Here is a 141267-nt window from a genome sequence, read left to right on the forward strand (position 1 = left end):
GCACTACGATCATTTGATAATGAAGGGAAACCCCATCCTGTACCGAAGCAGCAGCACTTTTTCCTGTAACCACCATTAAACATTTACTGGGAAACAGCTGGAGGTCCTTCATCAACCACCTGATCAGCAACATGAAGAAAAGAGAACTTTGTAGCTCCTCCATCCACCACTGTTTGTTGTGGCGACCTCTAAAGGGAGCAGCCGAAAGAAGAAAAAGAAGAAGTAAAAGATAATGAAGTGTATGAACAAATTAAATCAACACACACATTATTTTTAAGCGAAACATGTCTGCGAGGAGCCGTAATTTTAATTTTTACGGGATTTTTTTTCTTGAGTAAAAAAACGTAAAAATTAAAATTAAAAAAAATTTTTTTTCTTGAGGGAAAAATTAAAAAAAGCGGTGAAACTTTAACCCACAATGCAGCGCGGGCGCTCGATAAGCAAAGATGGCGGCGTTTACTTTACGGATGCTGTTATGAACTTTTGTACTTCGTTCCTTGGTGCAGATCAGAGGCTGTGCAGTGCAGTGCAGGTCCGGATTAATTTCTACCCATTTCTCTTGATGTTGACAGCTGACTGTGGTTTAGGGCCATAGCGCTGCTGCTCTCTGCGTGTTTCGGTGCGTCAGGCCGCTTCCTGTCCCGTTTCTCGGTTAACTGTCAGTGACAGCTACTCGGAAGTAATTCTCCAGCTCGGCCATGAAGGAGGCTCTGTCCCTGGTTCAGAGGCTGAACGCACATCCGGACTCCCGGTGCTGGTTCGTTAGCTGGAGCCCGAACGGGGCGCTGCTGGCCTCATGTGGGGGCGACAAAGCCATCCGGATATGGGGGCGAGAAGGTGAGCTATCCACTAACGGAATCACAGCTGCTCGCAGTCACGGTTACACAACAAAAATGGCATTATTGCACCCTTACTTGGCTTTTGTTTCTCAGGTGACTCTTGGATTTGTAAGAGCGTGCTCCAGGATGGACACCAGCGCACCGTGAGGAAAGTGGCCTGGTCTCCCTGTGGGAATTATCTGGCCTCTGCCAGCTTTGATGCAACCACTTGCATCTGGAAAAAGAAGAACGATGACTTTGAGGTCAGATGAGATGTTTCCTGTTCAGTCTGTTATTTGGCATCTTTTTAGAAATGCTGCATCTTTGCAGACTTATTTATTTTGTTGTCTTCTAGAGTTTGACTGTGCTGGAAGGACACGAAAACGAGGTCAAATGCGTGGCGTGGGCCCCTTCAGGGAATCTTCTAGCCACATGCAGCCGAGATAAGAGCGTCTGGGTTTGGGAAGGTTTGTGTCGCAACCTCAGAAGCAAAAATTGCATTGATTGATCTGTACTGCTGCCTGTTTCTAAACCTGTCCTTCTTTCCTTGTGTTTCGCAGTGGATGAAGAAGACGAGTACGAATGTGTTACAGTTGTGAACTCACACACGCAAGATGTCAAACATGTTGTGTGGCACCCGACCCAGGAAGTAGGTCTCATTTGGCTCTGTCCACCTAAATGTTTTTCTCCATCTGCTGTTGCAGCACTACTTAAGCTGCACTCACCATGTCTTTGTACAGCTCCTGGCTTCAGCCAGCTACGACAACAACATTTGTCTTTACAAAGAAGAGGATGATGACTGGGAGTGCCGGGCCACCTTGCAGGGACACACGTCCACAGTGTGGAGTTTGTGTTTTGATGCGACTGGACAGAGGCTGGCCTCGTGCAGCGATGACCGTACCGTGAGGATCTGGAAAGAGTATCCAGCTGAAAGTGGACAGGGTGAGTCCATTTGTGTTAAGCATAATTATTTATGTCATAAATTACAATGGTCAAGTGGCTCCATAGTGTAGTGGTTTACACTTTAGCCTAACAAGTCAAAAATCCCCAGTGTGATCCCTGGAGGAAGTGCAGATCTCTCTGGGGTTGTGTCAGGAAGGGCATCCACATTTAAAAACTCTGCCAAATCAAACAATGTAGCTACCCACTGTGGGGGCCCCTTGTGAATAACAGAGCAGCCAAAAGTAGATTGTAATAAAAAATATTGACAATAATACATATTTTTTTCTGTTCTGTTAAAAGATTTGTCATGGAAGTGCATCTGCACTCTGTCTGGGTACCATGGACGAACGGTGTATGATGTTTCTTGGTAAGACTCTTTTTCATGTAATGTATGCTGACCTGTTTGTACTTTTGTTTCAGTGGGTCATTAAGAATATCTTGTGATGATTTTTTTTTTTTTTTTGGAGGGGGGTGCTATAACAGTTACAAAACTTGTTACTTTTATATAATAATGATGGAATATGGTTGAGGACTATGTGGCGCTCTGTGTGCGGGAATTATGTGAAAGCAAGGTGGATTTTAATGTACCACCAGAAATATAGTGGAGGAAATAATTATTTGATCCCCTGCTGATTGCTCACTTGCAAAGAAATGAAGTCTCTAATTTGTATGGTAGTTTCATTTTAATAGAGAGAGAGAGAGAGACATATCAACCAAAAATAGTGAAATAAGTATTTGATCCCCTACAATCCAGAATTCTGGTTCCCACAGATCGGTTGTGTGTCCATGTGGCACACATTTTTACAGTCAATCAATTACAGATACTTTCCACCACCATGGCCAAGATCAGAGAGCTGTCAAAAGACCTCAGGAACTGTAGGCCTGCAAAAGGCTGGAATGGACTACAAGACTGTCAGCAAGAAGCTTGGTGAGAAGGTGACAACTGTTAGTGCAGTTATTCAGAAATGGAAGAAATATAAAATCGCCCTCAGTCTGGAGTTCCATGCAGGAGCAAAATCTTGCAGCACTTTTTCCTTTTTTCCTCTGGATTTTTGGATGATACTGTCACTTTCCCCCACTAACCCCATGTCTTTGGACTGTGGGAGGTAACCAGAGTGCCAGCAGACACAGGGAGAACATGCAAACGCCACACAGAAAGGTCCCGGCCAAGGTGGACTCTACCCTAGGACCTTCTTGCTGTGAAGAAACAGTGCTAACCACCACACCACTGTGCTACCAGCACGGTTAATTGGTGATTCTAAATTGCTGATAGATGTGAGTGTGAATGGTTGTCTGTCTTTCTGTGTTAGCCCTGTGACAGGCTGCTGACCTGTTAGGGCGAGAGTCAGGGTACAACCCAAACAGTTGGGATAAGCTCCAGCCCTGAAAAGGATAAGTGGAAGAAAATGGATGGATTATCTCTTTCCATTAAAATAGAACTACAATAAAAATTAGACTGTCCATTTCTTTGTGAGCAAACTTAAGAAATTCAGCAGGGGATCAAATAATTATTTCCCCCAATGTACTAAAGCAGTGAGGTCTCCAGATGTGCACACATCGTTAGATCTCACAACCTAAATGTTTATCCAGGTGTCGGCTGACTGGTGCTTTGGCAACCGCCTGTGGTGACGATGCAGTGCGAGTTTTCAAGGATGATGAGACGACCAATCCGGATGAGCCGGTGTTTTCGCTGGCTGCTCAGGTGAACAAAGCTCACAGCCAAGATGTTAACTGTGTGTCATGGCACCCAAAGGAGGCGGGACTCCTGGCTTCATGCAGCGATAACGGAGAGATCGCCATTTGGAGGTTCCAAGAAGACAAATGAATATAACTGGTGCGCCTAGTTTAGATTTACACTGGGAACTTTTGAGGGTTTTCTGTTCACCGCAGGTCATTATTTTCTAGCTAATCTGACAGCCTGTCAGGATTCTGCTTGACATCAGCTCTCATGTTTCCATGCTGAGATTACCGCTTATGTGCTTTTTGAATAGCAGTGCCACTGAGAATAGAAGTAACGTGTTTAACGATTAAACAGATTGAAAAATGTCTCTTCTCCTTTTTATTGCAAAACAATTTTTGACATCACATCATAGTAAAACGCTTCAACCAGTCCAAGGATTAAATTTCATAATAAAACAATCGGAATCCAAAATATAAACGGACAGTTTTCGGTTGTGTTTAAACACCCCCTCTGGTTTGACTGCAGATTTCAAGCACACCTGTTTCACAAGTTGTTCTTTAATCCACAATAGTAGATTAACAATAGTACCAAGTGTTATACTTCTTCCTCTGAACACCCAGACTGGGGCTTGGGTAGCCATGTATCTGTACTACATGTGGGCTTATATTAATGGCAAACCGATCCTGTACACTATATTCCTGGACTGACACACATCATTCAGGGGACTTAACTGAGAAATAACAGAATATGATAAAACTAATTATTTTCACAAGAGCACAGATGATAATGACAGACTCACAGTCAAAGTAAAGAAATGTGAATCAGGTTAGATATCTACAGCAAAAAAAAAAAAAAAAAATTACTGATCCCGATCTATCGGAGAAATGCCAGAGAACGCAGTAATCACGTCACTGATTAGTCTGAATCACTGTCTCCATCACTATCAGCCTCCTTCACATCCACACTGAACTTGTACTCCTGGTCACAGCCCATGTATGCGTCGCTCATGAAGTACAGGGTGTAGTTGTGGATGCCCATCGCTGGGGCAACAAAGTCCAGTTTGACCTGCAGTGGAGGGACATGAACTTAGTGAGGCACCTGGTGGTTTAAAGAACATTTCTGGTTATAATAGATGACTCACTGACCTTTGCTTTCTGCTGAAGAGTCAGCCGTTTGATAGAGATGAGGCTGTTAGACTTGGGGTCTCCGATCACCACCCACCAGCCCTCCTCACGTTTCTATAATGGTGAAAAATATTTCCACAAGACTCAGTTATTAGATAAAAAATTTAAGAAGCTATATACACACTATGGAGACACTTGAAAAGAACTTACCTGGGGGAAAAGAGGTGCAATGACAGGACCGGTTACCTCCTCCTCTCTCTCCAGCTGAACCTGAACCAGAACTGGACTGCCACTGTGAATAAATATGGAAAGAGATCAATTTTCAATCCACCTGTGAAATTTTAAAATGCACCCCCACCCCACCCCCTGGAACCACAGCAAACAGTGCTGCTGACAGACCGCACACACATACCTCTTGACACTGTCCTTGTCCGCCACTTCGTATGACAGCTCAATGTTGGGGTAGCGGTTACAGAAGCGAGCCACATCGGCCATCTGGGCATCCGAGAGCTGCAGCAGTGCAGTTCTGTCTTCATCCTCCATTTCCATTATGTCAAAGATACTCTCCACTCCCTTATGAAAACAGCAAAGGAAGCACGGTCACTTTCAATCTGCATGAGATTAGTGTACAATTTAGTGCTAGTCAACACTATGTCATTTTACCTTATCGGTGCAGCGCTTGATGTGTTCTGAAGTGAAGAATGGCAGCTGTTTGAGGTACGAATCCTTGGACCACATGGCCTGAGTCACCATCTGAGCCAACTCCATAGCAGCCAGCGCAGGACTCAGCCAGCCGTTACTGGACAGCACATCGACGCAAGCCTGAATCAGTCGGATAGCCTAAAAAAACAAAACAAAACAAAAAAAAAACACATTTATTAAATATACATGAATAAAATCCAAAAACAGAACTATTAGGCTTAAAAAAAAAAAAAAAAAAAAAATCTGAACCTTGCTGAGGATCTCCTCCGTGTCTGACTGGAGCTCAGCACTCAGCTGCATCCTGGAGAGATGTGCTTGCAACAGCAGGTTAGTCTTCACGTGGGGGTCATTGAACTTGGGGTTATTCAGCTTGTGGGGCACTTTCTGTGCAAGCTGAAATTCACAAAGTACATAAAAATGTGTTAGTTCATCTTGCTGTCTTCTTGCAGACATGTTAACGCTGCTCTCTGAGTCTTGTTAGTTTGTTTACCTGTCGGAGCAGTGCATCCTCGTGGTGTCTAATGGGAATGTTTTTATACTCAGCAGCATTGGAGATGATCTCAATTAAGCCACGAATCTTTGTCTTGGCATTCAGGGACATGCTGAACAGCTCTGTACAACACAAGAGCAAAGCAGCACAGTTAGGTGTGAATTAAACACATACATGAAGGATCTACCACACAAACATTAAAAACAGGGAAGTGTTGGCACAAACCGATGGTGGTGTAGTTGATGTAATAGTAGGCAGCAATCATGCCCAAATTGAGCGGTGCCACATCCATCTCATCCTCGATGCTGATGCATTTGGACTGCTCCAGGTCGTGTAAAGTGTTCTCCACCAGCTCGGACAGGTGGTCGGACAGGTGGCGATGTGACATGCCTGACAGGACGACAGAAGCAACACCACATAAATGCTCAACATCTGCAAATTGCTCCCAGCATCCAGAGTACAGTCTGTTCTCCTCTTTAAAGGATGGCACTCACCTTGCAGGTTGTAGTAGTTGGGGTTCTGGGTCATACGGCGGTAGAGGAATGTCCATGTCAGGTAGTCCACGGCGTCCTGCTTGTTCTCGATTGTTTTGGTGACGATCTCGGCATTGAAGTGGTCGTGGAGACAGTGATCCAAGTGAGACTCCACCGGCAGTGGCTCGTACAGGAATTTCTTGAAGAAATCCTATCAAGAAAAAACAAACAAAAACAGTTTGTTTTGTTGACTGTTGTACAGTCTCTGTTTTCAACAAGACAGGAGCAACAGATGTATTTTTACCTTCTTAGAGCCCTGACACATGATTACACAGCGCCCCTCATCATCCAGCATGGGTCTGTTTGCCTTGCCCACCATCTGGAGGACGTCATATATGGGATAGTCCACATATCTGATAGAAGAAAACATGAAATATCACCAGCAGAGTACATATTAAGTACTTTAAAAAACAAACAAACAAACAAAAAAAACCACAATATAAACAGTGGATGCCTTACGCATGAATTTTGCCATTGTAGTACTGGGTGTCCATGACAATGACGAGGTGTGCTGAGATGCTGATGCCCCAGCACAGTGAACGAGAGGACACCACAACCTGAACGGCACCTGCCAAAGGAGAACGCCACAAGAGAGGGGAAAAAAAAATAATTTTTTTTTCTGTTTTAAACCACCTACCTATCAAGCACAAAGTGCAACAGAAGTGAGTCATACCTGAGTTGAAGAGCTGTTCCACTATTTTGCGTTCAGTTGCAGAGAGGCCCTCATGCAAGTATCCCACGCCGTTGGCCAGAGTCTCTTTCAGAGTCGAATCGTTTATTTTCTCCAGGAATGGAGCCAGGTCTTTCTCACTGCAATGCAAGAACCTGCAGAGACAGACATTTACTCTTTGACCACAGTGTGAAGATGCAACACTAGCATCATTTCCATGTATCAGTTTGTTCCTTAATCTACAGGATGTGAATCTTGCTGTGGTGACTGACCTCTGAGGAACCACATCAGCAGCACAGAAAGTGAGGATGTCGATGGCTGTGAGGCGAGTCTGCCTGCGGGATGGGACGAAGACCACGGCTGGCTTGGAGGGAGAGTGCTTCATGATGGCGTGATAAACTGGCTTTGCCATGGACAGCAGACGAGTCTGAGTGTGACTCACATTGAAACCCTTGTGAAACAAGAAAAGGTTGACAGCAAATCAGAAACCTGACAGGAAGTCATGCTTTCTTGGCTGTCAGCACTATTTTTATTGACTTGAACTGCTGTTTACAGACCTGGATGTGGAGCTCCAGAGGTACGGGTCTGACATTGGGGTGGAAGTTGAATGTGGCTGTGGTGCTGCAACCCAGCCAGTGGGCCACATCTTTGGCGTTGGACAAAGATGAGCTGAGAGCCACGATACGGATGGGACGCTCAATCTGAGAGGAGATGTATCTCATCCTGGAGCAGATGACCTCCAACACAGGCTAATTAAAAGAAACAAAGGCTCTTAATACACTGCAGCATTACATGAAAAAAACTGCTGAAAAGCAGGTGCAAGTAGAACTGTGTTCTTACTCCATTTTCTCCTCCGATAAGGTGCGTCTCATCCACAATGAAAAGGCTGACGTTCTGGACGTTCTTCCTCTGCTTCCAGCGACGAGACAGGATGTCCCATTTATCAGGGGTACTGATAATGATGTCACCTTTTCCCAGGAGCTTCAGATCTGTGCTCGTCTCTCCTGTCAGCAGCACCACCTTCTTGTTCAGGATGTCCTGGAACTTCTGGTGCCAGTCAATAAACACCTGAGAGACGAGGATAACGATGCTCATGACGGGTATACAGAAATGTTTAGATCTGATTCAATTACAGTGGAAGGAAAACAATGCTAGTTTTGATAAGGACACTCCTAACTTCCATTTAATTCAGACCTGCTCAGCCAGTGCTTCCATTGGGGTGATGTAGACACAGCGACCTTCTGCATTGTGCAGCAGCATTCTCAGAATGGCAAACTCAGCACAGATGGTCTTTCCACTGCCCGTGGGAGCGCCCACAAACACGTTATCATCACTGTTGTAAACGGCATTGAAGACTGTGGGAATTAAAGTAAAACAACTGAGTGAAGAAAATTTTGAGAAAGCCTGAGAAATGTTAACTAAAAGAGGAAAATTCCACAAGGAAGGCACCTTTTAAATGATGATGGAAATGTATTAAGGAGTGCAGTATGTAGCCCGTACCTTGTGTCTGAATAGGGTTGAAGAAAGGGAACTTGTTCTGGTAGAGAGCCTCAAAGGCGGAGTTCCTGAGGGCAGTGACAGGCAGAGGCTGCAGGTCCAGCAGCTCAGTGGGTGGGGGGTACTTCTCCGGTAGGATAAGGTGACGGAAGGATACTGGGAGCTGAGTCTCACAGGCTGGAGGAAAACAAACAAACATAAAACACAACAGTTACTTAAAATGCTTACATGATTATATGTATCTGTAACACATGTTAATCAAAATACTTACAGAGCCAGCGGTCTGAGACCACACGAATGAAGTACTGTGGTGGAAGAGGCTCAAACACTGGGACAAAGAAAGTCACAAGGTGCTCGTCCTGGGCGTACTTGGCTTTGAGGAGGAAGTATTCGTGGTGGAGGATGACCTCACTGTCCACGTCCTCAACCAGGATCCAGAAAGCCTCAGATGATCCATGAATCTAAAGAGGAAAACGAAAGTATGTCAGGAGTACAAGAAAAAGACAGTTCAGTGTCTTCTCTAGGCTGATTTTTTTTTTCTGGGAGTAGGGCTGAAGTCAACAAACTGGGACCAAAACCCTGATTACCCCCTAAGACAATGATAGGGGGAATAACTGTCTGATTAGCAGCACATTAAGGATCTAACTACTGACCTTGTCATCCCACTGGAAATCAGGTGTGACGGTGAGCTCTACTTTGAGTGTGGAGCGAGTGATGGGCTGCACATGGACAGCCAAGTCCAGTTTGGGGAACTGGTGGACATACTTGTGAATGGTCTTCCCCATCTTTGGCATTCGGATCAGTTCACCTAGAAATCAAATGTGCAACAGGTTTTGAATTACTCTTTAGGCTAAGGAGGAAATTCAGAGACCATAAGGCAGAAGAAGGAAACTCACCAATCTCATTGTGGTTGAGGTCGTAGAGTCGCTCAAATGGGAAGTTTTTCTTCTCGATCTTCTTGATCACTTCCTCTGGTAGCTTCTTGAACTGACGCAGAGGAGACATTGACTGCCACCTGTGCAGAATACAGATTATCAGTTGCCTGCTGCCTCAACCAAGCAACGCCAGTGTTAATCCAAGAGTGAAGCAAGGACTTACATTCGCTTGTCAATCATCTTGCAGAGATTCAAGGTCTTGTCTGTGAGCTGAGCCCAGCCTCTGTTTAGTACAATCTCAAATATGGCTCGCATTAACCGCCCAGCACTCTGCAGGAATAAAAATGATACAATAAACTATAACTTATGTTACAGTTTTCCATTTACAGAAAACCAAAATTGACTGCATACAAGGAAATTTCTATGAATTACATCAAGTTAGGGGCTTTTCCTTCAAGGTAAAATGAAACAACTATTTAAAAAAAAAAAAAAGATGTAAGAAAACATCCAAAAGTAAATCAATAGTGCAAGTACACCTTTCTGTACCTGTGTAACATACACCATGTCGGCCATGAGAGCAAAGCCTTCAAGTTTCAGTTGAGAGATGTATGCCTGAAGCAGCACGTTGATCTGAAATGAGAACACAGAAAGTGCAGGAAGTATTATTTACAAATCATTCCAAAAGACAAGTAATATTTCCCTTAAAAAGAAATAAAATAAAATTAAAAAAAGACACGTTGTGCCTTTAACTGGAAACTGAAATAAACACCATCACTAGTTGTGTTTACCTTCGCACTGGGTTCCTCAATGCTTTCTTTCACAGGGATAGGAACTCTTTCCAGTAACTTCTGAAGCTCCAGTTTCTCCTCCTAAAAGATAAAGCTGTATTTTACTTTCCAATTATTTATTTAAGATTATATTTAAACCATCCTGGCTGTGTGGGGTCAGCATACCTCTCTCACTGTGATGTTCCTGAACTCGGAGGAAAGTGAAAACACTCGGAAGAGTTCGATCTCACTGAGGGTGGGTTTCAGCAGCTGGTTGTAGGTTTGAATTGAGTCATGGGTAATGTAGAAGTGACTGGCAATGCGACCCAGGTCTGTAACCTTTAAGTGAAAAGGCAAAAAAAAAGAAAGAAAAAAAAGTTAAGCTTTTAATCAGTACATCGACTCTCCATCAATTTAAAGAATACGACAGTCAGCTGAGACGTGGATACCTGAAAGGTGCCGGTCCTCTTGTCATATTTGACGAGGCTGTTCTTGTCCAGGACGCTGGCTGCTGTGTGCACCAAGTCCATCCTACGCCTCTCCAGCAGGGGGTCTGAACTCCGGTCATCATGAGAAACACCATACAGGGTAGGGTTGCGAAGCATGCGCACATACAGGTAGGTGTAGCCAAGCCAGTTCACAGCATCCTGATGATAAATTAAAGAAATTCAATTAAAATTTAACAGGAATGGGAAATTCGATCCTTCTACCTTTAATAACAGCATGTACATTTGGGTCACTAACCTTTACAGTCTGCACATTTCCCAGTACTATCTCTGCATTGAGCATGTCAGACAGCTTGCCCACCATCTGACTCTCAATGGGCAGCTGCTGGTTTAGCAGGGACAGATAATACTGCAGCTCTCCGTGAGATGTGATCAGAATTCCCTCTCCTTTAGTGTCATACTGAGGACGGCCAGCTCGACCAAGCATCTGCAATCAAACACATTTTTGATAAATAGTGAGGCTACAAACTCAAGCAGACAATGTAGTTTAGTAACAATCAGGGACTGACTGACCTGTAAAATATCCAGAGCCCCCAGTTCAGTCCATCTGCCTTTCTCTGGGCTGTACACTTGGGTTCCTTTGATGATGACAGTATGTGCCGGCAGATTGACACCCCAAGCCAAAGTAGCTGTAGACACCAGAACCTGGATGTGTCGATCAGCGAACAAATCCTCCACCAGCGTACGGTCTACTCTGGTCATACCAGCGTGGTGAATTGCAAAGCCGTAAGGGAGCAAATCCTTCAGCTCCAGGTTCTGCATACGGAAGTTAAATTTAGTACTCGGCTCAAGGATTTAACACAGTTTTTAAAAAATGTTTCAGGTTAATGACTTTAGCTCACCTTGCACTGCTCCGCCTCAGTTCTTAACACTTCAGTAGATGCAGAACCCTCTCTGAGGAAAAGACCCAGAGTGTCCTTCTCTAGGCACATGTCCCTTATGGCCCTGGCGGTCTTTCCTGTCTCCTTCCTGGAATGGACGAACACTAGCACCTGTTGGGGGAAAAAGTAATGCTTTCAGATTTGGTAACACACGGTTGTAGATGTTTTAGAGCAATAACACTGATGTTACAAGTTACATTCTAAAGTGGCTGGCCTACTGTGGGAGCCACAGAGGAGGGTGACAGAGGGCAGAAACCTGCAGGGTCATCTATGGAAGCCTGGACATTTACTTCCTCTAGATATTTTTTTTGAACAATGACTCTTTCCTTCATCTTAAACTGAAACCAAGAATGGGAGTTGAGGATTTCTTCCAGAAAAGGATCATATGACAGGGGCAGGGCCAGTGAGGTAAGTACACATTGTGAGTGAGATGAGCCTATAAGGAGGGTGTCTGTGTCCCTGTTTTCAAAACTCTCACTTTGTGCTTAACAAGCAAATAAATAAATAAAGGAAAAAAATAAAGAAATTTACAATTAAAATTGGGTCAGTAGCATTTACAAAATTTGCAGTTTTGAGTAACACTACAAGGTAAAACATATTTGAGCACACACAACCTAGATCATTTTGAAGGTGTAGGTCACTGAATTATGCCACTTTGGAAAAACAAGTTAAACGGGACTCGCCTGGTTCTTTCCAGCATGCTCCATTATCTTTTCATAGACAATCTCATTCATGATCTGGAAACGCTTGATGGCCTTCTTCTCTGTGATTCCAACATAAGTCTGCTCCAGGGGCACGGGACGGAAACTAGAAAAACAGTACGTGATCGCACAAGATTATTCAAAAATAGCAAACAAGAACAGACAAACAGCTGTTTATGGAAATCATGATTTAAAAAAAACAAAAAACCCCACAATTATTCTTGTTAGTTTTTGGTCAAATAACACACCTGTTGTCAAAGTAGAAGAGCCCTTTGGCAGGATCGACACGCAGACAGGTAGCCACATCTTCATAATTTGGCAGTGTGGCGCTGAGGCCGAGCAGACGCACATCCTCCTGGGTCAGCTCCACATTGCGGATGGTCCTCGCCACCAGAGATTCCAGCACAGGTCCACGGTCATCGTGCAGCAGATGGATTTCATCCTGAACACAACAGTTAATTAGTCGTTATTACAAGTCAAGTCAATTAGCACATTTGCTCTTTTTAATGACAAAACACATTCTCAACACTTACTATGATAATGAGGCGCACTAGCTGGGTGTAGGTACGCTCTCCACCTTTACGAGTGATGATGTCCCATTTCTCCGGGGTGCAGACAATGATTTGAGTAGCGTTGATCTCCTCTTTACAGAGCTGGTGGTCTCCAGTCAGCTCGGACACTGTGATGCCATAACTTGCCAAACGCTGGGAAAAGAAGGAAAAAACCTTTTACTTACAGATTTGTGCTCCCTCAGGATTGTAAAGTATGTAAACAAAGCTGTGCAGGAGAGACGAGACTCACCTTACTAAAACTTCCCACCATCTCCTGTACTAGTGAGCGCATGGGTGCTATGTAGATGATTTTGAAATCATCCAAATTAATTGTTCCATCCAGGTTTATGTGCTTTCCAATTTCTCTCAGCATTGCCATCAGGGCAACGTTGGTCTTACCAGCTCCCTGTGTGCACAACAAACAAGCTCATAAAGACAAAATGCACTTGGGGAAAACTGTCGGAAACGCTTTTGGCTTTAACAAAGTTTGCTCACCGTTGGTGCACACACTAGCAGGTTCTCATCTGTCTCCATGGTGGTCTTGAACAGCTTGCTCTGAATGCGATTTAAGGTTTTGAAGCCTTCAAATCCAGCCTGGGCGTACTTGGGCAACTTCTCAATGGCAACAAGCACCTGATGACACAACAATAGTGCTGAGTGTAGAACCTGAACACATTTACATGCTGACTATTTTTCCATAATGACACTAAACCAACAAACCTCATCATCAGAAAAGGGTTTAGGTTTGAGGGCAGGTACGTGGACTTCTTCATAGCCTTTGCGCTGTTTGCGAAAAGAGCCGTCTGGCAGCTGGCAACGCTTGTTGGCCATGAAATGGCTCCCCTGAGTGAAAGTCAGGTCATCGAAGTCTAGTAACTGTCGAGGGGCCACTGACTGTTGGACAGAAAGGATGAAGACTTTAGTGCCCACAAATATACAAACGAAAAGAAAACTGACAAGTACTCTTCCTGACAGTCTGATTTGTAGTTATTATATTAACAGTGTTATATACCTCTCCATGATCAATGTCCATTGCTTCCAAGTCGTCGACACGAGACTTTCTCACCCTTTCCCTGCGAGATCGCTCTTCCTGAAGGACACAAAAAAATTAAAACATGATACACTAAACCTCAAGAGTTCACATAATCTCACACACAAGACGTCTTACTCGAATAATATCCTCCTTCTCCGTCTCTTGCAGCTGGTAGAGAATCTTTGACAGCTCCTGATCAGATTCCATTTTTCCTATGATCCGCTCCTTTTCCGCCTCACTCTGAGCACTCGCCAGCATGGTACAATACTGAACTGTGTACCAAGAGGGAAGAGATTGAAATCAGCACCTTCTCAAGGGCATTAGACCTGTAACAGTTTCACTCAACAAGGCAGACTTACTCATGCGACGATGCTGACGCAAGATTTTAATGAAATCAAAGGTGTTGAAGCCCAGCAGCAACACCAGCTGGTTCTCACATTCTCTGTCATCGCTGGCGGTCTGTGAAATAACAGATGAGGGATGGCAATGAGTCTGACAATTATCTGTTCGAAACAAACATAAAAACACGGGGGACATAACAAACATACCTTGAGGATTTCTAAGACCTCATCTGCCTTTTTTTGAGAGACAATGGCATCATCGTAGAATCGGCTGAGCTGACGTTGGAGCCAAAAGGCATCGATGTCTCGAGGATGTAAATCTTTTTTCTTCACTGTCATCACATCGCCCGTTCCACCAAGCTAAGTGAAAGGTAATTTATTAGTCACTGTGCTGTGTAGCTGCAATAATTCACAAAGATGATATTAGAAAATGGACTGAACGCCGTAAATGGAAACTTACATTAGCTGAAAGAGTGGAATCCAAAGCTGCCTCCACCCCTTCACTGTCTTCATCAGAGTGTTCATCTCGTACCTCACCGTACGGGTCTTCATCAACTTCCTATATATCAAGACAAGAAAAGTCAGTGACATCATCTCATCAATCAATGTGCTCAGCTATAAAAGAGCTGCAAACTTCACCTCCTCGTCAGACTCAAACTGAACATTGACACCGTACGTCTCATCAATGTTATCATCTGTGGACAGAAGATATAAGACATAATGAATATTTTTAGGAAAAACCCGATGGGTACTGTACATTTTTTAATTCCATAGTTACTATGAATGTGCTTACCCATATTCTGTAAGTCCTTGTCCCCCCCATAGTCTGTGATCTTTTTGCCCAGATTGACTAACACGTGGTAACGTGTGTCATCAGCAGGTCCAAGGAGCTGCTCTACTTCCCGTCGCCTCTCTTTGTCCCTCATTTTGTCATTCTTGAGTACTGCCAGAACTTCATCAGCTGCTCCACAGAGAATATCACGCGGCTGTAAAAACATGAGATAATGAGTGAAATGTCACACCATGGGGGGGGCTGGAGCCTATCCCAGCTGTCATAGGGCAAGAGGCAGGGTACACCCTGGACAGGTCGCAAAGGATAAGCGGAAGAGAACGGATGGATGTCACACCAGATGTGACAGAAACAGAAGCTGGATATTTAAAGAAAGCAGTTGTTGTGGCGTTCACTGACCTGATCGCCCAAAGCAGCGTGGATGAAGCTCAGTAACACTTCATATGTTTCTCTGGTTTCTTTGGTTTTTGGTTTGTACACAATGCCCACCATCTCATCAATGCCTTCAGACAGAAGGGTGAAGCCCTTCATTTTGTTGATGTCATGTCTGTCCTCATCTCTTTTTCTTCTCCTGTTTAAAGAGGAAACAAGCAAACAAAAAAGATTAACAAATGTAGAGCAGTGTGTGTCCATTTGAGTGGCACACATCTTCCAAAGCGCATCACAGGTTTTTGCTTTTCCCTTTTTTTCTGAGAATCACCTTGATACATCAAACCTGACAGCTGATTCATCAAAATATTTTATTCAAATTATTTTTTCAGTTTTTCAAAATTCATTATTGCCATGTGATAATTTAAATTATTTGTAACACTGGACTTATTTGGTTTCTTTTTTAAACCTACCAGCATGGTGTTTAACAGTCATGCCAGCTGTGTTAGAAAATAATTATTACATTGTTAAATATCCCACAAATTAACATATGATGTAAATGAAAATGGATACAAAGATACATTTAAAGGTAATAAAAGTTAATTATGGTAAACTATGGTGGAAAAAAAAAAACTGAAAACATGTGAATATCCACATACACTCACTGGCCACTTTATTAGTTACACCTTGCTAATACCACGTTGAACCCCCTTTTGCCTTCAGAATCATCTTAATTCTTCATGGCACAGATTCAACAAGCTGCTGGAAACATGCTGCAGATTTGTCAGCTGCACATCCATGATGAGACTCTCCTGTTCTACCACAAAACTGCACTATTGGTTTGAGATCTGGTGACTATGGAGGCTATTTGAGTACAGTGAACTCACTGCCCTCTTTAGGAAGCCAGTTTCAGAGAATAATATGACCTTTGTGACACGTCATTTTGTCCTGCTGAAAGCAGCCATCAGAAGATGGGCACACTGTGGTCATAAAGGGATGTTTAAACATGCTCAGTTGGCACCAAGGAGTCCAAAGTGTACCAGGAAATGATGCGTGATGCTCTTTTGGATACCTTAATTGTAACAAGTGGTTATTTGAGTTAATGTTGCCTTCCTATCACCTTGAAGCAGTCTGGCTTTTCTCCTCTGACTTCTGTAATAAACAAGGCATTATCACCCAGAAAACTGCTGCTCACTGGATATTTGCTCTCTTTCAGAACATTCTCTGTAAACCTTAGAGATGGTTATGTGGGAAAATCCCAGGAGATCAGCAGTTTCTGAAATACTCAGACCACCCAGTCTGGCACCAACAACCACGCCACGTTCAAAGTCACTTAAAACATCTTTCCTCCTCATTCTGATGCTCAGTTTGAACTTCAGCAGGTCATCTTGATCATGTCTACATGAATAAATCCATTGGGTTGCTGCCATGTGACTGGCTGATTACACATCACGCATTAATGAGAAGCTGAACAGGAAAACCTAACAAGTGGCCGGTGAGCGTATGCGGTACAAATTGTTTATTGTTTTAACTCGACACGGACAGTAGATGTAGTTGGCTGCACTGACTTTTCTCGTCTCTCCTCCAGCCTCTGAGGTTTGGTCCTCTGGGCCTTGTCACCCATCTTGGTCCCCTCAAGCTTCCCGACCAAGGACAGCACCTCTCCGGTGGGCTCATCTCTCCGGGTGCGGTCGATCAGAGAACGATCGGCTTGTAGCACCAAGTTTGAGTTCTAACAGTTCAATACAAACACAGCGTGACAACAAGTCAGTACATCAGTGCAGCAGGCTAAGCTGACTGCTAATTAGCAGGAGGGCTGGTTAAACAAGGAAAAATATGAATTAAACACAGTAAACTTAAAGCAAGCTTCCCCGATAACTTAAGAGAATATTAACCACTTGCCTCTGCAAACGTTTTGTTTTCCTCTCACTAAACACACTTACCGCTTTGTACTCGTACTGCAAGCTTCTAGCAGTAACATCCGCCATGGCGCTGGTTTTCCTTCAGGTTTTAGCGCACTTTGTGAAACGGCTCGCTGATTGTAAATATCCAGAGTCAATCTCACTCTGCCTGCTTAAAGAAACGCTGTAAACATCGGTGCTGGGCTTACACTTGTAGCATGAGACAATTTGCGAAATGTCCGAATTTCACAGAAGAAAAATGCGCTTCCCATACGTTACAATAGCGCTGCTAACACGAGCGCACAACAAGCCGCACTTTCCTCTTCCGCTGTCAAAGGTCGGAGCAGTGAGGAAAAGAAGCAGCGACCCCTACAGGTTGGGCTCTTTTCATTTCAATATTTTATTCTTATATAAATGCAGACATGTTTATGTATTATATTGTCTATGATGGTTCCATAATGTAAAATCTGAATGATTTCATAAGAACAACAAAACTCCCCACAAAACTCCTATAGTCTGTCTCTTCAGTACTCACACATGTTGTGACAGCAGCTATATAGTGTTAATACTACTACTAATAATAATGCTGCTACCACTATCACTAGTACTTTATCTGATAGGCAGTAACAGTAGTACTTGTACCATACACCGATCAGGTATAACATTATGACCACCTGCCTAATATTGTGTTGGTCCCATTTTGCTGCCAAAACAGCCCTCACCTGGTTTCCCAGCAGAACATTACCCAAAACATCACACTGCCTGCGCTGGCTTGTCTTCTTCTCACAGTGCATCCTGGTGCCTGGTGTTCCCCAGGTAACCAGCACACATGCATCCAGCCATCTGCATGATATAAAAGAAAATGTGATTCATTAGACCAAGCCACCTTCTTCCATTGATCCATGGTCCAGTTCTGATACTCATGTGCTCATTTTTGGCACTAATGTATTAGAATCAGTGATTTTACTCCATTTTGGGGATCACGGGGGGCGCTATAGAGAATCAAACTCAGTGAATATATTTTTACACACTATATTAACAGTCATGAGAAAGTCACAGAAAAGATATACAGTTTTCTTGTAATAAATGTATTTGTTAAAAAAAAAAAAAGCAATATTTGCTGTTGGGGGGGGGGGGGCATTAGGGTTACAAACAAACGCATCAGTGGTGACAAAAATTTCTCTAAGGGTTGATATTGAATCCCTCGACATTCTGCAATCACTACCAGAAAAATTCTCAGTGTATTTTTCAAGAAATAAATTGCAAAGAATGCAGAAGGTCATTTTTGGTACATTCGTGGGGAGGGGGGTGTGTGTGCCCTCAGAGCGATTCAAACTGAATCAAACAACATTCATAATCAAGGCAGTATAAGTACCATAATCATGGGGCTTTAAAAAAATGCTGAACAGTTTTTTGACAGTAAAGCAAAATATGTGAAAATTCACTTTTTACCCTTTTGGGGGGCCCTGTGGGACACCCAGATATTCAATTAGAATACCAAGCTTAACTTTTCCTCTCTGACCCACTCAATGGTTTTTGTGCAATTTCCAGGCAGTGCAGAGCGCATCACACAGAGCACACAACAACAATGAATGACATTAGTTCTTTGGACCTCGAGTCCAGAGGACTAAAAAAAAATCATTGGCCAAATCTTTTTTTAAACATTGTTATGAGTATAAATCCAAAATTGGTGAATCTCTATTCCTATGTGCTACACTGTATTTCACTTTAATCTCGTTAGCTACTTTTAGCAGCTCCCTTGTTCACAAGGCATCACCACAGTGGTAACTCCACGTATTTGATCTGGTAGATTTTCATGCCAGATGCCCTTCCTGACACAACCCCAAAGGGATTTGTGTCCCCTCCTGGTCTCAAACCAGGGACCTTTCACATGTTCAGTGAACGTGTAAACCACTACACTATGTACACCATACATATAAGAAATTACTCATGTAGAAAATATTTTATGAATCCATAAAGCAACATGTTGTAGTGAGGCAGAACTGTGAAAGCTGAAAATAACATTGATAAATGCATAACATGGCCAAAGAAATATACTTGGATCAACAAATCACAACTCTCTATCCACGGCTACAAAACACAAAGTGGAAAAATCTGTAAACAATACCTTAAAATTGGGTTTTACATCACAGATGCAAACTTAAAAAATAAACAGTAAAAATCAAGCAGTCAAGATCGATGTTTTCTGTTTAGCTGTAATATGTGTGGAGCCAGTTGCCCACACTCGCATTACAACAGGCTTCTAATCATTGTACAGCTTTTTATTCTTATACTTTTTAATCTTTGCCATCACTTTGCCAAATTGAACATGCCGTATTCTTTACTAAAACAAAAAAAAAACAAAAAAAAATTAAACCACCAAAACAATCAAGATATTAAAGTTGTAGAGAGATAAATAAATAAATAAATAAGGCACACAACTCTTTGACTTCCATGTGGTCAGAGTACACTTTGGTGACAGCCAGCTGCACCTTTGACAGCTTTAGGTCTACATACCAACAACAGAGGAACAGACCCACTGCTCTGACAGCCTTTAACAGCCAGGAATCAATTATAATTGCAGATTTCTTTTATTGATTCTTCCCGGCACAGCAGACAGCCGACTGCAGCGAAACAATACATCTTATATGTGAAAACAAGGAGAAAAAAAAAAAATCTGTTACACAACCTCATCAATAAATGTGTTCAGCTCTCAACAAATACAAATCTCACCACCTCATCAGATTCAGTCTGAATACTGACACACTGTGTCTCATCAGTGTTGTCATCTGTGGATAGAAGAGAAATTGTATGAATATTTTTTTTAGGGAAAGCTGATGGTTACGGTTCATTTTTCATTCCACGGTTACTTTGAATGTGCTTACCAATATTCTGTAAGTCCTCGTTCCCCCACAGTCTGTGATCTTTTTGCCCAGACTATTGTGTGGTAGCACGTGTCATCAGCAGGCCCAAGAAGCTGCAAGAACTTCATCAGCTGCTCCATACAGAATGTCGCTAAGGAGTAGAAACATAATGAAATAATAAGCCATTAATCACCTCAAAGAGGCTCCACATTTCCTCTTTTTTTTTCCCCCAAAATGAAGCTATCACATGGCAATAATGAAGTTATTGGTCCTGTGGGCCTTGTCACCCATCTTGGCCCCCTCTAGCTTCCTGACCAGAGATGAGCCCATGGAAGAGGTGTGTGGTGAATCAGAGTGTGTTCAACATGTAGCACCAAGTTTGAGTTCTAACAGTTCAACACAAACACAGCGTGACAACAAGTCAGTACATCAGTGTGTGCTGCAGTCGGCTTTAACAGGAATGCCAAACTCATTTTACATTGTGGACCACATACTTCGATCTTAAGTGAGCTGGATCAGTGACACTCCCCTTTCTGTCAGTGTAAAGAATTTTAACTACACATTTAATCCCTGAGATTATTACTATGAGAAAAAGAAATGCAATTTCAACAGTAAGCCTTAGTTTTTCAGCAGGATAAAGAAATGCTGCTGTAGTAAATGAAAGAAATGAAAGACCCCTTTAGGCTTAAATTTAAAAAAATATATACAGAGAAAGTTCTGATAGCTCTTTAGTTTCATGGCTCATTTTTATCCTTTTTTTTTGTTGGAAATAGCCAAGAAACTTGGTATTCAGAGCAATTACTTTATACGTAGAAAGAAAAGAGTTAACTGCTAGTATGAAACAAAGATTAATTACTTTAATTCCTAAACCTGAAAAAGAGAAAAGTCTTTTAAATAATTTAAGACCAATGACACTGTTAAATGCAGATTATAAAATTCTTGCTGGAGCTATTGTTGCAAGATTTAAAAGAAGCATGTCATCAATAATTAGTGAAATGCATCAGTAATTTTAGTTCTGCTTCACTACAGTGATTTATTTAATTTAATTAATGAAGGCGGTACTATGTAGTGTATAGATGTATAGATATAGGTGGTAGTATGAAGGTTTCTATGGCCAAGCAGCTGCATCCAAGCTTTACATCACCAAGTTCAATGCAAAGCGTTGGATGCAGTGGTGTAAAGCACGTCACCACTGGACTCTAGAGTAGTGGAGACTATATATATATATATATATATATATATATATATATATATATATGTGTGTGTGTGTGTGTGTGTGTGTGTGTGTGTGTATGAATCAAGTTTACTGTAGGTCAATGACTACTACATGTGATCTATCATCACTGAACTTTAGAATGTTGTGTAGTCAGAGGGACATGTAACTGTATGTCATCTACATAGCTGTGGTGGCTATTATAGCTATAAATGACCTGGCTGACAGAAAGCATGCATACCTGATAGAACAATTAAAAAATTCTGATAGCCCAGAACACTGAGGCATCAGTGATAATTGCAGACTGATCACTCTTGGTACAGCAGTGAAAGCTGGCTGCAGCAAAACAGGACACGTCTCATCAGCTGCACGAAGAGCTGATGCAAGATGAAGCACAGGAAAGTCCACTGTCAAGACTGGAGTCACAAAGTGGAAGTCCTTTGGAGCCACTTCACTTTAAACAGTAACTGTCCAGCACCTTGACCCAATTTGAGGCCTCCAAAATGACCAGACTGTTTTCTCCATAAATAAGCTTCAGAATAATGAAGTGGAAAAAGAAAAATCATGAACAAGAACTCTTAATGACTCAGGGAATTATCTGAGGGTCTTGGGATTGTCATTTTTGTCTAAATTAAAATTTCTAAGTGAGAAAGATGAGCCTCATCATGGCCAATATAATTAACTTTAGTGCAGCTGCATTATGAAATGTTTGATTGGCAGTCTGGGCCACAGTCTCTGAGCTACAACATCCAAAATGCAATATTTCAAAAACTGTGAAAATTAAAAATCCTGCGTAGGAATAGCAATGATTAATGGACCAATAGAGCTGTCCAGGCTTGATTTATAGTTATCTCAGAGTTTATTATCATCCAACATAACATTTTTTCAGCATCCTCCTCTATTCTTCTACAATCTGTTTTTCATACATGACACACATGCTTTTTCACCATACATCAAGATGTTTGTAATGCTTTTAGTGCCTTAATACACTTATTTTTTAACAGACGGTCCAGTCTTTGCTAAAAACAACCCTTTCAAAAAAAGATTTTTTGTTTGCCTGATTTCTCTACTTTTTTCTGAAATATGTGACTCATTTGCAAATAAAGGCACTTATTCAACTGTTGTGTGTGTTATACATGTGTTCTGGTGTGATGTAATTGTTCTTCATGATTCATACTGGATACGAATGGTAAATGAATTGCACTTATACAGCTCTCACGTCCAGATGGCAGCACTGAGAGCAGTTGTCTTGCTCCCCACTAACTTGCGGACATAAGGAGGCGATCAATGTCAGGCCACTCCATCAGACCCCTCAGACTCCCTATTTATGTGTGTCTGTGTGTATGTGTGTGTGTGTGTGTATATATATATATAGCATTTTTCTGTGCATGAGCCTATTCCATAGTTATGAATGTAAAAAGGATAGCAAGTCCATGTATTATATGTGCTCATGTGCGTATTTAATTTAAGTTGTCTTGACCTAATATGAGTTACAAAAGTCAGTCAGGATGAAATGTTGAACCTGTGATGTGATGCACATACATAAAATCAAGGAGTAAAATTAACATAGGTGCTACTGTTATTTTTAGAGAGAAGAGTACTTCATGTTCCTGTTTGTATTTACTGTCTGTGGCCCCAAATAACTTCCATACACTTTGCACATCTGGTTACAACATCTGTCATTTTCCACTAGTCGGGAGTCTCTGAGGCCACTGTGGCCTCGGTCACACCCAGTGACAGACAAAGGGGGAGAGGATGACGCAGATAAATGAACTGGATCCATCAGTGAAAGAAACTGTAGGCTCAAAGTCTGTGTGCAGGGAAAGAGACTTAACAATGCAGTGTGTTTTCACTGCATCAGTTACATGGTGTAGTGTTCTGTCCTATCAGGGTCAAAAGACGTGGTCAGTGATCAATTCTCGTATGACACTTTGTCACCAACGTAAGATTCTGATCTTTTCTCATCTATGGAAATCCACCTCTGCACTTCAGCCTTGTGTCCAGGCAATGCGATCTTTGTGGTATTTTGTCACAGGAACACCACATGAGGACACCTCAGCTGTCTGAGCAGCAGCTGCCGTTAACACCATCTGTGAACACACTCCGTCCTGGGGCTCCTGATAGGAGTGTGAGAAAACACATCATCCATGAAACATGCTCATGAGTTTCCTACCTACACAGGGTTTTGGAGTCCAGGGATTAATACTTCCTGGGTGACCCAGACGAGGTTTGAACAAGTGTCTTAAGCGTTGCTCAGTCTGAGGTCAGGTTAGGAATTAATTATAGGGCAATGCTGCTCCTACTCTATTCTTATCCTGACTGAAAACAATCCCATCGTGTTTGGTCAAATCATTCTGAGCAGAGTCCTCAAAAAACATTTTCTGGATGCATTTTCTACATTTCTATTGTCTATTTATCTCCCCCCATGCATGAAGGTTTCAAATACTGCTGCCAAGCAAGCACAGTAAAAACCCACCAATAACAAAATGGTACAAAATGTAAAGCAGCACACTCTCAGCCTTTGGTAATGTCTCTCTGTACAGTTTTATTTACATGATACTATTCTGTTGTAATGCTGGATAGCAAGATTATATGTAATACATAAATATCAACACGGTTTGTTTTTTCTTTTTTTGTACAAATTTGCATATAACTAAGAATCAGAAAGGAAAAACTCAAAACGGATACATACAATTATCTTTAAATGAAAAAACAAAAACCCACACATCCTTACAGGGGAGAAACAAATCACAAACGTACATCGGTTTCAATGTGTCAGGCAGCCATGAAAACACACGTTTGCTCAGGTATGTGCACCTGCACGCACACAAATACACACACACACACGCACACACACTTTTCTACGGCGCTCTATAGCAGACACACAGAGACCAATAGCTGTTAGACAGATGAGAAGTTACATCTAATCTTGGTATCTATTATTTTTCATAAATCTAGCTCTGGCATGCTCCTGTAGTTCTGTAAACATGTGCTGATAAACTGGGTAGCTCCACAGTCAAAAGAATAAAAGGGGGGGAAACAACGAACCCACCCACACACACACACACACACACATCCACCCACACACACACTGTGCTCACATGAATGTTCTGTTAGCGCATTAAAAGAAAAAAAAAAAAAGGTTCACATACCCTAACTCCATAAATGCACTGAATACATGTGCTAACATCAGTACAATGGAAGAGAAAAAAAAGCTAATAAAACATAACAGATAATTGTCTTTCAGCAAATAAAACATTTGAAACTCTACGTTGAGTGATATTTCTGAAACACTAATGCAGATGAAGAGTGACTCATGCATTTATCCCATTCATTTATGCCCCTACAATATTGAAGTCTAAATTCACCCACCAGACCCACCAGGGAAGGGTGCCATCCTTCCTCGCAGGCCACACGTTGGCTCGCACACAGCCCTGCACTACTTGGTGGAACTCCTTCAGCGACTCATTTGTTTGTACCCCGTCTAGCATGATATCTCCAAACAGCCTCATCACAATCAAACTCAAAGTGAATACAGGCGTGCTGATTGGAGGGGGTCACCGGCGCCGACTATCATGATGATCGACTGCTCTACTGGGGTTGAAGCTGAAGATAAAGTAAATGGGAAGACGACGTAGCTTAACGCGGCAGGTGTGAGGTAGGTAAAGCTGGGAAAGAAAACACCCCCCCCCCCCCCCCCCCCCCCAAAAAAAAAAGCGTGCATGGTGGGAGTCGCTGACTGACTCCAGCGCCAGTGGAGCACAGAACAAAAGTTGAAAGGTAGAGGGGGAACACTTGTATGGACTGTTTTTGTGTAGTCTGAATGCTTTTCAGAGATCAGCCAGTGTCTGACACATGGCAGCATGTGTGAAATGGCTGTCTACGGTTTGGCACAAAAATGGCGCCTGGTATGGGTGAGAGGAGCACAGCTTATCCTGGACATTTAGCCTGGTCTGCTCTTGGTAAGACAATACATATTCTTAGAAAAACAAAAAGGACTGAACAGCGGCAAAGTCACACCACAGAAAACAGGATAAAACAAACTAATGAATTAATCAAAAAAGGGAGAAAAGTGATCATTCATGCATCTTCCTCAGACAGGATCTTGAACTTTTTTTTTTTCCTTCTTTTTTTTCCCCATTATTTTATTGAGGTTGTAATTTTGTTAATCAAGTCCGTTCCGTTCTCATTTAGCCACTCTTGCCGGTGCTCGTTTCAAAGGTTCGCACTCGTACTCCAGTCTTTGTCAATGGTGTTTCGTTGTTGCTGCCACTGCTGATCTGTCTGATTATATTCTCTGGATTTTGTCAGCCACCACCACGGGGTTCTCTTTACGGATCTTGGCAGCAGCCTCAGCCTTGTAATCATAGGGACAGTTGTGCTTGTCGGAGTACCGATGGATGCCACAGAACAGATTGCCACAGCGACAGTCGAACCCTGTAAGCACAAAGATCAAGGGTTAAAAGCTAGAACAGGAGGGTATAAGTGCACTGACAGAAATGTGTGCTGAATTGTGACCTCACCTGTAAGTCCCACTCTTTTGCGGCACATGAAGCACCTGTTCTTTTTAGGTTTGGGGGTGTCACTCTTACTTTCTTCACTGCTGGAAGAAGCTACAGGAGTAGGGCTAGAAGCAGCAGGCTGGCTTACAACTACACAGCAAGACAGACAATAGGAGGAAAAAAAATACTTTTAGTCACGCAAGCTTTAATTTGTCATTATCCCTTTAATTCATAAAGCACAAGGCTGTTTGTCACACTTCTACAGCACAATGAAACTCAGTGGCCTTGAAAATGTTGCATTGTTGTCCAAAAATAATAGTAATTAGTATTTTCCTTATCTCTAAATTGCCCCTCTTGTTTTTGGCAGCAAAGAGTACACTATTCTGAGCAAGCCTCTGGTAGGCAAGATTAAATCTGAGAGTGTCCTCTGGTGTGGAGGTATTTTTAAACAGGTTTATTTTTAGACACCCTCTCTTCCTTGAAGACTGTAAGTAAAACCAACAGTGGAGTTTTAAGGTATGCAGCGAAGCATCAAAAGCAAACTGAGGATAGAGAAGGAGCTATAAAACAGCATTTGCCTTGAGATGCCTGTATTTAGGCTGTTGGTTGAATATGTGTAAAATGCCTGTAAAGTTGCCTGTAACTACAAGGAATGTATGCATATATTACCAGGCTCTAGGGGTTCAGGTTTGTCCTCTCTCGAGATGCTCATCTCTGTCATTTGTTGAGTCACAGGAAGAGATCCTTGAACAGTTCTGCAGGTTTAAACGGGGAGGGAGGCAGATCAGTCAGCAGCTCACTCATATGGTTTCAAGAAAAGTCACAGACAAACCTCAGACAGTTGATGACAGCAGATACTGACCTAGACATGTCTGGTGAAGGGGCAGGGGAGGCATCAACCTTTGCTAGACTGGCTTCTAGTCTCTGGATGGCTGAAGCTTCTGAGGTAGGACTAGCAGTTGAGCCTGTATGATCACAATGGCAATCAATTAAAAAGTCAAATAAACACAATCAAAGTGATGTAGTGTGCATACCAAGAAATAAACTGAATAGTTGAAACTGTCTTCAGTAGTTTCCGGACTCTTTCTTTTCTAAAAGTGTATTCAAGCCAATCTCACTTCTCTTTTGTAATGTATTCTTCCTGTTTGAAAGTTCTAACAGGTTTTGCATCATGACAGAAACTTTAATGTTTGATCAGAGAAGTGCTTAAAGGAACACTCTATAACCCTGACCCTGTCTTTCATTATCCACAGTAAAAAAAAAAAGTAGAGGCTGGGAAATAGAGAGAAATAGAGCCTATAACTATAAATATACTGGTTTATCATTAATTTATTTGTTTACATCAGAACTGACGTAATTGGTCTGTTGCAATAACTCTTCCGTGAAAAGGAAGGAACGGACAAATCAAATGTGTGCGTGTCGTCGTACCCATTGGGCCGAGGGGGCTCATGCGGTCGCTGCTCTGCTGGCGTGTCAGGTGTTCCTTGTAGCATACAGAGCACATACCATTGGTTCTTGGGTTGCCATAGAAACCACAGCCTGTGGCACAAAGCATGGGCACTGGGCTCTGGTTCGTCTCTTGAGCCATTGCTAAAAGAATGAGGGAGACAGAGTGAGAATGCTTATTAGACCGACAGGCGCAGACAGAAAGCAGTTTTCTGCACCAACACATTGATGTGACACATGCATTAAAAAAACAAACAAACAAAATAAAACAAAAAAAAAAAGCTGAAATGTTTTCCTGGATGTATTTTTCCCTGTCAGTCTGGTTCCAGAGAAACTGGGTGCAGTACCAGCAGGGCTGACTGATAACACAAGTGTCATTTTATGTAAATTCAGCACATGCCTCGCTGTTTCGACTTGCCCTTTAGCCTGAATACAGTAATGAATGGGTCTCCGCAGGAAGTCAACAGAACAAACAACACTCACTGTGTTCTGTTCAACACCTTTGGCAGAAGCTCATATCTGCTCAGTCCCACAGCTTTGTTTATTGCCGTGTCACCTCTTCCCTCCTACCACCTCTTATGGTGGTTCTGAGAACAACTGATATAGCTATTCCCAACATTTATACCACCATGCCTTTTTGTGGGCTTTCATATCAGCTGTTCTTCTTCCTCATACCAAATTCAGGCTCTTACTTCCCCCATCTAATTAAAAACAAACCTCTGACTCACTCACAGTATCTTGGTCACAAAAGAACATACACATCAGGTTAAATAATAATCTGTTCTTACTAAACAGCACAAGGCTACAAGTGATAAACAAAGTAGGTCAGCAGTTTCACAGAGTGTTCCCCTCCCTACCCATGACTCTTGCCTTACAAGGCATTTCAAAACCTCCCTAGTCATTTCTCATCACACATACGCCCAGAAAACAAGCGTGCATGTGCGTAACTTGGCAAAACAAGTAGTCCTATGACGATGCTGCCTGTCTTTGTGCAACAGAGCAGGAAGCTGTGTAATGGGAGACGCTGACTTTGAGGCAATTAATCAAAAACAGCTACATGAATGGACAGACTCACAGGAAGGCCTAGATTAGACAGGTAAGAAGAACTGTGCCTGCCAGCCCTGTCCAGGCCATTTTACAATCCAGCTGATCCCGTCCTCCCCCACTTATTTATTTAAAGGTTCATCTACTTATTTTTATCAAAAAAAAAAAAAAAAAATCAACACACCATCAACTACTGACATACGCGGCAACAGTCTCATATTTCCTTTGTAAACAACCTTTGCCCTGTTCTGCTGCAACACAGCAGCTGCTTGCTTGCGTTGGTGTGAAGCTCGTCTATATTCTGGTCACGGACACAAACAGGGCAGGCGAGCTCAATGTTCCAGGAGAGGCTGGCAGTCGGTTCAGAACGTCCTGTCAGTTCATCCGAGGTGTCCTAAATAACAACCGCCATTAATTCTTGAGCTATCACCCTCCCAACCCCATCACTCCACCCCCCCTGAAGAAATTTCTCTACACCTGGATGTTATCACCAGTGTGTCAACACAGGGTCTCCTTGGAAAAACCCACAAAGACCTTTCCCATTTGTGTCACGTGTCCAACTGCTGACTGCTGAAAAATGCCAGACAGGAGTGAGCTAAAAGCTGGCAACTAATGTGCAGCTCAAAAGGATTTTTTCCCCCTTTATTCGGATCGTTAGTATTTTTCTCTTAAAGCTGTTAGACTGCTAGATGTGGATTGGAGGATTTGAGCTCTACGTCAAGCAAAAAACCGTTCCATAAAAACAAAGATACTGATTTAAATTGTGACTAAATCACATCTGACAACACAAGATATGTGTGCCCATAGTAGTTAACACATTAACTTTATAATACAAAGGAACAATGGGTCCAGCTGTTAGATAAACAGCAGGCATGGTAACCTAATATTTACCAAGGCCTCATAAGGACAGCGATAAGGTAAAGCAGACATGGTCACGCTGCATATTTGATAAGATTTAAATGTTTCATAAATAAAGGGGGATCCTCCAGAGAAACATAAAGCATATGCTGCTCATACTGAGGGTTATTACCGGTTCACCTCAATTAATACATTGCTATGACACTATTTAAGAGCAAAACATACTTGCAAATTATTCCAGACAGTGCTGGAAAACATTACTTTTCACACTGCAAATTTTAAAAATTGTAAAATACACCAGACAAGGGAATTCAGGGGGCTTTCCAGCACAGAGCAGATCATCAGTCACGACCAATGAACCCAACTTCCTTTCACAAAGGATCCAAACCCTCACTGCAATTACATGTGAGAACTGGTCTGACTAGAAACTATGCCAGTTGTTATCTATCTGTTCAGCGAAAGCTACAATAAAAACAGGAAAAGCAAAAACAAAAACGTATGGGTGATAAGCTAGAGCAAACAAAACGGGAAACTGTGCTTATTTATCACCCGCAAGCTCAGCTCATATTTCAGGCCCTGTTGGGCTTGAAAGTCCTGAGTCACACTGAAGGGCAGAGGAGAGGAAAGAAAAAAAAAGAATTGGTCTGTTACACGCTGTAAAATATGCTCTCTTTTTTTTTAAAGGACACGATGTTAAAAATAAATCATCCGAAGCTGATAGGAAGGCAACAACACTGATGGTTTTTTCTGGAAACCCACAGTCTAGACAGTGTGGTATCGGCTCCCTTTGTTTCTTCTTTCTTCCTTTGTCTGCAATCTCCCTGCTTCCTGTTTAGACATCGTTTCGTAGCTCGCCTTTATCGCTGTATTTGCACTAAAACACAGTTTTCTGCGCGATTTAAGCGAGGATACGTGAACAACCACGATTATATAACCGTACTTAAGCACTTAGAAAAAGACTCGGTGGTGCCACATAGCTCTCCACATCGAGCAAACCTCGTCTTATCCAAAGCTGCTGAAACTACTGCCAACATCGGCTAAAGCCGAACGAGGACTTGGTTTAGTATTTTAGTAAAAGCTCTGTAGTAATTTCAAAGCAAAGTCCCTCGCTATACTTGCCTATTCGGCTTATGAATTTTCTATTTCTAGTCAGGAATTAGTTGGCTTTGGTGCCCCCATCCCCCAGCTCTCGGGACAAACAGAAAAATAGGCACAGCAAGCAGCACTAGCTAGCTTTTTCCTCCTCTGAAACAGACCAAGTCACGTTCGAGGGCTTGTGATACTTCTACTCAGGAGGAGGAGATGATGGCGATGGCAACTTTAACAAGGTAAAAGTAGGTGGGAAAAAAAGCTTGTTTACCACACTCCAGCCATCACGCACACACTGCCTGACCTTTCAATCCACCGTTAAAGGTCGCCATCACCGAACCGTCACCTCTGCAAACACCCATCCTTTCGTCGTTTACCTCGTTTAAGCTTGAGCTCACTTCAAAATTAATCCATATTAATAAATAAAAATAATCCAAGACCATCACCTGCTAAAAATCGATGAAGTTTCTCGCGAGACGACGACGGGGGGAAAAAGTGGCCGTTAGTATGGGGCAACTGGAAAATGTCGATGGTTTCAGGTCCCGGTGAGGTCCTTTTCTCTTTTCTAACTTCGGTTATGCGTCGTCGTCGTCCTCAATGCCAGACAGGTTTAGACGGGTTTAAGTCTCCCTTCCTCGGCCTCCTACCTTCCTTCCTCTCTCTCTTCCTCTCCCGTTCCTTCTGTGTGGATGTTTGTTTCCCTCTTTAGTAAGAGGAGTGGCGGATGATGTCACGGGTAAAACAACGTGCCGCCATTGGCTGCCCGGGGAGCCCTCGAGCTCTGTATGCACGGCTCTGCAAGAACTGGAGGGCGGTGAAAGTCGGTCTGCGCTTGCGCCACTTCATGACTGCGTTATTACACATGTATTCGTCATCCTCCTACAAGGACAACCATATTGAGTAATCCACCTAAATGATAGGATGAATGAATAATGGTGCTGACAATGAGTGAATTAAAACAAAAAGAATGTAGGTCTGCCATTTGATTAGCGGGGAATGCCTCTTTGTAGACGATCCTACACACCTATCTGTTAGAGATGGCACTATTATTGAAACCTCGCCCCCTTCTACTACTCATAGGGCCTCTGATTATTTCTGTCAGAGGAACAACACAAGTACAGACTGTAAACATGTTTTCCAGGGGAAGAGCCAATCGCGAGGGATGGTTGATTTCACAACGTTTGGCTTACAATTGCTAATGTCCCAGGTACAGATATTCATAGTGAACTTGAAGTAGTAGTATCAATACTGTTAGTATATTCACAACCCCCCATGAGGGCCTAGTGAACCCCTAGCCCCTGATCTTCACCCTAATCCCAAATCAGAACCGTAACCATCAAACAGCTTTATTAAAATATGGACTAAGGTAGAACACATTGTAAAACCGGTCCTCACAAAGATAGCTACAAAAGAGAGTGCAAGCATGTCTCAAGCAGATTATAAGACCAATGTTAATTTCAGTAGAGAAACTGGATTGTAGCCATTGAAAGCACTTAGGGTGAGCCCTTAGTGGTGTTTCTGGGAATGTATGAAAGTTTTAGACACAAAACATTATTTTATTCTATATAAATACATAGCATTTTATACCAGAATTAGTCAAATGGTGGCATTGTTGGGAAGGTAATAGGTTATAGTATCAAGGTAAGTGTGTAAAATACCAGTTAAATGAATATACTACAAATAGGAAACATTTTTGCAGACTTTTTGGTGGCTTGTCAAGTGTTTCATTGGGTGGGAGGTCTTGAATTGGCAGTCTCGCACTCAGTGTTTCTAAAAAAAATCTTTCCTGGTGGTGAAAATATTTATAGTGAAGCCAAATTCATGATGCAAATCTTGTGGGGTCTCTTTATTTTACTTTAACCCTTTGTTTTTACATTAATAGCCACCAGAGCATACAAGCCACAGGATTTGTTTTTGTGATACAAAAACACCAAAACCAAAAAAAACCCCCCAAAAAAACAACAACCCTATGTTCTCCATTCGCTTGCAATGCGTCACACGGGCTGGGTACTTTGCTCTAAGGTCTAACAAGTCTCTACATATCCCCCACCCCCCACCCCACCTTGTCAGCATAACATCACACACATCCCCAGGCACTACGGTTCACTTTGCGCTGAAAAACCAAAACGCCGGTGAAGCTGTGTGGTCTGGTGCAAGCTTGTGTTTGGGGGCACATGCTGTCATCTCTCGGTGAGTCGATTCATGGAAACCTAGAAGGCTGCAACAGTCTGTTTGAGCCAGTTCAAACCAGAGTTATATGGAAAGTGAAAAACGGTGATAGCTAAGTGAAAGTAAAAGTGGATCCTTCTGCTGATATTCACCTGACTTTTTCAAGGGGAAGTATCTCGTTCTCCTTCTTACACACACACACACACACACACACACACACACACACACACACACACACACACACACACACACACACACACACACACACACACACACACACACACACAGACAGACAGGGGCATTGCTGCTGAAATTGGTTTCATCACATAGAAATGAACAGAGGACAGCTTGTGGTCTGACCTACTTGTCTGTTATTAGCTTCTTGTGTTCTATTCATTTAGGCATGTTTACCTATTTCCATATTTAATATTCCATATTATTATGATGCATTTATGGGCAAAACATTTTACAAGAAGAAAGAAAAAAACCCCTCAAAAGATTGAAATTCTTTGTTTATCAGATTTGGTTATTGGGAAAATTAAGAAGGCAACTGATCTCCAATCAGCAGCATTACCAAAGGAATATACTGTATGCATGACAACAAACCATTGGGAAGAGAGTTTACATTATCTTAAAACAGCATATTTGGACTAATAAGTGTTATTTTTGTACAAGTCAATATGACTTGATATCACTCTTTTCCTTTCTTTCGAGATTTTCAAAAAGAGAAGCTCTGATGCCAGTAAATTCATTTATACAGCTTACAATGCACAGACAGTGTATCAGAAAAGAGCCTTTAAAAGCCAGTCTTCCTTCTCTATTTAAAGACTCACTGAAAAAGCTACCAGTTATAGTTTAGATCACAGTTCACATATTACCACACAGACACAAAGCAGCACTTCTGGCAACTCAACAGACTGCATTTTTATGCTAATGGTCTTCTGTGTATATATACATGCGAGTAGCACTCTCCCTCTGTTGACATTAGCCCAAAAGCTTTTCATATGTGAGTGAAGAAGGGAGGGATGGAAGACTGGGTTTACACTAAGGCCTTTGTGTGTGTGTGTGTGTGTGTGTGTGTGTATGTTGTGTTAATGCAGCCCTGCAGGGAGCAGAAAAGAAGGAGCATGTGTTGAAATGTATATCTATTCAGTGTATAAAGGTTCACGGGTTTCAGTGAGAGGAGGGGGCAGCTGAGGAGAGAGTGGGAGGTGTTGAGTATCTTTACCCATCCCCCTTGCTGTTGTAGCTCAGCTTCTATATGTGTGTTTGTTGTAGGTGTATGTCACTTTCTCGTACATTACTCTGACATACACCTGAGGGGATGAGAGTAACAATGCTGCCATGGCAACAGATACCTAAAGTTTTTGGGTGTCTTTTGTTATGTGTTTTATTCTGTGTGTGTGTGTGCGTGTGTGTGTGTGTGTGTGCGTGTGTGGATTACTTATGTGAATCTGGAGCAGCCCGTCTGCAGTTACTAGGCAGATATTGGTCGACCCGACACACACACACACACACACACACACACAGCTTGCCTGTGTCTGGCGTCGGTGTGGTGAGACACTGTTGATAAAGGGGCTAGTGGTGGAAATGGCAGCTTATCCATTTACATAAGCTGTGTGTGGGGCTTGATAAGCTTTGACTACAACCATTGGTTCAAAACTTGATCCCCCACCCTGCTCTGTCTACATTCTGCTTCATGCACAGCCCCCATAAAGGGGGGACAGCACTGTATATGTTGGTGTTTGTGTGGCCTACAGTAAAAAAAGAGAAGCACTTTTCATTAACAGCATGTGCACGTGTGTGTGTGTGTATGTGTGTGTGTGTGTGTGTGTGTGTGATATGGGGCAATCGGGGACAGATTTACTGTAAATTCTTGTTGCTGTAAATGTTCAGGCACCAGGCGAAAGAGTTTGGATGTAGAAAAGACTTCCAAGAAGCAATAAGAGAGATTTGCAGACAGAAAATTAAAGAGACATGAACGGACAACAAAACAGGCTCAAATCAATGACCGTTCAGGGCTGCTGTACACCTCCTCAGAACCTCTCATGAATGTGCTTCTTGTTATTTGAGCAGAGGGAGGAGTTCCCCAAAAGTTTCCCACCACAGTCTCTATCTAAAATCCCTCCTTCTTCTCTGCTGTTCGCACACAGGCCTCACTGTACATAGGTATCTGGATAATTGTTGGATTGACATGTAGAGTGTGCACATTCTTGTGCACACATGGTTCATGTAAAAGGCCAACAGAGAGGTGTTGCATATATATTTGAAAAAAATCTGTAGCCATTTACAGTCCGCTCTGTGTGAGTTTATCCTTCACAGCTGATATACGACACTCTATGTATGACCACATGCCTGCGTGTGTGTGTGTGTGTGTGTGTGTGTGCGCAGCAGATGTCCTGTGCTCTGTTCTCTGCTCCAGACTGGCTGGTCTTTGTTGCTGCTCCCTCGTGCAGACGGGCCTAGCCACGTGCTCCTCTGACTGCAAGGGCAAGCCACGCCTCCACCGCTGTAATCTGTCAATTGCAGCAGCCAAGTCCCACCCATAAAAACACCCACAGTCTGCCAGGGTCTGCTTCCCTGTTTGATGACGCTGCTTTACTCACGCATACTTATCATGTTCCCATTTAGTCTCTCACTCACACCTACACACATCTGTTGCTGGGCCATGAACATGATGTACAAATTTGAGCAACCCACTTCTTCTATCTTTCTCCTATCTATGTAAACTATCAATTTTTCTCTTTTCCTACTTGCTTTTGTCATATTACAATGTGGAAGGCTTTTTCTAAAGCATTTATTTACATGTTGGGGCAATAGTCAAATCTCCTCTTCAGAAAGACCTAGAAACAGGGAGAAGGAATTTAGTGAGAGAGAAAAACAAGGCAGGAAAACATCTAGATGGGCAAGTAGTAAAGACCTGCTATTAATCCTGCCCAAAATTCCAACAGCAGTATATATAAAGAAGGCTGTTTTTCTGGAGTCTGTACAACTGAAAAATTAGTCTTTGCTCAAATGCAGCCAATCATCCCAGATAGTCTCTGGTGTAAACAACCGATTGAAGCTGCACATCACACAGAGTGCATTAGCAATATTTAATGCCACGTCTCTGTTTGCATTGAGTGCCTCATTTTCAGTCCCTCTGGCAAAAATGTGTTTCAAGTCTGAGTCACACCTGGATTAACCTGCACTGTCCTCTCAGAGCTCTTCTTTCTCTTTGACAAAAACAGCCAAGTTTTACCCTCAGGGCCCAAACTCCCTGCTGCTTTACATTTAGCATCAACAGCTGTGCAGCTGAGGCGATTAATGCTATACAAAGTTCATCGCTAGCTTGTTATTATCACAGAAATGCAGGCAGGCTCTCTACAGAATGTGTTTATGGATTTTTTTTTTTTTTTTTTTTTTTTTTAAAGCCTGTCATGTCTGGTAGATCTTGCAAGCAGAACTGTGATCTGAATGCGTTGTTGTGCCAAACATATTTGCTATTTCAAGATGAGCTCTATAGGTTCTCAATAGGCTCTTCTTGTTGTTGTTTTAACCCTTTATTTTATTTATCTGAGTTATTTTTCCACATACTATGTAACAGCCAGAGCTGACAGGCTGAAGAAGAGGAAAATAGAGATTTTTTTTTTTTTTACCTGTTGCAGCTGAAAAACAACTGTTTTCGGTGACATTTTCTTAATGTTGCTGATTGTTCCTCATGATAACTCCCACTTCTTCTTCTTCTTCTTCAAAAAAAGATCTTCCTTTTTGTGAACTCCTTGTATTTATTTTTGGTAAGATACAGTACAGTGCCTGTAGACCTCACTAGACATGCTTCCTCTAAGTCTATGATGCTTTTCTGGCCTCTCTGGCCTGTATTAGGGGGCAGGGAGCTTGGCTACAGACATATTCTGTTACAGAGCTGCTATTTGACTCATACAGTACATGCAGGCACTTTTAGAGGGCCCAGTAGTCTTTTATCAAATGATGAATCACTGCCTAAGCCCTGCACACTGATAGCTACAAGTGCTGTTTCAAAATGTTTTCAAAAATGCACAGATAAACTGTGCTTTGCACGCACATCGACACACTCCTTTCATTTCATGTTCAGATACCAATACATGCATTTTGCTGCAAAATTACTATTATCTGTATTTTTCCAATGAACATGTCTTTTTTTGGATTTTGTATATTATTTATAATATAATCTTTTATACGATAATGTTTCCTGTAAATAATCAAGGAGAGATTTTTTTCTCTGAAAATGTCATCTACAGTATTTCTAGGTTACCACCACAAAGTCCCTGATGCTGTTAAAAAAAAAAGAAAAGAAAAAGAAAGGTGGGCTTATTTGTACAGGCCTCTGAAGAGTTAAAGCTGTTGTTCACACATGGTAGGAAATGCATGGATGCGCAGTGGTAAGCAAAGTCATCTCATAGCAAAAAAGGTGTGGGTTACCTGGGGAAGTTGCAGAGGTGCTGAGGAGGAAGAGTGTTCCGCCAAATAAAGGGGACACATTTTTCTGTTTTTCAAGTCTTTCTTTTCATCAACCTGAAAACAGTCTTAGATGGACAAGTTTTTGACAGTTTCCATCCTGGTCTCTACTGCTTGCATTCAGGTCCTCTCAATGTCTTTTAAATCTTTTACATTTTGATTCACGATCATTCTTGGACTGGACTACATAGATATGAATGTGCTGCTTTTGACTCTGTGGATTTCAGCAGTTCAGAAGACAAAAGAAAACAACTAAAGTGGATGATCACAGAAGTCTTTCTTTAAGAAAAGCACTTTATAACATCCAAGCAAGTCGAGAACACTCTCCATGAGGTAGACGTATCATTGTGAAAGTATACAATGGAGAGACGCTTTCATGAATGGAAATAGAAAGTTGTGTGACAATAAGGTGCAAACCAAATGTTATCCTCAAGAACAGGAAGGCCAGATTAGACTTTGCCAGAAACTATCTAAAAGAGCCTGTACAGGTCTGGAAATAAATCACTGGATGGATGAAACCAAGATTAACCAGAAAGATGGGAAGAAAAAAGTATGGAGAAGGAGAAAAACGCTTACCACATCATCTATCAAATATGGTGGAGGGAGTGCTATGGCATGTTCATGTATGGCTGCCAGTGGAACTGGGTCACTTATGTTTATTGATGATGTGGCTGCTGATAGAAATAGCAGGATATGTTCTGAAGCACACAGGGCTTTACTGTCTGCTCAGATTCAGCCAGATGCTGCAAAACTGATCAGACAGTACTTCAAGGTGCAAATGGGCAATGAGCCAAATCAAACTGCAAAGCAACCCACTGCAAAGAAATATTCTTCAATGGCCATGTCAGTCACCTGATCGCAATCCAATAGAGTATGCTTGTCAGTTACTGAAGATAAAACTGCAAAGACCCACGAACAAGCAGCAGCTCATAGTAGCTGCAGTAAATGTCCGGCAGAGCAGATCAAGTGCGGAAATACAGCATTTGGTGAAGTACATGGCTTCTAGATTTCAGGCAGTCATTGACTGCAAGGGGTTTTCATCCAAGTATATAAAAAAAATTATCATATTTAACTGTGTTAATTATTCCAATTACTTTTAAGCTTCTGAAAAGGGGACAGTATTCATAAAAAATGTCTGTAATTCTTAAACAGTTGATTTTTTTAGGCCTCTCATCTTGACTTTTTTATTTTAAATCCACTGTGATGGTGAACAGAGGCAAAAGTACAAAAATGGGGCTATTATCCAAGTACTTAGAGCCTAATATACCTACTGTATATTATATATAATACTGTATATTGCTTGAGAGACTCAGGCAGTGGGTGAGTATCTGTAGAACGGCTTTCATGTCTGGCAGACAGGACTTTCTTGCTTGTGTTCATAGTCACTCCTCAGCAAATGAATCTCTGTCCTGTGCCTGAGGCTGTATGCATTCGACTTCCTTCCTTTTGTGCAAATAATGAATAATCTTAAAGGTATCACCTACTATTGTTGTGCAGAAGATCTTCAATCCTTCACCTTAGTCATGCCTCAAAATTTTAAAACTATTTATGTTAACTATATAAAACTATATAAAAAGAACATCTAAATACTGACAAAATAAGAGCTACAGTGTTCTAAAGGTGATAGAAACTCTTTGAGCTTTGACAAACATGTAAATTGTTTATTCACTCCTGTTTCTGCCAGCAGAGGAGTATTGCTAAATTCACACTCTGTACCCACCATGAACTAAATACGACTACATATGTGTTCATTTACTCCGGCCTTGATAATTGCAATACTGCTGTCACCTGATTTGGCAATGAATTGTCCAAATTCTAATGCTAAGCTTTTGACCACATCCTCCAGGAGGTCTCATGGAACACCAGTTTAGACAGGCTCCCCATTAAATTCACTATCCAGTTCAAGATGCTTTTCATTTGTTTGGGCCTTGTATGGATAAAGACCTCTGGTTACAAAGCAGCTGAACACAAATTTTGCCAGCTGTTTTGATGCCACTCTCTGCTCAAGTGGCCTTGACAACTTTCCTCACCTTGCCACTTCAGTGACTCCCTTAAAGCTGCATCTAAGTTTAGCATTAGAAACCTGATACCCTTCCTATTTTTATTTCCTTCACTAACACTCGAATTGATGCATATACACACAAACACAAACATGCACTGTGACACTCTGGGGCTTTCTGCACACGGTCATTCATCGACACACATGCAGAAAACTAGTCACGTAAAAATAAAACATAGCTTTACGAAGGCTGAGATCTGTCGCTCTCTCTCTTCCTGCTCTTGCTTTGGAATCAGTGTAGACCAACACCACCCTCTACAGGTTCATTAACCTTGAACTCATTTCTCTGCATCACCGAAGTGTTGCATTTTTATGTATTATAAATTCACCCCATTGTTTTAGTCATGTGAGTACAATATGTTTCATTTATATGTATCTTTAAAATGAAAAATTCATTATACATCAGACGTAATGGCCACATGGTTTGTTTTGCATAAGCCAGTTTATCAAATGCAAATCTTTTCACCTTCTCCCCAAATCCAGAGGGGAAACTAAGGTCTAAAAAGCAAGCAAGCAAACAAACAAACAAAATATACTGATAGCTAAAATGTAATTTAAAAAAACATTCATACTTTTGTGTAGCCAGAGAGGAGGCTCCAAACAGACTCAGTGGCTCTGAATTAGTCCAGAAACCAGACATACTGGAGTCAGACAAAAATCTGCAAACCTCTTTTATGCTCTTCAATAGCAAAACACAATTAAATTGGAAAGATCAGCTGTGACCTTTCCATTAGTTTAATATTAGTTTTTTTTTTTTTTTTTTGAACAAGAAGCTTAAAGCTGCTTAAATCCTCACTTCTAAATAAGAGCCATTATTTTATCAATAAGAGCTCAGTTATGAGGCTGATTTTATCTGTTTCAAACTATTTGGCATATACTACACTTTTAATCACTTAACATGATTTTTTAAACTTCACTTTTTCACTTCTCAGTGAATCCTAAGAGGTCAATCATCTATAATTACACAGTGAAATCTGTCAAAGAGGACTGATCTCCACTCTGGCCTGCTGCTCTCATAACCCCCCTCTGCTTTTGTCTTTCCACCTGCATAGCGACAAGTACACACTCATAAACATCCACATGCAGCCACATAAAGGAAGTCATAACTGTTTTGAATAATTGATTGATAGTGAAATTGTGTGGCTCTAGGGTTTCCAGGCTATCAATGTCCCTGTTTCGGGTCAGTGGGTGGCGAGGAAAAAGTAAACTTCTCATGCGAATTACCCATCATGTACCAGCCCCCTACAAACACACACACACACACACACACACACACACACACACACACACACACACACACACACACACACACACACACACACACACACACACACAGTTGCATTCTCATTTGAGGTGCAGAAGATGCAGAAGGAGAGAGACCAGTGAGACCACTGAAACATTGCAGCTTCACTCTTTTTTCAGCTCGCATGACGTCTGGATGTTCGAGCGACTGTTCCAGGACCAGTAGAGTAAGATGCCTCGGGACAGTCTGATCATCTCTGAGAATGACAGTAAGAACATGACCATGCTTTTACATATTTTTGTGACTTTTTGTGACAGCAGTGCATTACTTCTCTGTGGCTGGGGTGATACAGGTCAAATAGATTTATTTATTTTCCTGTAGGTAATGCAAATTTTTACTCACATGTCAATGTCTTTATTAGGGAAAAACACTGATACTGGTAAATACTGATTATTTAAATAGAACAAGAGCTTTTGGTCTCCGTGGTATTGTTGAGATAAGTGATTTGAACCCATTTTTGGACAAAATATCCATATTTATTGAGGTTTTTGTTCATCAATATAAAGTACAGTTACTTTATGTCTGCCTCTAATTAATAAAATAATTAAAATGCCAACTATTGCCCACCACAAAGATGTTTAATCACCCAGCTCTTGCCTCCTGTTCACTCTGCTGCATATTTGGGAGCTGGCCTCTTGCCCTTGGCTGTCTCCCCCATCCTTGTGGGCTTAGTCACCCCGTCTCCCTTCATTAAGCCATTGTTTGCCTCTTTTGTGCCCTTCTGCTGCACCCAGCCATAATGACCCATGTGCTGGCCACTCCGGTTACACTAAGGACACACATCAAAAGGCCGACTACATAAATATCTGTTCAGTCTGTCAGTGGTCCTCTTTGTTTTTCTCTTTATCCCCCTTTACTGCACAATAGTTCTAGGTGCACAATGAGGTAGGTTAAGCTCCACCAGTGAAAGGGCTCACTGTGGTATTGGAGATATAAAAAAATGGACTGGATTTATAAAGCAGTTATAAAGAGCTTTGCAGAGGATAAAGGTTGTAAATATGTAAAAAAAATCTGATGTTTTTTTCTTAAAAAATAATAAATGCAAAACCATGTAAAAACACAGCACAATAAAGTAAGAAAAAAGAGAAAATTTTTTCCATCATATATAAAAGGAGAAAAAAAATCATGTAGCTGCAAATGTGAATGATTTTAAAACAGCATTAAGTTAGCCAGACTGAAGTATTTTTGAGTTCAAAGATAAAGCTGAAGAAATGGCAGGAAACCCTGCCAGTCTTTTACTTAAGGATCTTTGGTGGATCATGTATGCAATATAATGACATTTCACAGTGCAGATCTGTTATGAAGTATGTATAACAGATTTGCAGTGTGAAATTTCATTATTTTGCATACATGATCAATAATGCACAATTTGTCAGCTTTATACTGGGTAATTTTAAAGTGTGCAGTGTTCTAATTATAATTATGACTCCTGTGGATTAAGTTTAAAAAGCTGTCTAAATGCTAAACTCATCTTTCTTGTGGCTCATCAAATTAAGAGCATCACTTTACAAAGCGCACTATCTGCTGCAAATATGACCCCACACAACTAAACTGCAGTCTTAGTTATGTTTTGCATTCACAAATACACTTATAATCAAGACACTTCTGCCATTCAGCAAACAGTGATATATACTCAGTGGACACTTTATTAGGTACACCCACCTAGTGCCCAGTTGAACCCCCTTTTGCCTTCAGAACTGCCTTAATTTTTCATGGCATAGATTCAACAAGGTTCCTCAGAGACTTTGGTCCATATTAACATGATAGCTTCACACAGTAGCTGCAGATTTGTCAGCTGCTTGCCCACAATGCAATTCTCCCTTTCCTCCACATCCCAAAGGTGCTCTAATGGATTGAGATCTGGTGACTGTGGAGGCCATTTGAGTACAGTGAACTTATTGTCATATTCAAGAAACCAGCTTGAGATGATTTGAGCTTTGTGACGTGGTGCTTTATCCCGCTGGAAGCAGCCAACTTCCACGCAGGCTGTGGCATTTAAACGATGCTCAGTTGGTACTAAGGGGCTCGAAGTGTGCCAGGAAAATATCCCTCACAACATTACACCACCACCACCAGCAGCCTGAATCATTGCTGCAAGGCAGGATAAATCCATGTTTTCATGCTGTTTATGCTAAATTCTGGCCCTACCGTCTGAAATGTCCCAGGAGAAATCAAGACTCATTAGAGCAGGCAATGTTTTTCCAATCTTCTACTGTTCTGATTGGTTTTGCTTTTGGTGAATCTGTGTGAAATGTAGCATTGGTTTCCTGCTCTTAGCTGACAGGAGCAGCACCTGGTCTTCTGCTGTTGTAGCCCATCTGCTTTAAGATTTTACACGCTGAGCATTCAGAGATGCTTTTCTGCGTACCTTGGTCGTAACAAGTGGTTTTTGAATTACTGTTGCCTTCTTATCAGCTTGAAGCAGTCTGGCCATTCTGTTCTGACCTCTGGCATCAGCAAGGCATTTTCATCCAGAGAACTGCTGCTCACTGCATATTTATTGAAAAAAATATTTTTATATATATTTTTTTAATTTTGTTGTCTCAACTCAAGCAAACAGAGAGGGAAAAGGAAGTTTAATGTGAAAAAATTAATAGTAAAATAGAATGAAGTTTAGTTTGCATGAGAACATCATTTTTAAGTGACTATATCACTACAGTTTATCCAATTTAAAAGTGAAGTTTAAGATAAGCTGATTATGAGGGAAATACAGTTATCATAAATAAGATGAAAAATAATGAGGTTTACTCAATTTTTCCACCTTTTAATTTAATTATTAAATTATCTCTCTCCCATAGTTGACACTGGACTGGATTTTGCAGGTAAGTGTACTTATACTTGACTAGGTGAATCCCTGAAAGGTCCGAGCCTTAAGCTCATTTTTAATGGTAAGGTAAGAATTACCTTAATTAACTTTCTGTGAACATCACAGATGCTATGTGAGTTTAAATACAGTTTTTCTTGATCATTTTGGTGCAGTTTTCACTGCAGAAAAGTCATTCTCACTACTCTTAATGCAGTTCTTAACTCAGTAATGCATTTCCCTATCCACATTAGCCTTTTTCATTGTTTTTATACACACTGCTATTGTTTCTACACATACTTCACCACTAACAACACTTCAGCACAAGATATTTATTACTGTGTTGATTCCCACTTGAATCTCACAACTTATCAAAATAGTTTATATACAACTCTAGACTGCTCACTTCCCTGAATACTGTCCAGCACTGCATTAATGTTTTCAATCAAATTTCTTCAAACTTTTTTCAAATATGTATGACAGCTGGGAAAGGCTCCCTGTGATCCTGAATTGGATAAGAGGAAGAAGATGATGGATGGATGGATGGATGGATGGATGGATGGATGGATGGATGGATGGATGGATGGATGGATGGATGGATGGATGGATGGATGGATGGATGGATGGATGGATGGACCCCTTTTTGCCTTCAGAGCTTTGTGGCACAGATTCAACAAGGTGCTGAAAATATTCCAGAGACTTTGCTAAATATTGACATGAGTGCGTCACACAGTTGCTGCAGGTTTGTCAGCTGCTCATCCAAATTTCCCTTTCAAACACATCCCAAGGATGCTCTACTGGACTGAGATCTGGTGACTGTGGAGGCCATTGGAGTATAGCGTTTTTCTAATTTTCTGTTGTCCGGTTTTGGTGAGCTGATGTGAGTTGTATCCTCAGTTTCCTGTTCTTAGTTGACAGGAATGGTCCCCAATGTGGTCTTCAGTAACTGGAGCCCATCTGCTTCAAGGTGTTGTGCTTTCAGAGATGCTCCTGTGCATACCTTGTTTCACTAACCTTTCTTCCTGATGTTCAGTTTGAACTTCAGGCTGCCTTGACCATGTTAACACACCTAAATGTTTTAAATTGCTGCCATGTGATTGGCTGATTAGATACTTTCATTAATGAGCAGATGAACAGATGTACTTAATACAGTGGTTGCTGGATGTATATATTATGGCTGTACTGGACTATACAGTAGTTGGTGCTATGTTCTGAGACTGTATATACATATATATATTTTTTGTCTGTATATAATTTCATGAGTATCATTTTGTGTGAGAACTGCATTAAGGGTGGCGAGAACGACGTTGGTGATTCGAGACCTGTGCCAAACTGGTTGAGAAAAACTGTAATATGTATATATGAACACTCAGTATAAAAATGAATAAAAATAACACCTAAATTTCCACTACAGGTGAAAAGGATGAGGACTTGTTTTTGCAAGAGGAACATAAGAGTAAAAGACACAGAATAAAAAGAAGAGATGATGACAGACAGAAAAGGAAGAGAGGAAATGAGAGGAGAAAAGCGGGAACAAGAGCAGGAGATGGGGAAGAAGTTTTATGGGGGGTAGCTGAGAAAAGAGAAAGAAGCAAGAGAAAAAGACAGAAGAATAAACAAGAAACCAGTAGAAGAGAGAAGAATGAGGAGGAAGAAGTCCAAGTGACAAGTGGCAAGGCAGCAAAGGCAAGAAAGAATATAAAAAATGAAAAAACACGCAGAATGGAAAAGAAGGAAGTTGAAGAAAATATTGAAAAGGGAAAAAAGAAATATGGAAGTGCCAAAATAGGGGAGGTTAAAGAGGATGGAGGTAAACAACTGGAAAAAGCGCAGGAAGTGAAAAAGAAAAAGCACAAGAAGGTTGAAACCAGGTAGTGTTTTATCTTACAATTTCACTATAATGTCATTCAGACAAAAAAAAAAAAGGTGCTTAAAAGTTCAATGCCTCAGTTCAGAGCTGGAGACGAGCGAAGAGGATGACGATGAAGAGGAGGACACTGAGAAGGATGAGGTGAGGCCAGAGTGTCTGTCCCCAGAGGAGCTGGAAAAGCTGAAGGAGGCGGTGGATGAGAGGAAGAAACTGATCCAAGGTCTAAGGGGAAAACCCTGGTCAATGAAAAAGAAACTTGTCACTTTGCGGTACTTTACACAAATAAGTCATTCAGAATTTTTCTGCTCTAATTCAATCAGTATTTTACTCTAATATCTGCTTTTTTATAGGGAGTCTCAGGAGTTTGTGGAAAAATATGAAGGGGCCTTGGGAAAAGGGAAAGGCAGGAAGCTCTATGCATACAAAGTCATGATGACCAAGGCAAGGACTCACTTACTCTATTTCTTTATACAATCATTAAATAACATAATGATTTATTAAAAAACTAATCGTGTCATTAGAAATGGATGAAATTCCAACGGGACTTTGAAAACTTCAAAACTGCATGCATCCCATGGGAGATGAAAATAAAGGAGATTGAAAGTAGGTGTGCTTTTATTTTATTTTTTTATATGTAGGATTCTCCTAAGATATAATTTCTCATTTTCAAAGTTACATCTTTTCTATGACTAGAAGGATAGCCTGCATCATGGTTCTATAGCAGACATGCAAATGCATTTTCTCAGATGTAGTGTTTTCTTCTGTTCCTGAGGTCATTTTGGCTCCTCAGTCGCCTCATACTTCATCTTCCTGAGGTGGATGTATGGCATCAACATGATCTTGTTTTGCCTGACCTTCGGCCTGGTTATGGTACCGGAGGTATGCTGCTTTTTTTTCATGAGCTGCATCTGAACTTTGGGTTGTACTTGTATTTGCTTTTCCCCCTCTAATTCTCCTCCTCCTCTTGCTAACAGGCATTAATGGGCCGACCATATGGCAGCATCCCAAGAAAGACGGTCCCCAGAGCTGAGGAGGCCAGCGCCATGGACTTTGCTGTTCTCTGGGACTTTGGGGTCAGTGTGAAATATTTTATTTTGCTTTGTTGCCTATTTCTAAGACCTCTGATATAATAATAATATTCTGAAATAGTCACCCCAAATAAAATTTGGTATCCACAGGGTTACGCACAGTACTCAGTCCTCTTCTATGGCTTCTACAACAACCAGCGCACCATTGGTTGGCTCAAGTTTCGTATGCCTCTGTCTTACTTCCTGGTTGGTGTGGGTACAGTGGCCTACAGCTATATGGTGGTCATTAGAACGTAAGTTTGCTAAGGCTATATACAAATAATGAATCTCTTCACTCCACAATGGTTTAGTGAATAATGCACTCATTTTGAAATTAAAGGATGGCTCGTAATGCAAATGAGTCAGGGGTCGGCGATGATAACAGCTTCAATTTCAGCTGGAAAATGTTCACAAGCTGGGACTACCTGATAGGAAATGCTGAAACAGCAGACAATAAATTTGCTTCCATCACCACCAGCTTCAAGGTTAATGCAGCTCACTGCCTGCTTTCCAATACAGTATTTGATGCAGTTCAGGTATGATACAGTGTAATACATGACACTATATCACCTTTTCTTCCACTACAGGAAGCAATCTTGGAGGAGCAAGAGAGCCACAAGGATGACAACATCCATCTGACTCGTTTCTTGCGGGTGCTGGCCAACTTCCTGGTCTTGTGCTGCCTAGCAGGAAGTGGATACCTCATCTACTTTGTAGTGCGCCGTTCTCAGAAGTTTGCCTTAGATGGACTGGAGAATCACACGTGGTGGGAAAGGAATGAGGTAGATATGAGAGAAAGAGAGAGAGAATTAATGAGACATAACATATACAAAGGGAAGTTTATGAATAATTTTGGCAGCAAGGAAGACTTGCTGAGGTTTAAATGTTTTGAAAACACACCATAATATTTAGAATTTGACCAGCAGTCCCTGTCAAAGGCCAAAATGGCAATAATGAAAAGCAGACTCAAGACCCAAAGAAGGCAGTTTTACAGTTTAACAGATTTATTGTTTTGAGGAAAACTTGCAGAGGAGTGGATGCCGGTGAGGAGAGTTCAGGGGGAATGATCAGGTTACCGGGAAGAGGAGAGTCCAGGTGAATCCATTTAGAGAGATTTCACAGACAAGTTCCAAAGGAAGTGAGTGCGGTTGCTTACTTGGAGACATGGGGGAGGATACTTAGAGAGGGGCCGCTGGTTTGCTCTGTGGCTGTAGCTGAGGTGATAGGAAGGTGGGCAGGCAGGTGAGTTTATGCTGTCAGAGTATTCCGGTGAAGGATTCCTGGAGGAATGGACCAGCTTGACTGTGACAGGTAAGTGAATCTGAAAAGTGAACGTTGGCCACTTGAGGAACGCTGGAAAGCAGGGAAACAAGGACCTGAAAGTTTGCAGAGACTGGGTGCTGGAGCTGCTCCTTAAATAGTAGTTGGTGATAAAGCAGCAACAGGTGAGCTGAATGAAGTGTGGGACCCCCAAGGCTCCACCCAGAGGAGGATCCATACCTGCTCAACCCCACCTAGATTTAGAGAGGGTTAGAACACCAAGCAAACAACAAAAGCAAACCAGTGCAGCGCCATGACAGAGCCCTGCACCAGTTTGCAGTCATAGCTGCAAAAGCACCCTTGTAATAAATATCTGTATTTAAGGCCTGTTACATTATTTTTTTCTGGCTTAAACATTGTTCATATTATTAGTTACATGTTTATCTTAGCAGGAAAAAGCACACATGCCATATGTTGCATCTAAAGCTGTTTGAGCTCCATCTATACACAATTATTTTCTTCTTTCGCAAGCTGTTAACAAATTCTCAACTTTCTTTGTGGATTACATTGTGAAAGAATTGTGTATTGACATTTAGAGTTATATGAAAAGGGAGTTTACACAGGACTGTGTGCAGTCCTGCAACAAGGCTTAGGTTTGCAAAGTAGCATCTGAACAAACCACAAGGCTTCTGGAACAATGTCCTTTCAACAGCTAAGACCAAAGCAGAGGTATTTGGCCATAACACACAGCACCACGTTTGGCAAAAATCAAACACAGCTTATCAGCACAAACACCTCACATCAACTGTCAAGCACAGTGGTGGAGGGGTGATGATTTGGGCTTGTTTTGCAGCAATGGGACCGGGGCAGAGTCAAATGTTCATCAAAGGCTATCTGTCTGACAGCTTAAGTTTGGCCCAAAGTGGTCATGCAACAGGATCCCAATCACTGCAACAAGTCTACAACAGAATGGTCGAAAAAGAAACTGATCAAGGTGTTGCAGTGGTTCAGTCAAAGTCCAGACCTCCACCCGATGAAACTGCTGTGGTATGACCTTAAGAGAGCTGTTCATAAACGAATGCCTGCAAACATCAATGAATGGAAATAAACTTGTAAAGAAGAGTGGGTTCAAACTCCTCCACAGCAATCTGAAAGACAGATATATTCAAACACAGGATGATTACTTCAGGCTATTGCTGCTAAGGGTTGTTCTACAAGTTACTAAGTCATGGGTTGTACTCAGCTTTCACAGAACTGCATACCATTCATGTGAATGTTAATATTCTGCCCAAACTTACAGTAGTCTCACCCACCAGCTATTCAGCTGCATCACTTTTCTTTTTTTTTTTCATGTTTAGATGGCAGCAAAAACTGATCACCCTTAGTTTACTGTGTGCCACACAGTTTGCATACACACGATGTAAGGCTACACACAAAACAAAAATCTACGCACTCCCATTGTGTCCTCAGAGTAATCACTTTAGTTTTTTAATGTATTTCTCAGGTGAACATGGTCATGTCATTATTGGGAATGTTCTGCCCCATGCTGTTTGACGTAATCAGCACCCTGGAGAACTACCACCCCCGTGTCGCCCTACAGTGGCAGCTCGGTCGGATCTTTGCCCTCTTCTTGGGAAATCTCTACACCTTTATCATTGCACTCATGGATGAGATCAACCTTAAAGTGAGAACTCATTGTGTATAGATTTATGAGATTGTAATTTTTACTGGATAATTAATCTGAAGTGTGTCTGTTTCAGAGGAAAGAGGAAAATACAGTGAAGTTTAATATAACCATGTGGGAGGCCAGTCTTTACAATGGCACAGTATCAGAAAACAGCACTGCCCCACCCATCACTATCCAACCTGCTGATGTGCCCAGAGGGCCCTGCTGGGAGACAATGGTAGGACAGGTCAGTGTGCATGTGTGTGTCAACTATTATGTAACTGTGTGAAGCAGTTGTTGTTATGGCATTAATAAGAATGGAGAAAAATAAATTACGTTATGAAATAATCATATGAATATTTAGAAGCTTAGAAAAAAAGACAAAAAAGAAATCAAATCAATACTGACAACAGGACGTATGATTTTCTAAAATATATATTGAGTCATTTTATTAAATTTTTTTCCAGCAGGAAAATCATCATCATCATCTACATTATTATTATTCAAAATACCGTATATTTGTCTTTTTGCTGTGTATTTTTTGGACATGCACGCATCATCTTTAATGTGTGGTTTTATCCAAAGTGCGAAGCACTTAATGTGTTTTTAAAAACTATACAAATAAAGTTCTCCTTCTGCTTCTTTCCAGTGACCTTTTTAATTCTTGAAATCACTTCAGTTGAAAGTTAAAGCAAACATTGTTGAGGCAGAGGCTGTGTCAAAATGACTTCCCATCATTAACACTATATTAACCAATGATTTCTGTTAGATTAGCTAAAGAAACGTATTGTGATCACATTGTTAAAAGCAATAAAAGAAAAAAAGAAAACAACACAAATTTGAGGTGATTTTAGATTAAAACAGCCACACACACACACACACACACACACACACACACACACACACACACACACACACACACACACACACACACACACACACACACACACACACACACACACACAAACAAACATATTATACACACTAAATGAAAATGAATGCTTCTTCATTTGTAGGAGTTTGTCCGCCTGATCATATCTGACACCATGACAACCTACATCACATTGCTGATTGGTGATTTCCTGAGAGCAGTTCTTGTTCGTTTTCTCAACTACTGCTGGTGCTGGGACCTAGAGGCAGGGTTTGTGAGTCATCCTTTCTGGCACTTATTTATTACTTTACATTTAAAATGTGAATTTAAATGTTTGTCCATGAAAACAAAAGAAAATTGTGCCAGCAGAGTTATTGTTGTACTTTGTCGTTTGTAAAAGCCATCCTACTCTGAGTTTGACGTCAGTGGGAACGTCCTGGGCTTGATCTTTAATCAAGGAATGATATGGTGAGAAAGCAGCAATCATTTCAACTAAATTAGAAGGTTTAGAAAGTTCTTTTATTATGGTGTTTTTGACCAGCATCACGGTCAAATGAAAACCAATTAGCAATGATGAAAACCTCTTAATGGCTCAGCATCTGCCCTGGTTTTTCTAATCTTTGCTTTCAGGATGGGTTCGTTCTATGCACCATGTCTGCCTGCCCTGAACGTCATCCGGCTCCATGTCTCCATGTACCTGCAGTGCTGGGCTGTTATGTGCTGTAATGTGCCACAAGAAAGGGTCTTCAAAGCTTCTGGCTCCAACAACTTCTACATGGCCATGTTGCTGGTCATCCTCTTTCTGTCCACTCTGCCTGCCATCTACACTATTGTCTCCATCCCACCTTCATTTGACTGTGGACCCTTCAGGTAATGATGCTAGTTCAAGGTATCTGGATTTTAAATGTAAACATCTTGGGTTTCCATCACCACTACCCTCTTTTTGATAGTGGCAAGAACCGTATGTTTGATGTGATCCATGAGACTCTGGAGTCTGACTTCCCTGCCTGGTTTAGTAAAGTGTTCAGCTACGCCTCTAACCCTGGGCTGGTGCTACCTTTCATACTGCTTATGGTGTGAGTCAACAGTAGACTATATGAAAGCATACATAAATATATTTCAACTATGCTGCCATTTTCTTTTCTCCAGTGGTAAAATGGTACTTCGATGGTAATCATGTGTTATTTTATCTTTCAGACTGGCCATTTATTACTTGCAATCGACATCCAAAAGCTACAGGGAAGCAAATGTCGAGCTGAAGAAAAAACTACAAATGGTGACTTAATTTTTGTTTTCCCTCAAATGTAGCACTTACTACTGTAGTGCAGTAGCTGTTTTGTGGTTTCTCTGACTGGAAATTGCACCTGAATGGCACTCAGAATCAAGTGAAAAGTTTGGAGAATAGAGAAAAAAATATCCCAGAAACTTTGATGTCTGTGAGTCATTTGTCCTCTAGGTTAGCTTTCACAGTTCATCTTAGTTACGCTTTGAAACAGTATGGGGGTTCACAAAAAGACCGCTGGAGGCCATGACTGCTGGCACACAGTTGTATTAGTATTATCCCTCCAGCAGAGAGCAGCAGAGTAACAGCTCACATCTATCCAGAAACCCACCAGGCTTCACGGTTAACAGCACTTAAATGCTTTTTAAGAGGAGATGCTGAATAAAAGTGATTTGCTTTGAGTGATCTGAAAAATAAAACATACATTTCTTTTTAAGCAAAATGAAGAGAACAAGAAGAAGAACAAACAAGCAGCACTGAAGGCTCAAATGGATCTAGAGGCCAGACAAACTGCACAAGCTGCAGAGCAACAAAGGAACAACAATGCTTCACTGCAGGATCAAGAGGGTGAGACTGTTGAATTCAAATATTAACAAAAAAGGTAAAACTCAAAGAAGATTTTTTTAATCTAATTGACAGATTAGTTTAAATGAAAAAGATTTGGCGGACTGATCCCTAGCTATTAATTTTAAGGAAGACCTCCTTAATCCCACTGACACGCATTCTGTAGAAGAAGCAGAGTCTGGGGACAAGGGGCTCTGGATGTTGTTGGGCTGTCTTGGTTGACACACCTCTGCAGCACTGCATAGAGATCTGGGGCAGTGCCTCTGGATTGGCAGACTGGGATGGTGGTCTATATTTTTGAGAAGGGGGACTGGAGGGTGTGCTTCAATTGGGGATCACAGTCCTCAGCCTCCCGGGAAGGTCTATCCCACGGTGCTGGAAAGGAGAGTTTGTCCATTAGTCGAATTTCAGATTTCGAATTTTGTCCTAGTCGGCTTGGGCTCCTGTTGGAGCCAACCACCAGAGACCCTGGCTCCCGGACCTACAACCACTGCAACCACAGGCTTTCTGTATACCTGCCTGGTTTTGCTCAGCAAAGTGAGCCTAGGATGTACAGGGTGCTGAGCCTGCAGACACAATGACTCAATGACACAAAGCAATAATGGCAAAACCATGCTGGACCAGCAGTTTGTCCTCACAAGGATATTTGAATGTCCCTGGTAGTTTGCCCATCCAGCCTACATGTGTTTTGTGAACCTGTAGAAGGTATTCGACCACATCCCTCTAGGCATCCTGTGGGGGGTGCTGCGGGAGTATGGGGGGTCTTGCCCAGGTCATTCAGTTCTTGTACAACTGCAGTGAGAGCTCAGGCTGCATTGTTGGCAATAAGCCGGACTCGTTTCCGATGGGTGTTGGATTTCGACAGGGCTACCCTTTGTCACCGATTCTGTTCATAATTTTTATGGACAAAATTTCTAGGTGTACCCAAGTGGTGGAAAGCTTGCCCCTTGGTGGCTCAGGACCTCATTTCTGCTTTTTATGGATGATGTGGTCCTGTTGGCTTCATCAGATGGTGCCCTCCAGCTCGCACTGGAGTCGTTCACAGCCGAGTATGAAGCTGTCGATTTACCACTCCCCACCCTCGCCTATGTTCACGAGCTCTGGGTAGTAGTGACTGAAAGAACAAAATCGCAGATACAAGTGGGAGACATGATCCTCCTCCAAAGGGTGACTGCCGTCTCCCTTAGCGATAGGGTGAGGAGTGCAGCCATCCGGGATGGGCTCAGAGTAGAGCTGCTCCTCCTCCATATCGAAAGGAGCCAGTTGAGGTGGTTTGGACATCTGACTAGATGCCTCTTAGGTGAGGTATTCTGCTCATGTCCTACCGTGAGGATGCCCCGGGGCTGACCCAGGACACGCTGGAGAGATTATATCTCTCGGCTGGCCTGGAAACGCCTTGGGGTCCCCCCCAGACAAGGTGGAGGAGGTGGCTGGGGAAAGGGAAGTCTGGGCTTCTCTGCTTAGGCTGCTGCCCCTGCCCCTGGATAAGCGGAAGAAAATGATGGAGAAGTATATATATTTACTATAGTTTTTACAATACATTCTAATGCCCATTTAGTAAAGTGAAGATAATAAGGTACTTGATTGTCATTTTAACACTTGCAAAGCCAGTGTTGTCACCTCTGATATGGATTAATACAATCACTGCCATTTTGACACAAAGCAGTAGGCAAGCAAAGACATACCTGCCAACATTTAGGTTCTGTATGTAAAACTGTTGCGCGTGGATCGTGTGTAGACTGTTTCTCATAGATGATTTTGCAACTCAGGTGACATTATACACATAAAACATACGCACAGTATTTCCATCCATCCATTTTCTTCTTCTTATCCAATTCAGGGTCATATATTCATAACACATATTCACATTGAGTGTCATTCAATTTATGTGAGCTTTCTGGGAGAAACAATAACACAGGAGGGTGCAAGAAGAGGGTGTTTAAATAAGCAAGAAATACAGAACGACTGTTGGCAGGTATGTCAGGTAAGTGTGTAAGGTTTGGTTCCCCTCTAATAATATGATCAGTATATTAATATGATTAGAAACACCCACATTTAATATTTCATGTCCAAATTACTGTATTGAAAAAGGTGAGTTACAGTAGCTAATCAATTTTTGTACTATGCTGAAAACATGTTTAACTCTAAAGCTGCCTTTAACGCGGGAGTCTGATGGACTTGCTTTTCGAGCCAGGGCTAAATGGCCAATCTCTGTTGGTTTTTCAGCCACAAAGTTTGCAATGTGAATAGTCAAATGTTATTATTTTACTCTATGTTGGACAGCAGTTAGCACTGTCATTATTTTGTCCCCACATCAGAAATCGTAGATTCCTCTTATTTTGGTCCAGACATCCATGGCAGCAGTCAGAGGCCATATCAGGAAAAGCACGGACGCATTCCTCCTCCTCCTGTTGGAAGCCAAGGACACCAAATGCCAGCCACCAGAGACCCCGGATCTAGGACCAACAACCATGGCAACCACAGGCCTTCTGGATACCTGCCTGGTTTCACTCAGCAAAGTGAGCCTAGGCTGTCCAGGGTGCCGAGCCTGCAGAGAAACTGACTCTGTGACACAAAGCAATAATGACAAAACCAAGCACATTACTGAGAAATTCATGCTATAGATGTAGACTGTCAACTGAGAGGAATGAACATCTTGGACTGATGTAAATTGGTGCACATTATTCACCTTCTCATGAATAAAGTTTTTTCTTTACAGCGTGCGTACATGATCAAACGATAGCTGAAAGCATTTTCAGACTAATTGCTCCTTTATTTACTAAATAAATGTTAACAAGAGCAGTGTACTGTTTTCTTTAAATGTTGCATTATAGTTCTCAGTGTCAGAGTCTTAAAGCCATTAATTAATTAAATGGGCACCCTGGATGTGCAAACCTCTGCCAAGGCCAATAGTCCACTTTTCTATGATATGCAGGAGGATGTTTTAAGTTATTATGGAAAACATATTTTTGACTAATGCAAAACCACAAATCTTCAAATGCTGCAAACCTATCTGTCCTTCCTAAGAATGGCTCCCAAGTCCAACAACGTAGTTTTGTTTTGGTAGATCAAGATGTTACAGAGTTAAGACCTCACTGGTGACTGATTTCAAAAAACAAATATCTGGATCTCATATCTGTAACTTTTATGAGACTTGGTCTGATGAGCAGTTGTTCTGGTTTTGTCGAGGACTCGAAAAATTAGATTAGATTGTGAAAAAGAAAACTTTTTCATAAAATTTCATGTAACTTGCTTTGGCTTGATTTTTTGAACACAGCAGGAGCTCATCTGGACATGCATACAATTTCAACCCTTTACTGGCGCTATAATGCCAGAACTTTATATGATCTTCCTTTACCTGTTCTCCACCCCTCCAACAACCTTCAGAGTAATCAGCCTGGTAGTTTTTGTAAAATCCTGCTTATTGTACAACACAAGACACTTGCTGGAGATAACATTGATCAGCTCTAAATTTCTCAGTTAATTAGTTGTTTTCAAAATTAGAATAAGTTTAAAGCAGATTAACGTATAGTTTTCCTTCAGCCTCTCAGACTCTGCACGGCTACCCTCAGATCTGTGATTGGGCCAAAGTATTAAAGAATTCATTAGACATGGAGGCTATTTAACCTAGCTAGCAAGGCTTAAATGGATTATTCACCTCTTGCTAGACGCACACACTCAGCTTAAATCTGATTTATCCACAGTTGATATGATGCAATCAGTGAGTTTTAACCCTAGAAAATGCATATAAAATATGTTAGATTATCCCTTTTTTGCCAAAGAGAAACAAAAACTGTGCCAAAAATTCAGATTTGACCCTCATCATGTAGTGGAAATGTCTGATTCGTATCATCTGATAAATGAGCAGCCTTATCAAGTGTCCCAACAGCTAATTGGGCTCTGTACTTGCGGGACACTGAACAGACCTGTCAGTCAACCTGTAATTTAACTCAATGACGCAACACTGTTTGTCAAAACTATCAGTGTTGCACCATTAATTGAACTTTAGCAAAATGACATTGATTCATTGCAATTTTGTGAAGATTTGATTAAAATTTAAGATCTTCATAGTGTAAATGTGGCTGCTGAGGAATAACTTTTTCTACATTTTTTATGATAGCAGGTCAACAAGCTCATAATGAAACAGACTTTAAGTGTCAGTCAAATTCACTTCCACTGATGCTCATGACTAATTCATGGTGAGCAAGCATTAAGTATTAATTCTGCAGTTATTTGAGACCCTGAGAACTGAGTAAGTCCTTATGTTTTGTTCTTTCACTTGCAGCCAAGGGCTGCCAATCACAATAATTTGTGAAAGCTGACGCAACTTTGATAAGCAATAAAGAGTCTGCATCCTCTCTGTATATTGAGACCCAGTCAATCTGCCCCACTCTCCATTTATCTAGGTAATTTCAGTCCTTTGATGCCCCCTGTTTCACCCTCCTTCCTGAGTTGAGTTCTGGCTCTGTCCCAGTTTCCCTCTCTTCTGGTACAATGTGGCAGAAAACTGAGCCATGATGGGTTGCACATTACCGGATATCTCACTGTCGGGTGATTGCAATGGGCATCTCTTATTCACTAACGGCAGTGAAGGAAGGAGTGAGACATTGTGGTGGCAGAAGCACTGATTTGACGGCTTGAACAGTGTCCAGTTTTGCTTTTGAGCGCAAAGGTTAGTGTGAGCTTATGGAAAATTAGATCAATTTAAGTTAATACACATCAAGATTAAATTGATCTAGGCCTTCTTTAAGCCTATGTATATATGTATGTTTCATGGTACCCTGGCCTGGTTCCAGAATAACATGATAACAATAGATTTGAAGCTAAAACTGAGGCTTCAACATGGGACTACACAGACCATGCAGTACTGCTGCCACTGGACCCCAAAACAGCTGTGTCTAATTGTTGAAAAATACTTACTTGTGCTTTGCAGATCTTCAGAAAGTAGTGAAAATGGTCTTGGTTTAAATTACACCCACATGTATCATATCCAGGCTTATTAAAAAAAAAAAAAAAAAAGCTCTTTCAAACCATTCCCCAAACCAAACAGGAAGTCAGCTATTTTGAATTAGCTGGCTAACCTAACTTGCACCATCTACTGGCTAAAAAAATCAATGAGTGGACTACAGCGTGCCCAGTGTGCAGGAAGGTACCCTCATACCTTCCTGCATCACAGAGGCTTGCATAATTTCATTTGGACTGTTCTGAGTTATGACTTTTAAACAGTGTCTTACAGTTGCATGTGTATTTTCACTGACATTGTTTGATCTATCTATCTATCGGCCCTGCTTTGTAAGTGAAACTTTTAAATCTCAACTGAGCTCTGATGCTGGCACAATGCAGTACGCCATCATAACATCATGCAGCAGCACCTGAGCTTCTCCCCCACATGGAGGAAATAATGCTAATAAGGTGATTCAGAACCTCAGAAACTGCTGCACCCTGTTAATTTAAACTGAATATATTTATTTGCACAGAAAGGTTTGTTTCACTTCACTTTTCAGCTTGTATGAGCAGGGGGAATGACAGCAGCTTTCACTTACTCTTGCACACATAACCCTGTAGGTTATTTAACATTAACTGAAAAATGGGAATCTATCATTGAATCAGTGGCCTGTAAAATCTACTGACTTGCCCTTAATTTGTTCTTTTTGACTTTTAAGCCGCTAGTTTGTTCTCTCTACACCATACGGGATGCTGTGTGTGTAATAGTATTTAAATACAGTGACGTGTTTCACTCAGGATTACTTAAGCTTTCATCCAACTTTAATGTGGCCTTGTTTTTATTTCTGCAACTGCTCAGGTCGCCGGTAAATGAAGGCGACCATTAGTTTTTTTTGTGTCAAAGCTGTTTCCTTAAGACCTTGTCAAAGTAATGCTGGCAGCAAGTAAAAATAAATAAATAAATAACAAGATTATGGTATGAAGCAGAGCCTCCAACCATGGATCACTGTAGAAGAAATATTCAGAATGGAAAGACTCATTTATAAACTCAGGCTGGTAGAGGCACAGTTCAATGAAAAGTGTAAAAAAAAAAAAAAAAAGGTTTGTTTTCAAGAAACAAGATGATGACAGCACCAACAATGCTGGAATACAAAGACACTGGTAAAATGGAAAATTGTAAAATAAATGTTATGCCCCGATGCTGTAACTGCAAAACAACCATAATAAAATTGAAGTTAAAATAAGCTGTTTCCTTGTATAGTTAGATGTAGTATATGACAATGACAAAAGCTGCTGGCCATTTTTATATGTTCTTATTTCCCTCCAGTATAATATCAGTTAACATTTTGACTGACAAGTCCACCGTCTTACAGGTTCTCCGTGGCTCCTGATTATCATCTAAGGACTGTGTGTCGTTGGCTGTTGTCAAGGAGCCCAGCCTTTGAGCAGCCCAAACAGAGGCACATGTATGTGTGTGTGTTTGTGTGTGTGTGTGTGTGGTTATGAGGTTATGTGGCTATGTATACTGGCTTTCTGTCACTGCTCCTTCACAGTGTACTGTGTCAGTGTCTTGAGTGACTCATGGATGAAGGTGAGGCAGAGTCTGAAGTGAGCAGAGGAGGACTAGAGTATATAAATAAGTAAAAGCTCCAAAGGATGCCTCCAAAAAGGAAAAACGACACTATAATTAAGGTTGAAGATGGTGAGAAGATACTTTTTCAATGCAACCGATTAATTGTTATATTTATTTAAGTATTTTATTTCTAAATGGTTGTATTTATGCATCTGTTCAGTTGGGATGGAAGTGGATGCTGTGTTAGACAGTGGAAGTGAAGGTAAGTAACATAGGACATTTTTTTTGCTTGCTATTTATAAAAAGAGTGAAGTAAATATGTTTATATTTGTATATTTGCTACAATGAGATGATTTGATCGACAAACTTATATAAATCCTTGGTGGTTGTGATTGTAATGTATTTTCAGCTGAAAAATATATGTATATGTGTCTCAGATGAGGCCAGAAGGAGAAATAAAACTCGAAGAGCCAAAACACAACGTAAAGCCAAACAGGTCAGTGATGATGAGGACAATGAAGAGGATGAGGATGAGGCACAGAAGAAAAGAGGACGAAAAAAGAGGAACAAGCCCCAAGACAGTGACCAAGATGATGAGGAAGACAAACGAAGTGGGAGACGCAAAAGATCCAAAGCTTCCAGGAGGAATGCTGCAAACGAGGAGAGCGATGAGGAGAGTGAAGAAGAGCGAGGTGAAAGGAAGAAAGGAGCGAGGGCCGTGTCCAAACGGGACAAAGACGACCCGAATAAGGAGAAGAAGGGAAATGCTAAGGAGAAAGATGGGGCAAATAAAGGCTCTGAGAAGGACAGGAAAAAGAAGAACGGGAAGAAGAGCAGGTACAGTATTCTCTCAGAGCTGTATTTCATCTACCTGCGCACCACATACCCATAAACTGAAATGTAGCAACATTTTAGGTGCTGGTGATATGAAGCTACTCTGTATCTGGCATAGGTTTGTGGAGACTAATGAAATGTCAGAGTATAAATTTTATGTCTCATGACAACATGAAATAATTAATGCAGGCTCACTGCCTTTCATCAAAATTAGCAACTGACAGAATTAAACTAAATCATTTTCCAGATTTTCTAGAAGTGTTTTTGTGTGAGAATGATAATCACTGAAATGTTGAGAAAGGCTGTGTCTACCTATATTTTACAAAAGAAATACACTACTGTGCAAAAGTCTCAAGCCACTCCTCATTTCTTTATATTTTACTTCCAAGGAGACAGATTTGGTGGAATTTTTAAAGTGGTCTTGGGCGATAGTTCTCTTGGCTTTCTGAAGGTCTTTGAAAAGTTTTCTTTGGACATTGGCCGCTTTTTCACTAAATTTCACACTTCGTAATGTGCAGTATAGCCTTAAAAAATCTGAGGAAACTGAACAAATGGAGGAAAAACAAAGAAGAGGAAGGCCTAAAAAATTAAAATCAGAAGAGTACCTAACAGTCGTGTCTTTAAGAAACTGGAACAAATCCAGTAAAGATGAGCTCTTGATCCTCCATGCAATATATTGCATGGTATTGCATACATTACTGAAGCAGTGTGGGATCATCTTAACAGAGATTGGAACAAAAGGCAGCCAACATCCAAAGAAGAGCTTTGAATGTCCTTCAAAAAGCCTGGAGAATTATTCCTGAAGGTTATGGTACTTTAAGAAATGACAAGAAAGCTTATTTTAAAACGCCCCCTTTGAACTTTTGAAAATGGAACCCATTAGGTTAATATGATGAACTTGTTTGAAAGCAGAGGCTTATTTACTCACCCTAAAGATATGAAGCATTCACGTTTCAAGGTATTATGGTTGGCAATATAAAAACTATTTTGCATTCACACATGATGGGAAATTGTTGCGCAATTTAAGATAGATATATGTAGACACCGTTTGATTTGATGTACAAACTGAGCACAATGGACACTCATAAAGTAGTGACTTTATGAGCTCACAAAGTAGCCACAACCTAAAGAATAACCTACTTTATCACATGTTTTGCTCTAAAGTCCCATGATTTATAAAATGAACACTGTGCTGTGTTCAGTTAGCTTTAACTCTACTGATTGAGACCACCAGTAAAGTTTTTTATTAAGGCCATAAATCCATAAGACCATAAAGTGAGAATGATGGTTATTTTCTCATAGACATGCTATCAAACAGTCTACCGACTCATGCTGTGGTGTTTTGCACTAAATACTAGCATCAGCATGCAGACATGTCTCATAGTGTAATGGCTTAACATGCTAACCTTTGATAACTGCTACTAAGCACAAATTACAGCTGAAGACAAAGTACTTTTTTTGTAGATAGTTTTCAACCAGAGTATGGAAAGCAGATCCTTGATGTTTCTCATTTTGAGGGTCAAAGAGTTTTCAAATATAAAGAAACATAAAGCAATCAAAAGTAAAACGTCTATTTGTATCTTCAAGAACTCAGATGTACTTAGCTGCTGCTCTCCATCTGTCATGTAAAAGCGTTGATGTTGAGGTGGTTGATACAGCGATGCTGCCTGATGTTTAATTTAGCTCATGTAGAACCTTCTCCAAATCATTGCAAGTGACGGCCGCTTCCCTTCGGCAGCTCCTCTTTTTCGTCGTCTTCCTCGGAATCTGATGAAGAGTCGCTGTCAGAGGGAGAGATGGCAGCCCTGAAAGAACAAGTGGAGGAGAAGAAGAAACTGATCGCTACATTAAGGAACAAACCTTGGCGGATGAAGAAGAGACTCGTACTGCTCAAGTAAAAATGAAAACTAAACACTCTGGCCAACAAGAACTCACTTCCTCTGTCTGCTTTTTGTTATAAATGTAACTCATGCTTATTACTGATGCAGTTTATTATTAATGCATTAAAATAAATGCTTGTTACTGTAGTTTAGCTCGCACACATTTTCCTTTAATGCCATGTCATTTATTATTAAATCTTGCTCACTGCTAATTTAGCTGTTCGATACTTCCAGTCATCAATGCTGCACTCTAAAACTACTTTTGATAAACACAAAGGAATGTTTTATAGGCAGGGCAAAGCATATATCTTATGAGTCTTGCTACCTATGAAAATGTTTAGATCCAGGCATTTATTCATCTATGGAAATTCCCCTTTGACACATTTGCATACATGATGATAGAGTCCTAAAAATCTTGCTGCAACACAAAGCTGGCTGTAGTTCAGCCTGTTAGATGTGTTCTGGCTTCCTAGCCAGGGCCAAGGCTTGTGTAGGTTAGTGTGTCTGTAAGGTCAGTGTGTATGTTTCTTTATGTACAGATCAGTGTATGTAAGTTTCTTTAATGGGAACATGAGAGCGGAGTCGCCTTAACTTTTTCATGAGCTTGACACTGTTTAATGCATGTTGTGGCGAACTAACCTCTTGCTTATCACATCTTCCTGCCAGTGCTCTTAACATATGCAATGTATCATCAATCAGTAAATCACCCCAAACACTTATTTGTACATCCTGTTCACACTAACTAAATCATTCATTGGCTATATAGGTCATTGCTTTCTTCTGGATGTGCATTTGTGTTCTGTCTGAAACAGGGAGGCCCAGGAGTTTGTTGAAAGATTTGAAGGTGCTCTTGGGAAAGGAAAAGGCAGGAAACTATATGCATTCAAAGTCATGATGACAAAGGTAATGTGCTCACTGTGCAAAATGTGCTGATTTATAACATGAATAATATCATTCAAGTTTGCTTCTCTGCACTCTCCCCCAGAAAATAATCAAGTTTAAGCGGGACTTTGAGAACTTCAAAACAGCATGCATACCTTGGGAGAGGAAGATAAAGGAAGTTGAAAGTTGGTGCCATGATGTCAAATAGTCACTGAGTATAAACTTACGTCCTCTAATAAGCTGCCCAAACAGTTCTAAGTCACTGTTTTCCTCATTATAGGTCATTTTGGATCATCTGTGGCATCGTACTTTATTTTTCTGAGGTGGATGTATGGTCTGAATCTGATCCTGTTTGGGTTCATGTTTGGTCTGGTGGTGCTGCCAGAGGTATTGCCTTTGTCATAATACATGCTAGCAGGTGATACCAGATGTGACAATTACTGAGCTCTCTCCTTTCTCACTTTTATGTTTATCCTCTGGATTTAGGCTCTAATGGGACTTCCCTATGGCTCCATTCCACGGAAAACTGTGCCAAGAGATGAACAGGACACAGCCATGGACTTCTCAGTGCTCTTTGAGTTTGGTGTGAGGATCTTAGCTTCATTTATCCCTTTTAATAATTTTTCCTCACTCAAGATCTGTTTCTTTATAGTGGTGTAGATAGATAAGGATTTTTTTTTTCTTTTTTGGAAAAGTCCATGGGTAACCATGAATTGCATGAGCTCCTCATCAGGTCAAAATTTCTGTAAACCTAATGGCTTTCCTCCGTTAATACAATATAAAGTACAAATAAGTTGACTGAAATGAAAATCCACACATCAGGTTTGACTCTCATTCTGAAGGAAGTAATTTTGGCACGAGGCATTTCAGTTTCTCCTATTTCACTTGGCTTGAACTCTGCTGCAGTATACATGGTAAGGCTCTTATAACTTACACGGCATTATTATATTTACATTCCACAGGAAATATAGAAAAGGGGCTACTTTGATGAATACATAATGTATGGGACATACACTTAGTGGCCACTTCATCCAGTAACCCCTGTTAGTACTGGGTTGGACCTTTTAACTTAATTCTTCATGGCTCAAATTCAACAATGTGCCGGAAACAATCCTCAGAGGTTTTGGTCCAAATTAACATGAAAGCATCACACAGTTGCTGCTGATTTGTCAGCTGCTCGTCCACAGTGCCAATCTCCTGTTTCACCACACCCCAAAGGTGCAATAATGGATTGAGATCTGGTGACTGTGGAGGTCATTTGAGTACAGTGAACTCCTTGCCATGTTCAATGATTTGAGCTTTGTGACATGGTGTGCTATCCTGCTGGAAGCAGCCATCAGAAGATGGGTACACTGTGGTGATAAAGAGATGGACATGGCCAGCAACAATACTCAGGTAGGCTGCAGTTGGTTCGAACCACATAACCACCACAAGCAGCCTGAATCATTGCTACAAAGTAAGATGGAGCCATGCTTTCATGTTGTTTCTGTGAAATTCTGACCATCTGAATGTGGCATCAGAAACCAAGACTCATCAGACCAGGTAACATTTTCCAATCTTCTAGTGAGTCCTTGCAAACTGTAGTCCCAGTTTCCTGTTTTCAGTTGACAGGAGTTGCAGCCAGTGTGGTCTTCTGCCTCAAGGTTCAACATGCTGTGTCCTCAGAGATGCTTTTCTGCACACCTTGGTTGTAGAGAGCGGTTATTTCAGTTGCCCTTCCCTTCCTTCCTTATTAGCTTGAAGCAGCTTGGCCATGCTCCTCTGACCCTCGACATGAACAAGGCATTTTCACCCAGAAAACTGCTGCTCACTTGATATTTTCTCTTTTCTCGATCATTCACGATAAACTCTAGATATGGTTGTGTGGGAAAATACCAGCAGATTACCGTCTGGCACCAATGACAATGCCACATTCAAAGTCACTTAAACCCCCTTTCTTCCCCATTCTGATGCTCGGTTTGAACTTCAGCAGCTCATCTTGACCATGTCTACATGCATAAAGGCATTGAGTGTCTGCCATGTGAGAGAGGTTAAACAGGTATAACTAATGACATGGCTGGTGAGGGTATGTCTTAAAAACATATAAAATATGAACATATTCATAAATATTCACAATGCTTTTCTGTTTTTTGTGTTTTTTTCATTTGAGCATATGCATGCCTCATTAGCATGTTAGCATTTATACCAAATCAAACACTTGGTAACCACAGCCTCAGAGATGCTTGCGTGGCTGTAGGCTGTTTTAATCAAGACTTTGATATGTTATCATAGACTAGATTAAAAAGGTGAGAAACATACCTTGTGCAGTTTCTTATGTGTGTGTATATGTGACTATTTCTTTCTATATTTCATTAACAGGGATACTGCAAGTATTCTTTTTTGTTCTATGGCTACTACAACAGCGACCGAACTACTGGCGTGCTGAAGTTCAGACTCCCTCTGTCATACCTGCTCACTGGTGTTGGAATATTTGGATACAGCCTAATGGTTGTCATTAGAACGTAGGCAAGATGCAAATGCAGGCTTTTAGATTCACACCATGTGGAAGGGGATATTTATGAGGGTTTTTCATCATTTCTCTCTGTTTATCTCTTCAGGATGGCTCGTAACGCCAACGAAGGAGGGGATGGGGCAGATGAGGGAGAGTTCACCTTCAGCTGGAAGATGTTCACCAGCTGGGACTACCTCATAGGAAACCCTGAGACTGCAGATAATAAGTACGCCTCCATAACTACCAGCTTTAAGGTTAGCAGATGTGTATTTGCCATCCCCTTCTCCATCCCCTGTAATCTTATTAAGACTGCATCCATCACTATCCACACAGCCTGGTTGTAATGCTTTTATATATTTGATAGTTAATTATAGTTTAGTCAGTGCAACAGAAAACATTATCCAGCTGTTGTCACATGCTGAACCTGGAGCCCCACTTTAAGATATGGTTAATCAACAAAACCCACTTACTGACTGGAAAGTGAGGAAAACTTTCCTCACACCATTTGCAGTGAGATTTAAACGTTTGAAAATGATATTAAATGGTGCAGCATGAAATCTGAAGAGATATTAAGTGCTTCTTTATCTGCCATTTACTTTTGTATTATCTGTGATGCAGGAATCAATTGTAGATGAACAGGAGAACCAGAAAGACGAAAACATCCATCTCCGACGTTTCCTCAGGATCCTGGCAAACCTTCTGATCCTCTGCTGTCTTGGTGGAAGTGGGTATCTCATCTACTTTGTGGTGAAACGTTCTCAGGATTTTGCTAAGATGGATCCAGCAGATCTCACATGGTTTGAAAAGAACGAGGCAGGTTTACACTGTGCACACGGTGTTTCTTTTGCAAATGAGGTTTCAGACACAAGGAGTGATGTAGTAGTAAATGAGTCATTTCTCTCTCTCTTCCATTGTGTCAGGTGGAGTTTGTGATGTCTCTGCTGGGACTAGTGTGTCCTCCACTGTTTGAAACCATCGCAGAGCTGGAAGATTATCACCCTCGTATTGCCCTAAAGTGGCAACTGGGGCGAATTTTTGCCCTCTTCCTGGGAAACCTTTACACCTTCCTCTTTGCTCTCTTTGATGAAGTTACTGGCAAGGTATGGTTAATGCACATGTATGTGTTTGTTGCTGTTGCTGAGCTTGTTTGCTACAGTTGCATATATTTGTGCTCAGTTTTTATGTAAAGTTGATGGGGTTTTTTTACACTTACAGAGGGCAGAAGATAGATAACAGGGGGTTTGCAGGTATTTAGCTATCAGAATGTAACAAAATCCACTTTGGCAACTTCAGGCCCCACTTAGTATAGTGTATCTCACCAACTGGTTGTATTTTCACTGGTATAGGACTTTTAATTTAAGTCTAAACCAGAAAGTGAACAGTTCTTACCAATTACCAATGACTCCTTTAAACCGTGTCTGTAAACTATTTCTGTCTGTATGAAATACACTACATATTTACATACATCCATAATACTTACTCCTAATTTTTTTTATACATTCAATGTTTTTCAGTTGGAGACTGAGAAGTCGCTCAAGAATGCCACTGATTGGGCATTGAATGAGTACTATGCCAACTACAGCGCCCACTTCAACACGACAGATGTGCCTCAACCAATCGTGCACCCAGCAGACGTTGTCAGAGGACCCTGTTGGGAGACTGCAGTGGGAATAGTTAGTAGAGGCTTAATATATTCTTATCTAACAGTGTTCGTGCCAACAAATTACAGAGTACAAAGTATTGCATTACAATAATGCAGTACTATAATGGGCAGATAGAAAATAAATCATCAAATGTGCCTTTTCATCTGTGCTCGTGCTGGGATGTGTGCAACGTTGTACAGTTTTGGAAGCGTGCATATACTGTATGATGTGTGATCATAAAGGAACAAAAAAAAAAGTGGTCAAAAAAAATAAAAAATGTACCCAATTTAGATTTTCTCTTAAGATTATCGTCACGTGCGCCTCTGGGCCGCTTTCAGCTGCTAGTTTTAAACCGCTCTGTGTGCCGGATCTCCTCCAGCGTGTCGAAGCAACTGTTTTCCCAGCTTGAAATTTACAAGGGGCATAGACAACATCACAGTTCTCTCTTTTGTTTATTTGTTTATTTCGCTCTGCAGGAATTTGTGAAGCTTATTGTGTCAGATGTGGAGGTGACCTATTTGACTATATTGATCGGTGACTTTGCGCGGGCTCTCCTTGTCCGCTTCCTCAACTACTGCTGGTGCTGGGACCTGGAGGCTGGATTTGTGAGTACTTGTACTTGTGTGTCAGTGGGTCTCAGTAGGTCACGGTCTCCCTAAAGCATATGGTTGCTTTAGCTTGTTTGACTAAAATAGTAAAGAATTTTCTTACACATTTGTCCTGCTTATCAGCAGTGCTAACAGAGCACAGGCCTTGCCAGGTCACAAAACTGATCATCACTTAATTGTCCAATTACTTTTGAGCCCCTGAAAATGGGGGACTTGTATAAAAATGGCTACAATTTTTTAACAGTTAACTCAATACTTTTTTTTTTAAATGAATTAAAATTGAAGGTCTGCACTTCAGCCACATCTTGATTGTTTGATTTCACATAATCCACGGTGGTGTACAGAGGCAAAACTGACAACAACAACAACAACAACAACAAAACCATACAGTTGTCCAAATACTTAGGGACCTAATTGTATGTAAGTCTAACATTTGCACCATATATACAGTGTATCACAAAAGTGAGTACACCCCTCACATGTCTGCATATATTTAAGTATATCTTTTCATGGGACAACACTGACAAAATGACACTTTAACACAATGAAAATTAGTCTGTGTGCAGCTTATATAACAGTCTTCATGTAGCGCAACAATTCCTCTTTTAAGATCCTCAGAGAGTTCTTTGCCATGAGGTGCCATGTTGGAACTTTCAGTGACCAGTATGAGAGAGTGTGAGAGCTGTGCTACAAAATTGAACACACCTGCTCCCGATGCACACCTGAGACCTAGTAACACTAATGAGTCACATGACATTTTGGAGGGGAAACAGGCAGTGCTCAATTTGGACATTTACAGGTGTAGTCTCTTATGGGTGTACTCACTTTCGTTGCCGCTAGTTTAGACATTAATGGCTGTATATTGAGTTATTTTGAGGGAAGAATCAATTTACACTGTTATATAAGCTGCACACAGACTACTTTTCATTGTGTCAAAGTGTCATTTTGTCAGTGTTGTCCCATGAAAAGATATACTTAAATATCTGCAGAAATGTGAGGGGTGTACTCACTTTTGTGATACATTGTATATCTGGAGTCAGGTCACTGCATGGGAATTTGAAGTGGCTGTGTCAGTTTAATTAGTGGTTATGTCATTATATGGCAGACTGTCCACTTTAATTCAAGGGGTTCAACAGCACAGTTCATACCGCATCTAAGTCAACCTGATACTATGCAATGACATCTGGCAAGACAGGCGAGCCCGAACATCGAGTGAAACAGGAAACTGCAATGAGCACTTAATTACAGACACACACACACACACACCACACACACACACACACACACACACACACACACACACACACACACACACACACACACACACACACACACACACACACAAAGTGTACTGAAATGTTGTTTAATTATTTCAGGAGAACATGCTAATCATGTTGTTGTGTTTATTCCAGCCATCATATGCAGAGTTTGACATCAGTGGGAATGTGCTAGGACTTATCTTCAATCAAGGAATGATATGGTGAATGACTCCATGGCTGAGTTCATTTTCCGACTCCTTCTGCTTTACCAGCGATTCTCTAATGAGATGAATGGCTCAGTAATAAGCTTCTGTCTGCTGAAAGATGGCTCGTGTTTCTCTTTTGTCTTCGATGTGCCTATCATTAACACAACAGTCACAAAATCTCTAACAGCGCTAATTAGAATACTCAGTAGTTGATTAAGATGAAATTGAAATTGTGATCCTTTAAAAAAAAAAAAACATTACCAAATTTGCTGTTTTCCTCAGGATGGGAGCCTTCTATGCTCCAGGTCTGGTGGGTCTGAATGTGCTGCGTCTCCTGACCTCTATGTACTATCAGTGCTGGGCAGTGATGGCCTGTAATGTTCCTCATCAGCGAGTTTTCAAGGCATCAAGGTCCAACAACTTCTACATGGGCCTGCTGCTCCTTGTGCTCTTCCTTAGCCTGCTTCCCGTTGTTTACACTATAATGACCCTGCCCCCGTCCTTTGACTGTGGGCCATTCAGGTCAGTGGGAGATAAAGATGAGAGAACTGAGATGGTGCATGAAATATCAAGTAATATTATGAAATTTTTTTTCTGCAGGTTAAAAGTTTTATAGAGTCGGCATAAAGAATTAATATAAAAAAATTTTCATCTGCAGTGCTTTGGCAGGTCACTCAAGCATGTTGATGCATACGTGTGTGTATTCTTTTTTTTGTTTTCTTTGAATCCAAGGATTAGTAACAATAAGCACGTTTTCCCTCAGTGGTCAGGAGAGGATGTATGATGTGGTTATGGAGACCATAGAGCAGGATTTGCCAGCCTTCATAGGGAACATTTTTACATATGCCACCAATCCTGGACTCATCATGCCTGCTGTCCTCCTCATGGTGTAAGTATAACTTAAATATTAAGTCAAATATTGTTTGAGCAACGCTAATTTATTTAAAGTTGCTTACATAAACTTGTTATTCTGAAAAACAAATGGAAAGAAATGAATTAACTCTCTCAGTGAGTACTGGTTAGTACTGGTAATGTGGTGACGTTAGTGGTGACTGGAGGGTTGTCTTGGTTGAGGATGTGGCCTCTGTTGAATGTGCTTGTCAGATGCTTGCCCAGTGAGCATTGGGATGTGGGGAATTTTGAGGCTGGATCAGAGCCTTATGCTCTTCAGGTTCTTCAGTTGTTCCTGATTTTTGTGGTGTGGCAGATCGCACTGTCCTAATGGGGGGCATTGCTTTTTGCGTGGTGGTTCAAGTATATAAACCAACATTTTTTACAGCTAACATACATGTCTTGTCTCAGTAAACTGAGGACAAAAAAATTGCTTGGGTCAGCTGACAGGTCTGGTTTCTGTAAATGTGCTCCTGAAGAAAGGGCCAGCTTTAATCTTCAATGGGTGAACAATTTAATCCACCAATAAAAGAGTTGTACTGTCCTGTGGAAGTTTTTCTTTTCTTTTTTCCCCCCCTTATTGCAGCTCTTCATGAGGAAAGCTCATGCTTGCAGATATTTTATGGTAGTCTTCAAGCATTTTAGGTACAAACATCTCTATTTTGCTGTTTTGCCAATTCGGAATTCTTCTTACAGGCAACAAGTTTTCAGTTTCTCTGCAGATAAACCCAACCTCTGGCTGGGTATTGAATTTTCCATTCTTTAATTTGTTTTTGTGGACTACCCTGTGGTATCCACTACAGTGGATACTTTTGGCTGTTTCCCATAAGCATATAGCTGGATTGTGCTCTGGGGTGGTATATCTTAGCAGGCAGCTTAAGTTTCAGCAAGCTTCATCAACATCTTTTCCAGTGTATTGGCCTTTTACTTGCTGATCCCAAATTTCTTGGCATGAAAACCACTTCACTGACAGTGTTTTGTTTCCACTCTGACATTATCACATTACATTTGAGCAGATAAGCTACCTGTGCAGCTTATAAATTTAGCAACAGGTCCTTTAAACATGTAACTAATGAAGCTAAGTAAATTAGGGGCTCAGACACGTAATGGCACCTGGGTAAAATGTAAAATTGCCTAAAATTTCCATGATCAGCGCATGTAGTTACACACAGAGAAAACATAAAATTTGATCTATCACTGTGTCCAAAGCCTGACTGTGATCCAAGCTGTCTACAATGGCTTTTACGCACAGTGAAAGACTTATACTGTGTAACAGGTTGGCCATCTACTACCTAAACACAGTGTCAAAGGGATACCAACAAGCAAACCTGGACCTTAAAAAGAAGATGCAAATGGTCAGTATGAATGTCTCTTGATTTCCCTTCCCCCCTCAAAAGTTTAAGATTGAGTCAAATGACTGTGTGGTTCATTGGTCGTCACTTTAGGCTCGAGACGAGGAGAAGAACCGCAGGAACAACAAGGACAGCACCAATCAAGTGATGAAAGACTTAGAGGACCTGCTGCCAAATAAATCTTTAATACCACCTCCCACCAAAGAAGAGCCACCTTCTGGTACACTCACATACATGCTTAGTTGCATACAGAATGGGGCAATTTGCACTCTGCTGACATGACCACTTTTTCCTACTCTCTCTCTTTAGATGTTGTAATTGAGAAGGGAAGCAAGTCTACCAAAATGAAGCCAGGTTCAGCAGGGAAAGGGGTCAACCTACAGAAGGAGGTGTCACTGGCTGCCCCAAACCCCAGAGGGCCAGTGACCCATGCTCCTCGGCCACGGGGTGGGGCACCTGGAAATGCCAGGGGCCCTCAACCTGGGCCTGGCAGAGGCAGAGGTCGGGGGCACCTCTGAGGACATAAGAAGCGTGATTCACGAACCAGACAGCATAAAAAGCTCACTACAGTTACAGGTGTCTGTCAGCTCGTCTGCACCAGTCACATATGGAGCATGTGACTGGAATAACTTTGTTGTTTGATGTAATCATAACTTGAAAAATATGAACAGTTGTTAAATCAGATGAACACAAATTTTATTGCACTATTTTTCTTAAGGATTTTATTGTATAATTGAAAAGCATTTAAATTAGTATTTTCAACATGCCAGTTGAGTCCTCAGTTATTCCTAGCACTGGGAAAAGTGTAATTATTGCAGTGAGACTGTTAAAAGATACATAAATTATGTTTTATCTGCGTCAGTAGGATTACAACAGCATAAATGTTAACAAAAGCTAGCTTATAACTCAAGGACTTTTTCCTGTTCACTGCAATGAAATCAGTGTTCACTGGTTATCAATTAGTCATCTCTATTGATAACCAGTGAACACTGGTTATCAATAGAGATGACTAATTTCATGTAGAAATCCCTGTACATAGTGTGTGAACCGTCTTTCTATTTTTTGCATGACATGTATTAAAAAGTTTAATTTATGGAAAATTGCCATTTAAGGGGTAACTAAACTATGAAACGCACAAGAGACAACACTATAAATAACACACTGCTCACAAATCTGTACACTAGAGGAACAAAATAGATAAAAGTCATGTAATCCTGGCAGTATACAATGAAAATGAAATGTCTGAGCACACACTGGAATAAATATTAATAAAGTGGCTACAAAAAAATGCAGGTGCAACATGATCTAATGATCTGACACAGGCTGACAGTTTTAACATGAGGAAAAAGTTAGTCTGACAGCATCACAAGCTCCTCTGTGAGATTCTGATGGTGACTGCCTTGACCTCAGTGTACTCCTGCAGTGCATATTCCCCCCTAAAATAAAAAAAAGCACCACTGATTATGAAGGGACAACGTGCTCCACACATTACAGTTTAACATTCAAGTTGCAATGTATTGTCGTAAAGTGTTAAAGCAATGATTACATAGCTGTTTGGTGGCCATTAATGCAGCAATTGTAACGGGTCATTTCCTTAGATTATAAAATGGTCTCACTCACAGTTCTCTCCCATTCCCAGACATCTTGAAGCCACCAAATGGACACTGCACATTCATGGCATTGTAGCAGTTCACCCTAGAAATAAAAGCATCTTTACTTTCACCTTATTACCTAAAAACGGCATACACTAGTTGGAATATTCCAAAGTTTAATGTGACTTTAAGTGAGGGTTCTGTGATCATGTGCTGTGCAGAGGACATGATCCATACCAGACCATGCCAGCTTGCAGAGCAGAGGAGACTGTAAGGGCTTTGTTGATGTCATTAGTGAAGACTCCTGCTGCCAACCCGTACTGTGTGGCATTGGCTCTCTGGATGACTTCACTGATGCTATGGAAACACATAATCTGCTGCACTGGGCCAAATATCTGCAAGAGTATGGTAGGAAAATGTTACAAGAGGTGAAAACCCAGAAGAATGGTGCGGTAGACACAGAGCACATATGCCCCATCAGGTGTGGGTGCGAGTACCTCTTCTTTAGCAATACGCATATGGTCTCTGACATTTGAGAACACGGTGGGTTGGATGAAAAGTCCCTGCTGACCCCATGGAGAGCCACCACACTCCAGCGTTGCACCCTCTCTCTTCCCGCTTTCTATTAGCTCCATTATCTTATCAAACTGCTTCTGGTCAATCTGCAGAAAAAAAATAAACAGAAGCTCATACTAGTTTGACCTGTTAGATGGTGTAACATCAGCCAAATAAAAGGTAGTGACAGTATACCTGAGGTCCCTGATCCACCCCTGGTAAGAGTGGGTTTCCCAGGACTTTGGACCTGGCTTTCTCCACACTGCGGCGGACAAACTCCTCGTAGATCGGTTCCTCTACAAATACCCTGGATCCCGCCAGACAGCACTGGCCATGATTAAAGAACAGACCACTATGGGCCTGCTCCACTGCATACTCTACTGCAAGACATATACACATAAAAGCTACTTTTAGCTGCTCCCTTATTTACAAGGGGCCACCACAGCACGTAGCTCCTTCTGTTTGAGGTTTGATTTGGCAGACCATGTGTGTGTGTGTGTGTGTGTGTAAACCACTATACATAAAATGTCTAACAGATTATAAAGAATAACCTCAGTTTGCTACAAGTCTCCTTTAATACTGATTAAATGTTTTGACCAGTATTTGCATTTTAAGATAGTTTTTTTTTGTTTGTTTAGGAATTTTAATACATCCTGCCCTCATCAAAATAATGCAGGCCCCAAAATGAAAATCACTGCATGGTTAGACATACAAAGACATACAAGAATATAACATTCAAAAACATGAATGTAAAATAATCAGGAAAAAAAGTCAAACTCACAGTCACAGTCTGCAAAGACAATATTTGGGTTTTTTCCACCGAGTTCTAGTGTAACTCTCTTCAGGTTGCTTTCACCTGCAGCCTTCTGGATGAGTTTCCCAACCTTGGAACCAATGGCAACAATGTGAGATGCACAGTTACAGTAAAGGAGTTCATTTAAATATGAATAAAATGCACCAAAACAGAACAGAGGAGGCAGTTTACACAGAGACACTGAACTGGGATTTATACTAACAGCAGTAGATCCAGTAAAGGCTACTTTGTCTACATCCATGTGGTAAGAAATGGCACAGCCTGCTGTCTGACCATAACCAGGTACCACGTTCACCACTCCTGGAGGAAACCCAGCCTGAACACAGAGAGTTGAAAAGAGAAATAAACTCACACTAGTTTTTGCACTTTTACAGCCACATAGGTCTTGACATGTCCTAAATACAGGTATATAAATATATAAATATGAGCCTAACTACCTCTTTGATGAGTGCAGCCAAATGCAGAGCTGATAAAGGGGTCTGTTCGGCCGGCTTGATGACCACAGTGTTCCCACAGCACAGAGCAGGAGCGATCTTCCACACGAACATCATCAGCGGGAAGTTCCACTGAATGCCAAAATGCAACATCAAATTTCAGGTTTCACCTCAAAATTGTTTGTTTAAGAGCACTTATGTGATGATGAGTGTGACACAACTAGAGCCACTCATCACTCACAGCTGACTGAACGCAAACACAAACCTAGTGAAAACTTGGTGACATAACAGTTTAGTGTTTGCCCTCCTGTAGTGTTTTTGTCCACTTACAGGAATGATCTGGCCACATACTCCGATGGGCTCATGCCGCGTGTACGTAAAGTAGTCGCCGTCTAAAAAGAACCCCCCATACAGTTAATTTATTATATATACTGAATGCATTCTGGCTTTTATTGTGCTGACAGTTTCAAACAAGGAAATATCTGCAATCTTAAATCTATTTATCAAACAAAAAACAAATTTAACTCACCTACGGGGATGGTTTTTCCATGAATCTTGTCTGCCCAGCCGCTGTAATATCTCAAGGTCTTGATTGTAGCCATCAGATCTACAAAATATGCCATCAGGAACACCTTGCCACAGTTTAGAGCCTCTAGTGTCTGGAAAGAAAAAAACAAAAAACAAAAAAACAAAGCACAAAGACACAATTGCAGCATAACAAAACAGTTATGATGTTTCGTGAAGCATCATTTATACATGATTTATTTCAGGAATGCTTGTTTCTCACTGCTAGCAAGAGTCGGTCTCTCTCCACTAAATCAGCAAGTCTGTTAAGTAAGACGCCTCGCTCTGAGGCATCAATAGATCGCCACGGTGATCCCATCTGGAAAGCAGCTCTGGCACTCCTCACCGCCTTGTCTACGTCTTCCTGTGAGTGGTACAATTTAAGGAGGTTGTCACCACAATCAAACCAGATTAAGTATATGTATTTACTTGAAAAATTTGCTTCAAGGGGATTCACAATCTGTACAGGATATGATAAGAAAAAGAACTGTGGTGGTATGTGGGAATTATTTGTACTCTCAATGTAAGTCATTATAACTTTCTATCACCATTAAACCCACATTCTTGCTAGTACAGCCAAGAGCACATCTAACTTGCTAGTTATATATAAAATACTCACAGAGTCAGCCTCCTCCACTTCACACAGCAGCTCCCCGGTGGTGGGATTATACACAGGAATCTTTCGGCCACTGCATGAGTCATGCCACTCATTACTGATGAACAACTGAGAGTGAAAGAGACACAGAACAAGGTTCTTCGAATATATGTTTTCCTTCAAGTGGTAACTCTCCCTCACCTGTTGCCTAGACACTTCTAAGCACATGTTGCAGGATATCATCTCTGGATGCTGCTTCAGGTCATTACTGCATCCTACCTGACCGGGAAGTATTCCCCACATTCAATTTGATTGATCTAACACATTTCCATCCACTGCTAATTATAAGTAGAAACACCAGTTTCAGTTTGGAAACCATAAATGATAAATCAGTGGCACACAATGCCATAATAGAAGGCAGCTATGACATTGTGTAACCATACTTTGGTTACACAAAAGTTTAGGAACAGAGAAATCTGTACTAGGAAAAGGTTCAGCTGTTGATCAGTAGATGCTTTTATTTGCTTGTCGACTTCTTGATTTGCAGCTTACCTTGGTGTAAATAATGGGGGGGTTTGCAACCGGAGTGGGCAGAGCATTTATCTCTGATCCATCTGCAAACTGGGAATTGCGGTCCTGGTTTGGACCACGATGGTTGAACCCAGTACCAGACTGATGTTCATAGCCATTGCCTGACTGGGAGCTAAAGCTGTAATGCTTTCTCTCTGAAAAGACACAAATGGAACACAAAGTTATTCAGACACACACACACACTCACACGATCATGAAAGCTAACATTCGGGTCACTGAGTGAGGATAGTAACCCCGTGCACAAGACTATCCCAACCCAGTGGAGTAAACAGAAACTGTGCCAAATTAGTTATTGGCATTGTCAGCTTTTTTAAACTGGACGGTCAAGGGTCATGACTGGCACTGTAATGGCGTGCTGGCTCAGAAGAGTGGACAGGACCTTATTTGATCTCAGAGAATCAGAGACCATCAAGTGCTGTGCCGGGGCAACATACAACCACAGGCACATGTCATCATATTTGCTGAAAAACCTCAAAGCTTTGCTCATGCATGAGCTCAGTTCTAAGAAACAAAAGAATAAAAGATTCAAATGAGGCATTTTGCATTTCTGTAATAGAGAAACAACAGTTTGAATATGTTACTATGTCACTTCTATAAGCCAGACAATAAATCATGCATAAATTATGTATCTTTAATGTGGCATATTTTTAACTTTTGCTCTGACAAACTGACGTTTTTTTTTTGTTTGGTTTTTATTAAAGTCTATTGAATATTTGACTTTTGAACATTTGCGCTGTCACGTGACAAAATAAAACGCTTCAATATTAACTGCAATATTGGGAACAAGTATTCTGATTAAATAAAATAATTAAAAAATATATATAGCTGGTCTTTTACTAACACTAGAAAACGCAGACTATTGTGAGGTTGTATTAAGTAAATATAAAAAGTCGTGCTACCTGCGGCTGATGCTGATGAGGTCCCTCCACACTGGTTTTCCACACCAGCCGCGGGCATGTTGCAGCCGCTCTCTCCTTCCTCTCAGACCGGACCCTTTATATACTTTCAGCTCTCTGCGCCAGAAAGCAGAAATATGCAGCATTGCACAGTGTCGCAGAAGGCTTCCTACTGGGTCATTTGAGGATTCCCCTGCAAGTGCTAATAACCATTCAGATGGACCCAATCCCAGTTTACCTCATGTGCCCCGCGAGGCCGGCACGCGCACTAATCAGTTGACGTGACTAATGGAAGTACAGTATTGTTGGGTCACGTTTTAAAATATTATTAAATAAAATGTTTATTTTGTCGCATTTTATGCGTAAAAAGCAGGACTTTATATACTTTACAGTAGTTTCAATTCTTTCTTCTTCACTACATTAATACTTTTACTTCACTATTAATCTGGCAGTGTCACGATGAGGGGCTGTGTGCGGAGGGAGAGGACCCAAGTGCAGGACATACGCAGACGTAAACTAAAACTTATTTATTTGCAGGGACTCGAAAAACACAAAATACAAAAACCCGAAATCTCAACCAAGGCAATAAACAAACCAGAAGCCTGGGAGAAAGCAAAAACAAAACACACAGCTAAGAGGGGAACACTGGGGAAACAATGACGACTCAGGGCTTAAGTACACACAAGGAGATTAGGGCAAGTGGAAACAACAGGTGACAGGTGAACCAAATGAACCTAATGACAAAGGGGAAGCAAAACTAAACACAAAGCACAGGGAACACGAGACTGTCAAAATAAAACAGGAACTGACTAAACATAACAGACGCAGACCTAATACTGAAAACTTGACAAAGGGAACATGCACAAAAACAACAAGGGAAACTAAACACCATACTCAAACAATAAAACTGTAAGAAACACTAAGAAACATAACCTACAAAGTATAACAAAGAAAGCTACACAAAAGAAACTCAAAACGCTGGGCCACCGGCCCAGGACCATGACAGGCAGATTTACCATTTATTTATTTACTTGTTAATATTTTTTACACAACTAGACAAGCTTCTGGTTGACTCGTGAAAGTGTTGTAGTTAAAATTAGCACCATCTAGATCAGAATGCTAATTAGCGATAAACTAATAATATAAAAGGGTAGCAAATATTTTTATTTTTGACAGAGTAAATTTAGATGATATCACATTACTGCTGAATTAGAACTGACTCGTTAGTTGATAATTTCAACATGACTTTCAAACAATTCAAAAGATAATTTCACCAAATAATAAATCAGCATTTTAGGTGTTAAAGAGGCAACTATAAGCCCTAAAATCTTGAAAACCTAGAATTTGCCGGTTGCATTACTCCTGTCTTCTATGAATCAATTCAGCCCAATTGCCTGGTTAGACCCACCTCCGGGTCAGCAAGCTTAATTGGGAAGATGTTTGCTTTGATAAGAGGCCTCCTGCTGTTTCCCAGAAACAATGTGATCACATTACTTTGTCTGGTGTGCCCATTTTCTGTCTCGATATACACACATCCTTTTGAGAATCATTCCCTGTGACAACACAACCTTATTTAACCCTCATTACACAAAGAAAAGATTTATAGAGCTGCATCTCAGGAGTGTTGCAAGCATAGAGAAAACCATCCTCCCATACTAATGTGTTCACCTCTTGTCACACAGTTGACTTGAAGCTTTTTTTTTTTTTCCTGTGAAAGGAAAGAGTTTGGATTGGAAGCAGACACACACTGACTGCACTGTAAATAAGTAACCCAGATTCTGTTAGTCCATTTATCTTCAAAGGCTTTGTTCTTCACTGGGCTAACTGTGGCACATGGTAAATTTTAATAAACAAATACTTAATCCCAGTGTCAGTATAGCAGGAGTCTGCCTACAGGTTAACCACACACTGAGCATGTGTACATGCTCATTCAAATGTTTTGAATAGAGTGTTAGATCTGTAACTCTGGCCTTGCTTTAATGCTTGAATATAAGCAGCACAATCTCTTTTACGGCATTCCTGCCATCCAGAGAGTCAGTGTGTCCGCCAGAGTTAAGGACAGAACTGGGCTGCCTCGGTCTAGACGAGATGCAGATCACCAGGTCAAAGGTGCTGCTGCTCAGGCTGAGAGCCCCACAGTTGAACTTGACCTAAATTGACAGTTCGATAGAGGGCAAGAAAGAAAGAAAAATGAAGGGAATAAAAAAATGGAAAGCAGGAGATGAGCAGGCACTGGAAGGAGAGAATGTGAAGAGAGAAACATTCATCTTTTACAGCTCTTTATTAGTCAGATTAAAAGCTCATTAAAGTTACTGGTTACTGTTGAAAACTAAGAACGGGTTTGTTTTACTTGGTTTCTACGCGTTCGTTTATCAAACAGGAATGACACAAAACAACAGAATAAGGAGTTCAATTATTAAATTTAATTAGCCATTTTCACACAGTTTACAGATTAATCTGGGTCAGAACTGCATACCAGTGTGGTACCGGACCTGAAATGAAGTACTGACACTCTCTTCTTCTGGTCAGGATTTCTTATAGTCAAAGCTTATCAGTCTTGGTTATGTCACTATACAAAACAAGAAATGTGCAAGACGAAGGATTCCAGGAGCTCTGTCTTCACATGACCTCGGAGTTTCTCTTTATCAGAGCCCTCGTGTGTGTTATTGATCATCTGTTAGTGATAGAGACATACTCAGAGCAAACACACTGTTCTCGGCTGACCCCAAAGATTATGAGCTTCTGTGTCATTAAACAATTATGTTTATTTTCCAGTCAGGCAAATAAATGTAAAGATGGTAAGAGCAAACATATACCATGAGTATATTTGAAACTTCATAAAAACTCATTTCCTTCATTACAATAAGCAAAAGATGAAAAAGAAGTAAAAGAATGCAAAACATGTGTTTGTTATTTATTGCATTATACTGAAATCAGGTGAATCTGCAGTTCTGTTAGGATTCGTAAATATTCTCAACATGAAGCACCAATATGGCACTTTCATTTACATATGTTTGACTGGTATTGTAACAAAACAAAACTGAAAACTGAATTTCACAGAAGTGTAATTACATGCAGCTACACGGAGAAAGCAGGAATTGTTTGGGAGATGAATGTCACTGGTCAAAACGGAATGAAAACCTAACCACAGCCAAAGTAGTAGTGCCAGCCAGTTTAAACAGATGGAGAGCGCTCCCTTGTGACGCATTACAGGAATGACTGTGTTCATACCAGAGGCAGCTCACATGGTGTCCCAATTCATTCAATACAGGTCTGGAATTTCCAGTTTTAAAATTTTACTGCTTACATCAGTGTGTCAAAACTGCTGTTTATTCACTCAGTAGAGCACATGTAGTGTGGAATATTGTAGCCCCACATGGCCTGGGTGAAGACACACCTCACTCCTTTAACGCAAATGTCCAGTGATGACATATGTGAGTCCCCTCCTGCGCATGGTCTTGACAGTCAACCCCCAGGTGTCACGATCTTTCTTTCATAAAGAACACCTCAGCTGAGTTGGGCTAGCTCCTGCTAGTTAGCTTTCTTGTCTGCCAATTTGAGGTTAGTTTAAATGTGCCTGTTGGTGTTAACTATGGCTCATTAGGTGATGAATATGGATAGTACTTGTACCTGACACCACTGAAAAGTCTGGCTTGGTTAATTTACTGCCTGCTGAGCCACTTGCGTGCTTAGCTCTGTCACCATAGGCAATGCACTTGGGTCACTGAGTGCTATCAGATGATCTGCTTGCACCTCTCGTCAGTGATGGTTGGGCTGCCCAGATTTAAATGTCCGTGTGTCCCTCAGCAGATAAATGGCTTTCACAGAGACATATGTGACTCACCTCTTCAACTTCTGAGACAGGGATAAGGCAGTTACTCTGGATGAACTAGAGTCTACTGAGGGGTTGTTGGAACAATCACTTTGTGCCATCAGGTGAAATTTTAGGTGAGAAAGAGGCAGACAGAAGCTCTGTGCCATCTCAACCCCCAGATGTTGTATAAAGCCAACTACACCTCTCAGGCCTGGAATAACATCATCTCCCTCCCAGGAGGGCAGTATCATCTGCCACTGGGGGTCAGTAGTGAGACAGCAACTGCTCTCTCAGACTCCAAACTAGTTGGCTGACCCAACTCCAGGCTTGCAGAGAGTATGTATTAGATGGTTCTCAGGTAACTGCAACGACTGTTCGTTATTTACCATTTCAGTGCCCAAATAAATGTGCCTAAAATCTCTGGGAGCTTTGCGTCCCAGAGAAATCTTTGCTAAATCAAATATGTGGGTCCATCCTCTTGTGAATAAGTGCATGTAATAAAATCAGAGACCAGGGTAGACAGGTGATGCTGTTCCCCTCAGGCACACCAGAGGGCAGCAGTAGAAGACTATAACCTGGGGGTGCCTGCTTCTGTTTGGTACTTTGGGCAAAGTTAACAAACCTTTTAACTTTTCTTTTAAATTAGATTTGATTGGTGATTCTATTTATGTAGTTTTTAAAGTCACAGAAATTAATACTCAGCCTCTCTCCCTATTTATTTGGACAGATTTCAAAACAACTTCCCAAATGACTTCCCAGAGGCACTGGCAGGATGGCTGCGAAGTGGTTTGTCCCAAGGGCTCCATAGATTGGCTCTGAGGGTTATGAGTTGCGGTTCCAGGTCAAACCAACTCTGTTCTTCTCAGCATAACTCCAGGCTCATTTCTCTTGCTGTGTTCGGTCACTTTTGCTTGGGAAGGTTTGTAACTGAGTGAAGTGAGCATCTGCATGTAAGCCATAACAAGAGCTGTTCAAATTCTCAAAAGCTGCTTCAGTGGCTCCTTTATTACCTACTTGATCAACACCTCCTTACCTCCTTTGTGAAAGGGAAGGAGATAAACTACCAGAGCTTTCACAAAAGCAATCAACATACCCGACAACTGATGCAGCCCACGCAGATCTTGATTATTTCTGTGCCATAGCATAACTTGCTGATAACTAACGTAACTAAGAACATTATGCTGCTGTGATAAATGTTCTCCGTGCTTTATGTAATCCATCTTTGGGATGTAGTTTGAACACAGCAGACCCACATCAATAACATCCACTCTCACATTATTAAGCAACCTAATTTATGTGCAGATGGATTGGCCTCCTCCGCACCAATTTTTGACCTCATGACATTTTACCTAGCAGTCCAGGAAATGTGAAAAGTGATTGTGAAAAGAAAAGTAATTTTCTGTACTGTTTGACTGCAGGGATAATTTTGTGTCATTCATTTTCCTGCCTGTGACCTGGAAATGAATCTCAGTGCACCATCTTGAACAATGTCAGTTCCTAAAATGGATCTGGAGAAGAGGAGTTCTGTTCAGGGAGCTGTAATGCATCCTTTGCAGAAAAGATGAACAGGACAAATCAGGACAGGACAAATTTTGAGGTCTTTTCAGATAAGCTGATCTTTATATTTATAGCCTCTTTTGTTTCATTAAAATGTTCAACTGTGTGAGCAAACCAGTTTTGCATTCATGTCTATTTTAAAGTCTTCAATCTATTAAACTCATCTGATATCCGATATCATCAAATACAGTAGCAACAGGTTTTGGCAAAAATGCCATTTGTTTTTTGTACTTTTGGTCAAATATCAGTTACACCCACTCCTCTCTCTCTGTCTGCCTCTTCCTCGGCCTGTATCTGTTGTGGGAGGGATTACAACGCAAAACAAAGTAGGATGTACAAACTGAGAAATGAGAAGGGGACAGATTCTGTAAGAAAATTTGTAACACCAGCAAGAGAGAAAACTGTACATAAACTACTGAGCAAGAGAGTGATGCCAGTGGTTCCTGCTTCGGAGACAAATAAAGGTTGGTACAGCCGTTATTTATTGTTCCCAAGAAAGGCAGGGGGTGGGGGTGGGCCTCGTCCCATTGTGGACCTAAACGTGTAAGTTCAAAATGCTTAAATACTCTCACAGCTACTGAACGCAGAGACTGGCTAACTACAGTCGCTCATGTAATGTCATTAGCGATACTTTAGGACCACAAACAAGTTTACATTTGAAGGTAGCCTATGGATACTTTCCGCTCTGTTTCTGCCCACCCGCACCTTCACTGAATGCGTAAATGCGCCACTCCTCCGGGAGAGGGGCGTCCACACTGTAGCCTATCAGGACGATTGGGCTCCGAAGGAGCTACTTCTCGCAGATATTCAAGCCCTGGGCTTCTGAGTGAATTTTCAGAAATAAGTAACTTGGAGCAGAGGCTGGCTGCGTTTTATCGAATTTATCATGGCATGAGATCTGTTCAGGATCCTGCTCTGCGTCGCGCCCCTTCCAGAAGTGGACGGCAATTATGCGCCTGTCCATTGACTGTATGCAAAACGTAGACACACAAAAGAACTGTTAAAATACAGTCACAGGTGTATTATAACTGCAGATACGTCCGGTTCACATCACTCAGTTAAGAAATTAGCTAAGTTCACTATTGGACCACAGCCTGCATTTAGAAACTTCATCATCTGAATTTAGGCTGCCACTGTGTTGGATTTTTGCAACCATAGTTGGCATATTTGGATAAGCAAAGTTAATTAGCAAGCTGCATTAATAAACTGAACAAGTGCAACACACAGAGTCATATATCTGCTAATTAGTGCTAAGTAGCAGACTAAGGAAATACTACAATTTCAAAATTGAAGCACAAACTTCTTGGATGGTCTACAGCACACAATAGAGCATATTATATGTCTATTAATTTGATTTGAAATGGTCAAAAAGGCATCAGCAGCACAAACATGTGGTCCAGTTCAGTGATTCAGACTAGCAGAGATGAGGTCTGGCACACAGCGACTAGCTGTGTCAGGAAACCTGTCAGTCATTTCCATAACTCTAAGCCTCAGTACCAGATGTAAGGGAGTCTATGGGGAATGACTCACATTGGGTGCCGGGCTGAAGCGATGGTGTGGCAGTGAGGGGGCGCCTGGACTTCTGGAATATACCTAGAACTGCTGAATTCTTTCCTTGCTCATAAGTGGGTTTTTTGGCAGTCTATAGCCCAAATCCTGGCTCTGGTTGTGGCTCAAGAAGTAGAGCAGGACATCTACTGATTGCAAACTTGGTTGTTCAATTCCTGGCTCCTCCAGTCTCCATGCCAAAGTATCCTTGGGCAAGATACTGAACCTCGAGTTGCTCCTGATGTATTAATATCAGTGTGAATGTTAGAAAGCACTTAGATGTAGAAACACTAAAAATGAAAAAAAAAAAAAAGACGTAGAAAAACTGTTTGGGTGAATGCAAATTTATTGTATAAAGTGATTTGAGTGCTCAACTAGAGTAGAAAAGCATTATATAAGAACTAGTCTATTTAGCATTTTGCCTGCAAAGGATGCCAGTCTTCATTTCCTGTCTTTCAGATGCGATATGGCGATCTGCTAGTGGTGGGTCAGATATGGGATCTTTTTGGCATGGCTGAAATGAATCTCTGCTTTTAGGGTAATCACCCTTTACCCCATTTTCTTTTCTTTGACAGAACTTTGTAAAAAATTCAGTTTTTCCATTTCATTTCACCCTGTGGAAATGATGCTACCGATTCTGGAGAGCATGCTGTCAATCACGAGAGAGGCGTATGATCTAGGTTTCAGTATTTATTAATACCAAGCTGTTAGGAGACAATCCACAAAAGTCATGGGGGAGAACGCCTAGCATATCTGTTCCCCTAACACCTCGCGTTACTCTCGACCTCGCGAGACCGACTCATACGGCAACACCGTTAGTCAAAACAGTGCATTAACACAACTGTCTACATCCCCCTTTGTAGGCCTAACATGCAAAATGAACACAACTGACTGATAGTAGGTCATTTTAGAACTTCTTGTTAGAACTTGAATTGACAATCAAAACTGAACATATCAAAATAAAACAGAGGACAACTGAGTTAAGGTGGTGCATAAACGTTACAGTCTAGAGCGAAACAGCTACTCATTCTAACCAACAAAATATAACAGTTTACACCATGTGTACATTTAAGCCACTTATATAATGGTGCCTTAATTTGAGTTTTACTTTCAGTCCAGGTACTTTCTGTTTGGTTTGGAAACTCTGCCAAATCTGGTGACATATGTGGATGTGGAAGGCTGTGCCACGCTTTCTCTCCGACTCTCCTGCAGTACACTGTTGGGACTCTTTTCTGCAGTAGTTGGTATTTGACACTGTTCTGGGTATACATGTTCCGCGTCAGGGTTTGTTGTTTCAGGTTGGTGTTTATTTTGAGGTTGTTTCTGTTCGCTTATATGTGTGAGTGGCTCAGAGGGTCGAGGAGGTTGTGGTTCCATCACTGGCAGGAGGTGCTTTCTGTTACGTCGGTACTCTCTCCCTTCAGACTCAACTACATATGAGCGTGGTTCATTGCATCTTCGCCTCACGATGCCCATCCTGTCATATCCTTTTTCCGTTTGGAGTCTTACTACTTGATGTGGTAGCAGGGGAAGTAAGGGTTTGCTGGACTTGTCATAATAACGTTTCTGTGTCTCACGTTTCTTTGTGAGCTGGGCGTTGACATAAGCCGTTGATCTTGCTGCAGGTTTTAACAGATGTTTGCAGATGGGCAGGACCGTCCGGGTCCGCCTGGACAGCAGTCTTTGTGCGGGAGAGCCCAGGATCTTGTCCCGTGGTGTGTTACGCAGGCTTAGCAGGTTCAGGTAAAAGTCTGTCCCATCCCTTTTTGTCGTCTCCAGCAGCTTCTTTGCACTCCGTACGGCCCTTTCACTGAGGCCGTTGGACTGCGGGTAGTCGGGACTGCTCGTCACATGTGTGAAGTCCCAAGATTTGGTGAAGTCACGGAATGTCTGACTCGTGAACTGAGTGCCGTTGTCTGAATACAATTTCTGCGGTATGCCCTGAACAGAGAAATGTCGTTTTAGTTTGTTAATTACACTTAGGGAGGACATGTTGCTGAGCTGGTCAACTTCAAACCACCCTGAGTACGAATCCACGAGTACAAGGTAGTGGTGGTTCTCCCATTCGAATATATCTGTGGCAACGACAGACCAGGGCAGATCAGGGACTGCGTGTAGTTTTAGTGGTTCTCTTTGTTGGTGTGGTTTCAGGCTGTTGCAGGTACTGCATGCTTGTATAGCAGTCTCCACATCCTCATTTATTGAAGGCCAGAATGCGCATTCTCTTGCCCTCCTCTTTGTAGCTTCCACACCTGGGTGGCCCTTGTGTAGCGCCTTAATATACTCGGAATGCAAGGAAGTAGGGATGACAGCTCTGTGCCTTCGCATGATGATGTCATCCTCGACGGTGAGTTCATCGCGGAGATTGAAATATGGTTTGGCCTCTACGGGCACTCTCCCTGTGCACCTGGGCCATCCATTTCTGATAAACTGGGTGATTGTCTGGAGGACTGGGTCCGTGGCTGTGTGTTCACGCAGTTCAACAAGCCGCCGTGGGGATATCAGTTGGACTGACATCACCTCAAACTCGTGCTTTTCCTCATCTGAAGGACCCACATCACGTCTAGGTGCGCGTGAGAGGGTGTCAGCCAGGTAGAGGTGTTTCCCCTTTTTGTACATCAGGGTCAGGTTGAATTTCTGCAGCGTCAACATCATGCGCTGCAGACGTGCAGGGATTGCATTAAAGGGCTTACTGTGGATTGTGACCAAGGGTTGGTGGTCAGTTTCAATCACAATGGGTTTGCCATAGATGTAGTCATAGAATTTGTAACAAGCAAAGACCACTGCCAGTAGCTCTTTTTCAATTTGTGCGTACCTCCGTTCTGTCTCGGTCAGTGCGCGGGATGCATAAGCCACTGGCATGTCGTTCTGAAGGCAGGCAGCACCTAAACCATGTTGTGATGCGTCACAGGTGAGAGTCACAGGTTTTGTGACGTCGTAGTAACAGAGCACTGGCGGCCTTGTGACACACAACTTGAGTCCATCAAACGCATCCTGTTGGTGTTGCGTCCAGCTCCAAGCCACATCCTTGTGTAGCAGTTGCCGTAGTGGCTGCGTCAGCTCGCTCAGGTTCGGGATGAATTTACCCAGGTAAGTGACCATTCCCAGAAAGCGCTGCAAGGCTGATTTGTCCTCTGGAGGGGGCATTTTATTGATTGCTGCTATTTTTGTAGGATCAGCTTTGAGGCCTGCCTCAGTGAACACGTGTCCTACGTAGCTCACCTCCCTGAGCCCGAATTTGCATTTTTTTCTGTTGAGTCTGAGCTTTATTTTTCTGGCCCGGTCCAGAACCATTCTCAGATTTTTCTCATGCTCTTCTGCGTCTCTACCACCAATAATAATGTCGTCCACGATTATAGCGCAGGGGTATCCGGCGAATATTTGTTCCATGGCTCTTTGGAAAACCTCGGAGGCGGTATTGATGCCAAAGGGCATCCTGAGGAATTTGAACCTGCCGAAGGGGGTAGTGAATGTGGTGTGGAGAGATGAGGCACTGTCTAATTTAATCTGCCAGAATGAGCTTTTGGCATCAAGGACGGAGAAGACAGTGGCGCCTGACATTTGCGCTGCCACCTCCTCTACTGTACGCATTGGGTGATGGGGGCGCATTAGTGCTTTGTTTAAGTTTCGTGGGTCTATGCATAAACGAACCTCATCTGTGTCTTTCTTGTGTGTAGCAACCATATTAGAGACCCACTCAGTGGGCTCGTCCACTGGTTCGATTACTCCAAGGTCCTGCATTCTCTGGAGTTCCAGTTTCACCTTTTCCTGCATTGCCACAGGAATGCGGCGGGGGGGGTTGATGGCTGGCACCACGGTAGGATCTAACTTCATTACATAGGTTACAGGTAGATCACCAAGTTCATTTGTAAACAAGTCCGCATATTCCTTGAACATCCTCTGTGATATTGTTTGATCCTGAACAGTGTCTATGTGGTGCACATCTTTGCTAAAGGTGACCAGTTTCATCTTCAGGCTGTCTTGTAAGCCTAGTATAGGCTGTGCACTTTTGTGAATAACTTGGAATTTTAGCATGTGGTACTGGCCATTGAGCTCACATTGCAGAGTCACTGTGCCAATTGACTCGATCACAGTCCCACCAAAAGCAATAAGTTTTATCATTCTACTTGGTTTGCATATTTCTTCATGTTTTTTGATGGTTTTGTATGTATCGAGGGAGATCACGTTGCATTTGGCCCCAGTATCAACTTTTAATTCAAGGCTTTTGTCATTAATCATTACAGTGCAGTGTCCTTCCCCTTTGTAACAGTCCTCAGTGTGTATAGTGTCGATATTGTTGTCTCCCTGTATTGACAAGCCCTCAACCATAAAAGTGTCAGTGTCAGAATCTGCCTCTGTCAATAGCTGATTTACTTGTCTGCTAGACTTGCAAACTCTTGTAGATCTGCACAGCTTCTTGAAATGGTTGTAATTCCCACAGCCGTGACACTGCTGACCAAAGGCCGGGCATTGGTGGCGTTGGGCAGGGTGTGTGCCTCCGCAGTAGCTGCAGTTTGAGATCGGTGTACTTTCCGGTTTGGCTTTAAATTTCAACTGGCCTTTGGGTTTGTTACTGCGTTTTATCTGCATGGTATCCACACTGGCAGCTGTCGCATATTTAGGTGCAGAGAGGGTTTTTGTATGTTGGTCTGTGAGCTCACTTATTTGGCAGATACGTATAGCCTTTGCTAGCGTGAGGTCAGTTTCTTTGAGTAAGGAACGTCTGACACTGTCATTACATATTCCAACGACCAGTCTGTCTCTAACAAGTTCATCCTGTAATTGGCCGAAGTTGCACGTTTTGGCAAGGTTTTTCAGTGTGCTTACGTACGATTCAACTGTTTCTGCTGGTTTTTGGCATCGAGAATTGAAATTGTGTCTCTCCATTATCACGTTTGTTTCCGGGTTACATATTTCTCTAAATTTTCGTAGCAGGCAGACGGGATCCTCCCGGGACTCCGCCTGTGTGATGACGTTTTCGCCATCTGTGACCGCGGGTGCATATGTGAATGACTGTTCCCTTTCTATAGCCTCCGGTCCCGCCAGATTGAGGAGTATGTATGCTCTCGTCTTGGCAGGCTTATCACTGTGTGCAGCGGCGATAAATATTTCGTATTCACGTTCAAACTTACGCCAGTTTTCTGCTACATTTCCGTCAAAGACGAGGGGATCGGGACGTCTGAATCCATCCGCCATTCCGGCGATTTATTCACCTCCTTTCCTGGTGCCGAGTTGTCTGTGAAATTCCGTCCGGCTCAGTCACAGCGAGGGATATCCCACTTCTGACACCATGTCAATCACGAGAGAGGCGTATGATCTAGGTTTCAGTATTTATTAATACCAAGCTGTTAGGAGACAATCCACAAAAGTCATGGGGGAGAACGCCTAGCATATCTGTTCCCCTAACACCTCGCGTTACTCTCGACCTCGCGAGACCGACTCATACGGCAACACCGTTAGTCAAAACAGTGCATTAACACAACTGTCTACAATGCACCAGTAATGATCCTGAGCCTGGTGCCTCTTTGTTGATGAGTGATGGCATGTTATGTCTATATAATCAGGCTGCAGGCAGTGGGGCCCTAGTCTGCCGTCCCACAAATGTGCAAGGAGTGATAATCCATACCTACCTGCTGAGGGGGTCAAAATTAACAGCTGAAGGTTTCCCCCCAGTGTGGCAGTTTGTTTTTCAGTCAGAGAGCACTGAATCATGGTTAACCTTGTTCACATACAGCACAAAATAACAGCTTACCATAATTTGTAAGTAGTGGACATAAATAGACAGATTTCAGGTGAATAGGAAAAAACGATATTAAGTCATAATGTTTGCCTGAGCTTGATTGCCTTATAAAGGTTATTTATAATTCTTTCAAACAGTTTCTATAAGTGAAAAATTTGTATTGCTAAAATGTTAGCTTAGGGCCAGCACAGGGTGGAAACACTGTTTCACAACATGTAATAATACATAATCCCTTTTTCGGTCTATGCACTGCATCAAACAACCTCCAGCTTTGTTAGTCACAGTAAGAACTGGAGAAGAGGAGCCCATGCTGTGTAAGGTTCCAGTCTGTGGTTAAATGGGCTAATGCAGGCTAAGTTGCCCTCATCCAAAACCCCGAGCCAAGTTTCTCACCATGTGTGCCTCTCTATTGTAAATGGGCAGCAGCTCCCTCGGTGGGGGGCTTGGCTGGTGCTTTGAGGGACGTCCCATACTGCAAACCTCAAACCTCTGACTGCTGAGTATTTCTGCTCTCTGATGTCTAAACTGAGCCCTCTTATTTTACTCTACACCATAGTTACGGAGGGCACTGTGTGGTGAGTTTATTGGATGCCTTTCTTATTTTTTCTTTGTTTTTCCATATTCTTTCTTTCTTTGGTCTTTGCAGCCTTTTAACTGAATGAAGATCTATCCCCCCCCCCCCCCCCCCCCCCTTTCAAGCATAAAAACTTTTTTTTAATTTCACCTTTCTCTCACTCTCTCAGTATTTGTACTTGCAATATGAGGCTGCTGCTCTTTGGGATTCTGCCAATCAAGGAGAACGCTTGTGCCCCTCTATCTAGTGTTACTGTCACCCTGTGTCTTTTAACCCTCCTCCTGATGGTCATCTGGGGTCGAAAGAGTAAGAGATCCTTCTTCCGCTTCCACCATGACCCCCAGCTGGATCACACAAAATACCCCCCACCTCCTGGCCCTAAACCATGGCCCCTTGTCGGGAATCTGCTTCAGGTTGGGGAGCAGATTCATCTTTCTCTGACCAGGCTGAGGCTTCTGTATGGAGATGTCTTTAAGGTATATAGTTAGTTTGTGCATGAATAGTTTCAGATGGACAGAGCTACCATTAATTAATTTACCCCTTATTTGTCTGTGTCATCACTCTAGCTCCGTCTCGGCTCTTTGACTGTTGTTGTTCTGAGTGGGTACAGCACTATCAGGCAGGCTCTGGTTCGGCACGGGGAAGCTTTTGCAGGGCGACCTGACCTCTTCATCTTCTCTGCTATAGCCAATGGGACCAGTATGACCTTCAATGAGAGTTATGGACCTGTGTGGTTGCTCCATAAGAAGCTGTGCAAGAATGCCCTCAGGTCTTTCTCCCAGGCTGAGCCAAGGGGCTCTGGTGCCACCTGCCTCTTAGAGGAGCATATATGTGCTGAGGCTGCAGGGATGGTGCAGGTCATTCGTCAAAAAGCTGCTCAAGAGGAACCGGATCACAGTATGACTGGTATAGACCCAGCGACGACCTTGGTAACTTCAGTGGCAAATGTCGTCTGTGCACTGTGTTTTGGAAAAAGGTATGACTACAATGACGAGGAGTTTCTCACTATTGTTCATATCAACAATGAGGTCCTGAGGCTCTTTGCAGCAGGGAATCTGGCTGATTTTTTCCCCGTGTTTCGCTACTTTCCGAGTCCATCTCTGAGAAAGATAGTCCAGCACGTTCGCAGAATGAACAGATTCATGGAGCGGAACATTGAGGAACACGTTGACACCTTTGATAAGGTAATTAAGTATGCAAATATGTTTTTTTTTAGACAGGAACTCAGTTTAAACGGAGAAAAATGAAAAGCCAGTGGTGAATGACTACAGCAGTGGTTACCAAAGTGTGGGCTGCAGCCCCCTAGTGGGCATATATAACTGGGCAGTATTAGCAATTTACAGCCTGAGTTGTTTATGGTTTTTGAATCAAATATTCAAGGAAATACACTGGCGCTATCGGACAATGGGTTTTAGTCTGGCCTGTTATATTGAAAGTTGGATTTTCAGGTTTTGCACATCTTCTTACGGACATGGATTATTTACTAACAGAAACTTAACCATAAAATACAGACTGAAGAGTTTCTACCACAGCCTTATGTTGTGAATGACGCATCTGTTTGTTTCTTTAGATCTGTCCCGCTAATTTGCCTCCAGCTATTTAATCTAACATCACACTCATACATTAGTAGCTGTGAGTGTAACTGTAGCCAAAAAAATAGCAAACAAGTTCCATGGGATGGACCTTTGTTCTTGTGCATACGAGCTAAAATGTTCGCATGCACTCTAATTAGGAATTAGCAGCTCACTGGAAGACACGCGTCTTACCACAACTGATTACTGTCCCTTCCCTAATTATTGGTTTTAAGCGTTAACCTGATTTTTGCCATAGCTACAGCAGGTGGCTTTGTATTTCAGCAGTGACAGTGATGTTAGAATGACAACAACACTATCAGCGTAAAATTCTCTGTTTGTGATTGCAGAACTGCATCCGGGACATTACAGATGCTCTAATTGCACTCTGTGAAGAAAGAGAAGAAAACAAGGATACTTCAATGCTTTCTGACCATCAGATCATTCACACTGTCATAGACATCTTTGGAGCAGGTTAGACAAACTGGAAATTTCACATTGTCATGCTATTATGCCTGTAATGACAGTAATAGATCCCAGTGATGATAATCAGTGCCACCCTTTCACTCTAGTTGTGTTTTTTTGTGGTTTTCCAAAGGATTTGACACCATCATTGCTGGTTTACAGTGGAGCCTATTGTACCTCATCAAGTTTCCTGACATCCAGGATAAAATACACCAGGAAATAGGTGATGCCTTATGCTCAAATAAACCTAATCTCATATTGTGTATAGTGTAGTATAGTGTAGTACAGTGTGTGCATACCTAAGCAAAATCATCGCTAGAAACTGGCAAATTCACTGCTTACAGAGAATTACTGTGTGTATCCTATCAAAGAAAGAGAATTCATGGTTACGCTAAATAGCTAAGGCCTTTCCAGTGCCTGTTCTCATGAATGACTCATGGTCATTGTGTTTCTCATAGACCAAAATAGGAGGTTACTCATTAATCATTTCAAGCCCCACATCACTAATGAGCATAGATCTATGCTAAATGTAGTTCTTATCTGTTTAAACATTCACCACAAATGGGATTCAAACAGTTTACAAGAAAACAGGTGCAAATGCACCTCTCACTGACAAATATATACCGGCCATACAGGATATGATGCAGAGGGAATCCTTATTACAACGACTAAACAATGACCAACCCGAGCGTGCTTTCTGGAGAGACAGAATCCGACAGCCACCAGAGAAACTCACAAAAGATCAGTCCAATTTGCTGGCGCTAGAGGTACTTTTTGAAGTGGGCTCAGAGAACTGGTGCTGTCTGTTCCGAGGCACATTGTATTTTCACAGAGAGAGAGAGAGCGAGAGAGAACTAAGAGGAGACAGGACGAATCAGAACAGGAGAGGGGTTAGAGAGTTCCCAAGAGACACAAAGGCGCTGACACGCAAGGCAGTGAACAGACATAGTTTGACATTATTCCTCTTTTCATCTCTTAAATAAAATTTAATTAAGAAGCTTTAATTCTGTTGTTTACAGTAGATAAACCAGTATGGGAAGCCTTATTAGTGGAGCAATATTTGTGAAATAATCAGAAGGATCGGCATACTTTAAATTGCAATGATTTGTGATGCGCATGTTTAAATGTTGTTACAAACTGAAAGAAAACAAATCACAGCTGGGACATCAGCTATAGTGTATAGTAACAACATTTTCATTTTAAAATAGGGCATCTTAAAATATGCTGACACTGAAATGCTGTTACTGATCACTATACTGAAGTTTTAGCCCTGAAAGTTGAGATGCGGGTTGTATTGTACTCTTTGTAAATGGCTTTGGCTCTTTTTTTTTTTTTTTAAGATGAGCATATTGGAAAAGCCCAGCTGCCCAGGTTTTCCAATAAGCCCAAGATGCCTTTCACGGAGGCGTTCATATATGAAGTGTTTCGTCATGCTTCATATGTCCCTTTTACCCTACCTCACTGGTAAGACTGAAGTTTTGCATTCAGTAAATATGTTTTATTTATATATATATATATATATATATATATATATATATATATATATATATATATATATATATATATTAACACTTTTCTCTGGTTTTTTCTCTCCAGTACAACAAAAGACATCACATTTAATGGGTATTTCATTCCCAAAGACACATGTGTCTTCATTAACCAGTATCAGGTCAATCATGATACGTGAGTAGCACTTGTCTCTTTCAACATCTTCTTTTCAGCTCTTAAAATATTTTTTTTAAATAACTGTATTTATATCCTCATGATTTTATTTCTTTCCCAGTGATCTTTGGGGCAATCCTGAGAAATTTCATCCTCAGCGCTTCTTGAACCCATGTGGGCTCCTTAACAAGGAGCTGACAGAGAAGGTCCTCATTTTTGGTGTGGGAAAAAGACGCTGTCTTGGGGATGAATTTGCACGTTTGGAGATGTTTGTGTTTCTCACCACGCTTCTTCATGGGCTGCGCATTGAAAATGTTCCAGGGCAGGAGCTGGATCTCACCACTGATTTTGGTCTGACTATGAAACCTCGTCCATACAGGATTACCATTTCTCAGAGGTCCTAGACCTTCTGAAAACCCAAATGATGATCTTGTGGATGTTTTGGAATTGTACAACAGAAATTGTAGTTATTAATGTTTTTCTTTTGTTTGTTTTGGCAAATGGGGTGGACGTGTGTGCGTGCACACACACACACACACACATACACAAAGATAAAAAAAAACACGGGTCATTCAAAGTGCTTTACTGCACATACTCTGAGTCGATCTGACTTCCACAATCAAACTGAAAGCAGGAGCTTGAAAACACCACCATCTATCACATGGATTCCTATCATCTTCTCACCTCTATCATGTCCTTGTCTTCTCTTTGTCCTCCATTCCTTGCCTCTTCCTCCTCCTCATCTACTCTCAATACTCCCCCAGTAATAAGCCCCTAAATAAACCCCACAATCTTCTCTTTGACCATCAGCACTGTAACCTCCCACACACCCAGATAAGAAATGCACCCCAACATATACGGGAGGTAAAGCGTGTGAAATGGGGCAACGTTATTTTCATAAGCTAAATGTAAAGGAGCTTGGCAGCAGAGTAAGAGAGAATTACTTCATTAGTACATCTGCAAATGGAAAGTTTTAAAGTTTTAACTTTTGTTAAATGTTTGTCAGTGAATATTTAGTGAGTGCCTGCATTTAAAAACTACTTTACAAGCAAAGTCTTCAGCTGTTAGCTCTTAGTGAATTGCTTCACCTGAACATTACAAGACAAATCACTTATGTAATCTTCAATGAAGTAAATTAATATCACATAAAAACACATTTGTTTGGAAAATTGTGTTGTGTGCTATCATAAGAGTTACATAATTATGTCAAAGAACTAATATCACTAAGTTCACTGTCATTTTTTATAATGTCCACATAAAATGGGAGCAGATAATGGAAATGGTTAAAAACACACGCGCACACACACACACACACACACACACACACACACACACACACACACACACGCACACTTTGTGATGATTAAAGCTATTAACTATAAAAGGAGTATAACTGAATCATGTAATGCAGTTTCAGACAACAGCTTTGTGTAAAACATGTAATCTGAAAATAAAATAATGCTTAACCTCTGTGTCACAGAATGAATGAATGAATTATTATTTATGGCTGCATTTCCTGAGCACCTTTATGTGTCACTGTTGGAAATGTTGACTTACAAGGGTGTACCTCCATTACTCTCAGAGGAAGGAAAAAACAAAGAAAGACTCTTTACTGCACGCGTGCAGAACTCACTATAAAAAGTGCAACCTGAACAACTTAAGCAAACATTTAGCAAAAACAGACAAATGATGCAGCGCAGCGGCTGGACATGCCATTTGTAGTTGTTTGTGGTAGATGTGTTGACGGAGATGGGAAGTTGGGTGATGTGTTACATTTTTTTTCCGCTCAAATGAAAACATTGAATTCTGATGAAAGAAATAATCTTGCTGAAAACTTCACTTTCTTAGGCACTGATTGGCAACGAACATGTTCGTTACCAAACACAAAACAAAACAAGTGAAAACTGAAAAACCTACTGACTTCCTATTCACATCTCCATTTACACATGGGGCCCTGTATTGTGGGGGTCTCATTCTATACTGTACATCCAAGCAGGCTGCACCCATTAAAAAATGGCACGCAATCCGCAGAGCAACTGTCAGTGTCCCCGTCAAGATATGAGCAAAGACTCTTCATTCATAACTTTATTCACTATGACGATGCCGAACAGCTCAAACATCTTCCTCTTCAACGGCCTGCCCGGATCTCAGTTTCATGATCACCTGGAAAAAAATAATTTCCTGTTCCTTTTGTTTTATTGTAAAAATAAATTAATACATGTGAATGTCTTGCTGTGAAAGTGGCATGCACCTCTTTTAGCTGGGCAATCTCTTTGCTTTCCACATTTCTCTGAGCGTTGTTGGTTATGGCCTTCACTCTTGTTGCGTAGCTGCAAAGTTCAGAGAGTTTGGGTGTCATTCATCTGAATTCATTAGTCCTGAAATACATTAAAACACTGTTTTTTTTTTGTTCTCTGTTACATGAGAGATGTGAGCGTCTCATCAAGATTGCATTCTGAAGGAGAGATGTTGACGATCATGAGGGTTTTAGCATTTCCACCCAAGGAGTCCTGCATCACCTGAGAGAGATGAAATGCATTTTGGCTGACCTGCTTGTCTACGTTGCAGTGCAGAATTAGAAAGTTGGAATACTGCCGTTTTTATTTATTACCTGTGTCAACTTGCTATTCCTGTATGGCACATGAGGCAGTTCAGCAGATAAAGCTGAGATCACGTCACCCAGTGCACTCAGAGACTTGTTGATGGAGTTTGCCTCCTGCAGAGAGGAGAAAATACAAAAATTTAAAGAAGCCATGACAAATCTCTGATTTTTTAAAAATCCTCCTGACAATCACTCAGTGTCCGGTGAAACATAATATAGGAGCAGACCTTCAGCTGGTGGTCCTTGGCACCAGTCTTGGCTGCTCGCTCACTACCTGCCAGGTCTACAAGGCTCAGCTTCCCAGCGCTCACACTCCCATTTGTCAGATTCCTGCTCTCCACCATGATGCCGACAATCAGATGGGAGCGGGAACTCTCCACATTCATCTCTTAGCAAATATACAGAACAGACTCAAGAAACAAAATTTATATATCTCTGGGATTTTGTGAACTGTGACTTCAGATGGGACCAACTATTTTCATTAGCCAGCTAATAATAATCCTCAGATTCTATTAAAAAAAAAAACAACAACAACAACAAAAACAGATGCAACATCAGGGTTTTGTTATTCTGCCACTTACCACCCAGACCTGTAATGATGTACCTAAATGCCATCTCACCACACTAACTGTAAATAACACAATTAATCCAAACCAATTAGCAGGACCCCGTTTGAACTGAGTGGCTTTTGCACGGTACAGAGAACTCACTGGTGGCAGAGATGTGTCGGTTTGCGCAGGCCTGCTGGAACAGAGCGTAGAGCTCCTGGGCACTGGAAGCCTCTTTTGTTTCTGCTCCTTGGGCGAACACAATCCCCTTTCTGTTCCTCTTGATCTCCACTCGCCTTGCCTGGCCACGGGACTGAGTGTGTGCATGGGCCTCACCGGCCTGGCTGGCAAAGAGGTCCTGCAGCCTGTCATTGTACAGTTCCAGCATATAGGCTGAAACCTGGGGTGAAAAGAAACACGGTAATGAGGGAGAGAGGGACGAAACCTCTTTTCTCTTCTAAATGCAGTTTATTTATAAGCTGGTGAAATAATGTCTGCTACCTTGAAGTTGAATTTACAGCTGTTCTCCTGCATGATATCAAATATGGCATTGAAAGATCTTGGGATGATCCCGGGGTTCTTCTGTTCCTTGTCCCCAACCATAGTGAAGGTTTTCCCAGAGCCCGTCTGACCATACGCAAAGATACAGACATTGTAACCGTCGATAGCCAACTGGATCAGCCTATGGGAAAAATATTTTCTAAGTACTTCAACTGAAAGTATCAAAACATATGAAAGTTTTTCATCTAGGATACCCTGAGGGTAAGAGTTAATTTGGGTAACATTGTGTCCATTTCTCCATCAGCTCTTGAAATCTGCTTTTGAACACGATGTGCGCCGCGTTAACATTACTGAATAGTTGTAAAACTGCACAGGAGCAGGAAACCAAACTGAGGGAGGAACAGTTTACAGAGGCAGCACAGCAGCAGCAACTTGAAATCTTCTGAGGTCTCATTGCAACCCTGTTAACCTGAATACTTCCACGCAGCGACGAGCTGAGCTGCTGCACAGTCACTGTTTCTATAGCAACATCAGCAACATCAAAGCTGTTAGTTTTGTTTTCAGCAAAAATTAAATATTGCTTCATCATGAGAATCCCATTACTTTTTCACTGGTCAATTTTCAGCGTATTTTTAGATTCCTAATTGAATAATAATTCCCACAGTGACATCACTGCAAGCGTGAAACTGATCTAATTGCTTAAGTAAAAGTGGAAATGCTCTGGTTGGTCATGTGTGGCTTTTTAGATTTCATCTGAGACAATAATGTTGAAATTTCACCAAAACAAGGGCAGTGAGGTTAGAAAATTAGCTTTTCAATTTCTTTTAGATTTTAATTATGAATGATTGTGCTATGAGTGTTTGCACTGACAATAAAGAAATTTCATCTAATCTTGTGCAAGCAGTGAGCACTATCTGGAGAAGGGCTACTTCTGATCATAAATTAACATTTAACTCATGCTCATGCCTATATGCAAAATACATTAACCCTGCAATGCCAAGTGCATCATATTTGATCCAGGAGTTTTTGAGACCTCTTTTCTTTTTCCCGAAAAACCTGATGTGTACTATCAGACACATGCAAAAAAATGCTGGATGTAGCAAAAATTATACAAATTAAAACTAATTATGTTCAATTTCTTTTTCTTTTGTTCTTTTTTAAATTCGTCAGAAGCTTCAGTAAGCACTCCACTTTCAAAAAATGTGAATTCACAGTGGTTCTTATCATACAAATTTGGGGCTCATTGCGTCTGTGTTATGTCACATTGGTGAACAGTGCTGTTCCCTCACCTGCTGGTGTCGTGAAACAAGTCTTCCTGAGAGGCTTCAGCACTGAACACCTTGTCAAACTGAAACTCCCTTGGCCCACGAGGGGTTTCTAGAGTGACTGAGTATTCGTCTATTTTTTCCACAACAACTGCCCCGCCCTGCGCAGCTTCGGCTCGGTTCACCGGGCGAATCCGGCAAAACACTCTAATTTTACCTGAGGAAAAAAGATTGCTTTTTCTTTAGTCTAGTCAGGTCTAAAACAAAATGCAGCACTATATACACGTACATTATATACATGTACCTTTCATGTCTTCCACCATATTGTAATATTTTTTCCTCAAGGTCCTTTCTGATGTGTAGTTCTCAATTATTTTCTTTTTCTCTTCTTTTTCTTGCTTCAGCTTGAGATAACAGGATGATAACAAAAGAGCTGTAATAGTGAAGAGTGCAGCAGGTAAAAGCATGTATTTATAGCCCTTTGGGCTAAAATATTTGACAGTCAGTGATCAACATAATAACAATGCTGCTTTGGTACCTTGTTGGACTACTGATTTACATTTTAAGTGATACTTAACATGCAGCAGGTATGTGTAAAAGCTCACATCAGTGCCCTTCTCTGTGGTTCCTGCCCTAAATGATCCATGTGGTAAAAAACTAACCTGATCCTGCAGCAGCAGAAGCTGCTGACCGACACTCTGAACGCCGCCTGTGGACTGGATTGTCTCCTGTCCCAGGATATCCTCCAGTTCCGAGGCTGCACAGTCTGAGCAGAGATGACGTTTACAAGAGTGATGCATAAAAGACTATTATTATTATTATTATTATTACTATTATTATGTCATGACAAAAAGTAGTAAAGAATGCATGGAGCTCATGTATATTATTTTACTGTTATTGGCTGCAGCCAACATATTCAGGCAAGATATATTTACCATTCACTATGGGGCTCTCTCCATTTTTAATGCAGTCTAAAGCAATTTGACAGACCTCAAATTCCCTCACTTTTTCTTGTAATAGAGACAGACTTGAGTCATATTTGTCTGACCTGTAAAACGGATGGAAATCAATTATTACTTCTTTAAAGTTAAAGGTGGCTCAATTTAACCTGAGATTCAGACATTAACTGTTTATTGCAACCATTTAAGAAACCATATATGTCTTTTTTTTTTTTATCTTTTTCTAACCCCTGCCAGTCAGTGGCATCCTCTCTGTCACTGCTTTCTTCTTGTGCATTCTTGTGACGGTCACGTTTGTCTCTGGCTTTGACCAGAGCAACCCGATTGCTCTCAATCATCTGGTCTAAAAGGGCTCTGGTCTCAGGCACTGCACTGCAAATTTCATGAGCCTAGAAAAAAAGCAATCATTTGAAATCAATGCAAATGCTCAAAAAAAAAAAAAAAAAAAGGGTGAAAAAAAGATGATTTTGTATTTGAAATCATCTGTCACTCTGCCAGCTGGCAGTTGGTTTACACATAATTTAATATTAACTAATATTTGAGCAGCACCTTGTGTATAACAGTGGGAAGCAGAACGCTGCAGGGTGGCTGAGGCACGGGAGGGATGGGGCTCCTCTCTGCCTCCAGCAGTTCAGTGATCTCCCTCTCCCTCTGATACAGGCTCTCTTTTAGCTCCTCTAGGCGGGCTTTAGCACCCTCTAGTGGCCGGTCAGAATCGCTGCAGTCCTACACTCAAAAAAAAAAAACAAAAAAAAAACAAGGAAGTTTCAGTCCACAAGAAACAAATCAGAACACAACAGAAGAAACATTTTGCCACTTACTGGTTGATTTTTAGTGACATGTATGGGTTTGTTTTTATATTAGATATTCAGTTCTGAAATTTAGGCAGTTATCTCAACATGTGGTAATATTAGATCTGCCTTTTACTGCAGTGTAACCTTTTCTATATATTGTCCTTTAGAAAGTTTTCTTTGTTGCTTTACTAATAATTTGATTATGAGAGCTCTTCCATCCCTGATACGGGCAGCAAACTATCATGATAACTGATTCCAACCCACCGCAGTCTGCTGTTGTGCTGAAAGTTCTCTGTTCTCCAAGCTGTCACCTTCCCCTGCAGCTTCCTGCTGCTCCTGTGTGGACACCATCAGCATTTCTTGGACTTTCCCTATTTCTTGTCGTGCCATCTGTAGCTCCTGCAATGCTGTTCAGTGTAAAATGGCATGAATAGGTCATTATGCACAAACATTAGTCATTTCACAGGCTTTATCATCGCAGCAGCTAAACTCACTGGAGGCTTGATGGCTGTGCAGGACATCCAACCTGTTGGAGAACAGTTCCAGCATTTTGCTCTAATCGAAAGAAAGGAATAAAATCAAATATGGCCACAAGAGCGTGCTCTTGTTCAGAACATAGATGACTGATGTAAGAGGCCATGAAGTCTGCCAGACTGCTATGCGACCTTTTCTCTGTGCCACTGCAGGGCCTCCTCTACGCTTCTCTTCCTCTCAGCTCTCTGCTCCTTCAGCAACAGCTCGTTTTGAGCTCTCAAGCTCTGCAGGAAGCAGGACGATGAATCCATATAAATATACATGGCCCCACTCAATATTTTAGCTAAAACTCCAACTAGGAATGCACCACAATAAGGCTACAATAGAATAAGCAAGATAAAAAATAATAGAGAGCATAAATTTCTTGTTAGAAATATAAAGAAAATTTGGAGATGGACTGATTCACAAACAGCTGTGACCTCAACTTTTGTCTCCCAGTCAGCTTTCTTCTTCTCCACCTTCTCCTGGTAGAGGTCCAGGATTTTCCGCAGAGTGTTTAACTTGTTCTGGTAGTGAGATCTGATCTTCTGCACGGTCCACTCCTGATAAGAGAGGACAGTTGGCAGTACCGTTTTTGTTTCAGCGGAGACACTTAAATGGACACTCATGCACATCATCACCTGGTTCTCCCGCACTGTCATCTGGAAGTTCTCTTCCAGCTCCTGGACCATTTCCAGGTGCCTTTTACTCATTGCTTCCATGTCCTTTGCTATCTGTTTATACAGCACACAATTACTAACAGATATCAGACAGACACAAAAATGCAAAAATGCCTTCAAGGGTAACAGTACCCGTATGAGGGCAGCCATGTGAGTGTGAGTGAGAGCAAAACAGCAGTGTCTGACAGTGCCTTCATTGTGCAGCTGCATGGACCTATCACTGAATAACTGGACAAAACACTAAGTAAAAGGTCTGAATATTTATTGTTCACTGAGCAAGTACAGTAAAACTGTTTTCTGTTTAGACACACGGTAATGCAGATTATGATGTTATTTCTTTCTTTTCTTCTTTTTTATTACTGCTTTGCTTTGGAGCAGATGATCTGTTTCCATCTGCCCTCTTACTTTGTCCCTGAACCGTCCAACCTGAGCTGCCCCTCTGACATCCTCATTCATAATTAAACATTTAAAACATCACTGCTCTGTGCTGCAATGATGCTCTGTGATGATGCTCATTGTTTTACCTGAGCAATGCAGAGTTCAGCAGACTCATAGGGGATGTAGATCTTGCCACCCGTTGACTGCCCAGCTTCTGCTGCTCCATCTGCATCACTGCTACCTGGCAGCTGAGAGTCTGATGAGCCTGTAGAAATAGCATGCTGCAAATTACTGTGTACTGGAAAGAAGGGGACTTAGTGAAACTGATAGTTAGCAGTGCCGTGCAGGAGCACTATTTCAAATCGGTATGCAGCTACAGTTCTTAAAGTATACTTGAGAAGCACGTTAAAATGGTGACTAAGTTATGTAAAGCAAACTCGCATAGACTTAGACTTGATAGAGATTGTCTGCCATTTCATGCTGTAAATAGTGTTAAGCACTTTATGATTTTTCATGTTTATGTTACTGTGAATCATGTGGAAGCCTCTACATAAATCCTCATTTGGGCAGACATATCTGTAATTTCCCCATTGTGGGATCAATAAAGTATCGTCATCTTTTTCTGTTTGGGTGATCAGCGTGTGGAACGAGCAAAACTAAAACTGGATCCTGAAAAGGATCAATTTCAACTTCACTGTTACACTGTCTAAAGCGGGACCAACAATGGTTGTGGCGCTGTGGTAACTGACAGAAGTATGTTGTTATGTTTTGTGTCTCTTAATGTTTATTCTATAGATTGCTTCTTATGAATTCTCATGTGCTGCTCAGTTTTATTGTAAAGGCCTGCCTAGAGAAGGGAGTTGCAGATTAGCTTAGCATATGAATGTGGCAGGGTTCATGTTGCATTCTTGTCCCTATACAAAAAAAAAAACAAGAAAAATAACCTTTCCACATTCCACCACACCTGTTGTCATACTTACCTCACAGCAGAGAAACACAGAAACTAAACTGTACATTTAAATGATAAGAAAAATCTGTGCTTCCCCATCGTTTTTGCCCTTTGACTCCTTAAAATCAGTCAGTTTTTTTTTTTTTCAGATGTATTTGTGCTGTTTGCAGTTTGTTTGTTGTTTGTTTCATTCCTGTCCCATTAGATTAGATATGATTGATTTTGTGACCTTTTGGAGGGCGCTGACCTGGGTTTGAGATTTGTTGACCTTAGCGCCCTTGCTCCAAATGCAACAGTGAGATGCTACTTAAACACGGTTCGACAATCTAATAATTTCCTGTACAATGAAACACAGTGTCTGTCTCATGTACTTTTGCTTTTGGTACTTTGTATTTTGATGAAGCAGTTTTACATTGTTGTATTTGCCAGTTTTACTTCAACATACTCACTGTGTAAGCAGAAAATGAACTCCCACACTATCACTCCCTTTACTCTGCTACAACATACTCCTTCCTTTTTTAAATTTTTTATTTTTTTTACAGCACCTTGGTTGACCTCTTGTCCACTGTGTTTCCTTCGGTCTGCAGTGATCCAGCGCCTGAACGCAGCCCACCTCTTCATCCAGAGAGTTTGGGGATGAGCAACAGCTTGAACAATGAAGCAAATGTTTTTGAAGAGTTGGAATCAGCTTGAGGAACAAACGGATAAATAAGAAGAAAGAGAAGGCACAGATTCTCAAAGCGTAGCATGTTATCTATTTTATCTTTATTTTGGGGTAGTTTTTTTTTAAATCCCTGAGTGAACATGTAATCATGTAACTGAAGAAAACTTTAGAATGGTGCTGAAGGTTTTAACCAATGAAATGAATCAAACCATAAAACAACTCAAAAAAAAGTCCAAATAAATAAATTCAGCTCTTTTCCACGTGGATGGAAATCATGTTTTTGTTTATAATGCATTTATGATCTTTTTTTTTGCACTTACACAGACGCAGTCTTGGGGGGAAAAGAAAACACATAAATCGCACTGAAACATTTACATTTTATTTATGAGTTTTAAAACATATGTTACATCTTTATGCTGAGCGATTCATGGCATTCAGTATGACGTCTGTTTACATTTCTGAAGGTTACACTCAAAATGTAATTACTGCATGATTAATATTTTCAAGTTAGAACTAAATAGTTAGTTCTGGTTTGTTTTCTTTTTCAGCTCAAAGCTTTACCACTCTCAGTTTAATCTAAAATATTCCACAAAATGGCCCCGTTTGAATATTTCATCGTTCTCTGTCTCTTACAGACCCCCCCCCCTCTTTGATTCCTGGTACAGGAATGTGGGCGTGTTGTCATGCTGTAACTTTCCTCCCAGAAACACCTTTCAGTAGAGAAACAGAAATTATGTCAGGAATGACAGAGAAAGACAGCAGACTAAAAACACTGATCCAGCTGAATGAGTCTAAAAGCAGAATAAGCACAAAAGCAAAAGACTCATTCAGAGCAAACCTTAAAGTCTGATCTGACCTGCTGCGTTGTCTTCATACTGGTCAAGCTGTGTGTTGTGAATTATTGGGCATGGCTGCTCGTCTTTAAGCTCTGGTACACTGCCTGGTAGATCTTCCAGCGTCTGCACTGTCACTGGGACCTTAGCAGCCCTCGAGGACACCACGGGGTCCTCGGGGCACGCAGACCTGACAGTTGTCTCCCAGGCAACTGAGAGAAAACAAAAAGCATTACTGTTCACGAATGAAGGGATTCTTGATATATAAAACATAAATACAGACAGTGAACTGAAAAGATGAGATCTAATCTTTACTCCTCCAATTGAAATGAAAAGAAATCCACTGCTGTTGCTTTGAGCAGACTTTTGATGGCTGTGGACAGAGAACAGGTGAAAGAACAAAAAGCAGGTGCAGCATGAGGACAGAGAGCTTAAAAGTAATGATAATATCTTGATTGAACATAAAGACACTAGGCCACGAGAATTCAGATGCACATTAAAAAACAAACAAACTGGAAAACACACCTGAGCATGTAGTTCATCTGCAGGTAGAGTGACTACCAGCTAATTTAAGTCTGTACACTTGTCAGTCAGTATGTGTGTCTGCATGTGCTTCAGTCTGTTTCTAAAGGACCTGGCTGGCCCTTGTATCCACCTCTCCAACCAGACCCCGTTAGGGACAAAGTGTTCTGTTTTTTCTAATGCACCGGCTGCTTCACTGCTTCACAAAGGAGGCAGCCAAGCAGCTGAAATATTTAACCCTCCTCTAACTTCACCTGTCTGCCTGCAGCACCCTCTGTCAGCCGTATCCTTATATCATATCAGATACAGCAAAAAGACGAGGATGCTGTTTTCACCATGATGAATAAAAGCCAGTAGTAATGTGAGTTTGTTTGTTAGCTGTGTGTGTGTGTGTGTGTGTGTGTGTGTTTAAACTCACACTGCTTGCCAGCAGGGGCTACAGATCGATGTCTTCCGACTTTCTTTCCCAGGAAGGTCAGTGCATAAGAGCCACTCTCAGCTCCAGGGGAGTTCACGTACATCGTGAGTATAAATATGTGGTGGAGATCACTGCTGTTCTTTTGGTTGTTCTCTGCCAACTTAGCACATGCAGCAGGACTGGTCCGAAACCAACACAGACAGGAAAATCATTCTGAAGCTTTGAAAGGTGAAAAAGATTTAATTTATATGCAATCTATATTTTGAACTCTCTGTCAACCCTTTAAACTATGTGCAGATGTCAAACTGCCCACTCAGCAGTTTTGCTTGGTGTGTAATCCTGCAGTCAGCCACTTCAAGCTCCTATAAGCTGCAAGCTTCAGAACAGGAAAAACTGAAAATCCTGAACTTTCAGCGTGTGTCTGTTTTTTTTTTTCTTCAGGTTTCCTTATTTCACTGTGCCATATCAGGACAAAATTCCAGTTTCACTTGGCAGGAATTAGCTTCTTTTACTGAGCTGGTACAAATTTACTCAACTAGCCTGCACAAAACAGGCAAAATATACATTTGAATGAAACATAAAGTATACTTAAATTCAAAGATGTAACAAAGATGATAGAGCTGAAGAAAAAAAAAGCAGAACTGAAGATGACTACCTGGTTGTCGGATAAGCTCAGATCCCTTCGGTACGATTCAGGTGGGCTGTGCTGATCAGGAGGATGAGGACGAGTTGGTCCTGATCGCTAAAGGGAACCAAACTCTGGACAGTCTTTAAATATTAAACCTGCAGAGATGGAGTTTCACCAGGTACCAGCTTAAACTCCACAGAGTCAGGTGGTAAAAAGATGCCACAAACAGTCCTCAGGTTTCCCGTGTGTAAGATAGAGATTGTAACTGGATGCTTCCTCATTCTAACACACACACACACACACACACACACACACACACACACACACACACACACACACACACACACACACACACACACACACACACACACACACACACACACATCATTCAGTCTCTCTTTTTACTGTCTGTTTTAGTGTAAACCCACACTTTCTGAAACACATCACCTACATCCAGTAAAAGACTTTCATGCAGGTTTGTTGTGATCAGAAATTCTTGTTTATAGAAATGATATACATTTGCTACAGTGATGTGTTTTGTTTTGTATTAAATCAGATCACAGCTGTCTGCAGCTGCTGCAGCTGAAAGGCATTGTGTTCTTTTGTTCTGTTGTTCTTGGCTGAGGATCTGCGTGACAGTTTTCTTTTTTAGACCAATAAACTCGTTTGGGACATTTAAACCACAGCTTGAGCATCTGTTTAACACACTTTACTTAGAGATAAATCCACCTATGATACCACTTTGATGAAAATGCAGCTTTGCCTGCTGTTTCCTCTTTATTTTTCCTCCTCCCCACAGTCATAACCCTAACCATGGATGTCAAATTGTCACTTTGTCCAATCTGGAAATTCCAACCAATTAAACACGCAAGTCTGTCATCACATCTTGCATATGCAATGGAGGCTTTATTGCATGTCCCCACTGGCCTGTGAGAATTTGATTGTTCAGTCTGATGACAAACTCTGACTGTGTTAAAATAATGTAATCACTGCACTCTGTTGAGGCATGAAGCCTGCAAAGAGTGTGAGGACCTGGCTGTGCTGTTATGATAGCACACCACACCTTAGAGATTCTCATTACCTCATCATCCCAAAGCTGAGACCTTTGAGGAATTGTTCTGTCTTCTGTTCAGTAAAACAACAGTGACAGAAACCTGTTGGTTTGTCTGCAGATTCCAGCAGTGAGTACACATGTTGAACTGTACAGATGTTGAAAATGTCCATATCGAGCCCCAAACTTCTTATAAATAAAAAATGTGCTTTAAACGGCAATGCCTTACTTGTTGTGGGTTTTCAGATAATTAGAAGATGGTAGTTAAAGAATACGAGAGACGTTTGTCATATAAATGGTTTTTACATGTCCAGCAAATATTAATTAATTGGAAATAAAGGATTAAACCTCCACAAAGTAAATAAATAAATAAAAAATAAAAGAACAAAAAAAAAAATTGTAGAATAAAATAGAATAAAGTATACAGTAAAGTGAGCCATCAAACTATACACTCAACACACCGCTCCCAGATGTCCCAGATGTCCGCGAGATCCCCATTTTTATTGACTTTTTTTAATATGCTGGCACGTGATCAGCAGATGTTTTCAAGCTAGCAACGGGACTGTTTTAAATCTGCATGAGGATCTGTCGCCAGTGCTCACGCTGAATCCGGATGTTGCGTTAAATGATCGCAGTTGCGTTGCCCTCTGCCGAGGACGCACAGCGGTTCGGCCCACTGGTAGCTGTGGTGGGCGGCATGGGCTGGACCCGTTGCTAGGAGTGGTTTGTACGTGAGTATAAATACACTCTTTCTGTCACCACACCGCCCCTGGAAACTCCCTGAGACAAACTTCTTCACTTTAAGGCAACACGGTAAGTCATTTTACTCCCAGAGGAATTTCTCATATGTACCTTAATGGTTAAGATCTTGAACTCCGCTGAGATTTGACGGCTTTAGACATCCTCTCCCCGAGGAGCTCTAAAGCTGCGTCCAGGAATATTGATAGAACTTCTGAGGGTGTGGTTGGAAAAGGAGCCGCCAGAAGTATGAGGTTAGCGAGTTTGACTGGAAGTGCCCTGTTGGCGCAGTTACGCAGAGAATATCAGATGCTATCATAAAAATCACACGAAGGTAACCGGATCTGCAAAGTATGCTACATTTTAATGAACGTCCGTTTCAAAGCTGTGAGTGGGTGTGGCCAGGGTGTCTCCAGACGCTTGCCATTATAGAAAACCGCAAACTGTAAATCCAGAGTAAATATGCAGCATTTCATTTGCGATCTCCAGCAGCGGATGAAAAAACACACTTTGTTTTCTTTTTTCTGCTGCTAACAATTTTGATAGATAAAAACTTAGATAATTATTGAGAGTGACGTTTTTGATCCCCATTTACAAGAGGCAGACTTTATTTTAAGATGCTCCAAACTGTGTCACAGTAGACCGCTTGTGAGACATTAAATGTGACTATAGATGTTCATATTTGGATCAGAGCGCTCCTGATTTCTTTTCTTTTCTTCTCGACAGACTCCACTCTCCACCATGTCTTTCATCCAAGCGTTCTTGCAGCAGAGCGTCTATTTGGGCATGCCTGATGATTCAGTACGTAACACTGTGGTTCTGTTCCAGTTGCTAAGGCCAAAACTTTGTTTTTCCTGTTTCTTTTTTTTTTTTTTCTCTTCCTGTGGTATGCTAGGGTGGAAAAAGTGATCAGGCAGTACAGCAGAGTAGAGAAGTGATACGCTGAAGGTGGTGATATAAAAAGAATGGGTTTAGAGGTTGAAGACAGGAAGGAAATGCAAAAGTGATGCGAGTAATAATGAAAATGTCGATAAGGAAGCCTGAACTGTAAAGATTATATGCAATGAGAAAGATAACCACACAGAGTCTTGTGAATGTATGACTCATTGAAGCTGGAATTTGAGCCCCTCCCTTTATAAACTCTGCAAACAGATCAAAATGATACTTCTCCTTTCCCTGATTTCTTAACGTGAGCTAAGGGAAAGTTGCACAAGTTACAGGATATCAGCCTGGACTCTTTCTTTTGTCTGTTCAGTTCACAGAGGCATTTTAAAGGCACTTTCCTGGGATTTGAAAGAATAAGGGAGCAGTCTTAATCTCTGTCTTAATCTCAAGAATAAAATCACTTGATTTAAACATTTTTGTACTTAAAGCATTTGAAAAATGCACCTCTACATTTCACCTTGTACATTCCTCTTACAGTCAAGTATTTACCAAACACAATAATCTGACTCCTTTCAGGCCTTAAAGAACGAGGGAACTGTGAAGCCGGCACCCAATTTCAACGCCAGTGGAGATGCAGCAGTCCTGGACAAGGCCATCAAGACAAAAGGTGAGCTTAAAATTCACGAGGGACACTCCGGAGCGTGTGTGAACATGCTTTGGTGTCGCAATCTGCCTCTTTAAGTGTGAGGTACTGGCTTTCTAGTGAAGAACCTTAACACCCTCTGCTGGCCATCATATATGATTACCTCTTCGGCAGAAAGTCACCTCCCATCTCCCTCTAGGACATGAATGACAAAAATTCTTGTTCTACTAACTTCTGCAGGTGTGGATGAGAACACCATTATTGAAATCCTAGTCAAAAGGAGCAATGATCAGAGACAGCAGATCAAAGAGGCTTACCAGAAGGCCAATGGCAAGGTATTGACAATTAGACAAATCCAAAACAGACACACACCATTTCATCCTCTGGATGCTGCATTTACTCATCTGTTGAACCCTTGTAGCCTCTGGAATCAGCCCTGAAGAGCGCACTGAAGGGAGATCTGGAGGATGTCGTGCTGGGTCTGCTGAAAACACCAGCCCAGTATGATGCCCAGCAGCTGAAAATGGCAATGAAGGTACACACACTCACACAAAAACACGTATCACTAAAATGGAAGCACTGACACCAAGATATACCCCTTAGAAACTCTTAGAAAGTACTTGAATACATTTGTTTTAAATGCTGTGGTATCACCATGATCTCTTATTGTTGGTGCATAATGATATCCACCCACTTCCACATATTCATCCATTGTTTATTAAAAGGAGGTGGCTAAAAGGTGTGTGTTTGAATTAGGTTTGAAGCATTAAGGGTCTTTCTGTTTTCATCTTTTTATCGATACATCTCTTTCTCAGGGACTGGGAACAGATGAGGACACCCTGATAGAGATTTTAGCTTCCCGAAACAACAGGCAGATCCTGGACATAAAGAAAGTCTACAAGGAAGGTTTGTGCTAGCAAAGTTTAAACAACAATCTTCAGTTTCCAGAAGCCAGTATTTGGAGGTAACAGCGACACAAGTGTCAGTGGGAAACGCTTTCATACCGCTTTTGTGATTTCTTTGCTAAGAATTCAAGAAAGAGCTGGAGGAAGACCTCAGGTCTGATACTAGTGGAGACTTCAGGGCAGCCCTCATTTCACTCTGCAAGGTACTTGAGTTTCTACACTTGTTTTCTGACCTGTATCTGGTATTTCATTTGCTGTTCTGTAACCGGATCTTTACCACAATCATTTATTCTCTTAAGTTCTAAAGCAACATAACACTCCTCACTGTAGCTTGGAAACTAAGCTGTTTATAAAAAGCAAACTTACTCCATAGTGACACACATACATGTGGACACACTTGAACTCACATTTGGGCATTTTACAAACTCAGTTCCCATTTTAAATAAAGTTTAAAGCCACAGTTTGATTAAATGGTGAGAAATACAAAGCTTTCCTGGTGTATTAATTTTATACTGAACATTTTTTTGTGCTTACTGTGCTTTTTTAAGCTCCTCCCACTATCTGATTTATTATGGAACTAATTTAGTACGGCGTTTTTATTCATAAAGTACGTGTGACTTACAGCATGGAAGCTGCTTCAGTTTCATTCAGCACAGTGATCATGTGTGTTTCTTTGTATCACAGGCTGCCAGGACTGAAGGAGTTTGTGAACAACTGATTGACAGTGATGCCAGGGCTCTGTACGAGGCCGGAGAGGGCAGGAAGGGCAAAGACTGCTCCGTCTTCATCGACATCCTAACCAGCAGGAGTGCCATTCATCTCCGTCAAGGTTTGCTAGCTTCTTATCCTGTTAAGTATATTTTGAAGTGTTAGCTCTGACAGCTCCTTGTCAGAGGAGTAATCTCTACTTCTTCTACTTCAGTATTTGATAGGTACAAAAAGTACAGCAAAGTGGATGTGGCCAAAGCTATCGACCTGGAACTGAAGGGAGATATTGAGAATTGTCTCACAGCAGTCGGTAAAGTCAGAAACCTCCACTAACTCCATTGTTTTGGCATTAAATCAGCATCTTGCAGGCAGACTGGATTCAAACTAACTCCTTTTTTACTATCCACAGTGAAGTGTGCTGGAAGCAGACCTGCCTTCTTTGCAGAGAAACTCTACTTGGCCATGAAGGTACAGCATATGTAGGCTACTACTGCTACGACTTAACAGTCACTCACAAGCGGATAAAAGTACAATTGGTAGAAGTAGCCTGTTATTTTGCTGAAGCCTTTGTCAGTTGAAAACTCCAGATGGCTGTTGATAAAGGAAGACCCCCCGCCGCAGATAAAGTAAACTAGATTTGTCTTTCAATGATCTAAATGTTAAATCATGCGTGTTCTACCATGTAGAAGTTGACTGTCATGTGTGAGCAGTGGCGAGCAGGGTGAACCCAAATGCAGAACTCCAACACAGGACTGACTGTCGCTGAAGGTTTATTTACAGAAAATAATCCAAAATGTACAAAACTGAGGTTGATGAAAAGACAGCAAAAACAGGAACAAAACCACACCTCCATGAGGGAGGACGCAACAAGGAACGGAGCAAACACAGGGGCTTAAATACACACAGGAGGTAATGTTGGGAGACAAGAAACAGCTGGAGAACACAGGGCACAGGTGAACAGAATCTAACAAATTAAACAGGGAAAGCAAAACTAAACATGACACATAGGGTGCACTGGACTGTCAAAGTAAAACAGGAAGTAAATGCAGACTAAGCACAACATGAGGAGATAACATAGAGAAGAGGCCAGGAACTAACAAAACACTGAACACCGAGACGTAGGAAGACAAGAAAAGGATACAAAACCCAGACTAATCTCAAAATCATGACAAACTGAAGACCCACATGAAAGAAACCAAATAAACATAATCAGAGAAATAACAAAACATAACCAAAAAGGACACAAGATACCGGGCCGTCGGTCCAGGATCGTGACATTGACTCTACAAAACTCCTTACACAGGCCAACCATTTTTCCCCTCCCCTAAAATGTTTATGGTGGCTCAAGATTTAGAGCAGGTTGTCTACAGTTCAGAAGGTTGGAGGTTCAATTCCCCAGCTAATGCATCTGTATGCTGAACCATGAATAGTCCCTGATGCATCCATCTGGGTTTGTGTGTGTGCATGACACTTAAAAATGTGTCTGTGGCTACAGCTTGCAGTGTAACAAGTGCGTTTAAGTGCTGTTTGAGAGTAAAATAGTGTTATATAAATTACAGTCCATTTACCATGGACTAAACTAGGAGAGGGTAGAAATAATTGGAGGGGGAAAAAACTAATTTAACAAATTTTAACTAAAACTAATTTTTTAGATCTCTGAATATAAGCAGACACCAGTGAGCACTGCTGTGCCTTTTGGGGTTCAGAATTTTCTAAATTCAGTTACCCAATATAGCAAACAGCTGGGCAGCATAGTGGGGAATTAGTCACTTCACAGCACATCAATACATGAAATCCACTGATATAGATGTGAGTAAATAGTTGTCAGGTGAATGTCTGAACCTAGTCATAAGCGTCATAGTGCTGCAAAAGGGTATTCTTCGACCTGTACAACATTGCTATTATCTGCCTTTTTTTAAAGTTTAAGTTATAAACTGACTTACTTAGTCAATAGCACATAAATCAAGACTAAATATAATATTTGTCCAGTTGTTGAAATTCTATAGCAAACCATCTTTTCTAAGATGGAAATGATTGCCAAATATGAAAATTTATATATATTTTTTTCTTACATTTTAAATGGCTATTGGGATTTAAAAAAAAAAAGTCACAATTTTGTCACTCTTGGTGCTTGTATCCACTTTTTTGAAATATCGTTTGTTGCCTGCTCCACTGTATAATAATTATTTTATGACTGCCTCTTTTCTGCCCTTCAGGGTAAAGGTACTCGCAAGAATATCTTGACCCGCATCATGGTGAGCCGCTCTGAAATTGACATGATACGGATCAAGGAAGAATACCAGAAAAATTACGGCAAAACACTCTACCAGGAAATTCTGGTGAGCAGACGTCTAAAAGACAAAACCCCCATTCCAGATGCTAAGTTTTTGATGGGATGTGCAAATGACAATATACAAGTCAAAGAAAAACATTGTAAAAAGGCTTCTTTCGTTTTTTCCCCTTTAGGATGACACCAAAGGTGACTATGAGAAGATTCTGCTCGCTCTCTGTGGGAGTGAAAACTAGCAGCTTGTGGCTGAGATCAAGGCCTATACAGCAGAAGGTCTGTGACAGTGTGCAACTGTGGAAAATCGCCTGTTAATGTACCTTTTGTGCTTGTGGAGACCCGACAAGATAGTCTTTCTTTGCAAGACGTCATGATATTTAGAAGATATCGGTAATGAGCGTATACTAACATGGAGTTAGCACTGCTTCAGCAGATAGAATTGCTTAGAAAGGAAACCGCTTTTTTAATTACAGCACAGGTCTCACAGCAGTATACGAGCAGATCTATGCTCTAGACAGACTTAGCTTGCACCTACTAGGTTCTATATGTGATGCTTGAAGAGAAGTTAATGTCAGTGATCACAGTGCAGCTGATGTATCCAGGTCGCCACATGCCAATTGTTTAGCATTACCATTACTCTTAATGAGCTTTGATATTCTGCAAATAAAAGCTTTTTCTTTTTTTTTTTTTTTAACTGAAGGTCTGTCTGAGTGGTCTTGGTTCTTTCCAAATTCATACAACACATATCAGACACATGAATAAATAGCTACAGTTGTGGTCACAGGTTTACATACAGTCAGATTAAAGCTGAAGAAATGTTCGGTCAGAACGAGCACAAGCCAGAAACAGGTGAGAATTTAAAAAGGCTCAAAGGATCAAACAACCAGTGAGTGAAAACAAATCTGTTCTCCACCCAAGTGACTGAGGGTAGGTGTGGTGAGCAGGCAGAATCAGTTTAATCAGTATCAAGAGGATATTTAGAGGCAAGAACTTTCCAGGAAAAACAAAACACAAGGGTTGCTGTGGCTCAAGAAGTAGAGCAGGTTATCTCTGATTCCTGGCTGCTCCAGTCTGCATGCCAAAGTCTCCTTGGGCGAGATACTGAAACCTGAGTTGCTCCTGATGCGTTCATCTGAGTGTGAATCAGGGGTGAAAGTAAGCCGGTACGGTCCGGTACTGCGTACCGCTAAAAGATTCTGCCCTGGTACGGAGTACCTGGAAGGGGGTGAGGGTAAAGCCTTCATTCAGAACCAGTCATGGCTGCACTTTGGGCCAGAATAGATCTGCTAGCAATGAGCAGTTCAAAACATGACTTCATCAGTTAATAAATAGCTCTTTTTTTTCTCATTTCAAATTGTTTCTGAACTGTTTGTGTTATGCTGGACCATCAATTCTCCAGCTTCTCTCGCCTTGGAGCTAGGCTTTCGTCAACAGCCAACCTTTAAAATGTTCACGAATATGTTCAGCCTGTTTACTGGCCATGTATCAGGGGCGGACTGGGGAGAAAAAGTGGCCCGGGAGTTCCTGACAGACTGGCCCACTATATATATATATATATATATGTGTGTGTGTGTGTGTGTGTGTGTTTGTGTGTGTGTGTGTGTGTGTATACTGTATATGAATCTATACATGGCACGTAGTGTATATAACCCTAACCCTTCCAGCAATAATATGATTACAATAATACAATAATATGGCATAACAAAATAACTAACAAACTTAACAACTTGACCCTGACAAAATACAGGGGAAAAACAACTGGAAAGCTACTGAAACCTACATTGTTCACCCAGTGAGTAACCTCTGCAGCAACCAACTCTTTTCTGCTACACCATCTATAATTTTATCACTCTCCAGCATCTTTAGGACATCTGTCTGAGTAGCCATGAGCATGAAAGCCTCAAGGTGCTGTTGTGAAAGAGAGCTCCTAATCCTGTTTTTGATGAACCTTAGAGTGGAAAAGCTTCTTTCACAAGCTACCTGTGTTACAGACAGGGTTAGCAGAAACTTATATGCAAGCCCTATGGTGCTGTATGCATCTGTAAGGAGATTGTATTGCCTCAGAACACGATAGCAGCAAAATGGACAGTCATTGCAAGATGAACAGTTTTTGCAAACTATCTCCATCACATCTTCAGCATCCTGTGGTCCTTCCTTTGTTTCCTTGGTTGGATACTCCTCCATTACAGAAGTCTTTAACCGGTCCCACTGTCCTGCCAGGCTGATGAGCTCATTCTGTAAACTGGCAACTGTTGCATTGTCTTCAAATGGCAGTAGACACTTGCTCAGCTGTTGGAAAGATGACTCTGGGAATCTGCCAGCATAGGCTGTTACCTGGTTAAAGTTTTTGGGATCCAAAAGTGCCAAATCAGCATATAGTGTGCCATTTTTTGGAAAGCGCTGGTTAATGCTCTCTAAAACTGTGTCCATGATTTGGTTATGGACATCAAGTCAAGTCAAGTCAAGTTTATTTATAAAGCACATTTAAAACAACGACGTTGACCAAAGTGCTGTACAAGATCTGTAACCCCAAGGACTATACTAAATAAAAATAAAAATATATAAATAAATAAATAAAATAATAAAATAAAAATATCAATCTTGTATGACGTGATAGCATCACTTAGAGACTCATCTCGGCACATCTCACCTGGCGTAGATTTCTTCTTTCTACCACGTTTTTGTGGCAGAGATGCTTCAACTTCCAGCTCATTCTCATCATTTAGGTTGTTCTTGGCCCACTGGACAAATGTGTCTGCGGCTGTTTTGACTTCCTGAAAGTCTCTGCTAATATTTTTCAGCTGCGATTCTGCACCCACAATCATCCGATGAGCTGTCAGTGTGTCCATTCCACTTGTCTGGAGGTACTTTGAGACTGGTGTGGTAATGTGGAAGATTCTCATGAAAACCTGGGCTGTAAGTACTGTTTCATATTTTAAGAGCTGGGTGATGTATCCCATTGCATTGACACGTGCGGTGGTACTGACGGTATTCATATCTTTGATAGCAGACAGAGTGTGAAGAACATCGACATATAGGGCCCCATCTGGCTTTCCAAACGAGCCAAATACTTTTGACAGAGCAACGTCTTTTGACCACCAGCGCGTTTGCCCTATTGGGGCAAGACGTCTATGTTTTAGATTCTTGCTCTGCGTTTCCCAAATGTTCATCCTCTGGTAGGACTCTCTAATGAAGATAGCAATGTTGTTTAGCAGTGTAAATAGAGAGCCACTTGCCAAAACACATTCTGTCGTGTCTGAAAGTACAAGGTTTAGTATGTGTGTGTGTAGCACCACACATGGAGTTGATTGGGGGACTTCTGATTCAAAAGGGCAGAGAAGCCATTATACTGACCCTGCATATTGGAGGCCCCATCTGTAGAACTCCCAATACACTGTTTCAAATCCAGATTCATTCCCTCCAGCACCTTGCTTACAAGTTGGACAAAATACTGACCTGTGGATGCTTCACATCTGATCACTGCCACAAGGCGCTCATGAATGATGTCTGTCACATAGCGTATGACAACAGAGCACTGGTCTTGAGCTGTGATGTCTGGGGTGGTGTCGATTTGAATGGAGTACATACCAGTCTCACGGATTTCTGTTGCTATAATATTCTTCATTAGGGACTGGATTGTGCTGATTATGTAATCAACTGGTGTTTTTGAAAGCAAAGTAACAAGTGCACCTCTTCCTTTTTTAGATTCAGATTTGTGGATCTGCGTGCTTTTTTCTATGCTGAGTGTAAGGTGCTCCTTGAGGCACACGTCATATTTGCCCAGCAAAATGATCATCTCTAAAAAATTATCATGATCCAGAGTATCATCATCCAGTGTGTATGCTGCCTCGGCCTGTTTGCCTCTGAAGCTCAAACCCCTTTTACCGATCAGTTTTACAACATCTATGATGCGCTCAAGAACTTGTCGCCTCCTGCGTACTTGCTGCCTGTGAAGTGACATCTGAGGTCCAATAAGAAGTTCCTTAACTGTCTTTTTGGAGGACTGAAGGAAGTATGCCTCACCACAAACTCTGTGGTTATCACTTCGCTCATGCTCTTCAGTTCTCAGGTGTATATGTGTGAAGGTGGTCATGCCAGAAATGAAGGAACTACTGTCACTACTTTTAGCATAAGCCATGCAAACAAAGCAGAAGAGTGCTTGATTTTTGTCATTGTATGACAGCCATTTTCTTATTGTACCATTTTTACGGGTAAATGCTTTTTGTGCTATAGGCTTGTCTGCCTTCTGTTTGGGGTGAAAACGAAGAAAAAGGTCTAATGTCTCTGGTTTGGGTCTGGTGAAATAATCAGTCTCTGACTGATGGGCATCTAGGCCTTCCTCTTGAGTCACATCTCTCTCTGTAGAATCATCAGATTCACTTTCAGCCTATAAATAATTAGTAATTGTTAATTGAATTAGTAGGCCTAAAGAACAACTACACAACCAGTAATAATACTAATACAAAAGCAATAATTAATGATATTAGTAGCTGGTATTAGTGCATGAGTTAATGAGTAAATTATTATTATTATTAGTAGTAGTAATAGTGGTAGTAGTAGTAGTATTCCAACCATAGTACTTTGTCTTTGTTCTTGTAGATGCTCTTCAGGATCAGGATGCTCTTTGCCCCTATCAAATGCTGAGCTTTGGCCCTTTTGGCTGTCATGTCCTTCCTCACCTGGGTTATCATCACCCACTGTCTATACAAACATTAGTACTGTTAGTATGTCAAGTGCTGTGTAAAACAACAGACGCAACAAAAAAAATTAAAAATAAATATGAAACAATGCTAACCTTGCTTGTGCTGCTGCTAGCAGTAGCCTCTGACCTCTCATCATGTCTTGACCCAGAACTTGAGGACGGACCACCAAACAAGTCAGCAATTTTTAAATTAGTTGCTGCACTATCCTTGAGAGCTTTTCTTTTTCTCTCTCTCAGCTTTTCAGCGCCACCTTTACGTTTCGTCGTTTGTTTAGACCCTGGCTTAGACTGCTCCATCTTTATGGCAATGCGGACTTATTTTTTCACGTTTCAGTAGTGTCAACAGTGTCGCGGAGGGATCACATGATGAGTTAGACCCCCTCAGCAGTGTCAGTGTGCAACTGGCGTGTCTCTCTTGACTTGTCACTCATGGGATACAAACAGGGAGATGTAATTAATGTGGCATTAGTATGGACAAGGCTTTTCCAGTTCGTGACTACTTGTATTAATAAGTGACACAGCTGCTGTATGTTTTCGTAGTCCGGCCCGGATTTTCTGGGACAAGTTTTTTTTTTTTTTCTGATCTCCGCTGCATGCCGTCAGCCCGCATCAGCTGGCCGGCATGCTTGTTCATGTGTTTACAGGCTCATTCCACGGCCGCGCGCTAAGCAGATTTGCCTGACTGGAGTGGGGGAGAGGTAATAGGCACTGTTAAACAGCAGCGTGACTATGGGCCGGGGCCGCAGTGCGCGGCAATGGCTCCTCCACGGACTGAGTTAAACAGCCGGCGGCCCACTAACCCATCGGCCCACCGGGGAAATCCCCGGTAGTAATGTATGCCAGTCCGCCCCTGATATAATGTGCAAAACAGTTTTTAAAAGACATTTTAAAAACACAGCCATGCATATGATGTAAAGAATGAGAAAGCTTGTTCAGCATTTGTGTAATTAGTGGACTAAGCTGCCAACCGGGGTAATAAAATGATTTTCTTGCACTTTAGTACTTCAAAAACCTGAATTAAAAGCTGGTGTATGGCATTTCACGTGAAAAATTTTTAACTGGCATGAAGAAACTAGTCTCCGTTTGCCATCGCAGAAAGGGGGATTGACTTGACAGAACCTGGCAACCTCATAGCTAATCCCGACAGCAACTATAAACAGTCGGAGCACCCTCTCTGCTTAGCTGACGCTAACCAACTTTGTTTTAAGTATGTTTTAAGATTTCGCTCACAATAGACACCTGTCTTTTCCGAATTGCTTCAGGGTCGCAATAAAACTCCAAATGATGGTTGAATGCTGATACAATGTGATTTAAGCTTGTCGTTTGAGCACGTTTAGCATGACAGCAAGCTAGCTTGCTAACGGTAGCTAGCCAACAAACTTCAATGTTGTACCTCTCGTAAAATGTAAATGGTGTAAAGTCGTGTTTGAGTTATGATCCAGACTAAATGATGAAGAAAATCTAATAATAACAGTGCTGAACACGATGATGAGCACGACTCATTTGACTTTGAATTCGTTAGCCGGGTTAACGTTAGTGGTAACTGAGCTGGGCAGAGAAGCAGTAAAACAGCAGTGAAGATCCAGCCTTTTAAGGCTGCCTGCATGAGCTGTGGACGTGTTTTGCCACACAATATCTTCTACAGCAAGTCTCACCATTAGTAACCCTTAATTTCACACTCTGTTTTTAATTTCAGGTCAGTCTGTGCACCTGGGTCAACCACTCCATTTGAGGTACACCCCTTTAATCAAAACAATGACAGTGACCTGACCAATGGACCACTCCAGTGTCTGCTCAACCACAGGGTCACGTTTGGGGATAGATCATGAATGACAAACTAGTATTCCTGGGCCTGCTGTACTTTGTCCAGGGCATTCCCTATGGTCTCCAGTCCTCCCTGCTTCCTGTATACCTGCGTGGAGCTGGTCACTCTCTCACCCGCATTGGGTTCACCAAGATCCTATACTTCCCCTGGGTGCTTAAAGTCCTCTGGGCACCTTTGGTGGATCGAGTTGGTACTAAGCGTCGCTGGCTGGTGGGGACTGTCTCCGGGCTGGCTCTAACATGCCTTTCCAGTGCTGCCCTGGCCCCAGAGGCACATATTTGGGGAGTAGCTGGAACCCTGCTGGCAATGAACACCCTGGCCTCTGTTCAGGACATTGCTGTAGATGGAGCTGCCGTGGGGTTATTGAAAGGACGTGGGGAGCTGGGACTGGGCAACACTGCTCAAGTCGTAGGGTATAAAGCTGGGTCGGTGTTTGCCGGAGGTGGGCTGCTAGCTGTGATTGACGTGGCTGGATGGAGCTGGATGTTTATGCTGCTGACATTTGTGTATGCAGGTGTAGCTCTGTTTGTGTGGGGGGCCCCTGTGCTGGATGATGATATTGTGAGGGGCCAGCAGGCAGACGGCAGCAAGAAGGGAGGGCAGGGAGCAGATGCTGTACGGCCGTGGAGGGTGTGGAGGAAACTACTGGCAGTGCCTGGCACACCTTGGACAGTTCTCTATGTGCTCACATACAAACTGGGTAAGTCTGATTGTTATGCAAGCACTGGTGGCCTAAAGTGACCTGTAGTACAAACACTAACTGAAATATTATTCAGTTTTCCTTTATATAAACCTTTCTTGATGAAACTGTTTTTTTTAGGGTTGTTACCAATTTTGATCCAAGCCTGTTTAAAATAATTCCACCAATAGCTAATGATACAGATGTTGGTTTTTAATTCCCATTTTTTATTGTAAGCAAAGGAATCTTCATCATAAAAAAGAATGGAATCTGTTTAAAGTCTATGAGTTTAAACTATCTCTAATCTTTTTAGCCAGTGCAAAATTAATGCCACACATCAGATAAACATCTGTGATCTATGAATTCTCAAAATAAGAGACAAATGCCTGTAGGTGTTTGATTCACAATGATGTAAAACAGAGAAAACCACGAAGTCTTCACATTAGAGAGACTGAATGGCAGACTTTTTAGATTGCTGAATGACTAAAAAGGTGATCAATTATCAAAATAGTTATAGGTTTTTAAAATGTATCCTCAGATTTTGAATGCAGGTTTTCTTTTTAAACCAGGCCTTTACTTTTTTCTTATTTTCTGTCTCATATATATATATATATATATATATATATATATATATATATATATATATATATATATATATATATATATACTCTATTACATATATTATTATCTAGATTATTATCTTTATTAGGTGCACCTTGCCAGTACCGGGTTGTACCTTCTTTTGCCTTTAGAACTGCCTTAATTCTTTTTGTTATACAAGAGGCTGGAAGGGGCAACAAAGGGCTGGAAACATTTGTCACAGATTTTTGTCCATATTGGCGTGATTGCATCACACAGTTGCTGCAAATTTGTCAGCTGCACCGTCGAATCTCCTGTTCCACCGCATCCCAAAGGTACTCTATTGGATTGAGATCCTGTGACTGTGGAGGTCATTTGAGTACAGTGAACCCACTGTCATGTTCAAGGAACCAGTTTGAGATGATTTGAGCATTGTGGCAGCCATCAGAAGATGGGGACAATGTGGTCATAAAGGGATGGACATGACAAGACATTTTATCACAGAGAATTGCTTCTCACTGGATATTTTTTATTTTCAGACATTCTCTGTAAACCCTAGAAATGGTTGTATGGGAAAATCTCAGCAGATCAGCAGTTTCTGAAGTACTCAGAGTCAGTCCGGCACCAACAATCCGACCCCAGGTTCAGAGTCTGTTAAATCACCTTTCATCCCCATTCTGATGCTCAGTTTGAACTTCAGTTGGTCGACTTGATCATGTCTACATACCTAAATGCATTGAGTTGCTGCCATGTGATTGTCGGATTAGATATTTGTGTTAAACAGTTGAACAGGTGTACCTAACAAAGTGGCCAGCAAGTCTGTGCATCCACAATGGTCGATGATCATATCAAAAATTCAGTGTATATGCAAATAATCCCTAAAACTGGGGCTGGATTGCTGGATTTTAGCAGTATTTTTTTTTATTTCTGGATCTTTATCATGTCAAAGAGAGGAGCTTCTTCTAATATGGGTCAACAGCTGTGAGTACAAAAACCTCACCCATCTGCTGTTCAAACTTTTGTTTGCAACAAGAAGCCAACCAGAACGAAGCTTAAAGGGAGAGGTGCTAAATCAGCTTGTTTAAGGCAGTGAATGAACTGAGAGGCTGCACCAAGGCCCAGTATAAGATAAGTATTATTTTAAGCTGTGACTCAAGCAGACTTACTCAGGTAGACTCAAGACTAAAAACATGGCGCTGGAATTGATTATAAAGCCACTTTTAGAAAGAAGCACAGGAAATAATAAGGAATGTTTTTAGCGCTTCTAACTAGAAGTAGGACACCACTTTTTCACTTAATCAGTTTTTGTTTTCTGTTCAGTCTAGTCTAACTTTCCAGAAGCAATAAAATGCTGAAGTTCCAGAATCAAACCCTTTTCGTCTCAATTTGAACTTCTTACTATTGTAGCTCTGTTCATGTAGGCCCCAAAGATCACCACTAGATGTCTCTGGTGGTGTTTCTGTGAGGGCTGCACTCAGGAGCGCATTGAAGAAGTTTGAGAAGTAATTCTTGCAAGACAGTTTATGGTGTCTTCGCAGGTTCTGTGTGCACACTGGGAAATAGAGACGCTACACAGATAAAGCAGTTGTTTTTAAAGTCACAGTGACACACATACAGACTTAAGATGAGAATGCAGTGTTAATTTGAATGCGCACAGTTTTGAATGTGAATGGGTTTGTTCCAACAAGAAGCAAAAAAATAAAAATTTTAAAGTAGTTTTGAAATAGTCAAGCTTGAGCATATGGGGGAGAGAGTTGATGTGACCAGAGTTTGGTGTTTGATAGCAGAAGGGGATTATGTAAGGATTAGAGTGTCTTTGTGTCTGTGGCATTCACAAACTGAAATGGAAGATGGTGCATCTTGGTTTTTCTGTGCATGTGTGTACGTGGGTGGTGGGAATATAATTGTCTCCTCACATTTGCATAGTCTTTAGTTGTGTGTGTGTGTGTGTGTGCATGAATATATATGTATTTGTTTTTTTAAATTGCATGTATATATCTGTGTATGTTTTGGGAGAGTGTTAAGGGTGGCTCAGTAATCGGATAAGCCCCAGCAGACGACACTACTAGACAAAATATGAAGGCTGGCTGGACCCCCTAATCTGTCTCGGGAGCACCCCCCACACACCTAACACTCTCTCTGTCACGAACACACACACACACACACACACACACACACTAATGACTGATGCTCATGATTACAGCAATAAATGCTGCTCGTATACATTAACAGTCCTGTCACTTGTTAGCGTTTCATGTTGGTTTAAATTAAATATTCCCCTCCTTTGCATAAAGAAAAGGTTGTATAATATTTTAGATTAGGCCTAGATGTGCCAGCATAATTGCCTATGTGAGACAGAATTGTTTTTGTTCAAGGGGTATGTGGGTATGTTTGTGTGAGACCGGTAATCTGCCTGTCTGAACCCCCCCCCCACTTCTCACACTTGCACACAAACACACATACACGCATGCATACAAACACAGACCCCTCTCCCTCATCTATCCCTAATGAACTCTGAGTTTGCGCTGCGTCCAACACTGTGGCCAATCATTGGCAGCCTCGTGTATGAACTGTGACCCCAGTGCCATCTGAGGCCACAAGCATGATGGGAGAACTGTCTGGGTAGAACGATGGACAGAGGGCGTGAGGGGGAGGGAAGCAGACGGAGGAAATGGGAAAAAAGCCAAAAAAAAAAGAGGCAAACAATGGAGGCTGCGAGTTGCAAATAAGCTCAAATGTTGGGCACAGACATTTTAATGTCCTGCTGTTATACAGTGTTCCCATGGTGCGTTTTGTCACTTTGACTGTCAGGAAACTTCCATGAAGTTCCTAGTGATCAGATAAACTGGAATTTGATCCATAGAAAAATACATTTAGAACAACTCTAAACAATCAAAATCTACTAAAATAAGTCACAAGAACTCATGAGTGTATATTTACATAAACAAACGAGTGTTTGTACATCTGTGTGAGCGTACAATACACACTTTATTAGTTCCCCTAGAACTGGTTGGTTAAAGGCACCTGCAAAAATGGCACTGAGAAGTAAAGTGAGCTAAGAGAATGGGTTAAGGACACTTAAAAGTCAGTATTCCTTCCATGGGTATATGGATGCTTTAGTGTGTATGAACTGATGGTTGATATGTGGAAGAAATAAAAATATGGTTGATTTTGTGTCCATAATTTGGCAAGCACTTCTACATGTTTGCTGTACAAGTGTGCACATGCTAGCTTTCTATCTAATAAATGGACTTGGTGTGACAATTTTTAAGTGTAGCTTAAAAAGTTTCCAAATACTAAATAAGTGCTTCAGAGCAGGAAGTAGGAGCTCCATAGACGCTGTATGTTTGACAAGTGGTGGAACCTGATGGTGGCTTTTTTCCAGGGAACAACTCAGGTGTAAGGAGGGAGGGATGGATGAACAGTAGAAGTAAAGCTTTATTTCAGTTTTTGCCTTTCACATTTCTCTCTCAAAAGACAACTTTAAAGATATATGAATGGTGTAAACATAATGTGAGAAACTCACAGCACTGTAAGGCAATACAGCTCAGTAGCACCATCAACTGCTACTTCCAGGATGGCCACAAAGTTGCATCAATGCCTCAGCAATTTAAAAAACAAAAACATTATAAGGTTTGCAAGGGAAGGATTTATTGCAGCACTGTTGTATTAGACTGCATTAGTTTTAGCTAGCAGATTTAGAGGAAAACTTGGAGAGAGAGAGTGGGGGTTATTTTCCAGAGGGAAAAGGAAGGCCTGCAGGAAGGGAGGCTGAAGGAGGGGATGAATTAATGAACAACCGCCACATGGTGCCCTGAGAGACAGAACAAAATGGGAAGAGAAATAAACACATTTATCCATGGGTGCATGATCAGTTTAAATGTTTAAAGATAAAATCCTATTTTTTTACAGCATTAATCAAAGATATGTATGATTTATTTGCCTTTGTGATCCAAAATCCACATCAGGTGCCTTCATTTATAAGGAATTAATGGAAACTGTGCAGTTATAAGACTGAATGGATATGGATAGTAATATTGCACTCAGAAAATAAACACAGGTGGCAAACATAATCAACCCAGCAACGTAGCAGGTTTGAGTTGGAGTGGTGATGTATCTTTCCGTGTTCATGAGACCTGAGGGCCATTGGGGACATCTGCAGGGACTGCTGCTGTGTGTTTGTGTCAATAGCCCAATATGCAAAGGATTATATATAATCGTGTTCAGGGAGGATTCTGTTTACTATTTTGGCCTCGGGGAACCCAAGGAGCTGAAAGGGTGTATGTGTGCTTATACCTATATGTGTGTGTGTGTGTGTGTGTGTGTGTGTGTGTGTGTGTGTGAGAGAGAGAGAGAGAGAGTGGTGCTTTCCTCAGACATGTCGTGTGTATGAACCTGTCTATGTTTACCGTGCTTTCAGCAGGGAGTGATAAAGGGTGACTAAATGTTGAGTGTGTGTCCTCAGTGATCTCTCCTGGACGTGCGCTGCCAGCTCTTTTGTCTAAGGTTCAGCATGAGTGTCAGCATTTAACCCCGGTGTCCTCGTTGACCTTTTTCCCCTCATCTCGAGCTTATCCGACTGTGATCCCCCTACATACAACCAGCCATCCCCCGTCTGCTCCAAGCATGCTTATGCAGATAGGCGACAAACGTAAGGAAATGCTGACTGCTTCAGTGAGAAAATCTCAGTTATGCATATTTTGGACCCACTCGTCCTCAGTGATTTGAGTGATCATGTTTGTCCTGTGATGGTATGTTTTTATCGTGATGGAAGTCATCTGTTCTCTAGGGCATGTGGGTTCATTGAACGGTTTTAAGACTATCAGAACGATGTGAATCATTAGTGCAGTCAATCATTGCCAGGTTTTGTATTTCTTTTTTTTAGTAGTTTGTACACTGGCAGTTACTATGCACTCAACCTAATTCATACTATGGGGCCCAAAGACAACAGTGTTACTGCTGCTGCTGCTGAGAGAGAAGAAAAAACACACCGGGGAGCTTATTTCCCACTTCCAGCACGAAGAGAAATAATGTAGAGTATACCAGCGGGAGAGCCTCGTTGTCTGCTGTAATTAACAGAAGTGGACAGATATCAGCTGGACAGCTAAAACAGTATGAAGTCATAATATTTGCCTGGCTCTTTTTGATTTCTTCAGACGTCTTTTTATATGTGTAAAATGGCTGTCTCTCCCCTACTCTTCCACTATCAGCCGCACAAACCAAGTGCAAAAAAAGTTGAGGGAACTTGATAAACTGTCATCCCTACAAATGCAATTACATTAGGCTCAGTATACATTTCAGTTAACAGACAAAAACACCCTCCTCTCTTTTTTTTTTTTCTCATGTTTTGTGAAGATGATGGATCACTGCAGCCACCCACCACACAGAGCATTATTTCCGAAGAGAGTGGAGTGCGAGCATTGAGTGTGTCCACACACGTTTTTGTTGCATGTGTTGGTTATATGTAGAGGCAGATTAAATTTAATAATGATGATGATAATTTCATGCTTTAATGAGAAAATAACCGAAAAAAATTATCTTGGTTGGCAAGCTGTTGCCAGTCACTCCAGCCTTTGTCTATCTCAGAGATCATTGTTCATCAGCGCAACCCTACTGTCATGCACTTTTTAAATTACTAGAATAAATAGAACTCTCTTCATGTTAAATAATGCTTTCTTTCTGCACTCTCTGTAAACAGTTTTCTTTGAGCCTGCCATTCCTCCTCTGTTTCCTCTTCAATAACCCCCTAACATTGTCTCTGTTCATCTGCCCCTGCTCCTCTTCCTGTCTCTACCAGTCTCCATCCCTGTCCTATCTCTCCAGTCATGTTTAACTCGTCATTTTATTTATGATTTTATGATTGTAATTTCTTGCACTACATCACTTTTTCCTGCTTTTCTTGCTCTATTCAACATTGCTATTTCTCTCTACCTGTTCTTTCTTTCTTTCTTTCTGCCATCTCCCCCTTTCACTCTTATTCCACTCTTTCCTCCTTCCCCTCCACTCTGCTTAATCTTTGCGGATGTTTAATGAAATCCCTGCTGAAATGGACAATTGTTGCTCTGAGAATATTTATAGAAAGGAATAATCAGCCTGTGTGTGTGTGTATATCTGTGTGTGTGCGCGCGTGCATGCTTGCCTGCATGTAACCACCCCTTCCCCCCCCTTTAAAGAAATAATTAGTTGAAGGCAGGACTGTGAAAGCTCTGAGCTTTGAGCTAAACAACAGACAGGCAGGCACAGGAGCGCAGAACCATGGGTAAACAACTCTGGCATCATGGGTACTGCTGCTGCCAGTGTTTACTTTATTATGACTAACATGGTTACTGCACAGTTGATGCAACTCAGAACAGTTCAGCACAGAGGATGACAGACATTAAAATGTGAGTAATGCACAGAGATCAGTGCAGCACCCACAGAGTACGGGGAGTCACGGGATTGTAATGTTTTCTATTAAAATACACTACTATGCATTAGTTATATTACGCTTGACCACTGAAAAAAATGTGGCTTATTGTATTCAACAATAAAATCTTGTGTCACTGTTCATTAGTGTAATATCTACCAGATACTGATGATCAATATAAATAGGTACTCCAGTGTTTTTCTCCTGAGGTGCCTTTAAGTTCATCAGTGTCAAATCAAACCAGTGCTGCATCATCGTTAGCATCGTTTTTACTTACTGGGATTTGCCTTTTCCCCAGTTAACTGTTTAATTGCTTTGACTGCAGTGAAATATTACTTGTTTTTACAACCTGCACCTAAAGATATTCCCTCTGTCAGTATATAGAACAGAGAAAAGTGTCATATCCTTAGATTTGTGAATCTGGATCTACTGCTTGAAGATTAATTACCAAAATTGTTCCCAGTCCATTCTGCAATTAGTCAAATGTCATTAAATTTATTATGAAAGTATTTTTTCAAACTGTTAGACATAGGTTTTTAATATACATCAATGCATGATAATTTTTCCTTTATTATTATTATTTATGTGCAAATTCTGGCTATCCTTTGTGGACTTGTGCTCTTCTGGTTGCATCTAGTTATTTGTCACTGTTTCATATAGCTACTTTTAAGTATTATTACATGTGACTTCCTTCTTTCAAATTAGCAATATGAATAAACTTCTGTTCTTAATTTAATAAAATGCACATTTTACAAAGGTTTCCCTGCTTTGTGTGATGTAACAAACCTTTGTGGATTTGCAGTAGTCGTAGTTCTTGGGTCGCTTTTGCTTATTTTCTGAAACTAAGATTTCACAGTCAGGTTTGTTTCAGAATTAATCCTGTCTGATTGGCTAAATGAAGTTTCATGATAAGCATGGACATGGTCATTCCCGCCTCTGTTAACCATATGTAAATTTCCAGTAAAAGATGAGTGACAGAAGAGGGGGACGTGGAGAATCCACGTTTCCTACCCCGAATTTCTGCAGGCTTGTCACACCGCTGTTACGGCAGTGACACTCTAATTCCGCTGCTGCACTCCCCACCTAGCTTCTCAGCTTTCTCTTATTATTTTTTTCATTTCAGTCTGTTTCATCTGTCTTTTTTCCCCCCTCGTTCTCTATTTTTGTTTGTCTCCTGGCTGACTGAGTGAGTGAGTCGTCGGTTGTGTTGTGTCGTATTTGACAGCAGTCTGGGAACCAAGCTGTCACTCATACAGCTCCTTGGTCCCACTGTCTTTCTGAAGTCAGTCTCCATTAATATAATAATGGCGTATAGTCGGCACCACTGAATATTTTACTGTAATGTTCAGCAGAACATTACCCCCACACTCAATACCACACAGAGAAAGTCTTACTGCCTGACAGAAACTTTTTATTTTGACTGAAAGGTCTTTGTGCGGTCTGTTTCATCTGTGGAAGTTTCTGTGTTTTTGTTGTGTTTTCCTTTTTGTGCTTTAGGAAAAGTGCTAGGCCCCTGTTTGATAAAGTGACTGAGGGTATTCTTTTTCTTGTCAGGCATCTATTATTGACACTTTCCAGGAATAGGCCTGGGTGTGCCACATGTTCTGCATTTGATTCTGCAGTCGTCATCTCAGGAAAACCATGTTTTTTTTTTTTGGGGTTTTTTTGCAGTCTTGCAGGCTAAACAGTTTGATACAGCTCCCTCATAATATTTGACTGTGATTAGAATAGGCATGTGTATTCAGAAAGTGTCTCATATATTTACTGTTGGTGAAAACAGTAATGCTTAGTCAGACATATACAGTAGATACGTCTTTTAGCGATTGTTTTTTACAACCACTTTCCCACCACCCTCCCATTCACCAATTTTATGCATTATTCCTTTTGACTTTCTCTTCCTTGTCCACCTCTGTCTACGATCACTGTTTATGCAGGTGAGCAGGGTGCAGTAACCATGTTTCCTCTGTTCCTGTTGGATCACCACATGACTGCCAGGGAGCTCGGCTTCTGGAACGGCGTCATCGCCATGGGCTTCTCCATCTGTGGGTCGTCCTTGGGAGGCCTCCTGCTTGCTCAATTTAGGTAGCCTTCATCAGCACCACCATTTATCACTGGTTTTACCATGATTCTTTACTATGGCAGAAGTCTTTTGTGACTCTAGTCAATCGTGTCACTTTGCAAAACTCAATTTAAGTGGTGCCTTGGGGGGGTGGGGGTGGGGTGCCCTTGAAAATATGTAAAATGCCTGAGAAAGACTTCTTATTTAATGTAACCAAATCCACATTCTCCCATAAAACTGTAAAATTCACTGGGGCTGAAACTAAGATATTTAATCATGGACTAATCTGGCAGGTAGGTTTCCTCAATGACTCAAATCATTTAGTATATCAGTGTTCGAAAACTACTGAAAAATGCCCAACCTGGTTTCCCAGAATCTGAGAAGACTTTACAAAATCATGCAAATGTTGAAATTTGAGAAGCTGAAACCAGGATTTTTCTTAGATGGGTCTGTTATGGCTCTGGCTGTTTCTTGTATACAATACTGTGCAAAAGTCTTGAGTTACCCCTCATTTCTTTATGTTTTGCTTCTAAAAAGCCAGACTTTATTTTAATTTTTAAATTAATCTTGAGGAATATTTTTCCAGGCTTTCTGAATGTCTTTCAAAGTTTTTCTTTGGACATTGGCTGCTTTTTAAGTCATTTTCAGTCCAGTCCTTTTCCCTGACCATTTTCAGAGGAATGTTTTTAAGTTTGTTAAGCCACTTAACACTGACCTATGAATCATTTCAGTAAAAACAGTGCTTAATTCAAAGAATGAACCAGTTTTGTGTCTGCACATGACAACCTAAAACCTATCTATAGCAGATGAGCAGTATCAGAAAGGGAAAAAAATCCAGCAAAGACCTGACACAGGACCTGAGAGATATATCTGACCCTTCAGTTGATCCATCTACTGTTCACTGAAGCCTCATCGGAAATGGTCTCCGTTGAAGGATGGCTGTCAAGAAGTCATTCTTACACAAGAACTGGACTGGAAAATCAGTGGCAACAGGTCTGATGGAGTGATGAACCCAAATTTGAAATTTTTGGTTCAGATCATTGTCAGTATGTACAGAGGAGATCAGTAGAGACGTACAACACTGACTCTTATTCCACTCTTTCTACAGATGTCTACAGCCATCTGTAAAATGTGGTGCAGGCTCTTTCGTGGTTCGGGGCTGCATTTCAGCCAGTTGTGTTGGGGATGTTGTCAAAAATGATGAAATTATGAACACAGAAAAGTACCATCAGATTTTAATCCATCATGCAATACGTGATTGGCAGCAGCTTTTCAGCTTGACAGTGATCACAGACACCCTGACAGTGCAGTAAAAGCATACCTAAATAGAAAGAACACACAGTGGAACACTATCACTCATGAGTTAGCCTCCCCAGATCCTGGACCTCAACACGTGAATCTGTGGGATTATTTTGACAGAGACAAAAAGAAGAGCTTTGAACGTCCTTTAAGAAGCCTGGAGAACTATTCCTGAATATTATTAAAGAATTTCCAAGAAAGCTGCCTAAGAGAGTTCAGGCTGTGCTGAAGAATAAAGGTGGTCATACCAAATATTGATTTTCAAGCTTGTTAGAACTGTACAAACTGTGTTTTTGCACATGTGCTTCAATACACCTGTTTTCCATTTTCCTAGTAAAATATAAAGAAATGACATGTGGCTTAAGACTTTTGCACATGACTGCACATGACTATAGTCTTACAATGATGGATGCTCAAATTAAGTATGACCAACTATAATAACGTTTCATATAATGAGGTCAGTGTATGTTCAAGTTAGCCATGTGAGCCAACTGTTCTAAACAGTCAGATTCCAATATTTTTTTCTTTTCTTGGCACTTTATGACATCAGAGATGCTCCTAATATGGTCATTGCGAGCACACAATTCTTAAAATGTTAAATGACAGAAGAATAAAACAAACAAAAAAATGAGACCAATATTCTTCAACACACTTAACACATCACATGCTCTGCTGTCTCATCAGATGTTAGTCATCATCTTCCTCACTTTCCTTTATGATTTTATGTGCAATGAGTGTCTCTCTCATCACTCTGTGCCCATTGTTTTAAGCTTTATCTTAGTGCTCTCTGTATTTTTCATTTTTGTTGGTGTGTGTTCAGTAATTTAAGTAAACATTTACTTCTTTGAGAATTCGAGAACCCCCTCTGTGGTGTGTGGTGTGAGAACAACACGAGCAGCAAATCCATCAGACAAGCACTGATGTGTGCAAGGACACACAATACAAACACACACATCTCAAGTTTGAGACAGTATCCACTTAGGTGTTTTTAATTATCAGCTTTACAGACAGATATTAAGATGATATTAAGACTTTTTGCTTTACAGGAGACTGACAGGCTGATAAAGAGCATTCAAGGGTAAATTACAGCATTTTGAGATCAATAGACTTTGTAGGTGGTAGAGTAAAAGGGAAGGTTTACAAGATGGTAGTGAGTCCTGCTATGATGTATGGTTTGGAGACGGTGGCACTGACAAAAAGGGCGGAGGGAGAGCTGGAGCTGACAGAGCTGAAGATAAGATTTTCATTAGGGGTGACCAGAATGGACAAGATTAGAAAGATCAGATCAGAAGGACAGCTCAGGTTGAGCGTTTTAGAGACAAAGTTAGAGAGGCAAGGCTGAGATGGTTTGGACGTGTGCAGGGGAGGGACAGTAGATATATTGGGCAAAGGATGTTGAAGATGGAACTGCTAGGCAGTAGGAGAAGAGGAAGACCATAGATGAGATTCATAGATGTAGTGAAGGAGGACATGCAGAGGCTTGGTGTGAAAGAGGAGGATGGTAGAGGCAGATGATCCACTGTGGCGACTCCTGAAGGGAGCAGCTGAAAGAAAAAGAATAAGTTAAATGTTCTTAAGATTCAAAGTCTTCTGAAATCTGTTCATAACTTTTTATGCCAATAAAACTCTCAGGGAAAAAAGAAAAACCCTGTCATTCTTACAGAAGTTTAAAAAGGAGAAAGTTCTGTAGAATATGGCATATTTGAATCCAGGTTTGGATAAACTTCTTTTGTCTTAATAATCTGATTGTTTAACATTTTCATGTTAAATGCAGACTTCATAAAATTGTGCCATTTGCACCTGACCATAGAATAGGGACCTATAACTTACAGAAATGCCTGGACAGAGGATATTGTGTTGTTCCCACTCCATGTTGTTGTTCCCACTCCATGCATTTCTACAGTCTTAATATAAATCCTCATTCCATCTTTTGAGTCGCGTCTTTGCCACTTAAAAATTCTGCATCTAAGTGCATGAAGTGATTAGGAAACGTTAAATGTACATGGTTCATTGAAAAGTTAATGGATGTGTCTGTTGCTCTGTTTCGGAGTTCATGTCAGTACTGTATGTGTGTGTTTGCTTGCCCATTTGTTGGCGTGTATCAGTTGCCATGTGCTCTCTGATGTTAGTGTGTTTGTCCTTTTTTTTCTTTCTTCTTTTGTTTTTCTTTCAGCTGGTTTCCAGGCTTTCTCCTCTTGTCAGGTGACACTAACAAACACAAAGGAAGCCTCCAAAGGCAAAATTTTTATTTTTTTTTTTTCTTGTTCAAAAAAGTGAAAGTGCTTTCAAAAGATGTCATTGTCATACTTTGGCTTTTGATCTTTCACTCTCCCTCCATTTCACACCTCTGCAACTTGTAAAGGCGGTAAAATGTTCACACTCTCACAACAACAGAGAATACTCTGACATACGTCATCTAAATGTGTTATTTTATTCAAGATAGACATATAAAATCTGGAAATTACAGCTTTAAATTTGTCCAAGCCATGGCTACAGATGATAGTTATAGACTCAGTTTTATTAACTTTTTTTTTTGGTTTTGTAAGGAAATGTGCCCACCCAATATACACTATACTGCCAAAAGTATTCACTAGACGAGCAAATACTTACTGGGCTTAAACCATGATACGAGAGTCAAAGATTTTACATTGAAAAATAAATCAAGTCCCAAGTTGTTGTCCCCTGAAAACATTTGAAACATTTGAAATTTATACTTCATTTGAACTGTGTGTGAAGCACCAGAAGGTTCAGGGTTTGACTCTACTGTTTGACTAGGTCCTTTCTTTGTGGGGTTTGCACATGCTACCTGTGCCTGCGTGGGTTCTCTCTGGATACTCTGGTTTACTTCCACACAGTCCAAAGACATGCATGTTAGGTTATCTGTAGATTATTAATTGGCCATGAATGTGAATGTTAGGCCTCTAAGGAACTGGTGACCTGTCCAAGGTGCATCTTGCTTCTCTCAGTATGACGGCTGGGATATGGATGGATGGATGGACAGACAAAAGACAGATTGTTGACCAAAAAGGTCACCATCAGGTTATGATTCATGTGAATTTGAATTTGAAAGTAGTTATTTAACCCTGTAGACTTTTTTTTTTTTTTTACACTTCAACAAAATTATGTGCTGATAGGTGCTTAATCATATATTTAAGAGTCCACAAATCAGTAGTAGGTTCAGTGGTATGTACACTGAGAACATCCCTTTCGTTACCACCTCTCATTTCTCACACAACAAACACACACAGAGAAAGGGCTGTTCGTCCTCTAAGAGCTCAGTTGGAAGGTATATCCTCCCTACCATCAGAAACGGCTGAGTGGTCAGTGAGTGACCCCCTTTACAACTGCCACTGGCAACCTGAGAACATGGTTATTCTTATCTGGGCCCGGCCCGTGTGAGGTGGCAGCCAGGGAGGTTTCTTTTTCTCACACACACACATCCCTCAGCATCTCTTGAGAGTGCGTGATATGAAAGGCTGTCATTGAGAAGGGAAGCAAAGGAGCAGCAGAGAGAAGAATGTCTTTAGCATGTGAATGATGCAGGATTGGTTTTCCAGTTGGAGAAGTAAGGAAAAGCTGGGTGGAGAGGGGAGCGTGAGGTAAAGATACAGAGAAGAGTGAATGGAGAAGGGATGCGTGTGTGTGTGTGTGTGTGTGTGTGTGTGTGTGTGTGTGTGTGTGTGTGTGTGTGTGTGTGTGTGTGTGTGTGTGTGTGTGTGTGTGTGTGTGTGTCCTGTACAGAAATAAAAATACATTTAAATGAGTAGAACTTATGGCATCAACTTGGGCTCTAGGTTTTGAGATGTTTTGAAAACACTTCTTTTAATCCTTTAATCAAGTAATCAAATAACGTATTATCAGAATAGTTGTTAGCTGCACCCCCTGGAACATATAATTTCAACAAAACTGGTACATTTTGGAACCTCTGTTGCTTGCAAGCCATCTTTTATTTCCCCTCACTTCCTGTCACATTTTTACTGACAACCAGCACAAATATGGGCAGACATGTTTAAAGAGTCCGTCTGTATATCAAAGAAAAATTCATTTTTTCCCAACATGAATCCATACTGTAACAACCTTATACTTCAGTTGTTTTTTTTTTTTTTCCAGTATACTTATCCAACTCAATCAGATATCCTGCCTTGTGTGGCCCTTTCTTCCTCACAACCTTTTTTTTTTTAAACATATAAATAATTACATGCAAAAAAAAAAAAAAAACATAAACAAACACACACAGTCCCTTGAGTGGCAGGCATCCTCTGAGTGATTGGCATTGTTAATCCCTGATGTCACACAACAGTGTGAGTGCGTGTGTGTGTTTTTATGTATGTTAACAGTGATTAATTATCTTTCTCATGCTGGGGATCTCCTTAGGTTATTGATTACGTCATGAACCAGACCCACAGGGGGATGATTTTCTTGCACTAACAGGGAATCAATTAGTGTCTGGGGACTTGTTTACTTATGCACGTGCACGTATGTAACTGTGTGTGCGCATGCATGTGTGTGTCTGTGAAATGTGAAGAAAAACAAAGTGTCTCTAAATTTAATGATACTAGCCCGGAGTGGCTTTCATCAGGCATCACACTGCTCATCAATACACCTAAAAGTTAGTCAACAACTCTCTGATACTCTGCTTGTCTGCTGGTCTCTTCTCAGCATTGGGTCCCTGATGCGACGTGTGTTTGTGTTGCGAACAATCAGCATGGTCTTCCAGAGTTCTCTGCTCACTGTCCTGGAGCCATCACCGCTCATGAAAGGTAAGCCCACGATAATACAGCAGTCACAGCGTAAATGATTTCAAAATATTTTACCAAATGCCCCAATTCTGCATTATATATTCCAGTTTATGTTTGTTCTCTGGTGATGAAAGGACAAAAAAATCCATTCCTTTTCTACACCACTTATCCTATTCAGGGTTGTGGGAGGGCTGTAGACTGTCACAGGGCAAAAAGTGACAACATGAAAAAAAGAATTACATGTTTGGTCATCGTATATGTGTACATACAATCCTTTTTTTTAACTTATATAAACAGTTTGCATGTTCATTGACTTGCAAACTACATGTAAATGCCATTTTAGGACATAAAATGTGAGCATATTGTTTTGGAAATAAACAAGAATTGTCACTCTCACTGAACTGTATTAACTTATAGTTTATATGCCCATTGTTTTTAAAATCGTGTAGTGATTAACAAATGTATACCAAATACAGTGAAACTATAAAGACTAACAGTGGCCACAATTACATTTTCATCAGCAAGGAATGAAGTCAGCAGAAAAAATGCTTCAGAAATGAGTTCAGTCAGTGCTTATGGCAGTCTCAGTAAGACATAAGTAGTCATAGTCACCAGATTTACTGCAGTGCTATTCTGTTATGGTATGTCTGCTAGCTCGTTTAAGCTCTGGATAAACACTATTTTGCCAAAAGTATTCACACACCCGTCCAGATCATTCAATTCAATCACTTCCGTGGCCACAGGTGTACCAACCAAGCACCTAATCATGCAGACTGCTTCTACAAACATTTGTGAAAGAATGGGTCGCTCTCAGGAGCTCAGTGAATTCCAGCGTGGTACTGTGATAGGATGCCACCTGTGCAACAAGTCAGGTCAGAAAATTTCCTTGCTACTAAATATTCCACAGTCAACTGTTAGTGGTATTATAACAAAGTAGAAGCGATTGGGAATGACAGCAACTCAGCCACAAAGTGCTAGGCCACATAAAATCACAGAGCACGATCAGTGAATGCTTGCACGTGCATGGTGCGTAGAGGTTGCCAACTTTCTGCAGAGTCACTTGCTCCAGACCTCCAAGCTTCATGTGGCCTTCAGATTAGCTCACAAACAGTGCGTAGCGAGCTTCATGGAATTGGTTTCCATGGTCCAAGCCTTACTTCACCAAGTGCAATGCAAAGCGTTGAATGCAGTGGGTTTGCTTTTTCTTAAAGTTTTCATGCTCTTCCTGTGCCAGCAGTTTCCTGAAGGTGCTCTGGCTTCTTCACACAGTCCAAAGATGAGTATGGGCCCTATCATGTTTGCAGTTACTTAGTCGGTGCTTGGAATGCCACAGGTTGTGGTGCAGCACATTTTGGAGCATCCCAGAAATGGCTCTTTGTCATTAAAAATACATGCCAAGATTAGATGCAGTGGAGGCCATGTCAGGCTTCACAGAGCAGATGAGGACAGGAAGTCAGACACAGTAAAGGCACAGAGCAGCTGATCAGACCAAACACTCTGAAATGCTCCCATTGTGCTCTGAAGCCATGCAAAGAACAGAGCAAAACTTTGTCCAAGACACAGCATCACAGACTCTCACCTGACAAGTCCCATGATGGCCCGGTGATGGGATTTTGCCCAGTGTCAGCTGGGATAGACTCGAGTTTTTTTTTTTTTTTTTTTTAATTCTTTAAAATTTGTTTGAATTTTGTATCAAATTAAATTGGCAATTGTATAGTGTCTGTAGTAGAGTGACAGGTTCAAATTGTGGGTGGGATCAGCTCTGAGTCCCTTCTTGCTTGCAGTGGTGATGGGCAGGTTTGCAGATGAAGTCAGGCAGTAGTCTATATGGACTATATTTGCAGATGACTTTGTGATCTGTAGTGAGAGTAGGGAGCAGGTGGAAGAGAGCCTAGAGAAGTGGAGGTATGCTCTGTAGAGAAGAGGAATGAAAGTCAGTAGAAGCAAGACAGAATACATGTGTGAATGAGGGGGAGACAGGTGTAACAGTGACATTGCAAGAAATAAAGGTAGTGAAGTTAGATGAGTTTAAATGCCTGGGGTCAACCATCCAAAGCAACAGACAGTACACAAGAGAGGTGAAGAACAGAATGCAGGCAGGGTGGAGTGGGTGGAGACGAGTGTCAGGGTTGATTTGTGACAGAAAGATAGCAAGAGTGAAAGGGAAGGGTTACAAGATGGTAGTGAGACCTGCTATGATGTATGGTTTGGAGACAGTGGCCCTGACAAAAAGGCAGGAGGCAAAGCTGGAGGTGACAGAGGTAAAGATGTTAAGATTTTCATTGGGAGTGACCAGAATTGACAAGATTAGAAATGAGAACATCAGAGGGACAGGTCAGGTTGAGCAGTTTGAAGATGAAGTTAGAGAGGCAAGGCTGAGATAGTTTGGACATGTACAGAGATAGTGGATATACACTATACTGCCAAAGTATTCGCTCGTCTGCCTTCACACACATATGAACTTCAGTGACATCCCGTTCTAAACTCATAATGTATCGGCCCAGCCTTTGCAGCTATAACAGCTTCAACTCTTCTGGGAAGACTTTCCACAAGGTTTAGGAGTGTGTTTATAGGAATTTTCAACCATTCTTCCAGAAGCACATTTGTGAGATGGCCTGGCTCACAGTCTCTGCTCTAATTCATCCCAAAGGTGTTCTGTCAGGTTGAGGTCAGGACTCTGTGCAGGCCAGTCCAGTTCTTCCACACCAAACTCACTCACCACTGCATCCAATGCTTTACATTGTGCTTGGTGATGTAATGGATGACCGCTTCTTGGCCATGGAAACACATTCCACGAAGCTCTCTACGTGCTGTTCTTGAGTTAATCTGAAGACCACATGAAGTTTGGAGGTTTGTAGTGATTGACTCTGCAGAAAGTTTATGACTTCTGCACACTATACACCTCAGCATCCGCTGACCCTGCTCTGTGATTTTACATGGCCTATCACTTCACGAGTGAGTTGCTGTCATTCCCAATTGCTTCCACTTTGTTATAATACTACTAACAGTTGACTGTGTAATAATTAGTATTGAGGAAATTTTACAACTGGACTTGTTACACCGGTGGCATCCTATCACAGTACCACGCTTGAATTTACTGAGCTCCTAAGAGTGACCCATTCTTTCACAAATGTTAGTAGAAGCAGGCTGCATACCTAGGTGCTCAGTTTTATACACCTGTGGCCACGGAAGTGATTGAAACACCTTAATTCAATGATTTGGATGGGTGTGTATACTTTTGGCAATATAGTGTATTCAGAAAAGGATGTGGAAGATGGAGCTGCCAGACAGAAATAAAAGAGGAAGACCACAGAGAAGATTCATGGATGTAGTGAAGGAGGACATGCGGAGGGTTGGTCTGACAGAGGATGATGCTAGGGTTGAGATGGAGGAAGATGATTCTAATGGGAGCAACTCAAAGAAGAAGATTGTAGAAGTGTAAGTTTTTGAAATCATGAATGACCACAATATAAAATTTTTGAGATTTTGAACAGTTTCTGTGTCAGCTGTATAATACACAAGTGAAGAACCCTTAGAAGGAAAAGAGAGTTAAGTTGGAAAGGTTGTAGGTGGGATGTAAAGGCTGATTTAATGCCATTGCAGTTTCAGATGCTGTTCGACTTTTTGACAAAAACTGAAAGTTTGTAAGCGGTGGCCTACAGTACAAGTGTTCAGTGTTAATACTTGATGCAGAGGACATCTATAGGAGAAGTCTCCCTCCAATCAGATATTCATTTGTTAATGTCTGAATGACACATATGATTGCATTGAACAGCCGGTCTTGAAGCATTTGGGATTCATATTCACACCATTCATCTCTTCCCGAGTTGTCTGTTACCCTATCAAGCTTCTCTGACTCAAAGTGGAGGCATCTCCCGCCTCCATTTAAAACCCAGAACAAAGATTTCAGGAAAACTTGTCTAAAAACCCCCATAACAGAAAAACATTCAGTTTCAGATTTTTCAATATTACATGATAACCCTCCGCTTCCCAATCTTCCAGTCTGATCAGTCGGTGTATCTTTTTGACTCCACCAGCCTTGTGTCGCTGACTGAAGAGTCTTGCTCGGCAAAAACTCTGGCGGCTTGAGTGAATAATTCAGTGTTAGTGGGAGCAGAGACAGATAGGCTCTGTGGTTCCTCTGTGTTTCCCCACTAACACTGCTCTGCCACTTCCCCTCAGAGGATACACTACATGTGTTTTGGGGACTGGGGGGTGGGGGAGTGGTGCATTTCAGCAGATTACCGTTTCTCGCTGCTTTGTCTCACTGCTTTCACTTTAACATAGAATAGCAAAGTGAATAGTGTAGCAGAGAAGACGGCAGTGTAAAACTGCTAGCCTTCTGCCTACTTTCAGAAAAGGAACTGCTGGGTCTTCTGTTGCCGTCTTGTAGTTGGACTCAGATATGTTGAGACCCGTTTTGATTCATTTTCCTTGCATGTGTGTGCTTCTCCAGGTATGGCAGTCCTGAGCATGAGTGTTCAACATTTCCTGGGTGGGCTCATCACCACGCTCACCTTCACTACTATGATGTATTGTACACAGAGGGCCGAGGAAAGCATTCAGGTAAAAAAAAAAAAAGGTTTTGCCCCTTCCTGCCAACAAGCTCATTATCTAGACCAAAGATGCTTTCATGTTAAAGTTTTGCTCTCTTGTCCCATCTTTGTGTTGTTAATTGTGTTGTGCTTTAGTGTTCGGTCTCCTGTGGCTCAACAAGCCAACATGATCTTGTCATTCTTTTCACTCTCCCCCCTCGTTTAGGTTTAATTGTGTAATGTTAGCTCATTTCCTTTGTTTGTCAAAGTGATGCCGAAGAGGGAAATCTTCAGCACTCACTGCCATGCCTGTTGTCACCTGTACCTGTCAGTTCTCATCAGCTGTTTCCACCTGGAAAATGTCAAAAGTCTCAGCAGACCCAGTTTCCTTTCAATGCAAACCCACCACCACCACCTTTCCCCCCTGCTGACATTGTCCCTCCTACTGCCTCACTCTGTTTCTTTGTCATTCTCTAGTCCTTTAAATGCTCTCTTTTCCACTCCGACTTTTTCCTCTCCTCGCTCGTTTTCTCCTCTTTGACATAACTCCTTTTGTCCCCGTCGTATCTGGGCCAGCGTTGCCTGGAGGTGATCGTTGTTCACACAGCCATTCAGACGTCACTCAGTCAATCTCTGAAGGTGACAAATTATCATTTAAATTGCTGTCAGTCTTAAAGTGAAGAAGAAAGATGAAAAAAAAAAAATCATAAGCTTCAGCACAGACACCAGGATCCAGTTATGAAATTAAACTTAATGAAAAGAGCGAACAGTTACGGCGTTTCATGACGAGAACAGAGGTTAACCTGAGAGTTTCTCGTGACACACACACTGTTTGCTTTTTAGTGTCAGCGTGTGAATTAGTACGTCTGTGTGCACGTACAGGAGAGGAGAGCATTAGCTCACCTGTGCTTGTTGTGTGTAAATGTGTGCGTTATTGAAGGTAGTACTATCCAGTAACAGAAAGCTGATAGCGTGAGTGCTTGTTAACGATCCCCAAGAGAAAGAAACCGAATCTGTTAAACAAGTTGCTCAGAATAAAGGCACTCCACTTAACTGTGGTTACACAGGCTCTCAGAGCTCTCTACCTCGACCTGCAGACCACAGACTAAACTCACCGCTCATCAGGTTTAGATAATATGATTTTCAGCCTTTGTTTTCCAAAGAAATGCCCTGCTCTAATTTAGTGAGCATTGTCTTGTTGCCAAAAAAAAAAAGAAGAAATCCACGGTGACACTTAATATGTCATCTTTAATAACAAAAAGTCCACAACCAAAAATTATTAGATTTAAGGCAAAGAGGTAGCACGTCCTCATGGCAGTGAACTACAGAGAATATTAAAAGAATCAATCAAAATAGGCCCCAGTTAAGGCTTAATCTGCTGTTGAATTATTGGACTAATTGTTGCAGCTCTGTTTCTACAATAACAGAAATAATACACAGGAAACACTTGGTCCAGTAAAAGGAGGCTTTTGGAGCAGTTGTTACAGCCCTGGACATTTAGGGGAACATAACAGGAGTGAATACTTACCCTTGTTTAACTCTGGCAGCAAAATCTGTAGGGTGCAAACAAAAGCACAATTATGAACCTAACAGCTAAAAAAAAAAAAAAAAAAGTCTTATAAAGTTTTTAAAGTTAACTGTTATCTTTTTCCTTTTCTAACATAGAAATTAATTTGTGGATGAAACGATGCCTTTTTCAGCACAGGCTTCTTAGATATTTAATCTGTATATTTGATTGTGGGACTCAAAGAATTTGTTATAGAGAAGAAAGAAACCCTAATTTTCCTAATTTTAATTAATTTGTTCAGTTAATGGTCTAGGTGTCACTAGAGTCCCGTGTTTGTCAGAGGTACCTGCTGC

At 41.3% G+C, this 141267-nt stretch overlaps 10 protein-coding genes across 14 annotated transcripts in view; 6 read left to right on the forward strand and 4 right to left on the reverse strand.

Annotated features, from left to right (window-relative positions):
• Positions 1-408: 408 nt before the first annotated feature.
• ciao1 (cytosolic iron-sulfur assembly component 1) lies at positions 409-3774 on the forward strand. The gene is made up of 7 exons (XM_030737433.1): positions 409-837; positions 933-1081; positions 1174-1285; positions 1379-1467; positions 1559-1760; positions 2061-2127; positions 3351-3774. The coding sequence occupies exons 1-7, from the start codon at positions 699-701 to the stop codon at positions 3583-3585; spliced, it is 993 nt and encodes a 330-aa protein (XP_030593293.1). The 5' UTR covers positions 409-698; the 3' UTR covers positions 3586-3774.
• A 1-nt stretch (position 3775) lies between these two features.
• snrnp200 (small nuclear ribonucleoprotein 200 (U5)) lies at positions 3776-17259 on the reverse strand. Its single transcript, XM_030737432.1, has 44 exons — positions 17215-17259; positions 16840-17003; positions 15302-15473; positions 14906-15098; positions 14752-14807; positions 14573-14671; positions 14320-14472; positions 14131-14230; positions 13907-14043; positions 13751-13828; positions 13459-13632; positions 13234-13371; positions 12989-13144; positions 12721-12891; positions 12436-12629; positions 12170-12293; positions 11448-11597; positions 11119-11361; positions 10844-11032; positions 10549-10746; positions 10286-10438; positions 10121-10201; positions 9879-9962; positions 9556-9662; positions 9354-9472; positions 9111-9265; positions 8729-8918; positions 8461-8634; positions 8155-8315; positions 7801-8028; positions 7518-7709; positions 7233-7411; positions 6964-7115; positions 6750-6858; positions 6535-6643; positions 6252-6441; positions 5983-6147; positions 5758-5879; positions 5517-5660; positions 5229-5405; positions 4978-5138; positions 4776-4857; positions 4587-4679; positions 3776-4506 (listed from the first exon to the last, which is right to left on the reverse strand). The coding sequence occupies exons 1-44, from the start codon at positions 17257-17259 to the stop codon at positions 4357-4359; spliced, it is 6411 nt and encodes a 2136-aa protein (XP_030593292.1). The 3' UTR covers positions 3776-4356.
• Positions 17260-23774: 6515 nt separating this feature from the next.
• zfand5a (zinc finger, AN1-type domain 5a) lies at positions 23775-30890 on the reverse strand. 2 transcript variants are annotated; one of them, XM_030736950.1, is made up of 6 exons: positions 30635-30890; positions 27180-27341; positions 26614-26716; positions 26421-26506; positions 25773-25901; positions 23775-25686 (listed from the first exon to the last, which is right to left on the reverse strand). In XM_030736950.1, exons 2-6 carry the CDS (start codon positions 27337-27339, stop codon positions 25538-25540), a joined length of 627 nt encoding a protein of 208 aa, XP_030592810.1. In that variant the 5' UTR covers positions 27340-27341; positions 30635-30890; the 3' UTR covers positions 23775-25537. The 2 variants fall into 2 exon arrangements, with proteins under 2 accessions (XP_030592810.1, XP_030592809.1); XM_030736949.1 differs by lacking the exon at positions 30635-30890 and adding an exon at positions 30493-30621.
• On the forward strand, positions 30279-54319 carry tmc1 (transmembrane channel-like 1). Of its 4 annotated transcripts, none has more exons than XM_030736944.1 (21): positions 30279-30427; positions 40315-40403; positions 42994-43017; positions 44413-44869; positions 44949-45137; positions 45219-45309; positions 45390-45471; positions 45641-45747; positions 45843-45941; positions 46047-46189; positions 46276-46420; positions 46523-46717; positions 48700-48879; positions 48956-49108; positions 49878-50006; positions 50133-50200; positions 50363-50602; positions 50683-50808; positions 50930-51008; positions 51452-51581; positions 53897-54319. In XM_030736944.1, exons 2-21 carry the CDS (start codon positions 40367-40369, stop codon positions 54139-54141), a joined length of 2919 nt encoding a protein of 972 aa, XP_030592804.1. In that variant the 5' UTR covers positions 30279-30427; positions 40315-40366; the 3' UTR covers positions 54142-54319. The 4 variants fall into 4 exon arrangements, with proteins under 4 accessions (XP_030592804.1, XP_030592806.1, XP_030592805.1 ...); XM_030736946.1 differs by having other exon boundaries at positions 53927-54319; XM_030736945.1 differs by having other exon boundaries at positions 48956-49099.
• Positions 54320-58178: 3859 nt separating this feature from the next.
• tmc2b (transmembrane channel-like 2b) lies at positions 58179-70659 on the forward strand. The gene is made up of 20 exons (XM_030738242.1): positions 58179-58224; positions 58316-58357; positions 58533-58932; positions 60668-60823; positions 61622-61712; positions 61795-61876; positions 61972-62078; positions 62178-62276; positions 64050-64192; positions 64289-64436; positions 64801-64995; positions 65103-65282; positions 65697-65855; positions 66302-66430; positions 67846-67913; positions 68181-68420; positions 68662-68787; positions 70066-70144; positions 70235-70361; positions 70451-70659. Exons 1-20 carry the CDS (start codon positions 58179-58181, stop codon positions 70657-70659), a joined length of 2826 nt encoding a protein of 941 aa, XP_030594102.1.
• A 515-nt stretch (positions 70660-71174) lies between these two features.
• LOC115785490 (retinal dehydrogenase 1) lies at positions 71175-76337 on the reverse strand. The gene is made up of 14 exons (XM_030737178.1): positions 76186-76337; positions 75248-75420; positions 74720-74824; positions 74324-74464; positions 74066-74195; positions 73867-73928; positions 73540-73668; positions 73305-73418; positions 73070-73172; positions 72484-72668; positions 72231-72395; positions 71971-72128; positions 71762-71836; positions 71175-71577 (listed from the first exon to the last, which is right to left on the reverse strand). Exons 1-14 carry the CDS (start codon positions 76241-76243, stop codon positions 71505-71507), a joined length of 1671 nt encoding a protein of 556 aa, XP_030593038.1. The 5' UTR covers positions 76244-76337; the 3' UTR covers positions 71175-71504.
• A 13007-nt stretch (positions 76338-89344) lies between these two features.
• Positions 89345-94467, forward strand: cyp1d1 (cytochrome P450, family 1, subfamily D, polypeptide 1). The gene is made up of 8 exons (XM_030737806.1): positions 89345-89416; positions 89585-89891; positions 89982-90599; positions 91337-91460; positions 91585-91674; positions 92792-92915; positions 93048-93134; positions 93235-94467. Exons 1-8 carry the CDS (start codon positions 89358-89360, stop codon positions 93515-93517), a joined length of 1692 nt encoding a protein of 563 aa, XP_030593666.1. The 5' UTR covers positions 89345-89357; the 3' UTR covers positions 93518-94467.
• A 758-nt stretch (positions 94468-95225) lies between these two features.
• Positions 95226-98352, reverse strand: kifl (kinesin family-like). Its single transcript, XM_030738243.1, has 9 exons — positions 98334-98352; positions 98054-98246; positions 96765-96945; positions 96426-96663; positions 95943-96103; positions 95725-95829; positions 95535-95632; positions 95365-95443; positions 95226-95276 (listed from the first exon to the last, which is right to left on the reverse strand). The coding sequence occupies exons 1-9, from the start codon at positions 98350-98352 to the stop codon at positions 95226-95228; spliced, it is 1125 nt and encodes a 374-aa protein (XP_030594103.1).
• Positions 98353-107100: 8748 nt separating this feature from the next.
• anxa1a (annexin A1a) lies at positions 107101-113283 on the forward strand. The gene is made up of 12 exons (XM_030737551.1): positions 107101-107231; positions 107883-107957; positions 108618-108708; positions 108925-109019; positions 109106-109219; positions 109500-109590; positions 109713-109792; positions 110274-110418; positions 110512-110607; positions 110707-110765; positions 112514-112636; positions 112764-113283. The coding sequence occupies exons 2-12, from the start codon at positions 107898-107900 to the stop codon at positions 112821-112823; spliced, it is 1014 nt and encodes a 337-aa protein (XP_030593411.1). The 5' UTR covers positions 107101-107231; positions 107883-107897; the 3' UTR covers positions 112824-113283.
• A 5129-nt stretch (positions 113284-118412) lies between these two features.
• The window catches only part of mfsd3 (major facilitator superfamily domain containing 3), a 25388-nt gene continuing 2533 nt past the window's right edge, over positions 118413-141267 (forward strand). Inside the window, exons 1-5 of the mRNA XM_030736888.1 lie at positions 118413-118493; positions 118983-119811; positions 128710-128857; positions 134793-134893; positions 139329-139438. Coding sequence (XP_030592748.1) covers positions 119112-119811; positions 128710-128857; positions 134793-134893; positions 139329-139438 — 1059 coding nt within the window. The 5' untranslated portion in view covers positions 118413-118493; positions 118983-119111. The remainder of the gene's footprint in view (positions 118494-118982; positions 119812-128709; positions 128858-134792; positions 134894-139328; positions 139439-141267) is intronic.

This window comes from Archocentrus centrarchus, chromosome 9 (genome assembly GCF_007364275.1).
Source record: "Archocentrus centrarchus isolate MPI-CPG fArcCen1 chromosome 9, fArcCen1, whole genome shotgun sequence".
NCBI classification, from domain to species: domain Eukaryota; kingdom Metazoa; phylum Chordata; class Actinopteri; order Cichliformes; family Cichlidae; genus Archocentrus; species Archocentrus centrarchus.

Excerpts from the sequence above, each read along its gene's own strand:
- cyp1d1 (XM_030737806.1), top strand. The coding sequence starts at position 89,358 with ATGTCTAAACTGAGCCCTCTTATTTTACTCTACACCATAGTTACGGAG. Across the intron at positions 89,417-89,584 it reads GTTACGGAGGGCACTGTGTG|TATTTGTACTTGCAATATGA; the intron begins GTGAGTTTATTG and ends TCACTCTCTCAG. Across the intron at positions 91,675-92,791 it reads TAAAATACACCAGGAAATAG|ATGAGCATATTGGAAAAGCC; the intron begins GTGATGCCTTAT and ends TTTTTTTTTAAG.
- tmc2b (XM_030738242.1), top strand. The coding sequence starts at position 58,179 with ATGCCTCCAAAAAGGAAAAACGACACTATAATTAAGGTTGAAGATG. Across the intron at positions 58,225-58,315 it reads TATAATTAAGGTTGAAGATG|TTGGGATGGAAGTGGATGCT; the intron begins GTGAGAAGATAC and ends GCATCTGTTCAG. Across the intron at positions 70,362-70,450 it reads CAAAGAAGAGCCACCTTCTG|ATGTTGTAATTGAGAAGGGA; the intron begins GTACACTCACAT and ends CTCTCTCTTTAG.
- anxa1a (XM_030737551.1), top strand. The coding sequence starts at position 107,898 with ATGTCTTTCATCCAAGCGTTCTTGCAGCAGAGCGTCTATTTGGGCATG. Across the intron at positions 109,020-109,105 it reads ACCAGAAGGCCAATGGCAAG|CCTCTGGAATCAGCCCTGAA; the intron begins GTATTGACAATT and ends GAACCCTTGTAG. Across the intron at positions 112,637-112,763 it reads CACTCTACCAGGAAATTCTG|GATGACACCAAAGGTGACTA; the intron begins GTGAGCAGACGT and ends TTTCCCCTTTAG.
- LOC115785490 (XM_030737178.1), bottom strand. The coding sequence starts at position 76,243 with ATGCCCGCGGCTGGTGTGGAAAACCAGTGTGGAGGGACCTCATCAGCA. Across the intron at positions 72,669-73,069 it reads TGTCTTTGCAGACTGTGACT|TAGAGTATGCAGTGGAGCAG; the intron begins GTGAGTTTGACT and ends TATGTCTTGCAG. Across the intron at positions 72,396-72,483 it reads GGGTGGATCAGGGACCTCAG|ATTGACCAGAAGCAGTTTGA; the intron begins GTATACTGTCAC and ends TTTTTTCTGCAG.
- tmc1 (XM_030736944.1), top strand. The coding sequence starts at position 40,367 with ATGCCTCGGGACAGTCTGATCATCTCTGAGAATGACA. Across the intron at positions 44,870-44,948 it reads CACAAGAAGGTTGAAACCAG|TTCAGAGCTGGAGACGAGCG; the intron begins GTAGTGTTTTAT and ends TCAATGCCTCAG. Across the intron at positions 46,421-46,522 it reads CCATCACCACCAGCTTCAAG|GAAGCAATCTTGGAGGAGCA; the intron begins GTTAATGCAGCT and ends CTTCCACTACAG.
- zfand5a (XM_030736949.1), bottom strand. The coding sequence starts at position 30,550 with ATGGGTGTTTGCAGAGGTGACGGTTCGGTGATGGCGACCTTTAACGGT. Across the intron at positions 27,342-30,492 it reads CTTTAACGGTGGATTGAAAG|CAATGGCTCAAGAGACGAAC; the intron begins GTCAGGCAGTGT and ends TCATTCTTTTAG. Across the intron at positions 25,687-25,772 it reads CAAAAGAGTGGGACTTACAG|GGTTCGACTGTCGCTGTGGC; the intron begins GTGAGGTCACAA and ends TTGTGCTTACAG.
- ciao1 (XM_030737433.1), top strand. The coding sequence starts at position 699 with ATGAAGGAGGCTCTGTCCCTGGTTCAGAGGCTGAACGCACATCCGGAC. Across the intron at positions 838-932 it reads CCGGATATGGGGGCGAGAAG|GTGACTCTTGGATTTGTAAG; the intron begins GTGAGCTATCCA and ends TTTGTTTCTCAG. Across the intron at positions 1,761-2,060 it reads TCCAGCTGAAAGTGGACAGG|ATTTGTCATGGAAGTGCATC; the intron begins GTGAGTCCATTT and ends TTCTGTTAAAAG.
- kifl (XM_030738243.1), bottom strand. Across the intron at positions 95,633-95,724 it reads GGAATAGCAAGTTGACACAG|GTGATGCAGGACTCCTTGGG; the intron begins GTAATAAATAAA and ends CATCTCTCTCAG. Across the intron at positions 95,444-95,534 it reads GAGACGCTCACATCTCTCAT|CTACGCAACAAGAGTGAAGG; the intron begins GTAACAGAGAAC and ends TGAACTTTGCAG.
- snrnp200 (XM_030737432.1), bottom strand. The coding sequence starts at position 17,259 with ATGGCGGATGTTACTGCTAGAAGCTTGCAGTACGAGTACAAAGCG. Across the intron at positions 13,633-13,750 it reads TGGACATTGATCATGGAGAG|TCAGTGGCCCCTCGACAGTT; the intron begins GTATATAACACT and ends TCTGTCCAACAG. Across the intron at positions 11,362-11,447 it reads CTGAGGCGGAGCAGTGCAAG|AACCTGGAGCTGAAGGATTT; the intron begins GTGAGCTAAAGT and ends TTCCGTATGCAG.